The 144,179-nt window shown below is 35.3% G+C and overlaps 1 protein-coding gene across 8 annotated transcripts; it reads left to right on the top strand.

The window, feature by feature from the left end:
* Positions 1-41,390: 41,390 nt before the first annotated feature.
* On the top strand, positions 41,391-143,872 carry NFAT5 (nuclear factor of activated T cells 5). 8 transcript variants are annotated; one of them, XM_074314657.2, is made up of 16 exons: positions 41,393-41,944; positions 43,681-43,734; positions 85,297-85,422; positions 98,508-98,569; positions 99,020-99,578; positions 104,305-104,497; positions 106,445-106,635; positions 108,107-108,279; positions 114,970-115,104; positions 115,220-115,272; positions 121,356-121,488; positions 125,354-125,437; positions 131,227-131,375; positions 132,096-134,571; positions 135,226-135,469; positions 135,916-143,872. In XM_074314657.2, exons 5-15 carry the CDS (start codon positions 99,049-99,051, stop codon positions 135,459-135,461), a joined length of 4,353 nt encoding a protein of 1,450 aa, XP_074170758.2. In that variant the 5' UTR covers positions 41,393-41,944; positions 43,681-43,734; positions 85,297-85,422; positions 98,508-98,569; positions 99,020-99,048; the 3' UTR covers positions 135,462-135,469; positions 135,916-143,872. The 8 variants fall into 8 exon arrangements, with proteins under 8 accessions (XP_019612536.3, XP_019612542.3, XP_074170758.2 ...); XM_019756977.3 differs by lacking the exon at positions 98,508-98,569 and having other exon boundaries at positions 41,391-41,944; XM_019756983.3 differs by lacking the exons at positions 43,681-43,734; positions 98,508-98,569 and having other exon boundaries at positions 41,392-41,944.
* Positions 143,873-144,179: the final 307 nt, after the last annotated feature.

Here is a 144,179-nt window from a genome sequence, read left to right as displayed (position 1 = left end):
CTAACCGGCCACCCCCACCCCCAAGGCATTTGTGTCTTTTGTGTGTGTGCTTGGAGAAGACCTGGCTACATGGTGGAAAAGAACCGCTGGAATTCAAAGTGAAGAACAAAGGGACTGATTACTAAAATAATGGAAGAATGATTCCAATTTATCAAATGCTGTGTGATCAGAATCACGAATTGTAATCCTGACAAGATTGGACTTTGGGGAGGAAATTAATAATAGAACCTGGATTCCTAATTAAATCCTGGTGAGAATGTGCTGTTTCCACCCTGTAACAATGATAGTCAGCCATTGTCAAGAGCTGTCTTCCTCCTCTGCCCGCTGGAGCTGTAGCCCAGATGTGAAGCCCAGATTTTTTATCAACCCAGATCACTGATGATTTAGCCCAAACCATCTACTCTGAACTCGATGAAGTTACAAATTAGAAGTGGTCCCCACCTCCCATTTGGCATATGCATACCAATATGCTGGACTCCAAAAAGTTTTGTAATCATTGTTTTTTAAAATCAAAATGTGGCTCTCCTTATTCCTGTCTCCCTTTTCAAAAATTTCTTTAGAAATAATTCTTTATTTTTCAAAATTAGTTTTTATAATTTTAGAGATCAAGGATAATCAAGATGGCCTGTAATGATTTAGCATAAATAAAAGAGGGCGCAATTAAGGTTTTGTTTTTTTTATGACATGGTTTTTAAGGTAAATTGCAGTTCCATTTTACAGGTGAGGAAAGTGAGACCCAAGCACACTTAATGACTTGTTCAAATTGATATGGGTAGTACATATCACAACTGGGATTCTCAATCAAGAGTTCTCACTATTATTCTGTGTTGCCTGTGCGATGGGATTGAATGAAAGGGGTTAAATATATGAATGACACCAATGCTGACCATACTCTACCACAAAGTATCAGATCTGAGATTTAATTATTCCATCCAATTGAAGCCTTGACTATATAACAAATACATTAATGTGTGTTGTAACAAATGTAATAAAATATACTCAAACTGTTGTATTTCTTAGCCTCAGTTCTTAGTTTCTTATGTTCAGATGAAGAAATTTAGGATCATTTTAACTGATGAATTTTTACTCTGGGACCCAGAAGTCTGTTAGAATTTCCATTTGTAAAATTGCTAAAAGAACTGTGCCAAGAACTTACCCAAATCCCTCATTTGGCTGTTTATTAGTGTCATTAGTAAGCTTTTTTATTTCTTTATGCTTTGCCATTATCAGAGTATGCTGGGAGATGTCTTTTGGGGGGATGCGAATGTGGAAAGGGATTTGAAAGACTTTTTTTTACTGATGTTCAGAGCTGATACTAGGGTGAATAGAGCGCAAAATTTAAGGAAGTGCCAAAAACCATGGTAAACAAGATAAATGCCATTTTTGTGGAATATCTTTTTTAAAATCAAAATTAATGCAAAACCTCCAACGTTTTAAGTAAAGGCAGGACCCAGCACGTGATATAAGTCATGCAAGTGCAGAGTCAGATATAAATTTAGAGATTTTGTTATTACAGGGTTTTTTTTACATTAACAGTTTTCAGAAAAATATTACAGTAAAATATTATTTATCTTGATTGCTGAGTTTTGGGGCACCTCCTTAAATTTTGCAATTGAGATGAGTGCCTCTCTTGCCTCAACCTAGCCCTGCCCTGCAGATCGGCAGGAATATTTCCACGGAAAGCTAGAAGGAAGCTCCAATACCACCCACCAAGATATACCTGGCTCTGGTGAGCTGAGCAACACATGTGTCAGGATAGGTTTTCCGTGGTATTATTGATGGTGAGAGGAAGCTTCTCCTAACCTTCTCTGGTTTGATACCTTTACTTGACCATGGGGGCAGATCCAGCAGCCTCCGGCTGGTGAGGAACTTTCCCAAGTGGTGGAATTGAGTCATCTGACTCCACAGACCAGCAGGGGTGGGATCTTTCTGCAGCATCTAAGATACATTCCCCAGGTGAAAAATAAGACTTCTAAAAGTCTTGACGGAGGCCCCAAAGATGGAAAGTATGCATAAGAATACCTGTCGAATTGAATTAAACTTCTCTTTTGTGTAACTGGAATGTCCCCAAATGCTCCATGTTTCCAAAGTGACTTTTCCTCGAACATCTAATGAGAGGCTTGCTCGCATCAAACTTGGGATGCTTCTGAGGTGGGGGAAGATGGTTTGCATGTTTCTGTCCTCTTCTGCTCTCAGTTTCTGCTGCAGTGATTTCTGACTCTGCTGGCCCTCTTGCTGCTGCATCTGTGGTCGTCTCTCGGCAATGCTTTTTGCCCCGTGTAGACACTTCTCTCCCATGCTCCACAAGGCACCAGTAATAAGGCTTTTTGTGAAACAGACTTTTCCTGAAGGCTTATGGGAAATGGAAAAGGGGACTACAGCGTAGGAGGACAGGAAACAATTTAAAATTAAATAAAGACATTTTGGGATAAACAAAAGCTAAGAAAATTCATTGCCAGCAGATCTGCGCTACAAGAAATGCTGAAGGAAAGCTTTTCCGGGTAAAAGGAAATGATACCAGACAGAAAGTTGGATCTTCAGGAAGAATGAAGAGCACCAGAAATAAGTTTTCCTCTTTATTTCTTTACGATACTTATGAATGTTTAAAGCAGTTTTTCACACTGTATTGTGAGGTTTATAACTTATATAGATGTAAAACAGAACCATATTTTATATGAAGTGTAAATTCTAAATAGACGGTGAAATGTTAAGCATCTGTATTATAATCTCTACAGTGACCACTTTTTAAAAAATGCAAAGAAGTATAACAAGAAAGCTACTTTAGAAAGTAGATTTCTAAAAAAATATTTAATTAACCCAAAAGAAGGCAAGAGAGGAGGGACAGAAGAAAAACAAAATGGGGACATACAGAAAACAAACAGTAAAATGGTAGATCTACATCCAGCCATATTAATGATTATATTAAAAGTTAATAGTCTAACCAGAAATGTTTTTAATTTCTTGTGGGAAGTAGAAGAAATATGAGGTTAATTCTGCAAATCAAATGTCTATTGAATGAATATTTTCTCTGGTCACTTTATAAAAAAAACTTGTTAAGTGTCAGATTGGAAAATTATAATTCTGAGATTTGGGGGTTAATAAGGGATTTGTCTGCATTTATCCATTTATTTGTTTACTCAACAAGTATTTGTTAGACCCCTGTTATATATTATTTAATTTAGTTTATTTAATGAAAGTTAATTTAGTAATTTATGGATTAGGGATTAGCTGGTCTGCTCATGCTTTCATTCATCAACAAATTAATTTCATGAAAAAAGTTAATAGCCTAACACATTTTAATTAAAAGACAGAATTGTCATAATGGCTAAAATAGCATGACCTAACTATACTCAGTCTATAAGAGACAGACAAGAGAGATTGATGGGAAATGGAAGGGAAAAGATATATCATGCAAACAGTAAGCATAAGAAAGTTGAAATGGCTAAATTAACATCAAATGAAGTAGACTTCAAGATAGAGACTGTTATCTGAGATATAAAAAGGTAAATCTCATAATAATAAATATTACCAGAAAGGTATGATAATCATACATAACAGAGTTTCAATATACATGAAGGAAAAATTGACAGAATGGTAGAATTCAAGGAAGAAATACACAAATCCACTATTATGGTTGCACATTTAACATGCCTCTCTCGGCAATTATAAAGCAACTAGACAAAACATAAATAAATAAAGACAGAGAAGTTTTGAACAACAGTATTACCTACCTCCATCTAATTGATATTTACAGAACAGTGCACCCAACAGAATGCACATTATTTTCAATTTCAAGTAACCCTGATATATTCACCAAGGTAGCTCGTATGCTGAGCCATAAAATGATTCAATAAATTTAAAAGGGCTAAAATCATACAGAGAATGTTATCTGATCACAATGGAATGAAATTAGAAATCCGTAAGAATAACATGCAGAAAAATCCAAATACTTAGAAGTTAAGGAGCAGAGTTCTAAATGATAAAAGCCTAAGAAATCACAGAAAATATTAGGAAATATTTTGAACTGAATGATTATAAAAATAAAACATACTGAACATTGTGAGATGAAGCAAAGCAGTTCTTAGAATTCATTTAAAGCTTTCAAATCTAATATCAGGGGGAAAAAAGCCTAGGTTTCACTTTCAGAAGCTAGAAAAATAAAAGCAAAGTAAACCTAAAGGAAGAAAATAATAAAGAGGAAAGAAATTATAAAATAGAAAACAGATAAATAATAAATAAATTTAACAAAGCCAAAAAGTTGATTTCTTGAAAAGCTCAGCAAAAGTGATTAACCCCTAACTAGGCTGACCACCTTCCCCCTACAAAATAAAATAAGAGAGAAGACACATTACAAATATCAGGAAAAAAAGGAAGGGTTATCACTACAAATACTAAAGACATTGAAGGCTAATGAGAGAATGTCATAAATAACTTTATGCCGATAAATTAGACAAGTAGATGAAATGGACAAATTGCTTGAAAATTACATCTTACTCAAACTGAAACAAGATAAAATAGAAAATCTAAATGTCCCTTTAGCTAGCAAATAAATTCATTATCAAAACCTTTCTCCAAAGGAAACTCCAGCCCCAGATGGTTTACTGATGAATTCTATCAAATTTTTAAGAAAGAATATTACTAATGTTACAAAAACTCTTTCAGAAAATAAAGAAAGGAATGTTTTGCAATTTGTTTTGCGAGGCCAGTATAACCCTGATACCAAAGCTTGAAAAGACATTAGAAATGAAAGAAGAAAGAGAGCGGGAAAAGGGGGAGGAAAGAAGTTACAAGCCAATATATCCCTCATGAACATAAATGCAAAATCTATAACAAAATATTAGCAAGTAAAATCTGGCAATATATAAAAAGGATAATACAGCATAACCTGTGGGATTTACCTCAGGAATGCAAGGCTGGTCTAATATTTGAAAATCAATGTAATTCGCAGAAAAAAGGAGGAAAAAAACATTATCTCAAGTATTTTTTTAAAAATTGACAAAACTACAACATCTATTCATGACCAAAACTCTCAGCAAATTAGGAATAGAAAAGAATTTCCTCAATCTGAAAAAGGGTATCCATGAAAAATCTAGAGCTAAAATCACATGTAATGGTGAAAAATTGAATGTTTTCTCTCTAAAACTGGCAACAAGGCAAGTATGTCTACTCTTAGCTTTTATATTCAACATGATATTAGAGATCCTAGTTAGTACAGTAAGACAAGAAACATAAAAATTGGAAAGGAAGAAGTAAAACTTCTATTTGCAGATGACACGATTGTTTATATAGAAATACGGAGGAATCTACACGAGAACTAAAAATTGGAATCAGCAGCTTCAAAGACACAGGGTTATTATTTTAAAAGTTAAAAGTCAGCTGTATTTTTATATACTAGCAGCAAACAATTGGGAAATAAAATTTGAAAAACCAATTTCATTGACAATAGTATCAAAAGCATAAAATGCTTAGGAATAAGTTTAACAAAAGACAAGTCTTGTACATGGAAAACTGTAAGTCATTGCTGAGAGAAATTCAAGAAGACCTAATAAATGGAGAAATAGACACCATGTTATGGATTAGAAGACTCAATATTTTTAAGATGTCAATTCTACCCATATTGATATATAGATTCAACAAAATCTCCTTCACAGTGCTAGCAGACTTCTTTTTTAAAATGACAATCTGATTCTCAAAGTTATATGGAATATTCAAAGCAATCCTGGCAGAAAGGAGGAGAAAAAGAAGGAAGTTAAGACTCATACTTACCACCTGACTTCAAGAGTTACAATAAAGCTACCACAATCAAGACAGTGTGAATCTGTCTTAAGGAACAACCAATAGGTTAGTGGAAGAGAATAAAGAGTTCAGAAATGCACTTATATGGTCATTTAATTTTTTGACAAAGGTACCAAAGCAATCTAACAGGGAAAAGAAAGTCTTTTCAACAAATGGTCCTGGAACAATTGGATATCCCTATGGGGGAAAAAACCAAAAAGAACCTCAATCTTTATCTTATACTACATGCAAAATTAATTTGAGATGGATCATGGACCTAAATGTAGAAAACTAAACTATAAAGCTTCTGTAAGAAAACCTAGGAGAATATCTCCATGACGTGGTGACAAGCAAAGCTATTTTTTTTAGACATTTAAGAAAAGGAGAAGGCAGGCCTACTCCTGGGAGACATTATTTGTAAAGAAAGCATTTATCTGACAAAGTATTGGTATTTGGGACTTAGAAAGAACTCTGATAATTCAAGAGCAAAAAAGATAAACCAAAATAAAATGACAAAAATTTGAACAGACACTTCACAAAGGAAGATGGATGAATGGCCAATGAACACTTGATAACCTGCTCTGTATCATTAGTTATCAGAGACATGAAAATTAAAACCACAATGAGGTACCACTACATACCCACCAGAATAGCTTAAATTAAAAAGACTGACAATACCAGATATTAATATTGAACAATATTAACTCTCCTATCTCGGTGGGAGTGTAAAATCATACAACCACTTTGAAATCAAGGTCTGGCAGTTTCCTATGAAACTAATTATACCCCTAGACCCCAGCAATTTCAGTTTTAGGTATTGAACCAAGAGAAATGAAAGCATTATGTCCACAAAAAGACTAGTATGAAAATGGTAATAGCATTTTTCTTTATAAAGCTCCAAACTGGAAACATTCCAGATGTCAGTCAACATAAACAAATTGTGGTACATTCATTCAATGAAAAGAAACAAACTACTTATTCATGCAACACCATGAATGAATTTCAAAAACATGCTGAGTGAAAGAAACCTTAGACAAAAGAGTACATACTGTATGGTTGCATTTATATGAAGTTCTAAAGCAGGCAAAATTAATCTATGGTGAAAAAAAGTGAGAACGCAATGGTTGTGGGGGGCAATTGACTGGCAAGGGGTGCAAGGGAACTTTCCGAATGATAAAAAAGTTTTATATTTTGATAGGAATTTGGATTACACAGGTGTATGCATTTCTCAAACTCATTAAACAATACTATTTAATGCATGCATTTTACTTTGGGTAAATTTTCCTTCAAAGAATAATTCATGACTATATTAAACTTTTGTCAGTGATATTGAAATGTTTTGGGTGAAATGTACTTCTGTGTGCAACTTACTTTGAAAAGCACACAAAGAAGAAAAAAAATGGATTTATGGATGGGCAGGGGCATAGATAAATGATGAAGCAAATATAATGTTAATTTAGTATATAAGTGGTTCATACATAGGTGTGTCCTATACAGTTGGCCCGCTGTTTTTGTGGATTCAGCATCTGCAGATTCAACTAACCATGGATCAAATATATTTTTTTAAAAGTCACATTGCTGATGTGTACTATGTAGTTAGGCCCATGATGGTTGCATCTACTGAACATTTACAGACTTTTTTTCTTGTCCTTATTCCCTAAACAATGAAGTATAACTATTTAGATAGATTTATATTGTATTAGGTATGATAAGTAATCTAGACATGATTTAAAGTGTACAGGAGGAGGTATGTGGGTTATATGCAAATACTCTGTCGTTTTATATAAGGGATTTGAGTATCCAGGGATTTTGGTATCATGGAACCAATCCCCTGCAGATCCTGAGAGATGATTGTACAATTACTTCAATTTTCTATGTTTGAAAATTTTCGAAATAAACTGTTGGGGGTAAAAAAAAAAAGGAAACACTAGATATGTCCAAATATGTTTGTAGCAACATTATTTGTAATGGCTCCAAAATGGAAACAACTATGTCCATCAACCGTAGAAGGGATAAATCAGTTGCGTTATAATCATATAATGGAATAGTATGCAGTGATGAGAGTGAAAGATCTATGACTATATGGCTCTCACAAATCCAATGTTGAATGAAAGAAGTCAGATTCTAAAAGGCATGGCCCATTTATATAATGTGCAAAAACAGGCAAAACTAGTCTCTGCTGTTCAGAGTTAGGATAGTGATTGCCTGTGGGTGGAGTCATGATCGGAAGGGAACATGAGGGGGTCTCCTGGGGTGCTTGACTTGAGTGCTGGTTATATGGGTGTGTTCAATTTGTGAAAATCCATCCCGTTTCTGTGGTACACATATCTCCCTATATCTATTATTACTTCAGTTTTAAAAGCTCAAAAAAATTAATGTTAGACCTTACTGCTCTTAAAACAGGTTCCTCAGCCCAGCCCCACCCCTGGGAATTCTTTGCCAGCCATCTTTTTCCCATTTCTCTTCTCCCAGTTCCCAGGCTCTGACACGCCTGTCTCCCTTACCTGCCAGGGAAAAACTCAGTGCACAGGAATTTAGTTCTCGATTGCAACCATAGTCTAGGCTCCAAGATGGATCCAACTAGAAAAGGCTCCTTAATGACTTTACCTAAACCAAGGAGACATACAGCCTTAAGATAAATTCCTTTGCTTCTTGACAACAACAACAGTGGGCATTACTTAATAGCAAAATTGATCTTCCCTTTAGGTAGGTGTCTGCATCTTCCCTTTCCACTCCCCTCAGTTAAGCTCTTCCATCCTCTTCTCTTTAAAGTGGTGGCTGCAGCTTATTCCCTTCGCTAAATCTGGGAAGCAGTGACTTGCCTTAAGGATTGTTCTGGTGCTTCAGCTCATGTCCAAGACTCGCTTGACTGGTAAGTCAACCTCCAGACTTTAGTAAAGCTGGGGGTGAGGGTGGGGGTTGACAACCTGGGGAAAGAGAGAAGGGGCATGGTAGGGGAAGGGGAGTAGGGTACAGAAGAAGAATGTGGCACAATCTCTGCTCTTTCCAACCTTGCAATTGATTGAGAAGTCCAGACGAATACATATCAAATGAAACAAGAGAACTATTTAATTATTTCTTCTTTTTATCTGATGGGTCCATTTTCAGTCCTCTTGTTACTTGACCAGTCAGAAGCATTGGACACAGTTGATCTTTCCCTTTTTCTTGAAACTCTCTTCTGGGTTGCTTCTTACCTCCCTGTCTGTCCCTTCTTAGTCTTCTGCTGATTCCTCTTCATGTCTTTGACCTCTAAATGTTGACGTGTGCCAGGGCATGGTCCTTAGACCTTGCCTCTTTAGTTACTTTCACTTGCTGGATGATTTCACTCAATTCTGTGGCTTAAAAAATACCACGTACACCATAATGACTTCCATATTTGCATTTCCAGCCAGACCTTTCCCCTGAACTCCAGAACTGTTTCTTTAACTACCCACTCACCACGTTCTTTAACATGCATCTCAAATTTATCATCTCCAATACTGAGCTCCTGGTAACCCTCCTCCAAACCTTTTCCTCCTACAGTTACCTCAGTAAACGATAACTCCGTTCTTCTAGATGCTCGGGACAAAAACTTGGGTGTCATTCCTGACTCCTCTCTTTCTCTCACCTCCCACCTCCAATCTGTTGGGAAATCCTGTTGACTTAACTTCAAAATACACCCAGAATCTGACTGCTCTCAGTACCTTCATTCCTTCCATCCAAACCACCACCATTTCTCACTTTGAGTATCAGTAGCTTCTCAATCTTGTCCCGTCAGCCTTTTCTCAACACAACAGACATAGTGATACTATTAAAATGCAAATTTTCTTAAAACCCTCCAATGGCTTCCCATGTCACCAGAATGAATGCCACCATCCTTACAATGGCCTGCAAGGCCTCACACAGCCTGGCCTCCACCCCGTATCTGTCATAACCTCATTGCCAACTGCTCTTTTTATCCTACTCCTCCTTGCTCTCTTGAACACACCAGGCACCCTCCTGCCTCTGTGCCTTTGCACTTGCCCTTCCCTCTCTGTTTCAAATGTCTTTCCACCTACATGCCTCATGTCCATTAGATCTTAAGCCTGGTATCTCCATAAGGCCTTCCCTGGCCACCCTGCCTAAAATTGTACATGTTCTCACATATTCTCTGTCTCCTTTCTCTGCCTTATTTCTCTCTTTAGCACGTATTGCCATCTAATACACACATATTTTCATGTATTTATATTCTTTAGTATCTGTTTCCCTCCACTAGAATGTAAAGCCCATGAGGATAATGATTTTTATCTGTGTTGTTCACTGCTGAGTTTTCTAGAGCAGTGCCTGGCATATATAGGTGTTCAGTGTTTGTTGCATGAATGAATGATTCTTGCAAAATGGCCTGAGAGGTGCTAACAGATCAGAAGGAGTAAGTCAGTTAAGGGAAGGCAAGAGAGGCTGCAGATATCTGGGAGGAGATGGAATTTTCTACAATCATTGGAGAATGGGAAGTCCTTGGAAAGGTGAGAAGAAAGAGAACTATTAGCATAGTGAAGAAGAACATGGATTTTGAAGTCAGCTGGCTTGACATCCTGGTCCTAGCTTGGCCACTTATTACCTGTAGACAAGCCTCCTAACTTCTCTGGGCCTCAATTTTTATTTTCTCTATAGAAGAGAGAATAGTCATTATATCTACCTCATAGGGGTTTTGTTGTTCTTTTTAGGATCTAATGAAATACAGTGGTACCTCGGTTTTCAAACGTAATCCACGAGTTCTGAAATGTTCAAAAACAGCCGACAGCTAGGCCTCAGGATCTTGCACTCAGCGAAAGCCATGTGACATGTTTCACTTCTGAGTCGTGTTCGAAAAATGAAGCATTTACTTCCGGGTTTATGACATTCATAAACCAAAATGTGCGTCAATGGAGACGTTCGAAAACCGAGGTACCACTGTACAGGCATCCCTCAGTACCCAAAGGGGATTGGTTCCAGGAACCCCCTTGGATATCAAAGTTCCTGGATGCTCAATTCCCTTATATAAAATGGCATAGTATTTGCATGTAACCTGTGCACATCCTCCCGTATACTTTGTCGTCTCTAGATTACTTATAATGCCTAATACAATGTACGTGCTATGTAAATCGTTTTTATACTATATTGTTTAGGGAATAATGACAAGAAAATAATCTGTACATGTTCACCATTTTAGGCCAGACTGTATAGTACTCGTCAGCAACAACGTAACTTTTTATTGTTTTTTGGAATATTTTCGATCTGTGGTTGGTTAAATCCATGGAGGTGGAACTCGTGCAAATGGAGGGCTGACTAAACATATAAAGAAAGTTTTAGCAAGGGCGGGGTACTTACGAAGAATTTGCTCAAAAAGTGCTAGTTGTTGTTAGTGTGTAGACCTTTGGATACCTATGAGCTAAGACTTTGGGTCAGAGGTATTGTGAGCACATCAAACGGGGGCAAACTGATGGAGCAAGTTGGTCTTGAGCTTGACTCAAGACGAACAGCCCCTAATGGGTACAACAACTTCTCTCTGAGAACTATCAGTCCCTGGACTCAACCAGGGGTTCAACCTAATTCCTGTCCTGCATTACTTTACGATGGCCCTGCTGACAGACAAAAAGGGAATCAGAAATGGGCACAAATGTGGCGTGAGTCCTCTGCTGGGGACCAAGCAGCTCCCCGCCGCCTGTCGCTGATGCAATCAGAGCAGAGAGAAATGATTCACTTCGATCCTGCCATCAACCTCAAGATTTTGGCCAGGTGCAGGTTTTCGGGTTGGTTGGTGGATTATTTTTTCCCTTTCTGAGTTGAAAGAGTAACTTTGTGTTTCAAAAAGGCACTTTCTTTATGCAGGGCAATTCTGTGGTGAGGGCTTGCTGGACTCGGTTTGGGATGAACCACCTTTGCTTATGTCTGGGGAGAGAATGAAATCTGGTGCCCCTATGTTTTTCCCCTCCCACCCAGTAAGGAGTCAGAGCTGAAAGGTGTCTTTTAGAAGAGCTGGAGACAAGGGAGTTGACTCCTAGGTAAAAGGACGCCGTAGAGGAGGCTGCCAGAGAAGTGGCTTCTTGTTTGTTAGCATGGGTTTGTGGTGAGGAGGTCTGTGAAGTCCTCCCCCAGAGCACCCGGGACTAAACAGAACAAATAAAACCTCTATTTGTTCATCTCTACCCTGGATTTAGACGGTGCTTTATGGCCAGGGTTATTGGGATCAGCTGAAACCCAGGCTGATGTTTATTCCTGGGATTGCAAAGACAGACAAATACCTCTCTGTCCTCCCATTTTCCAGGCCAAGAGGGCAGGAGACACTTTCAATCAGGCAGGCAGGCAGGCAGTGAAGAATGATTTTTTAGGTGCCCACTGTGTCCCAATGCTGAGCCACATAAATATAAATAGAAAAAGTACAAAAACTCAGGTTCTAGCCCCCCAGGCACATAAAATCCAGGTAGCAGGAGGAAGGTTGGTGGGCAAAACAAATTCAAGAGAAACTGTTAACAGAGTGGTGTGAGGTCCTAAGAATTAATCCTACAAGAGGTTAGAGAGGAGAGAGATGAGTGAGGGTTGGGGGGTGCTCTTGGAGAAGGCTTCGTGCAGAAAGTCCCTAAGACAATAAGCAACATGCCAACAGAAAGCCTATCTGTTTTGTTCTCTCCTGTAGCCTGGCACTTAGCATAATGGCTGACACAGAGCGGGCATTCAGTAAATATTTGAGGAATGAACGAAGAAGGAGGGGGCTGACATTAGAAGGATAAATAGGTGAAGAAGAGGGAGGAGGGCATTCCAGCATGAGGAAAGGCCCAGGGAAATGAGTCGATGCCTTGGTGAGACTGGTTTAACCACAGTGAAGGGTGTGTAGTGAAGAGTAGTGGGAAATGAGGTTAGATATGGGGCCAGATGGGGAAAGGCTGGAAAGCCAGGCAGAGAAATTTAGAGGAGATGAATATTCCTTCATTCCTTCATCAGGCTTTTATTGAGTGTGGACCATGTGCTAGGCACAGGAGCAAGGGAAAGTGGTGGAGATATAAAAATGGATAAAAAGACCATCTGTTGGGGAGAGGCAGAATATGGGCCCCTTATTGTAGTAACTGTGATAATGATAGTATGGAGGAAATATTTTGATACTGTAGTCACAGTTTATTTGGTTGCAAGAAACAGGAGCCATGTCAAACTTGCTCAAATTAATTGAGAATCAGAAGTCGAACATGTCACATGGCTTTCGCTGAGTGCAAGCTCCTGAGGCCTAGCTGTCGGCTGTTTTTGAGAATCTATTGAAAGGTATGCCAGACAACCAAGGCTAGGGAGTGGAGTTCAGAAGAGACATGAGGAAGTTTGACCCGCAGCAGGTACATGGAGTGGATTCTCCTCTCATTCTCTTCCCAGCAGTGCCTGGTCTCTCATTTCTGCCCCTTTTTCTGTGCACACTCCACTCTCCTGCCTCTCTCACTAGGATTTTACTTGGTGCAAGCTTGACACCTTAACACCACAATCCCCTCCCTCTCTCTTGAGCTTTCGGGTCAGAACATCAAGGAAACAGATGCCGATTGGCTCAGCTCAGTCTATGAATGGCTGGCTAACCCGGGGTCAGGTGATCACTCAGAACAAATCCGCTGTGGTCAGGTGACAAATCACCTGATTAAAACGTGGCTGCTTAAGCCTACCAAGAAGTACAGACAAAGGACAATTCCAAGGAAGGGGTATGGACTGGGAGACATTAACAGACAGGCCTGATTCCTACAGGGTAACGATGCAGGGAACAAATCAATTCATCTGGTGGGGTGATGAAGGAAGAAGGCTAGTGCAAGGCTTTATTTGAAGGTCTGATTTAGCCCTAGGGGCAAAAAATGATATCCCAGCGGTGGATGAAAGCAGCATTTTGGAGCTATTAGACTGGCCCATAGGAGGAATTGGAAAAATTGAGAAACTGAAGGGACCCAGACTTTCAAGAAAGCTTTTGCCTAATCCAGAATGGAGCAGTTTTGAGAAAAAGGTAGCTCAATGTCCTTAGGGCAGAGTCTGCTTCGCATTCATTGCTGTAACCCTGGCTTCATAGTCGGGCTCAGAGTAAAATTCACTACATATTTGTTGAACTGAATTGAATTCCCCTAAAACCCAAACAACAAACATGTTGCTATTTGTATCCTGCCAAGGGCAGAGCCAAGACCGGGAGCACAAAAGAAAAAAGAAAAATCAAAATATGATTTTTCTGATTCCTGATGCAGGGCTCGGGTCACTGGATGCAGACTTGGTGAGAAACAAAAATGCAGCAGGAAAGTCTGGGCCAAGCTGCCTGGCGAGAGCTAGATGAACAGATAGCGCTGTGCCCAGTGGCTCAGCGGCAGATCAAAGGCAGCTTCCCCAGCACAGGCAGCAAGCATGGCAGGAATCTGGGGGACCTTTCACCCAGTCCTTCACCCATACTCACAAATGGAAAGCCACACCATTAGTGGTCACACCTTTGAACACTGCTAGCACACAGGCATTTGTGACAAATCTTTTATAGTCTAGTACAGTATTCCCCCCTTATCTGTAGGGGATATGTTCCAAGACCCCCAGTGGATGCCTGAAACCAAAGATTGTACCAAACCCTATATACATATTATACTATGATTTTTCCTACACATACATACACTTTATAGCTTCTCTTGGGCGTATCCGAGCTGCCAGCATCACTACTCTTGCGCTTTGGGGCCATTATTAAGTAAAAAAGGGTGACTTGAACACAAGCACTGTGATACCATGACAATCAATCTGATAACTGAGACAGCTCCTAACGGGTGGGTAGCATATACAGTGCAGAGACACTGGACAAAAGGATGATTCACATCCTGGGCCAAACAGAGCAGGACAGTGCAAGATTTCATCACTCTACTTTGAATAGCATGCAATTTAAAACTTATAAATTGTTTATTTCTGGAATTTTCCATTTAATATTTTAGGACCATGGTTGACCACAGGTAACTGAAACCGCAGAAGGCAAAAACCGTGGATAAGGGGGAGGGAGGACTTCTGTATATAGCCCTCTCCAGTTAGGCAGCTGTGATAGGATTTCTGGCCAGATCACCAGGGTTCATATCCCAGGACTACTACTTGGACGAGTTGCTTAACTATTTTGTGTCTCAGTTCTCTCATTTGTAAAACACGGATAATGAAATTCTCTTAGAGGGTCTATGAGAAGATTAAATGAGATAACATATGCAAAGTAATTAAAACAGTGCTTGGCACATAGTAAGCAATCATGATTACTATAATTGGTACCAAAAAACTAGACTGCAGAGAACTTCCCAACCTGGAGGGCCCTAGAGATCATTTAAACCCACAGAGAGCAACCTGTCGGTAGCTATGATTTGGACTTACCTAACACTCATCCCTTCTTTCTTCCGGGAACAGATCCCTGATTGGTCCAGAAACAGCCACAGAAACTAAGCCAGGCCAATCAGAATTCTTCCCTAGGATTATTCTAACTGGATCTCCCAACTGGTGGAAAAGACACTGCTACCACTACTCACCACCCATCCCTTTTTCCCCCTTTTGAGATTCAAATAGTAAAAATGGGAGCCTAGAGTTGCCTTTTCTCCTTTCCTCCTCCATATGCAGAAAGTGGCTTGAGAGAATGAAGCTAATTTGCAGAGAGAAGCTGGGCCAGAGTCCTAGCTGGGGCAGAGCCTCTAAATCCTGTTGATCCTAGATCCAGACTCCCTTCCTACAATTCAGCAGTTTGATTACAGAAGCCATTAAATCACACTCTCTCTCTTTCTCCCCACCCTCTCTCTCTTACTCTCTCATTCTCTCTTCCTTTTTAAACTGCTTTAGATTACATTTCTGTTACTTCCAACTGGAATTTGAGTTGAGGGTCAATTCAGGAGGAAAACATCTGAGTTTGCATTTTTACATTAGAAAATGGAATACTTTAAGTTTTATACAAAACAATGTAGATTCTTATAGCTTACATTATTCCGTTTTTTAATAAAGAGCACCAGAGAGAAATTTGATGGTGCTTTGTAGCCACTAAAATGTTCCTATCTTGGACTCCTTGAAAAGGAACAATTTAGGGAAACTTTTTAAAGTTTCATCTCTCAAAATTTTTAAGCTCTTCAGAGATTAGAGTAAATTTACACCAAGGGTTGCAAACTTCAATGTTACAGGGGCCAGGCAGATAATATCAATGAGTGAAGTGGACGGATGGGTGTCATACAAAAGGGAGTGATGGGGATTGTGGCAAACAGGTGAGTGCTTGGTCCATCTAAAAGAAGCTGCTACCCCCCAGCCCCAGCCAATTTTTTCCATGTGCAAATGTGGGCACAGAGTTCCCAGATCCTATAGTTTTTAAGAGGTTCTGGATATTTGGAATGTTTAATGTGAACTTCCAAATTTTGAACATTGGCTATGAGTTCGATTTTAAGAAATGGGTATGTATGTAGGGTGACCAACTGTCCCAATTTGCCTAGGACTAAGGGTTTCCTGGGATGTGGAACTTTCACTGCAAACCAAGACAAGTGGTCACCCTATGTGTAGGCCAAATGGAACTCATGTGAAACCTCTGGCTCACAAACATGGTCTCATTTTATCCCAAAACAATCCACTGAGATTAAGCAAAGTACATGCACGTATGTCCTCCCGATTCTCCTCCCTACAACCCAAGTAGGCACATGCCATTGTTACTTGCCCTTTACAGAGACTCACAAGCTCCTGCAATGAGTGTTAGACAGGGAATCTGTTTATTCCACAACCCAGTGGTTCCCTCAGCTCTCTGTGCTGCGGGCCTGGCCTTCTGTGATCAAAACGATTCAGGCCTCTCCCTGCTGTTTCTAACCACTTCTCCATGGCTGTAAAATCTCATCTCTCCTTGGAGAGGGCAGGGGCCTTTGGGCAGCCAGGAGATTAAGAGTTTTTCCCTTAACCCCTCTTCTTTAGGCTGAAAGAAAGGCTACATTTATAATTACATTCCATATAGTGAACTTGGACCTGGTCCACTTTTATGAATGTGGAAATTGAAAGCGCAGAGTGGGAAGGTGACTTTCTTGCAGCACATAGCATGTTGGTGGTAGAGGCTAACCTCCAAGTGTCTTGTTTGCTGTCTTGGTGCCTGTCTCAGCTCTGTTAGGAAAAAGGAAGGCAACCAGTATTTGCTGACTGCCTCCTAGGTGCCGGGTCCCAGGCTGGACACTCATACAATCCTCCTAATGCCCAACAAACTCCCGAGGGAAGGACTGGAGTCCTGGGCCCGTGCCCTTTCCAGGCCACCACCCTGCCAATCCAGGCGTGCCAGGAGGGCGTTTGAAATAGCCAGGTTGTCATTGCACAAAGGGAGGGGCACGCGGCTCAGAATAGAGTGAAATAATAAGGGTCACAAATAGCCTCCGTCTGCACAATGCTCATCAGGTGTCGGAGGCTCTGGGTGGGTTCCAGGGACAGACAGGTCCAGCCCCTCGTGAAATCGTTCTCTGATGAGATGATGCATGTTAAGTGAACTATAAACTTTTAAGAGCACATTCCATACCTGCTCATAAACATTAGGAATCATTCCCTTTGGGAAAGCTGGTATTCTCAAGGCAATAGAGCGTACTACCAGCCTAGAGAGGGCCCCACTAGGATTTCCTCTCAACCAGAAGTCTGAATTCTTGTAAGGGAGCCAAAATTAGAAAGAAAGCGAGGCTTATGTTTTATTAATACCTTTAGCCCTTCCACCTTACGTGTCTCTGGCCCATTTTAACAGAGCCATTTTAACATTCTCTCACACAGAAAGACAGAAATTATACCACAGTTACCAGAGTAGGGGTTTTGTTTTGTTTTGTTTTCTGTTAGATCTGAGTTCAAATCCCAGCTCTGCCACTTATCTGATGGGTGATGTGGGAGACAGGCTACTAAACCTCCCTGGCCCTCAGATTTCCCATCTGAGAACGAGACCAACAAGACCAGGGCACAACCTATTGTGAGGATTGAAAACAAGATGATACATACTCTTCATATGACCCAGCAACCCCACTGCTATATCGTCACCCAAGAGAAATGAAAATGCACATTCACACAAAAATCTGTACGTGAACGTTCACAGCAGTTCTAGTCCTAATTGCCCAAACTGCAAACAACCCAAAAGTCCTTCAACTATGAATGGATGAACAAACAGTGGTCCATCCATACAGTGGAATACGATTCACCAAGAACAAGGAATAAACTACTGATCCACACAACAAACACAATAATAGCAGGAATGCATCTCCAGGGCATTCTGCTAAGTGAAAGAAGGCAGACACAGAAAATTACATATTGCATGATTCCGTTTATGTGACATTCTGGAAAAGGTGAGACTACAAGGACAGAGAACATGTCAGTGGTTGCTAGGGGCTGAAGATGGGAGTGTAGATGGGATCGTTAGGGGCTAGTGGATGACAACAAAGGAGCATGAAAGAATTTGGGAGGGAGTGATAGAACTGTCCTGCATGCTGATTGTGGTAGTGGCTACACAACTGTATGCATTTGTCAAAACTTGCAGAACTGCCCAGTACAAAGGGTAAATTTTTCTGTATGTATGTAAGTTATGCCTCATTAAACTTGACTTTTAAAATGTGAAAACAAAGGGAAAGGGCCTTAGTGCCCTCAGGAAAACAATAGCTATAGACTCCTTTCACTGTGTGTTCTCTCGAGCATTTTTACTTTTCCAGAGAGCCTGCAACTTTTGTGAAAAAAGAAGGGTGGTAGTATGTGTATACGTGTGTTTGTATTTATTTGTATATATATAAAGAAACTGAAAATATACACAAGAAACTACTAACAGTAGTTACCATGACGATGGGCCAGCTGGGGGACCAGGTAGGAGAAAGATATGTCAATATAATGTGTGTGTCTGCGTGTAATACATTCACTTGGTTAAAATGATATAATGTATATAATTTTATATACATTTACATATAATGTATATAATTTTTGAATCATGTGCATGTATTACCAATAAAACATTAAAGTACAAATAAATTAAAAAGGTTTAAAAGAAAGGGAAATGTTTAATCCCTAGGCATGACTCTCCACTGGTGGAATCTGTGAGGGGGATGGCATATTCTATGGCAGCCATATCACATGAGCATCTGCTTACTTGGCCTTCGCCCCACCCATCCTGCTAATAGACTGAAGGCAAGACTCAGTTGGCTACTTGAGTCGGTCGGCTCCTGCTCTTAGGAGGGAGCAGAACTGAGAACACCCTCTTCTTCCCCAGATAGCTCTCCTGATGGCAGAAATTCCTGTTTATTTTTCACCCCACAATTAGAGTAGGGCTTCATCCCCAGATGCTCTCTGAAGGAGAATTATAGGCCTAACATCATACTTGGGTGTAAATGTCTGATATGGGGCTCTGAGACTTTTTTCCAGAGACTTCTTTCGGAAAAGGGCAAGCAGAACACCCATATATCAGGTGCCTGGGCCATTTCAGTCAGAGCACCTGAAATAGAGGACAGTGGAAAGACACACATTAATGACTTCTTGGTCTTCTTGAGGGGGTAGACTGAGGTGAGAGCCCTAGGAAAGAGAGTGATGGGGTCCTGCCATGTTCGTGAGTACAGTCTCTGGAGTCAGACCTGAATTTGAATCTCACCTCAGACTCTTCCTAGCTGTGAGCCTCTGACCATGTATTTAACCTCTGTGTGCCTCAGTTCCTCATTTTTGCAACAACCCCTGTGTCGAATGGGTAGCCATGAGGGGGAAAGGAGATCATGTGGTGACCACAGGCCGCTCCTCGAATGAGGCACCTTAGGTGCTCAGCAGCCAGGAGCGCTTCTCAGCCAGATCCGCCTGGGCTGCCTCAAGGCCGCACATGTAGCTGAGGGGGAAAGGGTGACAGACAGAGAGGAGCAGTGAGGTGGAACAATACCAAGAATGAAAGCAGGGCGTTGGGCTGACTCACTGGGTGACTCATTTCCTTGCCCAGGGACGTTCTGAGCATCCTCCGATCTGCTCTTCACACTCCTCACACCCTCTGTTCCCTTTCGGTGGAGAAGGCCCAAGGAAGATGTCCCGTCTCCATGGAGAGCAGGGAGCAGGATGTCAGACCTTCCCCTTCATCCCCAGGACCATAGGAAAGGTCAGCCAGCTACAAACTCATTACTCAGCCCACAAAGCAACAGTCCCCGTACCATGTAATCATTTTAAGAAAGAACAGTTTTTGCCCTGAAATACAGGAGATAATGCTAGACTCACTTTGCCCTTTTCCAGATTATCACAGGGATATCTGTACCCCACAGAACATTTGGAAAGCACAGAAAAATGTAAAGCAGGGCAAACAAATCACCCATATGCCTATCATTGAGATTCATTCATGGTGATGAGTTTGGTATTTTTCCGTTCTATTTTTTTTTTTCTGCATTTCTTCAGTATACGGCCAAGTTTATATTGTTTATATCAGCACTGTTCAAAAGAAATATGTGAACCCCAAATATGAGCCACATATGTAATTTTAAATGTTTTGGGAGCCTCATTAAAGAAAAATGAAAGCAAACAGGATAAAATTAATATTGTCATTTCATCATATAATCAATATGAAAGATGATTAATGAAACATTTTACATTCTTTTTAAGTCTTTGAATTTTTTTCTATGCTATATATAGCACATCTCAATTCGGATCAGCCACATGTCAAGTGCTCAGTAGCCACATGGGGTTAGTGGCTGCTGTACTGGGCAGCAAAGCTCTATATAATTTCTACCTTGCTTTAGTTTCTGCTGAAATTGCATCCTAAGTATTTCCACATTTCATAAAATACCTTTAAAAAAATAACTTTTAAGAATTTAAATAACATGCATTTACTAATTGCAAAGGTGATATGTCTGTTTCTGTTTTGATTTTGTTTTGTTTCTCCTCACTCAGAGATAATTTGTCTTAGCCATTTGATGTAATTACTTCTAGACTATCTTCTCGGCAGATATTCACATTGAACAGAAATTGGACACATACAATATGTTCTATTTAATAAGCACTCTTTTCACTTAATGATACATTGTGAACAAACAAACAACAATAATAATGACAATGTCACCTTTGAGCTTCTACAGAGAGCCAGGCACATTCAAACACCTGTTCTCACCTCAGCAGTGGTGGGGGTTGGGGGGACATTTCCATCCCCGTTTCTCAAAAGAGAAAACCGAGGCTCAGAAAAGTAAAGTGCTTTTCATTATTACAAAGTTGGGATTCAACCCAGCTCTTCTGATTTTATCTTCAGAGCCTTTCATTTTCACCATATGGTCTCCTTCTGGAAGGAGGCAGGCAGGGGATCTAAGATATGCCAAAGAAGCAATTTACAAATTAACTTTTGGAGTAGGATTTCAGTAAATTGGGGCTCTTTCTACCCACAGGTTTGCCCAATAACTTCCATAATCACCCAGGAAAATCTTTCCCCTGCACACACATGCCCCCGGGCTGCCATCTTCTTGTGGGACATCCCCGCCCTGCTCCCCCTCTTCCCCCGTTTTCTCCTTCACTTTAACTTCCAAGAAAGAATCCTGATAGTTTCCCTAAGTCAGAGTTTCTCAACCTCAGCACTATTGACATTTGGGCTACATAATTCTTTGTTTGGGGAGGGAGTGAAGGGCTGTTTTCTGCATTCTAGGTTGTTTAGCAGCATCCCTGACCTCTGCCCACTAGATGCCAGCAGCATTACCCCTGCCCCCAGTTGTGACAATCAAGTGTCTGCAGATATTGCCAAATGTCCCCTGGGGAATGTGTGGTGGTGGTGGTGGGGCTATCACCCCTGGTTTAGAATCACTGCTCTAAGTATTATCAGATGGAGGCTTCTTTCCTAAATCAGTCATTTGATGTGACCCAGAAACAAGGTAGGACAATTACTTCCTATACAGACTGCCATCCTCACAAAGATAGGAACCTTTACTCTCTACCAGTGAGTCTCCAGGATCTGCACCTAATAAGCACTCAATAAATGTGTGCACAATGGAGGATGCTGGTGATTTTGTTGTTGTTGTTGTTGTATCTTATATTTGGCTTTTCAAGACAAAGCTAAATGCACCCAATACGTTTCCCATGGGATAGTGCTCTTTACAGATCGTTTTCTTCTAGAGTCCTACACCTTTCCGATACTCATATTCAATCTGTTATTTTTCTATGCCAGAGAGAAGGATAGGCAGTCTTAACATTTACATCCCTGACTATCACATTACATTTGGATTGGGCACGTATGTCCTATGCTAGATTGACAAATATTTCTATGAGGCAAAGGAAAGATCATTTTTAACATTTGCATCATATGCCAAGTTTTGAGCATATGGTATTACTATATACCATAATCAACTGTTTTTCTAATGTGGGGAATTTAGGTTGTTTCCAATTTTTCTCATTTTATATAACACTGCAGTGAACATCTTTTTGCATATATCCCTCTTGGACACTTTAAAAAATAATAAATTGAAACCCCGTCTATGGAATCCAAAAGAACAAATCCCTTCCTGCTAAACGCATAGACCCCTTTGCTGAATTTTACACCTAGAAACTACTTCTCTGATTCAGAAAACAAATCTCCAACATTAATTGAACTAATAAAATTTCATTAAATTCAGCTCAAGTTAGCCTCCATCTTTGTGAATATAACTAGAGTAATGGCTTTGTAGACAAACTCGTTATCTCGTCACTCCAATGCTTTGAGTTTCAATTTCTTCATCCATTAAATGGGAGCAATAATAATAATACCAGCTTCAAAGAGTTTTTTTGTAGATTAAGTGAGATGCAAAGTTCTTGGCACCTATTAAAAACAATTAATAATTAAAGGTATATTAAAATGTTCATGGTAGAATCTAGGTGGTGAATATATCAGTGTCCCTATGAAATTCTTTCAACTTCTCTATGTATTTGAAAGTTTTCACAATAAAATGTTGAGAAAACTTCATAAATAAGTGTAATGTCAGTTGATGTCACAATAGAATGGGGCAAACCTTAGAAAAAGTCAGGTTCAAGGTAAACACATTATACCAGGCTTGAAATGTGGAATCTGTTTCTAAGCTGTCACATCAAATGTATTTAGATCTTCCTTTAGTGTAGAAAAGTGTGACCAGACTCATGTGAGTGCTGGAAAAGACTGTCGGTTTTTATGTTACCATCTGGTCTCTGAATATAAACCACCATGTAGAGATAGCAAATGTTGTAGAAGTGATTTTTTTTTTTTAAGCTTAGGAAAATAAAATATATATAGGTTGTTTGCAAAGTTACTTTGAAACATTTAGAAAAACGCCTGCTTTCAAGTCAATGTACCTAGGTTAGAATTCTTTCTCAGTTTCTTAGTATTTGTATGATATTTGGGCAGGTCACTTCTCCTCTTTGGGCCTCAGTTGCCTTGCCTGTAAAATGGGATTCATTGTAGTACAGCCCTCACAGAGATATGAGGATTAAGTGAGAGCACATAATGCTGGGCTTGGCACAGAGTGAAGGCTCTGTAGTTTTCGCCTTTCTAAGGGGTGACACTTACGGTTTGTTTTCCTAGTGAATTATTCAGAATGCCGCTCTGCTGATGTAACCAAAGGTGATTTTTCTGTTGGGAAGGTCACACAGGGCTCGGAATCCTGGACTGCCCACAGGCTAGTGTTAAAAAACTCAGCATATTGTTGTTCCGATTTCCTCCTATTCAGAGCCCCTGAACATGGTGACTGGCTTTATGATTCACTGAGATCCCTCCCAGAAATTTCACTTTGACCTTAAATGTGTGAAAATTCCATTCCTGGCAAGTGGAGCACATTGCTTTGGGAAAGAGAGCCGAACATGTTTTGTGTTTTGAATCCTCTGGTATTGGTTAACATCAGAGGATGCAAAATGTGTGCCCATCATCTGCAGAATACAGGCTTGCTATAACATATTATGAAATTCCACGCCCTCGTGTTTCCTGATATTTACGGAATACACCCCTCTTCCCATCCTTCACCACTGGCAACATGAAACACATCCAAAACCAGTCACTGTTTTCTACACCCGTCATGGCCATGGCCAGCATCAGTGTTCTCTTGGCATAGGAAAGAGGGAAAGAGGAAGGCTGGTGCTAGTCTGTATGGAGCCTTCGTGCCAAGTAAAAGAGCTCTGTCCTCTCGGCCCATGGAGCCCTTGCTGGAGTGCATGACTAGGGGAGCATAGAGTGGGTCCCCATTCACCCCCTGAGCTGAGCACCCTTGGGCAGGACACAGCCTCATAGACACCGGGAACAGCATGGAGTTTGGAGTTAGGTAGAGTCTGCATGGAGTACAGTTCTGGCCATTTACTTACTGACTGTGGCCCTGAGCCAGTTACTTAACCTCTCTCAGCCTCAGTTTCCTCATTTGATTGCCATGCCAATTTTATATGATTGTTTGAAGGGTTAACTAAGATAGAATATTTAAAACTGTATTTGTATGTTTGAATAAACATAAAAGGAAAATGCTTGGAAAGAGACACACTGAGCTAGCTGTTACAAGTTGTTAAAATTCTGGGACAGAATTACAATGCCCCATTTTTATTGTTGTTTCTTTAAACACTTCTGTTTTGTTTGAACTTGTTTTAATGCACCTTTATTACTTTTAAAAAAATAATATTATTTGGGAATTATTTAAGCTATACAGAAGACATGCAAAAATAGTACAGGGGTTCCTCATACTCCTTACCCACTTTCCCCTATTGTTAACATCTTATATAACCATGGAACATTTGTCAAAACTGAGAAACCAATATTGGTATATTACCACTATTAAACTCCAGACTTTATTTAGACGTCACTGGTTTTTCCACTAATGTCCTTTTTCTGTTCCAGGATCACACCTACATTGCCTTTATCTGTATCAATTTATATATATATATATATATATATAAATTCATATATATACACATACATATATATATATGTGTGTGTGTGTGACATATATGTCATATATAAATATACGTAAATATACCATATATACACATATTATATACATATAAATATACCATATATATATATATATATATATATATATATATATATATATATGGTATATTTGCATATATTCTTTTGTTGTTCCCAATCAGAGGGGAAAGAGGAGCTCTTAAGAATATTGAGAATGACTCTGCCATAAATAACTGTGCAACTTTGAGCCAGATGCTTCCCCTCTCTGGGCCTTAGTTTCCTCATCTATAAAATAAACGAGTAGGGCAAGAGATTGCTAAGCTCCCTCTCTCACAGTCCAGGACCACTGTTTTTCAGGGGGGAAAAAAATGAGGAAGTTAAAATGGGATACGAAGGCACTTTTAAAACACAATTCTCAAAATATTATAATAGATGCCTTAGCTCCAAGCAGTCCCATTTGGCCTAATTAAGGGATCTGATCACACTTCCAACTGGGGGCTCCGTATCCCATGGCTACTGGGGATGGACGTATTTGGTGATCTAACAGGTCTTTTCCATTTCTGCTAGGAATTTATTTTTGTTGTAAAGGCTTGAAGTGGAGCCTAGTGGAGTATCTGTCCAAATTCTTAGAGAAACGAGAAATGTAGTAAATCCTGATTGTCATTTTGCTTTATTATTTCTGACCCCCCCCCCCCCCCCGATCTCTGGAGAGGAGAACGGGACCTGTAAGTTGTTCTCCATTTTTTTACTAACTGGTTTAGTCTTAAATTGATGGCAGCCCGCCCAAGCTGTGCCAGTTGAATGAGCTTTAGATAGTTGGATCTGAAATGGATACAGCATCAAAACCCAGCCTACCTTATTTCTCTTAGAGAAACCTGATATCTCTGTCCTTTCACATCTGACTTCCCCAGACCATTGGCATGGACTTATTTATTCAGAACTGTGTCCATGGCAGGCAAATTCTTTCCATGTTTGGCTAAAAGGGCAGACAATATTGTCACATCCTCAGGGAAGCATTCCTCATCTATCCCTTTAAGATTAGGTCAGGCCCCTGGTAAATGCTTTTAAAGCATCCCACACGACCCCATCACAGCAGTCTGACACTTGTCATTGTTTAAATAATTTGTTATAATATGATTAATGTTTCTCTTTCCCTATATTTCTCAATGTGGGCCATTTTCTCCCCCAGGGGACATTTGGTAATGTCGGCAGACATTTTTGTTTGTCACGCTAGGGAGTGACATTTAGTGAATAGAGGTCAGGGCTGCTGCTAACCTTTAATCCTGCAGTCCGCAGGACAGTTCCCACCACAAAGAATCACCCATCAAAATGGCCATTATGTTGAAATTGAGATGCCCATCAACAGACAATTGGATAAAGAAATTGTGGTACATACATATATACAATGGAGTATTACTCTGCCATAAAAAAGAATGAAATCTTACCATTTGCAACAACATGGATGGACCTAGAGGGTATTATGCTCAGTGAAAGACAAATACCATCTGATTTCACTTATATGTGGAATCTAAAGAATAGAATAAACAAACAAACTAAACAGAAACAGACTCATACTCGTCGTTACAGAGAGCAAACTGATGGTTGTTGGATGGGAGGGGAGTTGAAGGGCTGGGTGAGAAAGGTGAAGGGATTAGGAAGAACAAATTGGTAATTACAAAATAGTCACGGGGATGTGAATACAGTATGAGGAATATAGCCAATAATATTGTAAAAACGATGTATAGTGTCAGACGGGTACTAGATTTCAGGGGATCGCTTCATAAATTATATAAATGCCTAACCACTATGCTGTATACCTGAAACTAATATAAAATAATACTGAAGGTCAACTATAATTTAAAAAATATATAGTCACAGGATGTAAAGTACAGCATCGGGAATATAGTCGATGGTCCTGTAATAGCGATGTTCGGTGTCCGAGGGGTAGTAGACTGGGTAGGTTACCACTTTGTGAGGGGTGTAAATGTCTAATCACTATGTGGTTTAACTAATATTTAAAAAAGAAGCTTTTATAACTAGAAAAACAAATGTCCATAATGTTGACAGAGAAACCCTGCTGTAGGTTGCAAGTCCTGCAAGGATAAGGACTTGGCTTTGCTCATCATGGACCCTACGCCTCACACAGAGTTTGCAACAGTCATTCGGTACATGCTGAAGACTGATCCTTGTCTAGTCTGTCCTCTGAGGCTGGGTTGGCATCCTACGGAACTTTGTTTCCCAATGGCAGAACCCAGGGCTTACCATGTAGTTAATAAATGATTGTGAGTGAGTGAATGAATGAATGAATGCATGCATCCTTTCGTCTATCCATCCATCCATGAATAACTCAAATGGGCCCTCATGCCAAGAATACTTCAGTAGTGGTTTTGTTTTTACTATGACCCAGCTATGTGGTCTTATGAATCTGGCATGTGTTTTTTAGAGCAGCATTGTCTGGTAGAATTTTCTGCAATTATGGAAATGTTTTGTCTATGCAGTCCAACACAGTAGCCACTAGCCATATTGGCTGCTAAACACTTGGAATGTGGCTAGTGCTATTTTACATAACTTAAATTTAAATAGCCACATGTGGCTAGTAGTTACCATAGTAGCACACTTCTAGATATTTTAGATGATTTTCATATTCGGTATCATATCACATATCATATATATTATACCCATGTAAAAATAGTATTGTTGTATAAGTTTTTATATAAATACATTTTTTACAAGTTCCTACAACTTGGCTCTTTGATTGTTTTTGACATCTATCCACTTAGATCTAGCTTATTAATGCTTCATGGCATGAATATTTTATGTTTTATTAGATGTTCTCCTTCCAATGGTTAGTTTTTCCCTTTCTCTGTCTCCCTCCTCTCTCCCCTCCCCCCCTTCCTTTCTTCCTTCTGTTACAAACAATGCTGCAATGAACATCTTAGAATGTCTCTGTAGGCTTCTCCTTGGTAGCTCTGAAAAGTTGAATTGCTGGGTCATAGCATATGCATAAGTTTAATTTCATTAGTTCTTGCCAAAATCATGCCCTAATTTTTTTTCACCTGGAAAATTAGAAGGATTTGGTAATTTCTAAGGTTTCTTCCTCCAGCTCTAAAATCCAATCATTCTGAGACAATAGAGGTGAGAGGCAGACTTAAAACTTTTGGCAGTGACCTAGTATATACTGTGCTCAGTCAGATGCAGCGGAAACAGATCATATCCAGGGTCATGTGTTCCCAGTTCCCTCTCTGGGTCCCTGGGAAAAGAAATCTCCATAAAACACCAGATCAAAATTTCTTTTAATCCTCTAAATAATGAAGCGGATAAAAGGTTCTGACAGTGGAAAACTCCAATTATTCAATTACATTAAAATAAATCTGTCACTAGACTTGGAAACTCAAGCTTTGCTTGCTCAGATAGCTACAAAAGTAAAAAGGTTTCCATGCTCCACACAATTATTCTAACTTCCCCCACGTGATTATGATTTAGAGTCATTTTACCCACTCACACCTGCTATTACCCAACTGTTAATATCAATGCAATGAATGACAAAACAGATTGTAAGAGGAACCCTAGCTAATACCAGTAAATATCTTATTTCTACTAATTTTGAATGTACCCACAATTCAGGATATCAGAATATGCACCCATTTAGGCAAATATATATTCTATTCCTTACAAATTAAAGCTATAATAGACTTTGACATCTTGTCCATGATTCATGATTCCAAATTCAAGAGAGACCTTTAACCCACTTATCTGAGTGGGGGAATATTGTTAGGACAATATGGGCTTCTCCATCACCTAGTTAGTTGCAGATGGATACTCGGTACTGGGGAGTATATTAATAAGAATATATATAAAAATGTTGATTCTGTACTGACATTAACTATCTCCAGATATTAGGATTAAATTTGCTAAAAACAAAGCTTTAGAACAAGACAAAACGATTCGGTGGTTTCCCTCCCATTATAGATTTGCTTATTACAAAAGCTTTGGAAATTATAGAAAAGCAGAAGGAAGAATAAAGGGATGATCACTATTACTATTTTGGTGTAGTTCCTTCCCGTTTTTTAAATAAATTCTTTTATATTTTGAGAAGTTTTAGAAATACAGGAAAGTACAAAGTATAACAACAACAAAAATCCCACACCCATATTCTCACCATTAACTCAGAAATAACCATTAACATTTTGTACTATTTGCTAACAAGCTTTGTTTTGTTTGTTTCTTTATTGAAAAAAACAAGATTATTGAAGATAAAGCTAAAAACTGATTTAACCACCATCTCCTATGATGAGATTGGAATTTTCCCAGTATGTATACGCATATATCCATATATATATACACACACAAATATGTATACACACATACATATACACATATTATATATATATATATATATACATGTTTTATGTAAAACAATATATATAAGTGGGTATTTAAAAATTTTATTCTTATTTTTTTTAATGTGTGGTGATGTATAGTGTTCTGATGTACTGATACTGATATTACACCACTGTTTTACATCTTAACATCCCTTTCAGGAATGAGAATTCTGAGCAGCATAGGAGAAAAAAAACACAGTTCCCTCATCTGTAAAATGGGAGCAGTAGTAGTACGTACCTCATAGTGTGGATGTGGTGATTAAAGGAGATTGGATAATAATATGACTATTGAGAACTCACTCTGTGCCTGACACATGCACTCCTTCCCATTTCCCTCCAGCACAGAGAGCTCTCTTTTGTGTTCCAATTCCAACTACTTCTTCTGTGACCTTGCGCCACATACCTGACCCCTTTGAGCCTCACTTTTCTCATATTTATAATGCAGACAATAATTATACATATCTCTAGGTTGTTTTGATAGCGACCTGAGATAATAAAGTGCCTTGCACGGGACCTGGAATTTTGTTAAGCACTAAGGAACTGACAGCTATTATTATTATAATTGTTGTTGTTGTTATTAATCTCCTTATCCTTCACACGTTCAACTTGAGCCTGCTTAATAGATCTTAATGGCTGAAAGTAAATCCTTGGAAAAAATGTTCTGTGGTCAAATGAGCGGGACACCCCATCTATTCTAGCCAGCCCTTGATTTACAATGCATAGTAAGGTATCAAAAGTACAGAAGTCCAAAGTAAAAAGAGTTTTAATCCAACATTTCCCAAACATATTTGACCAAAAAACCTTTTTGTTCCACTGACACCTATAAACATCCCAAAGAAGTGATGTCCTATGTGGAACACATTCGGGGCATTAGTTTAAGGTATGACTCCCTCAGATTACATAGATGCATGTGAATCGGGGGACTTCTGTGTCTTAATCTAAATAAGAAAGTTTAGCTGGAGACTCCAAAACGTCTGATATCGTAAGTTAGAATATGTGTTGACAACCATGTACTAATTCTCAGGTTCTCAGACAACTTAGAACATCTTACAGATTATTGTCCTATAACAAAGAGTTTTCTTTAATTATTTTAAAAGCAGGTGTCCATTCCTATGTTGGACAGAGCTTTGTGACCTTGGAGCAAATCTCTATAATATATAATAGGATAAGACCCTTCTTACCCAAGGCTTGGCTTTCATGTCTGAGGTCTTTCAAATGTCTTTGTGAGTTCTTCATGGCTGGAGACACCATAAACAAAGCCAAAGACAAGCCGTGGACAGGGAGAACATATTGGCCACTCATATAACCAACAATGGATTTGTATACAGAATATATTAAAGACCCAACAAAAAGACAAACAACTCAAATGAAAAATGGGCAAAGGAAACAAACAGAAGAGGAATTTAAATGGTCAATAAATATCTGAAAAGATGTTCAAACTTGCTAGTAATAGGAAAAGGCAAATTCAAACAATTAGATACATACATTTAATAAAAGTACAAAAGCAAGCATGGAATGAATGACACACTCCAACTTCAAAATAGTGATTACTATGAGGAGGGAGAAAGGAAAAAAGAATGGGGAATGGGCCTTCAGAGTTATACATAATGCTTTATTTCTTTCTAAAACAAAAATGAATAGATAAAGGGAAATGTTGACTCAAACCTGTGTGATGGGTGATGGATATATGGCTTCTATTTCCTATGTATTTGAAATATTTCCTATTTTAAAAATAGAATAAAAATACTTCACCTTGAGCTGATTTATATGAATATAAAACTTTGTAAGACATCACTTTATAAAAATATTTTCTTCAATTTCAAGTATTATGTTTACTTCATTTCTTTCATTTATTGGTTGTGCACTTTGATCACCAGACTTGTCTAGGATGATCTGTACATTGTACACCCCAGAGATATTGGTTGCTGTGGTTTAATTTTATCCTCTAAGGTCTATAGTCTAGACATTTAGGCTTTGCTTAATAGTTGTTGCCTTTTTCCTTTTTAAAAAAACTGGTCATAGATTTAGATGACCTTGATGACAATATCTAGATGTATCAATCAGGACTCAATAAAGTTGGAAGTGACAGAAAAATCATTTCAAACAGGCTTAAAATGGAATATTATTTGGCCAAATAACTGAAGAGCTCTGGGTTGCAGGGGAGCTGGTCAGGCTTCAGGTACCAATGGATCCAGGGTCTTAAATGATGACATCTATTCCCACTTTCTTGTTTTTCAGTATTACAAATGATGTTGCAATAAGCATATCATTGCATGCATATATATATATATATATATATATATATATATATATATATATATGAATAAAGGTTTCTCAAATCTAGAAGTGGATTTGCTAGGTCAAGAGTATTGATGTTTCTAACTTTACCAGATATTTCTAAATTTCTAGCCAAAGTGGTATTTTTGTTTTGTTTTGTCAATTTATACTTCCACCAGCACCAGCAGTACACGAAAAGTTCTCCTTTCCTTTCCTTTTGTGCTTATTACACTTAGAATTTTAAGACCATACATTTTTTTCTACTCTTCAGCCAGGTGATCAAGGTCAACGATGTTACCCCAATACATTTAATTAAAAAAGAAAAGAAAAAAGGAATAAACTACTGAACAACAACAAAAGTGCATAGAATAAAGGTCTCTTCCCACATGAGTCATAGAATTAAAGACTGTTTAGAATTGGAGGGAATTTTTATCCCACCTTTTGAAGGCTAATTTAAGTATTTGTTTCTATAAGATAATTATTGGATGATAGATTCGTTAGAAGTCTCTCAAATAATTAAATTTTTATATTTACGATTGCATTTATGCTGTCTGATCTTTGTGACAAATTCAGTTCTAATTCAAGTCTGCATTTTTCAACACTTCATCAATTACAGCAACCATTACTGGTAAGATTTGTGTTACAATATTATACTTTACAAAGTACTTTCTCACAATTTAGTTCATTTTCTCCCTATGATAACTCTGAATGACAAAGGTACTGTTATAAACCCATTTTGCAAAGACGGAGACTGAGGTTTCAGAGTGATTAGGAGATTTATGCACGTAGTAAGTGGCAGAATGGAGACTGAAAACGAAACAGTCTGTTTTTTCCAGCAGCACTAGTAGTTTTTGAGCTCCACCAAAGCAGATAATGCCAGCCCTTTTCCACTTAAGAGCAGAAAAATAATTAATGGGCCAAACGTCTCAGTTCTAAATTTTTCTGTGGTGTGTTTTTCTTACATCAATACCTCATGCTTGTCTGTATTAGATCCTGGAATAGGATAGTATCTGATGTAGCATGAAGCTATGTTTTCTGATTTTAAGTTTCCCTATCAGCATTTCTAGGGTGTTCTGCAGCGAGCTCAGAGTTCCAGGTGTTGTGCTATGGGAATATATTTTAAAATCATAGCATTATGTTATGCTGAGTAAGCCTTGGAACTGGCAAGCCAAACACATTTTAGGTCCCTAAATAAAGATGAAGAGCTACTATGGACTTACTTCACTCTCTCCCATTACAAACATTGTTTCTCCTTACTGCTCATCAAAGTAAAACTTATTGAGGGGTGTATCCAAAGGAAATCATTAAGAAAAGGCTATTAGCACAGATTAGCTGCGAGGATGTTCAGCTCAGTGGTATTTACAAAGGTTTTCATAAAAGGAAATAAACTAAATGCCAAAAGTAGGGGATTGGCTAATAAATTAAGATATATTCTATAACTGAATACTCCTCTGCCATCACACATTAAAAATATTTACTGATGTGTACTGATGTTCACAGTTATATCAAGAATGTAGGATAATAATATAGTATACATAGTGTAGCCAATTTTTGTATATGTAATGCAAATATACATAGAAAAATTCCAAAGATATATAATAAATGATCTTGTCTATGTGTTTTTGAATACTTCTTACTTATTAACTTATTTTCAGCTATTATTTTTAGTTTTTACAATGAACACTATTGCTTTTGCAATATAAAACCCCCATGAAAGTTATTTTTTATTTAAAAAAAAACACCCACTCAACTTTATAAAGCATTGGTAAACATGTTACCTGCTACAGTTCTTTCAACTTAGAGAGCAAAGGAAGAGGAAATGGCCTTTTACAGAATTTAATTTAGACATAGAAGAATTTCCTGAAGGTAAAACCTTTAATCTGTTAAAATGGGAAGGGGCTTAGGTGAAACAATTAGATGAAGGGAGGTGGTTGGGGTGCTGCCTCTTGAGGCTAAGCTGAATGTTCAATGGGGGAGAGGATTTAAAGGTAGAAAATAGAAGGCTTTCTAATGCTGGCTTCCTAGGATACAAATTGCCTTAGTAATGATTCTAAGATGTAGTCAGTTAACAAGTATGTACTGAGGACAGAGTTCTGAATAGAGAAAAGAAATAGAAATTCAGATTTCAATCATTCATTCATTCATTCATTGCTCAGCCATTATTGATTGCTTATTCCAAATCCAGTATTGTGCTAAGTGTTGGGCTCTGCTCTTTACAAGTTTACAATTTAGTTGGAGAGATAAAAAATGAAGATATGAGATCATTTGAGAGGGACTGGAAACTAGAAGGAAAAGCCAGGTAACTTAGTTCAAGTAAAAAGGGACCAGAATAGTTGCAATTAGTGAGAAGGGGCTTCCAGAAGATTGGAATTAAACAGTTTAAGGAAGTTTCAGGGGAGAGATAATAAATATGAGCTTTTTTTTTTTTCTTTCAAAGATTTCATTGGGGAAGGGGAACAGTGTGTACTTCCAGGACTTTTTTTTCCAAGTTAAATTGTTGTCCTTTCAATCTTAGTTGTGGAGGGTGCCATTCAGCTTCAAGTTGTTGTCCTTTCAGTCTTAGTTGTGGAGGGCGCAGCTCAGCTCCAGGTCCAGTTGCCGTTGCTAGTTGCAGGGGGCGCAGCCCACCATCTCTTGTCGGAGTCGAACCGGCAACCTTCGGAGTTAGGAGCATGGAGCGCTAACGGACTGAGACACTGGGTCGGCCCCATAAATATGAGCTTTTGACTAATAATCTGATATCTCACACGTACCAATTGTCATTTCATTTATGAGATGTATCTTGGCTTCCCAAAATTTGAGATTTTAAAAATGTGCTCCCTTTCCACAAAATATTTAGTTCTTTTCTATTAAGAAAGGATTAGGTAAAACAAGATAGAAACAAGATTAGAATTACAGAGCTTTAGAGGGGAAGGTTACCTTTGCTATTATGTAGTCTGTGGCAGATACTATAATTATCTACCCAACATCTGTTCTTCCCCTCTGTCTTGCCCACTGACCCCCAATTGTGTTCAGAGCATCAATTTACCTATTTAAAAACACCCACTTTTCCCAACCTTCCTTTCAGATGGGGTGACCATGTGAGAGAGTCCTGGCCAATGATGTTGGAAGCCCCAGGTGGATCTTTCAGGGATGAGAGTTGGCCCTTTGTCCCTTTAGCCTTCCTTCCTCCGTGAGCCTAGAATGCAGACACAATGCCTAGAGGTGACAGCCATCTTATAAGCATGAGAACAATGGCCACCTCGAAAGCTGGCAGGAGGGAAAGCCTGTCTGCCTGTTGGCATCATGGGACTGCAAGACTAGCCCTGGATTGCCTAATCTAGACGTTTTGCATGAGAAAAATAAAACCCCTATGCTACTGGTGTATGTTACTAGTAGCCCAACACAATGCCTGCCCGATAAATAATCTAACCCACTTATTTCACAGAGAGAAGAGAGGCCCAAGAACGTTCCATAAATCTGGGCAGATTGTATCAAACAAAGATGTCTTCATTTTGAAGTGACAGAAAATCCAATCTCAATCCTTTTAAGCAAAAAAAAAAAAAAAAAAAAAAAAGGGAATTTATCAATTCAGATCATTGAATCAGGCATAGCTTGCTCCACACACTCAAATGATTTTTTTTCAGGTTCTAGTTTTTCTCCCCATCTTTAGGCAATGCTTGCTCTGTTCCACTTCCACTTCAAACAGGCTCTTTCCTCTTTGTGGCAAGGTGGTGCCAGCTGCTCCAGCCTTACCTCACCCAGGATTAAGTCCAGAGGGAAAGCAGAAATCCCTCCCTGGAGGAAAGTCACACGGTTCAGGAGAAGTGTGACTGCCTGCTGGGCATTCCAAAAGTGGACATCCTTGAACTAGAACTTAGGACTCCTGGTTCTGAGTCAGTTCATGTTCTACCTCCTCAATTAGCCTCTGATAGACGTAACATAAATAAGTATATGCAAAAAAAAAAACAGTATATGCAACACCGATGAGAAATACATATGTACGGGATATTTCCTTGGATCATATGAATGAGTACATCCTCCTTTGGTAACTTTTGACCACTGAGATACGTGAATACAGTTGAGAAAATACCAAGTCTATCCAGAAGAAATTAGAACACATTGGGCGCCATATCTAAAGATAGCCCCCATACTGAAGACCAATGAGTCAGATTTGGGGCTGGAGGGTGACTTGCTCATGAGCAGTGATATGCATTACATCTTCCTCTTTCCTTCTGGAGGGAAACCTACTGGAGCAGCTCTCCATGGGCTTGCACCACAAAAAGTTATTTATTTAATAACTACAAAGAGCAGATGACCTACTTGGTCCTTATGACTCCAGTTCATGGTCAGGGCTGAGTTCAGAGTTCCCTCAGCCTGTCTGTACCTGGTTTTTAGATGCTTTGGTCCTTGATCCAGGCCTTAGAGAGGAAACCTCAGGTCCACTATTACCTAAGTCTTCCATGATGGAAGGTTCACAAATTGATCCTCTAAAGATATTATGGCTGCTTTTTCTACCAGCCCTTTTTCTTTTTGTGAAGAATTGTTGGCCTTTAGCATTCTTGAAATTCTTCCACATTCAGCTACTATGAAAGTGAACATTTAAAGTCTTAAATGTTAATGTTCATGTATTTTTGGAGTGAAAACTGGAAATGCATGCTCATTTAGGTTTGTTTCTTATCAATTTACTCTTTTACTAAGTTTCAGCAACTTATGTGTTCTTGGATTTCCTACTGGTAAAAAGTAAGTCTCGGCTAATTTCTAGTTAGAATTTTTGCTGTTCCAGGTAACAAAGTATAAAGTATAGTCTCTGGGGTAATTCATGTTTGGTGGTATTTGTTTCTCTGTTAGATTTTTTTTTTGGTAGGTTAAGCTATTGGTCTCCCATGATGAACTGGTTGATGGATGTTTCAATGCTCTATCCCACTGTCTCCTTTTCTTGATTGTCCTCATATTTTTCTCTCCCTTAATCTCAACATTTAAGTAGTTTCTGAGTTCTTTTGATGCTACTGCCACAATGTCCTACATATACAGCTCCTTATTTTAATTTTTTCCAAGTCTTCTACTCTTTAGGACCTCTTTCCAGGCTCTCAGCTGATTATTTACTCTCCACACTACTGCCTCTATTACTGTCTTAAAATACAGCTCTTACAATGACCTGAGAAGGTCATTTCCATCCTCAAAAACCTTCAACGGCTCCCCAGTGCCTATAGGATAAAGAACAAAATCTTTTGCAAAATCTTTCGCTTCTTCCCTTTTCTTCCCTTCCTTCATTCTATTAATCTCTGTACCTAATGTTGAATTCCTATTAAAATATCAACAAATGGCTTTAGAGAGTTTGCTTCATTCTGTCTAGATGCTAAAGTTATATGCTCAATTGTAAGTTATTTAAGGCAAGGATGTGTTTTTTATTTTGACCTTCTCAGGGATTGTACAACCAAGTGTTTACAATATATTAGAGACCATGAACTATAATTTGTTGTGATGGCTGCTCTACCAACAGTCTGGACAAAAGGCTATGGAAATTCAGAGGAGAGAACAATTAATATTGCTTGGAAAGGCTCAGGATGAATTCACAGATGAAGTAATATCTGAGCTGGACTTTGAAGGATAAGTAGGATTTTTGCAGGTCGAGAAGCTGAATGAATAAATAAGTGAATATTCTCTCTAAGCCTCATATTTTGTGATTTTGTAATTAAGAGTCCAACACCTATGGGCAGATCCCTTGCATGCCTCTTCTCTGTTTAGACCAGCCCACATTTCCTTATTCAGCTGAAACAAATGCTTCTCGGGCGGAATATGTTATTCCTAAAGTCAGTCTAGTTTATCCAATAACTTCAATTTAGCCTTTCAGTTCTGAGGCTTAGTTGTGGATGACCAATTCAACTATTTTATCACTGCATCCTTAACCTAAGTATTTAGCCATAATCCTCAGTGAAGCTAAAAAAAAAAAAAAGGACACTGTTTCTTTGACCATCCACTGACAAAGTCCAGTGAAGCTCAGGTATTTCTTGGGATATTTGTATCAACACATAATAGCTGTGATGCATCACAATGTAAACATTTGTATGTCAGGACTTTGCCCTGTAACTGTCGAGCCTCTTTTAACCACTAGGAAACGGATTGGAGTGAAGATACATCAGCTGTAGGGACAGTGGATGGAGAAGAAAGAGTGATGTGTGTTGAATAGCATTCCTTCTTCTTTCCCTCTATGAGCTCACTAAAAAAGCAAAAGGATAATTTACTTCTAGATACCTGTACAGAACTGTAGCATAGCATGTTACAACGCTTGTGTTTGCTTATAAACCATCTCCTCTGTCAGGCTGACAGTTGACTTCTTGTATTCATCTTTGTAATATCTTTGTATTTTCTGCACCTACCATAGTTCCTGGAGCCCATTTGTGAAAAGAGGGAAGAATGGATTTGTTTCATATAGAGAAATGGTTTTTCATCTTTTCTGGGTCATGTACCTTTTTTCCCCTCCAGAAATCTTAGGAAACTTAAAGACCTTCATTCTAAGGAAAAAGGTGCATGTAGGTGCAAGTTTGCAAAAATTTGTATACATGTTTACAGAGATCACAGATGCCTTGAAACAAATCTATGGACCCCAGGTTAAAATTCACTCGATTAAGACAGAGGATAGTAAGAAATTTCTCATTCATATTCTTGGTCAAACTAATAACACAGCTAAGGTGGGGCTACTAGACTCAATAAATATTATGATTAGATGTGGAAAGAGCATCTTACAAACCTAAGGTGGCAGTATCAAGGCCAGTATGAATAAGGACTTGCGTGCAGTTTGCATAAGTCTAACCTGCCTACTGTTGGGATGACCTAGAGACATCTTCCTTCCTTTCTTGGTTTAATGGGCTCAGGGGTTTCTGTTTTCCCATTAAAATTTCTCCTCTCTAATCCACCTTTGAGTTTCTTTGGTATTTACCTCCTTTTCACCACCCACTAAGTCCTCCATATTTGAGATGATTGCACCATATCTTAGGGCTTGCAATCATTCTAGATTTTGAGAGACTGAACTGGTCTCTAGAAGACTTCTTATGAAAGCTCTGACTCAGATCAAGTTATGTACAGAAGTACTTCATCATAGTGAATTGGGTGCCTGATTATCAGATTTAGGCACTTTGAAAGATACACGAAGTGAGAATGTTTTAAACCTAATGGCAAAACTATCAAAACTAATTTTGCCTTCAGAAATATTTGCTAGAACATGTCCTAAGGATGAAAATTACACATAATCAAATAAGACTTTGGTTATAATATTAGTACAAATTCGCTCACTATTTCCCACCACTGTCTACTCTCCATTATTATTGAGTGAGCCCAAGGTGGGGCAAAGATAATTTGCAGTCTTTTTTTGTTTTGTTTTTTTTTTGTCCATGACTTGAATTGCTCTGGAAATTTTCTTTTCAGATTTTGTGTTTGTTTAGCAGGTTCTTTACAATATACGTGTGACTAAAATTATTTTCACAACCTCAATTGTATTATAATGACAAAGATTCTGTAGATCTTGTGACAACACATTCCTCTGTTCTGTAAGGGTTTAATTCCTTTTCAGTGGTTGATATTTGAACCTCTTTCATTTGGAGTAGATCCAGTAACACAATTCACTAAATGCCTAAACAGGTCCAGGAGGGGTTAAAGAACACATCACTAATATAAAACCTGCCACTCTATTGTGTAATCTACATAAGCTTATAGTTGAATCTGGGTTCTTGTGAAATTTTAATCGAGTAACTTGGGAATGTGATATGATTGGGAAGTAACATAAAGAAATTCTACAAACTACTTACTCTGCTTTGTTTTGTTTCATAATCCTACTGTAATTTCCAATGAGAGGAAATTTTATGGCTTAAAGTATTACTTTTTATTGTGCACAGAGAAAGTTTTATGAAAGTATATGTTTGAGTGATGGGGTGGTTTTTAAGATATAACATGAGACTTTCAAATATCAAGTAAAAGTGGAAGCAACTGAGAGACATTAATGACCACAGAGGGAAATATCATTGGAACTAGGGGTAGCATGTAATTTACTAAAGACACGGTGATCAGATAGTTATTTTTGGTAACCCTGAATATCATGCAGGTTATACTGTATTTTTATCAGAGCTGAGCAAACACTGTTTACTAATTAGTGATTTTAGTCGCTGAAATGTTAAGAAAAAAATGAAATTCTACGTCTCTACGTCATTGCTGCAAAACATGGCATTTAAGTTTTTCTAAAATGTGTCTCTGTAAAAGGACATGACGGGGGGAACCACTGAATTTTCAAATATCCATTAAGATATAATCACTGTTTGTTGCAAGGCCTGATGGGGTGGGGCCTGAGTCCAAAGAATCCCAGTTTAGGAGAATTCAGTCTAGGTCAAGTCACACTTTGGGGGACCCATTTTCACTTTTCTGTTATCTAATCATGGGAAATCTGATTGACATATACAATGAAGCACTTGTACTTGGGGGGAAAAAAAGAGGAAGAGGACTGGTCCGTTCTTGACTTCTTAATTAGGGTCAGAACAGTAACTGGGGATTTCCTATACTCTAAGTTTGTTGAATGATTACATAGGTCTGGGGAAAAGGGATATGCTCAGAGTGATTCACCCAACTTTTTTTAGTATTGGGGTTCTGCCTGGCACATTGCAGTTTCCTCTTCTGGCATTATGTGTTGACTAATGGAGGGGGTAAGTCTCCAACAGGTGTTTACTCCTACTTGGATTCAAAAGCCTTGGCTTAGGCCTTGAGCTGTTGGGCAATGTGGGGTTTGAGTCTTCCGCTCTCAAATGAGTGGGGCTCTGACCAGTTATGAAGGGTCTTCCCTCGGCACTTGTTACAACAGCATACAGTGGTGATGGATATTTGAAGGTAGCTTTGTGTTCTGCTTTGCCATCTTGGGGTGGCTCTAAAAAGTTTTCTGACTTCTGACAGGAAGAAAATGTTGACAGGGTTAATTACTACACAGAATGCAGTGAAGATGGTTGAGCAACCTGAATTACATGTTCAAATAGAAAGATAGGTAAACTTGACACAAGTTTAAATTCTAAGTCTGCAGGTAAAGCTTTACAAAGAGCCTCAGCCCCAGAGACACCTGCACTGGGGCCTCTTTTGTTGAGAATTTATTTCTATTCCCAGCACTCCAAGTCCAGGTGATATGCCCGAATTCCTGGGGAAAAAGGTTTATAAGTTGTGTGTGTGTGTGTGTGTGTGTGTGTGTGTGTGTGTGTGTGTGTAATACAACAGACTATTTTTTATGATTTGTAACTATCTTTGTAGATAAAGTAACAAAAAACGAAACCAACTTAAACAGCTTAAAAACGTTGCCCAGGTGGCTGCTGGCATCAATATTCTACATGAGATTAAAATTATTTCCAACGTGCACACCCTGCACTCCAATTGATATTTTAATAACTTGATTAAAAATTTCTCAGAAGTCTATTAGAGTCAGGAAACGGTCTGCGGTGTAGGTGAGGATTTTCAGTTTTTGCAACGGAAACTTTTGGCCCCATGAACAGAATAGCAGAAACGCAATTAAATGTGTTCTTCCTCCATCCTTCCCTATTCCAAAGGTGAAAAATGAAGAACTGCTTGGAAGAGTTGTGTTTATGTTTTGTTTTTTTTCTTTTTTTCCTCTAGAACAGCCAGGTGGATGCATATGATCCAATTTTTAAAACTGTCTTCTATCTCCCACTCCGAATAAACCGGGACACCGGAGCACAATCAGGATTTTTTTTTTTTTTTAATTTTCAGCCTAAAGGACGTTTTGTGGAGAGGGGGCAAGGGCAAGGCAGATTAGGTACTTGAAACAACCAATAACTCGAGGTTTTTAGAATATGGTCTGCCATTTCCTAATTAAGATATGAGTTTGACAGCCCTTTGGCCAACTCAATTTAGAGATTGGGCTGGTGGCTGTCCAAGAGACGAAACTCCATTCTATTGCGAGACCCCAGGCCACCCGCCCCGGCCACGCCCGGCTCTGGGGTCCTTTCCCTCTTCGCTCAGGCACCTCGGCTCCCCGGGTCTGTCTCCTGCGCTCAGCTCGGCGCTGCGCCGGCCGCCTCAGTCTCGTCGCCACTAGGTCGGTGCAAATACCTTTTCCTTCCCCGGGCCCCAGGCGCAGACACCACCCAGCCTCCCTCCCTCCCAGCCGGCGGGGCCCTTGCCGGCTGGGGGAACAGCAACCCCAGCTGTGGCGGCAGGAAGCGAAGCCCTTGTTGATGCTGTTCCACCGCGCGCCTCCCCGCCCTCCGGCGGCCGCCCCCGCTCTTCCCCGCTTTGGGGCGCCCCTCCGCGCCTGCGCATTGCCTCGCGGGGGGCGGGGCTCAGATTTCTGTCAGCGGCGGCGGCGGTGGCGGCGACAGTCAGTTTTCGCTGAGGAGAAGCACGAAACGGTTGGCTCTCCCCACTCCCTTTCCCCGCCCTGAACCCCCCTCCTGGCTCTCCGGGATTTAGTCCCTGTGGAGTTTCCCCTCCATCCCGCGGCCGTTTCCTCGGTCCTCGGACGGGTGGAAGTCACTGCCCTCGAGGAGGCAGCGGCAGCCGCCCTCGCCTCGCCGCCCCCGGTTCGGTGCCCGCGGTCCCGGAGAGGAGGTGCCGCCGCCACCGCCGCTCCCCCCCACCCGCTGCCCTCGGGCCGGGCTGGGTCGAGCTGCGATGCCCTCGGACTTCATCTCATTGCTCAGCGCGGACCTAGACCTGGAATCGCCCAAGTCCCTGTACTCGCGAGGTGAGTCAGGCTGGGGGCTGGGGCGTGGGGGCGGGGAGGCAGGGCCCCGGGCGAGTCAGAGGGGTCCCAGTCGTGGGGGACTGCCGAGCCGGGCCGGGATGGCGTGTCCTGGGGGGTGGGGAGAGGCCGATGGGGAAAGGCCGATGGGGTTGGGTGATGGTGGAAGGGGCCGGGGAGGAGTGGCGGCCCCTCCCCCGCGGAGCCGCGGGCCGCACGGGGCCCAAATGCCGTCGGCCTCCGGGTCTCTGCGGCACCAGTCGCTCTGAGCGTGCCTCGGCCGGCCTGGCCCCGCCACACTTCTCGAGCGGCCGACCCCGGCCTCCCCCCGCTCGGGGATCACCCGGGAGTGGGCCGCGCGCTGGGGCCGCCGCGATGCGTGGGGCTTCGGCTCCTCTTACCAGGACCATCCTCCCCAGCAAAGTTGCCCCCAAACGGGCGGCGTGGCCTGGAGCCGGTTCTGGGCGCAGGGTCACCATTTTTCTCCCCCTCCGGGTTGTTTGTGCGTCGTCGTTCTACCCCCCTCTCCCTCCGGCCTAGTCCACTCCCTCCCCTTGTTGGGACGGCCCCCCTCGACCAGGCGTTCTGCCTTTCCTCGTCATCTTATTGCTGGGAAGGGCCCGAATTTTCTATCTTTTCTCTTTACACCTCCGTGGCATTCTAATTACTTACTTCTCTCTCTCTTTTACTAAGATATGGGGTGCTCTCTGTTAGTTTTATTCCTCGCCTGTCCCAGGGGTGCCAGCTCAGGCACAGACGCTGTCCTTTGAGAATTTTATTTCGTTGCGGTTCTAGGGTTCGTTGCAGGGAGGGGAGCAATGGACAGAGATTCCCATTTTTAAAACTCTTGGCTCAAGCCTGAAGGGGATTCCCTGGATCTAAAATATTAACACTTGAGCTGATCTCTACTGGGGTTAAATTCCTATACTGGACACCACAAGAATGTGTTAGAACAGGTTCCCTGTGCAAGGGGCATCAAACCAAAATGCTCCCACTGCACTCTTCAACACTTTTTAAACCGCTGGGAGGGGGCAAAAGACATAACTGGGTTATTAGTTATTCATTTCACCATGTTAAAAAAAAAAACAGTGCCATTATGGACCTCCTCCCTAGAAATCTGCGTTTTTTCAGTTTTTGGTTTGATGTATGCATCCGCTCATTTCACCCGCTCCAAAAAGGGGGACTTAGCTTCACATTCGTGTATTCAAATTGTTTATGTGAATTGGAGATGGATTGCTTTGGAAGGTACTGGACTTTATAGGCTGACGATTGAGTTTGTACACAGAGTCCTACTTAGTAACTGTAGCCATTGTCTATTGCTGTGATGACTTTAGTTGGCAGTCACCACCATCCTGTAAGATGTTTTTCGGGCAATGTTACCTAAAGTAGTTTGGTAATAATGTAGTTTTGAGTGTCAGAAGGCGATAACAAGAGATGATTCTTAGAGGAGGGCAAATGTGGTACAGTTGGGTGCTAAAAATAGTCAAGACATTAACACCATTTATGTAGCAATCATCAGATAATTTTCCATGAAACAAATGCTTTATGAAAATCTAACTTTAGCATAGAGACCACTGTAGAGGCAATTCAGCCTTTCCTAGAGAATATATTCACAAATATGGGCTTTAGCGCTTAAAAATACATGACAGTTATATAAGAGATTTATGCTATCCTTGGCTTTTTAAAAAAAAAAAAATCATTCAGCATAAAAAGTACTTAATGCTTTTTGTGTTTTTCAGATTCTCTGAAGTTACACCCATCACAGAATTTTCATAGAGCTGGACTATTGGAAGGTCAGCAGAGTGCCATTTTAAAGCATATTGTGTGAGTATGCAAAGGCTTTCTCTGAAATGGAGTTTAAATGAGAAAGTGTGAAACTTTGCAAACTCACACAATGTAGTTTTCTCCTAAAGAGACTGATCCTTCTTTTAGAGCAGCTGAATGTTTTTCGATGGATTTTGTTGCTGTGTTTGATGTGCTTGTTAGCTATTGTATCTGCTTTGAGAAACCTTGGAAAAACCCCCACAAAATCATTAAAAATTATGTGTTGGGTGTTCTACCTTAGAATTCCAGGTTTTTACAAACAAACTGAATATGAAAAAGCTCAAACAAGATTATGAATATAACTGAAAGAGTGACATCAAACACATACTTAGTTTGAAAATTCAGAACTTATATGCTGAGTATTTCAAAATGATATATTAATTATTTATTACAAAAGCATTGATGCCATTACTATTGCATTGTTTTTAAGGATGAGTAAAGCGAAGTAATAGAGATGATGATTGAACTATGCCTAGAAAAAAGAATTTTAGAAAGTTCTAGAAATGTTAATAGAATGTGTAGAATAATTTAAACAACTGAGTTATTTCAGAACACTCTATTTTGTGCTTTTAGCATTTAAAGATAAAAAAGTTTATATTTGTGTTGTTCTAGTCTTTGAAGTGATATTACATATATTATCTTTGAATCTTATAATCCTGGAATTGGACAGCAAGGATATTAATTTCCCCATTATAGAGATGAGTAACCTGAGGCTGAAATTAAGAGATGTGGGGGAAAAAAGGTCACACAGTAGCAGAAAGAATGCTTTTTGTGTTTTAGTTGGAGTTCTTTACCCAAAGCCAAGCTGCCACTGTAAAACATATATGTAACCGGTAACTTAAACATTTTGTGCACCACTTGAAAAAGGCCCTATATTTAAGTTTGAGTTGAGTATAGGTGTTGCTTCCTATGTAGTGGTCTGGTATAGTGGAGGAACAAGTGGGTTTTGTAATTAATTGAGCTTTAATTTGCATACTTATTTAGCTACTTATTAGCTCTATGACCTTGGGCAAGTGATTTTACCTTTCTCTAGACTTGAATGTTCTTTCTATGAAAATGTATATGACTTCTTAAATTTAGTGAGCGAACGTGTATCAAAATATGTAGTATATATAGTGTCTGGCTTAATAAATGTGTGTTTTTTTCCCCCTTTAGTATCAGCTAAGTTGTTTTAACTAATTTAGAACATATAAAAGGTTCTCAAACTATTGATTATATTTACACCTATAAGAAGCCCATAGATATGTATTAGTATGAAAATCAACTAATAACCACAATTTTAGATGAGGAATTATTAGAAGTGTTTCTTAGTGAAGCAGATTTCTGGTTTTTATTCATATTGTTCAATTTGTGACCATATTGTGGAATCATATTTATCTGTACAAACCCATCTATTTTCTGGGCAACAAACCAGAGAGTGTCATAATCAAAGAGATTATTAGGCAGGAAAAAGATACAAAAAAAAATGAGTGTTAATTATTTAAGCAAATATTTTTAACAAGTTGGTGGCAATGTAGACAGTCATTTAGTATGTATGTTTACATGTTTGTGCCTAAATACATGCATAAATTTTTCATTTTGGTTGAGAGGATGCTTAAATATTTGAAGTAAGACCACCTGTTTACAGAAAGTATATAAATACCAAGTATGCCATGTCCTTTTATATCTTTGATACGAGGTGTCATGAAAAAATTGTTTGCTTGTGTAATGAAAGTATTTCATCTATGCACCTTATTTCTGTTTTTAACCTTTTATTATGGATATTTTAAAGAATATACAAAAGTAGAGATAATAACGAACCCCCATACACCCATCACCAAGCTTTAACAATTATTAATGGATGTCTAATCTTTCCTGTTATCTTCTCCCCTTCCCCAACTGTATTATTTTAAAACAAATATCAGACATATCATTTCATACATAAAAAGTTCTGTATTATAATGACATATCATATTAATTTTTAAAATACTCTATTTCATTCCAGGAAATATATATTCTAGTTTATTTCAGCAGTCTCTCATGTCTCCCCCATCCCTTTTCAAGCTACAATGTAGCAGGAGGCTACTGTTTCTAGTGAATAGTATAGTTTGTAATTTTTGTTGAAATTGTAGGCCATGCAGTCAGATTTGGGTTCAAATCCTTGTTCTGACGTTTGTGTGTGACCTCGGCTTAGTCATTTAATCTTTTTATGCTTCAATTTTCTCATCTTTAAATGGGGACAATAGTAGTATCTTCATCATGGTTGTTGTGAGGCAAATTTTTGAAAAGCATTTTACCTAGCGCATAGTAAGTGCTCAATAAATGTTAGCTAAATTACGTTTTTTTAAACACCAGCAATCTATGTAGTGCTTACTATGTGCCAGGAACATTACCAATATGAACTCACTGAATCTCATATCAACTATTTGAGATGGTTATTATTATCCCATTTTACAGATGAGGATGCAAGGCATAGGGGAGGTTCAGTAACTTACCAGAGTCAACAGAATCTTACCATAGCTGGGAAGATTCCAACTCAAGTAGTCTCACTTTAGAGTCTGCTCTTAACTAGTACTATGTTGTACTGACATATGTTATATAATAATATGAAGTATTGTCTAGTAATAATGTACGTATGTATGCTTTATATCAGTAGTCTAGATTCCATCTGATAATTAAAAACTCAGCCCAGAGTGAGGGGAATTTAATTATTATAAAATTTGTTAAATTTTTTATATAGCGTAACGTTTTACAAATTTAAGTTCTTTCTTTAGGCAAATAAGGTTGGAAAACCTGCAATTGGGTGATACTAAACTTTAAAAATATATTCAAAATCTCTTAATACTTAATTAACTTTTCATTTATCCTACATAGCAATGCTGATCCTTCCTGCTGTTACTATTTTTTTTTTAAGATAGGAAACTAGTTTCTTTTATTGAGGTATAGTTGACACATACAACATTATATTAGTATCGGGTGTACAATGTAATGATTCAGTATTTGTATATGTTGGGAAATTATCACCACAATAAGTCTATTTAACTAGGTCACCGTACATAGTTCTGCTACTGCTTTTTAAATTTAATGTGGTGATTGCCTGACAATGGGAAAAAGGGTCTTAGCTATTTAATACAATAGTACATAGCCATTAAAATAATGATTCTGATAAACCCATAATTACATGTGAAATGTTTAATAAAATAAGTAAATAAAAGACCTGTTGTGGCAATTATTTTTAAAATAACTTGCAAATGAATCCTGGAAAAAAATATATACTCAAGTTTTTACTTTTTTGATTCTATTTTTGCATTTTCCCTACCTTCTTTAAAGAAATCAGTTTGTATATATTTTTAAAGATGAGACGGTTTGCAGTTAGGGTTTTCAGATTTGAAGGCGAGGCTTCTTTGCAGTGCCTAGAGAAAAAGGTCTACTACAGAGAAAAAGATAACATTTCTTACACTTTCTGTAATGAAAAATATTAACTATGGCCTATATTGTTTGCCATATAAAAAAACTGAGGTAAAAAGTTAAACTAAATGAAAGTATACAAATAAGATGAAGAGGTCATTCTAGAAATATAGAGCTGTAAGATAAGATAGTAGAAAATCATAAAACAGGAAAAATAAATTGGAAAAATAGAGTAATAAAAAGAATTGATTAAAAATTTTAAGTCCTTTTAAAAGCATGAGTTAAGAGATTATATGATGGATCCAATTGAAGAGCTGGTTAAATAAGAACTAAACACCAATATGATGCATTCCTGGTGTGAATTAAATATTTAAGACTGAAAGATTTTAAAAAGAAAATACGAAATATTACAGTAAGTTAGAGGAAAATAAACTTTTTTTTACTAGTGCCAATCTATTTTATATGGTATCACACATAATAATACTTTATAGTTCATAAATGAAAATCCTAAAAAATAATAGCAGTGTCTTTTTTATAAATTTCAGATGTACAAAACAAATAGTTAGACATTTACACCCCTCACAAAGTGATAACCCCCTTTCCCAATCTACTACCCCTCTAACATGTATATAGCTGTTAAAATGCCATTGACTCTATTCTCTATGCTGTACTCCACATCCTGTGACTATATATATATATAAAATTATAGTTGCATTCAGTATTATTCAGCTTCAGCTTCAGGTATATACTGCAGTGGTCAGGCATCTACACCGTCCATGAAGTGGTCTCCCTAATAAGACAAGTGCCCATCTGACACCTACAAAATCAGTAGTGTGTTAACTGACTTTACAGAATATTTCTGAATTGCCATTAGTCCTGATTTGTTTCTCTTCCTCGGGTCTGGATTAGTAAGGTAGTTAGGCCATTGACTCTTACATGATGAAATATATGACGATATCTTATTGGAAAGGATTTGTTGAAAATATTTAACATTAAAACAATCTGTTGGATTCCTTTTTTGTTTAGTATCTGTTAATCTCTTATTGATTCCTACCTAGTAAATGAAAAATATCATTATGGAAATGAAATTCAAACATATGACAAAAATCATACCTAATTTATCCCGACTTCTTGCTTCTAGGATCTGTCTCTCTGATTTCCTACCATTTGTTTTTGTGTCTCTTCTTAAACTCTGCTTTTGTTATTTTTCATCAATACCAGAACTATTGTTTATCAGAAGTAAGAGGATAGAAATTCATATTTAATCAGATGCTTCTTAGCCTGCTCTTAATTGACTCTTGACTATAAGTATTCCAGGAGTCTCCTAAAACTTGCAAGTGGTAGTACAGAAAAATATTTCTTATTGTAGTCAATGCATAAAAAAGCCACTGACTTTGTGCTATATGAGATTTTTCAGTTATTATTTATTTATAATAACTATTGAAAAATAGATTTTTTTCCTCTTGCTTTTATTTTTAATATAGTAGTCCCCTCTTATCCACGGTTTAGCTTTCTGTGTTTTCAGTTATCTGTAGTCAACCATGGTGTGAAAATATTAAATGGAAAATTCCCAAAATAAACAATTCAAAAGATATTTTGAGAGAGAAAGACCAAATTCACATTACCACAGCTTTTATTACAATATATTGTTGTAATTGTTCTATTTTATTTTTAGTTGTTAGTCTCTTCTGTGCCTAATTTATAAATTAAACTTTATCATAGGAATGACTGTATAGGAAAACACTTAGTATGTTTGGTACTATCTGAGGTGTCAGGCATTCATTGGGGGTCTTGGAATGTATCCACCGTGGATAAGGGGGGAATACTGTCTTTACTTGTAGGTGACGATTATTAACAACTGGCCAGCCGTGAATGTTTATCACGTTTTTCCCATTCAGAAATGCTTTGATTAGTCCTTTAGTAAGTTTTGTACTTGGTTTTGAAGGTGAGAAAAGTTTCTAACAGTGAGCTAAGTTGTTGATTATTCTTACCTTTATAACTTTAGCTTTAGTTTTAAAAAAATCTACTTAAAGCAATCTTTGTTAAAGGACATATTAAAAGAAACAGTGTTGGTAGTTAAAGAGAAGAAAGAATATTAATTTCAGTGTTAGTATAATTGAAAACCTTTTTTTTTGAGCAATTTATGTGTATCAGCATATTATACCTATTTTTTACATTTAATCCCCAGAAAAATCCTGTGTGATAGTATCAATATCCTTACTTCATAAATGAACAAACAGAGGTACACAGAGATTCACTAATTTTCCCAAAGATGCATAGCTAGTGGAGGAGGCTGGAATTTGAAACCTGACAATTTTACCTCAGAATTTTGAGCTTATCATGACTTTCTTACAGGACAAACATTTGATAATTGGCATTTACATTTTGGGCCCTAATAAGATTTCATCACTGTTCAGATGGTGTAAAAAGAGTACTTTGTGTAGAATTCTTTAGCTAAACAGCTTCCTTAAAGTAATGAGAGAAATTCTATAAGCCACACATAAAAATCAATAAAGAATATGATGATGGGCAGCCGGTTAGCTCGGTTGGTTAGAGCGTGGTGCTCTTAACACTAAGGTCCCGATTCGATCTCCACATGGGTCACTGTGAACTGTGCCCTCCACAGCTACATTGAAACAGACTTGGAGCTGATGGGTCCTGGAAAAACACACTTAAATAAAAAAAATAAACAATAAATAAAAAAGTTGAAAAAAGTATTAAAAAAAAGACTATGATGGTAACTGTTTTGGGGAATATTTTAACACTCAAAATTAGCAAATTATTGCCTGGCTTTGGTGGGTGTCTTAAGAGTTAAGTGAAGCACATCGCTGGTTGAACCACCTCTGTCTTGACTGATGATGGTGCTCAAAAGTGAAAAGTAGGGGAGAGTAAGCAAGCCACCACCTAAGGAGAATTGCGTTAGAAATGGAGGATGCCGTGAGGTTCTTGATTTCTTTGGCAGTAGTTTCATGGAAGCATAAAAATTATTTTACCCTATTTCTGCTGGTATATTTTTCTGAGCCTAATGAAGTTTGAGAAGAGATGAGAAACAGAAAAAACAGTACTAATAGAGCCTCAAGAGTTGGTACTGTTTCTTGATATGGTTGGTCTTTGCTTCTAAACTTCCTGAAAATTCTGTTAGGCATTAAAAAATTTGAATTTTAATTCTAGTTTGACCTTGAGACTTTGTGGAAAATCGTGTAAGCATTTCTTTTCTTCAGCGGAGACATTATTAGCCTTGCTTACTTAAGAGTTTTAAAGAACAACAGCTGAAATGTTAGAGGACTTTGAAAACTATGAAATGCTCTATGAATATTGATATTTTGCATAGGGCCTTATTAATTTGCTTTGGTTCTTTAACCCCTACACACACACCCGTTTTTAATCTTCCCCTTCTACCCATATCTCCATTTTCTCATGGTACTCTCAACATTTTGCTTGTTGGTTCTGCTGTTACTTCTTGTATCTTTTTCCCTTCTTTCTCTTAAAACAAACCATCTTTATAGAGATGCAGATAGAGACCATTTTAAATGATCCATGAGTTTTTAATAAGTAGACGTTTGTGTAATCACCACAGACAAGATATAGAACATTTTAGTCACCCCATAAAGCTATTTCTTGCTTTTTTTTGTAGTCAATTCTCCCCACTCCAGCCCCTCAGGCAACTACTGATCTGTTTTTCCTTACCATAGATTAGTTTTGCCTTTTAAAGAATTTCATATAAATGGATTTATACAGTGTAAATTCTCTTTAACTTCCATTGTTCAAGTTCCATAACCTTCTAAAAGGGAAAGCTTTTTTTTAAGGGACATAAAGTAATAAGATGTCTTAATTCTCATATATTCCTATATTTGTAGTGTAGCCAAATGTCTATTTAAGGCTTTTGCCCATTTTTAAGTTGAATTATTTGTCTTTTTATTGTTGAGTTGTACGATTTCTTTTTATATTCTGTATACGAGTCCCTTATCAAATACATTATTTGCAGACGTTTTCTCCAATTCTGTGGATTGTCTTTTTACTTTCTTAGTAGTATTTTTTTGATGCACAAATGTTTTTAATTTTGTTAAAAAGTCCACTTTACCTATTTTTGTTGTTGCTCATACTTTGTGTCATATTTAAGAAACCATTGCCTAATCCACGATCATGAAGATTTACATGTACATTTTCTTCTAAGAGTTTTATAGTCTTGGCTCTTAACATTTGATCCATTTTGAATTAATTTTTGTATATGGTGTGAGATAGGGGTCCAACTTCATTCTTTTGCATGTGGGTATCCAGTTGCCCTAACACTATTTATTGAAAAGACTATTGTTTCTCATTGAATAGTCTTTGCACCATCTTTGAAAATCAGTTGGCCAGAGATGTATGGGTTCATTTCTGGATTCTGAATTCTTTTCCATTCATCTATATGTCCCTCCTTATGGCAGTACTATGCTCTCTTGATTATTGGAGCTTTGAAATAAGTTTTGAGATTGGGAAAGATGAATCTTCCAACTTTTTCTTCTTTTACATGATTGTTTTAGCTATTCAGGGTCCCTTGAATTTCCGTTTGAATTTAGGATCAGCTTCTTAATCTGCAAAATGAGTTGTGATTTTAATAGGGATTGCACTGAATCAGTATGTGAAAGTGTTAATAAAATTACGGAAATAATTGAGGAAAGGGCTCTCAAAACTTAGGAGAGCTTTAATATTGAAGTCCGAGATGATGCATGTGTTCAGGAAAAGAAACACAAACCATGATAATCAGAATATCAGAAAAAGCCACTGAAATAAAGCTAGAGTAAACCATAAAAAACATTTAGTGAAGTCCAGTTTTGTTTAAAAAGTTATACTAGATGGTAATTTTCTTAAGGGCAGCAACTGTACCTTGCATTCTCATAGCATCTGGCACAAGTGCTTTGTATCTGAAAGGTGCTTGATGTTTATTGAACAAATGAATACGTGAATGACTACTACAACCAGAGAAGACATGGTGTTGGAGATCCGAGAGGATTGTGCTCTAGTTATATACAACCCTGTAGAAAGCTTCAGTTTAAATAATAATTGCTGCAGGTAGAAACCTAAGCCTTTAAAGAACCGTAGCTATTTAAAGACAAAGATTTTCATAATTAAGATGAAAATGGAGTTGGATTTGCTCACTAATATTCGAATAAGAAAGTTCTCTTGAAGCTTGAAGAGGACAGCTTAGGGCAAAATGCATGGCTATGTAATATAGTGAGCAGAAGCTTTCTTAAGGAAACTTTTACATTTGATAGACTGGGGGGAAAAGAATCTACAATGGTTAGTTAAATTTGGAGATAATAGGAACACCACGGATAATTGAGAAAGCTGGAGGTATGACCTTAGTTTTATGGCATAGAAGATGTCTGGTGCCTTTATCAGAAAATATAATACTATTTCCTAACAGGACTTTCTTTTCCCCCTCTATGTTTGGGAGGATTATTTTTGGGGAGGTGGGTCTTAATAAAAACGTTTTCAAAAATCTCTGCCCCACAGAACAGAATAACTAGTTAATATGAGGTGATTGTGGAACTGGAAATAGACCTTTTTGCTCAACATCGTAGCATCATCTCTACGTAACTAGGTTTCTCACCTCTTACGTGGCATACTTTCTCTGGGACTTCAGTGGGGTATGTGTGTGGGTACATGTGAGGATCACTCCTGTTAAACCCCATCCCCCTAACAACAACTAAATTAATCTTGTAATTTTTAGCTGTCATATTCCATGAACTTCACTTTAAAAACATAAGTCAACGGGGAATCAGACTTAGCAATATTATTTATAGGTAGATTTTAAATTTTTTATTTCATGTGCAGAAACACTGAATAGGAATTTTTTAGCTTTTAATTTCTGCAGGGTTCTACAAGCAGTGTAGCATCTAAAACAGTAATTTGGCACTACCATACTTGTAATATTGATTTCATTGGTATAATACTACAACTTTTGGAATAATTGTGTTAAGAGTTAAGAATACTTTTTGAACTTTTTTCTGCTAGGAATTAGGCTTTGAATTATGAGATTTTTAAGTCCAGAAGAGTTGTGTGTTTTTTTGTTTGGGGTTTTTTGGTCATTTTATTCCTATGATTGACATTTTTTAAATTAAAACATTTTTTGAGATATAGTTGACATATGACATTATATTAGTTTTAGATATATCACATAATGATTTGATAAATGTATATATTGAGCATGATTACCACAATAACTTTAGTTAACATCCATTACTGCACATAATTACAATATTTTCTTGTGATGAGAACTTTTTAACATTTACTCTCCTAGCATTTTTCAAATATACAATATGATACTGATAATTATAGTCACCATGCTGTACGTTAGAGCCCCAGAATTTATTTATATTATAACTGGAAGTTTGTACCCTTGTCTACCTTCACCCATTTTTTTCTACTCCACGTGTCCTGTCCCCCACCTTCTGGCTTCTGGCAACCACCAATCTGTTCTCTGTGAGTTCAGTTTTCTGGTTTTTTAGATTACACACGTAAGTGAGATCATACAGTATTTGTCTTTCTCTGTCTGACTTATTTCATTATATGATATGTCCATTTAATTGAATAATATTCAGCCATAAAAAGGAATGAATTACTGATACACACTACATGGATGAACCTTGAAAACATGCTAAGTGAAGGAAGCCAATCACTGGAGACCATATTGTGTGATTCCACTTACATGAAATGTACAGAATAGGCAAATCTATAGAGGCAGAAAGTAGATTAGTGGTTCCTAGGGGTGGGGTGGGGGTTGAGGGGTTAGAGGGATGATAGTTAAAGAGTTTGGGATTTTTGTAGGGACGTGTTAAAAATGTTCTAAAATTTATTATTGTGATGGTTGCACAACTCGGTGCAACCGAGCCAAGTGTCCATCAACAGATAAATATATAAATACAATGTGGTGTATACTTATAATGGAATATTATTCACCCTTAAAAAGGAATGAAATTCTGAAACATCTTACAACATGGATGAACCTTCAAAACACCTGCTAAGTGAAATAAGCCAGACACAAAGGGACACATATTGAATGATTCTGTGATTCCATGAGATATCTAGAATAGAGACAGAAAGTAGAATAGTGGTCACCAGGGAGTATGAGGAGAGGACAGTGGGGATTTATTATTTAATGGGTGCAGAGTTTACATTTGAGATAATGAAGTTCTGGAAATGGATGGTGGTAATGGTTGTACAACATTATGAATGAATTCGGTGCCATTGACTTGTATACTTTGAAAAATGGATACAGTGGTTAAGTTGTATGTTAGGGATATTTTACCACAAAAATATGTGTTAAAAGACAAAAGAAAGTAACTTTAAGAGTCTGAGTGTTTTTGTAAAGTTAATGAGACAAGTAATTGGGGGTGGCACCTGGAAAGTAGAATATTTCATTTTCCCATTTAATAAAGTATATTTTAGTTGTGTAAATCATGGTTTTATTCCATTTTTATAAAGTGTGAATTTCTCTTGCTTTCTACATGGGACCCCAAATCTTTAGCTTTAAATGTAGATGGGAGATTGAGTGTGCTACATCAAAAACAAAATTTCGATGTGCCAGACTAGAGTACAGGTGACTGTGAAAAATTCATGAAGTAGACACATTAACCTCATTTAGATTGGGAAATTTTTTGACTATTAATATGCATGGTTGACTCATTTTGTTGATTTCTGGAAAGCAAATGTTTATAGTATTTAGTAGTAGCAAGAGGATTGCAGTTTTCTGATAAATGTCACAGAATTGTGGCAGTGAGCCAGGAAGAAGAAAAGCTGCATTAGTGAAGGGAGACAAACTTCTGTAGCTATGGAAACTATAAACCCTACTAAGTCTCAAAAAGGTATTCTCTTTGTATTTGTATTATTAATTAGACATTAGTAGAGGTTAATGAGGACCCTGGATAACTGCTTAGACTAAATATAGGTATAATTGTATTCATCAGCGGGCCTGGGTAAGAGGCGTCAAAGGGCCCGGGTGTTTGTTTTGTGTGAACATTAAAGTACTTAATTTATTTTTCTTTAATTTGATTTATTACTAACTAACATACTTTGTATTTAAAGGGTGTTTTCTTAGATTATTGCCACAGCTCAAGTTTTAAGTTTGAGAATAAATGAGAGAATATGAACATATTCAATTTAGTAAAGTTAAATTAATCTTGACCAGTACTTGTATGTTTACTGGTAAGTGCACATTAATCTTTGCACAAGTAGATTTTATGAATAAATAATGTTTTGTGTGTAAATTGGCACTTTGGTAATTTACAGTAATTTTTGTAAAACGACTAGTGCTTTTACCAAGTAGTAATTTTCTGATGAATAGTCTGACTGGCCTGGAAGCTTTTAATATTTCCCCTAATTATAGAAACCGACTTACTCCTAAGAATACTTAGGACTAGTTCTGTAGTCAGGGTTGCCTATACTCACTCGTTTGGTGGAATTAGAATGGACTGCTTGAGATGGCAAGCTTCAGAAGGGGGGAGGTAGGTGGGGCCTAGTTCTAAAAATAGAAAGGTAACCTAGAGCTGAAAGATAGCTATTGAGTAATTGTGTTCTCACCATACTTGTTTTCTTATTTGTGTAAATCCAAAAATGCATTTACCCTTAAATTTAGATGTGTTTGGTTCTCTTATATATCTATACCAGGAAGTATTCTTAACTCGCTAGGCCTTTTCAGAAACAACACTGTCAACCAGCATAGAAGCAAATTATATTTTGGAATCTCCCAAATCAAATAGATTTAGGAGTGAAATTTAGCACTCCTTTATTGTATGAGGAAAATGAAACAGAAAAAGTGAACTGAGAAGTAAGCTCTTTTAGAAAAATCATTTTAGGTCAGACCCTATAATATAGTCCAGAAGAGAGAACCCTGTCCATTTGGAAATGCTATGGTATACAACAAAGTGGTTTCCTAATCGTTGTGGTTTCCTAATCATTTTAGTTTTGAGCATTTATTTAAAAAACTAGTCAGAGTTAAGGATTTTTCAGGGAGAATTGTTTCACAATACAGAACAGTACTATTTCTTCTTTATATTGTTAAAGTAAAACTCAGTTGAATTTCAATTTGTAAATATTAGAAAATTGTCATTCACAGTTACTTTGTTTCAGGTTAGAAGATTCTAAAAGGAGAAAATAAATTCTAAAGTGGTTTATTTTAAGTTTAACATTCGATAAATTTCAAGTTGTATTCTACTGTGTTTCCCCAAAAATAAGACCTAGCCAGACAAGCTCTAATGAGTCTTTTGGAGCAAAAAATTAATATAAGACCTGGTATTATATTATATTATATTATATTATATTATATTATATTATATTATATTACATTATACTATACTACACTACACTACACTACACTACACTACACTATATTATATTATAAAGACCCGTCTTACAAGGAAATAAGACCAGGTCTTATATTAATTTTTGCTCCAAAAGACGCATTAGAGCTGCTTGTCTGGCTAGGTCTTATTTTCGGGGAAACACGGTATAGTTTTTTCTGGCTTTCCCCATCCCTTAGCCTGACAAAAATAAGGTTTGTCCCTCATAACTGTTTTTCAGTTTTGCTAAACATAATTTTTTAATGGCTAACTTGGGGCCAACGGCAAGAAGACATAGAGTCTCTAATTGCCTCAAAGGTGAGTTGTTTTCTAACAGCCCACAGGTAATTGCTCTCTATTGCCTCACACAATTTCTCTATTGAAATAGGGTCACTAAGAAGTTATGTTGTTGGACCCTATTCTCTGTTTTACAGTAGATCCAATTCCAAGGTCTAATGCCCAACTACCGTATTTCCCCGAAAATAAGACCTAACCAGAAAATAAGCCCTAGCATGATTTCTCAGGATGCTTGTAATATAAGCCCTACCCCCAAAATAAGCCCCAATTAAGATTGTCAGGCAGATGGACACATTTAGTATGTTTGTTGCAACACATGATGGACGTATTGAATTATAATAATATTTATATATAATTAAATATAAATAAATAATATTATTGACATTAATACTTTAAATGATAATATAAATTATAATTATGTATTTGTAAATACCCAAGCAGGCCCTTTTGGATGAGAGGTAAAAGCCTATGTAAACTGATGAACTTGAGACTTATTGCCGAATGACCAATCAGAGTACAGACACAACGCACAAATAACATGTGCGCTTGGTAGCAAATGCACATGGTTATGTCTTAATATGAATCTTCATAATTCAATACGTCGTGTGTCATAACGGACGTACTTAATGCACTCATGTGAAATAAATAAACGTTTTCTGAATTTTGGTGCCTGCAATTTTTCATCGCATTTGTGTGGACCATCATTCTTAACTGGCATCATTTTTGTTGCCACTCCTATCTCATAAGTCTTCAGTTAACACTTGATTTAATGGTAGATTTAAAGGGAATAGTATTTTGACCCCCAGACAAGATGAGTACGAAAGAAAGAGCTATTCTGTCGAGTGCAAGAAAGAACTCGTGGAGGACTCCCGGGGCAAGACTCTACGGCTTTCTGCAAAGAGAAGAAATTGAATCTCCAAATGGTCTAAAATGGCAAACAGAGTACGATAACCTCAGTCAACAGGCGGATGAGGGAAATGCTAAGAAGTGCAAGTGTGGATCAGGTCAGCAACCATTATTTCCTGAGCTGGAAGACATCATGTGTGAACAGATTGCTGACAGGAGAGCAAAGGCTTTGGTTGTGCGCAGTGCTGATATTCAAGCATTTGCCCTTGCAATGGCACCACAGTTAGAAATATCCCCAGAAGAATTCAAAGCATCACAACAGTAGCTGGATGGCTTCCTTCAGCGACATGAACTATCTCTAAGATCGACAACTCGGTTCAAGCTGGAAGATACTGAAGTTATTAAACGTGCACTTGCATTCAAGTCCTTTGTTGATGGCATCGTCTTTTCTAAATACCAACTCTCCAACATGATTGCTATGGATGAAATTGCAGTGTTTATGGGCCAAGGATCTCAAATGACAATTGATCAGAGGGGTGCCTCGTCAATCTACATCCCCTCCACTGGTTACGCAAGTGCACGTGTTACCTGTATTTTGGCAATTCATCTGGATGGAAAGAAAGCCCCACCTCTAATCATCACTAAGGGCAAGAAAGATGAGATTGAATGTGTTTCAGGCATTTATGTTCTTGAAACCGAAAAAGCCTGGTGCACACAAGCAGTTATAAGGAGGTGGGTCGATTTAATGCTACCACTTGTTTTGCAAGGTGGCTAAAGAGGTCTGCTAGTCTGGGATTCAGCCAGCACTCACCGCGCTAAAGACACGAAGCACTTCCTTGCAGAGAGAAGAACAGATCAAATAATGATTCCCGCAGGAATGACTGCCTATCTCCAGACTCTTGATATTGCAACAAACAAGCCATTCAAGGACCATTTGTGCATGGAAATCAATGACTACATTGAAAATAGAATGGAGAGAAATCAGCGTGGAAACTGTGAAGCCTAGCCTGCAAGAGGTCGTGACTTGGGTGAAGAATTCATGGGATAAAATCACTGACCGCTATGTTGCCAATGCACTACGAGCAGGCTATATGGACAAGAAGTGCTCATTTAAGGAGAGCTCTGTTGCTGGACATGAGCGATCGGGGCCAATGGTTCTCCAGGAAATGGAGTCGCAAGAAATTCAAGCTGGAATTCGGGGTTTGGAGAGTTATGATGATGTTCCAGAAGATGACATGACTGCATTTGAATAAATGTAGATTTTTGTACATGAATAAATGAATAAATGTAGGTTGTTGTACATGAAAAAATAAGACATCCCCTGAAAATAAGCCCTAATGTGTCTTTTGGAGCAAAAATTAATATAAGACCCGGTCTTACTTTCAGGGAAATATGATATAGGGGAACATTTAATATCCCACTTCATGGGGGCTTGGAGCAAGACTGCCTGAGTTCATGTTCTGGTTATATTGTTCACTACCTGTGTGGCAGCATGGAGAAGTTAATTGACCTCTTTGTACCTCAGATTCCTCATTTGTAAAATGCTGTTGATAATAGAGCTTATTACATCATAGGGTTGTGAGAATTAAATGAGTTAACATAAGCAAAGTGCTTAGAATGGTGTCTAGCATAAGCTACATAAGTTGCTATTATTATAATATAGTTTCTCAATTGTTTTTGCAAAGTTTGAAAAACTTTTATTCTAAGATTATTAATGCCAAAGAAAAAATGGAAAACACCACGTTTTAAATCAGAATAAACATCAGTATTAGTTTTTTTGGCATTCTGTGTTTGTGGCCGTTTTCCTTTGGGTGGTATCTTGATTTATCTTATTGTAGGAATAATAACAGTACCAAGGTTTCTTTGGGTGTAAAAACAAGAATTTGTGCTAGTGCAAGAACAACTAATGCTGCCAGCCATCTCTTCTTTACTAATGATCGTACTATGCAGGATGTTTGGTTTTTGAGGCTCAGTTTTCTTATTCTGGGTGGATAAGATGAAGGGGAAAACTTTAGATAGTTGAGTCTAGGCTGGCCACCATGGAAAAATTACTTCCTATTGTATCTTATTAGTAATTCAGTTAATCAAGAGGGACATGTGTGGTGGGAAAAACTGACAGAATTTGTAGTCGAGAAACATATTTAAATACTGGTTTTATGTTTTGGGAATCGTATTTCTTTTTATCCTTCTATCTTCCTTTCCTCTTTAGCAAGGTTATTATGAAGTTGACATGAAATAATCCTTTTTATTATGCTAGTGCTTTATTGGAATGTGAATTTCCAATTTGCTCTGGATATTTTGAGAATAAATTGAATATATATTTTAAGGAAAGAAAGTTAATTTTCCAGGACAAGTCATTCTTTTTGGGTGTTTAAGATATTTTTAATACAACATTTTCAAATATTGAAAGCTTACTTTTTTCAGATTATAATAAAATTGTATTTTTGTGTGCTTATTACAAAAAGTTGGGCCATTGTGAAAAGTATAAAACACATAAAGTAGAAAAGGAAAATAATATGTAATCCTATCACACAGAGATAGCCTCTCTTCTCATTTTGACTTACAGTAAGTATGTCATTCTGTACTTTCTTTTCTGTGTGTATATGGACATTTCATATTTATTTATTTTTTCCAAAATAGGATCATATTGTGAATTTTGTAAACTGCTTTTTCTCTTAGCATATTTTGAGCACACTATAGGTTAATAAAATGGGCATAACTTAGCTTTATTTTTTATTATAAAAATTTCAAATAATATAAAAAATATAAAGACTAAAGTGAAAATCACAAAAAAGCCCATCTCATAGATAACCATTATAATTTCTATGCATATACATTTTACATAAATGGGATTATTTTTACATGATTTTATACTGTTTATAACCTGCTTCCTTCATCCAACAATATACTATATTTTCTATGGTCCAAATAGATCTATGTCTATGTTTTTAATGGCTGCATTGTATTTCATGATGTGGATGTACAATCATTGCCATTATATATTTAATCACCCTCCTGATAATGACATTTAGGATGTTTCTAGTTTTGCTTTTATAAACAGTGCTGTAGAGAGCATTCTCATATATGTATATCTTTGCATACTTAACTGTTTTTATCCTTAATTTAAATTTATAGAAGTATAATTACTGGGAAAAAGCATGTACACATTTTAAAGGATTTTGATACCTGTTGCCTCCAAAAATTTTTTACCAATTTATATCCATTAGCGATACCAATTCCCTGAAGTTTTGCCAGCACCAAGTATTATCTTTAAAAAATTATTACAGTTTTATATGCTATGCTATTTTATTCTTTTAATTAGCCATTATTATTGGATATATTTCATGTATATATTGGCCATTTTTATGTCTTTTTGAATTGTCTATTCTTATCCTTTGCTAAGCTTTATGTTGGAATATTCGTTTTCCTCCTAATTGATTTAAAAGTTCCCTAAAGAGGGAAATGATGATTATTTTCTTATGGATTATATGTAGTACTTAGTTGTCACTGATGTTCTTCTATCAAAAATTATAGTACCTATACGCTTATAATCATTTTAAACTCCAAAGAACCACAGATCTTGAGTAGTTTCCATGTGCTTTGTAGGATTAAGATTAAATTGTAATTCTTTTGGTTCCTCATAATGTTAATAGCTTAAAGCTTTAAAGGGTGTTAATACTTATGAAACTGACAAGTTTTATCATCTTTTAATCACTCTCTTCAATTCATCCTTTTTAAAAATGCATTGTAGTTAAAAAGGTAACAAAATGCTTATTAATAATTACAATATATTGATACTTTGTTCAGTGTATAAGGGCTGTAGATATTACATCCTTTAAAGCAAATAATATATTTGATACATTATAAAATCTGAAATTCTTTAGCTGTTGAGATATTACTAAAGTTTAATTACTTGGAATTCTTGAAATTAAATGCTTCTATCTTTTTAAAGATATATATCATTGATAGAAGTGAATTTTCTTTTAGTTGTCAATAATTTCATAATTGTGATAGATTACCTCTGTGTCGGTCTCAGTGTTAGGTATTTGCTCTTTCAGAGATAGACTGAGGTTACTCGTGGTAAAATATTAATTATCTCCTCAACAGTACTGTGTGTCATAATTTCAGTGTGGTATGTGATGAATTAGTGTAAACCCTAAAGCTGAAGTAACTGTACTGATCTGAGTGTTCAAATGTTGATTTCTTTCTAACATTCATTTAGGTTAGTCTCTGAAATTTTAAAGTGGAGTAATTTACTTTTGGAATAGTAGTGTTTATACTTGGGAGTTGGAAACTGGGTAGAGAGCCATGGATATAAGAATGAATTCACATCCATTTTCTGCCTGGGTAATTTAGGAATGTAATCCTTTTTAAAATTCAAAATTAATGGCAATTTTATTTTTTTTGAAGAATCATGAAAATGCCAAGTTTAACTACATATTTTTTTTAGTGCCAGAAATGAATAAACTAGTTTTAGGTTTCCATCGTGCTTTGAATAGTATAGATATGTACATATTCTTACTAAATATGAATAAATGAATTAAACAACAAAATCTTAGAATTTTATTTTAACTGGTCAAGTTAAAAAGTGATTTTACTAAGTTCCTGTATCTCCTTCTCTTTCTAGAAGATGTTATAGTGAAATATCTAAGAAGGAAAGTGGAATGGCATTTGCCATTAGAGCAACTTTAATTTACCTCTAGTAATTTTGAGAATACAGGTAAAAAGGGTGCAATTCTAAAACTTGTGGGTGTATAGAATAGGGTGAGGAAAAGAGAGCAAATTAAAGTAGGAAAATGGTAAGTTGAATTTTTGAGTTTATTATTACAAGAAACTATGCCAATTTTTTGGTACACTATAAGAATATAAGCTTTCAGGATTTTTTAAACGTAAAAACTTGTATTTTAGCCTGTTTTCATAAAAGGTGACATTCCAACTCAGTCCTGAAATCATAAAAGTTAGGTAAAGGTGAAGGGGCTGTGTTAAAGGAAGAATGTTTGAGGCAGAGGGGAGAATATTATGCTGGAAGATTTGGACATGAGCAAGAGCTTAGGATGTGGGAGAATTGAAAGGAATTCAGTATGGGCTGGATCATAGAGCGAGAGATTGGGGAAGGTGAGGGTAAGTAAGGAAGGTAAAAGGTATAGCTGTGAATGATGTGGTAAACCAAGGCTGGATATGAGAAGAGCCTGAATTCATAACAGTAGGGATGGAGAGAAGAGGACGTCAAGTATCACAAAAAGCAAAATAAATGTGATAGAGAGAGAGATATTATCTGCAGTCAACAAATGATATTTTATACAGCTATTACATGTCTTATGTTTTCTTTGTGCAGTAAAGCGTACATAATCCTAATAGTTGAAAACAGATCACTGCACTTTTCACCACAGTGAACCCTGGTGATCAGCTTTGACTATCAGATTCTTTTGGTACTATTTCTAGCCTGTGGGGGAACTACTCTGATATGTCTAGGTGAATCTTCCTCCAAGGTATTCTAAAGTAGGTCTTGGACCTAAAGTTAATAAAGGATCTATAAGTGTGGCTTACCCTTGCTAGATCTTAACATCTGTTGTCTAGAGACGGTGTTAGGAAAAAGCCAGGAAGAAAGTAAGGATGGAAGGGTGAATAATGGTATTTAGTTAACTTAATTTTTAAGCACAAATTTAAGTCATTAATACATAGAATATTAAGATATTTGGGAAGGTGGCAATTTGTTCAATATATTTTGTGTCTAAAGTTTAAAGAGGCTCACCATTGTTAATAGAGCAGACAGACATACAATTTTAACATAGTTTGGAAAGTGCTACTTTAAAATAGTTGTTTCATGCTAAAAATAAGGCAGCAGAAGACAATGAGTTCAGTTTTAGATATGTTGAAATGAAGATGCTTGTGGGGTAGTGAGCATTTACTATGCACCAAGCAGTAGTCTAGATGCTGGCGATACAGAAGGAAGGAAAACCAAGTCCCTGCCCTTACCTGTTCATATTCTGGTGGTTGGAAACAGACAGTAAACAAATAATTACCAAATGTCAGAGGGTATGAATAGCTAATCTACAGAGACCGAAAGTAAATTAGTGGTTGCTTAACATTAACAGTCATTCCCCACTCCCTCATACCCTGGATTATCATTTCCTTTGTCTATATTCTAAATAGAAGAACTTCTTAAGATTTGAACAAATAATTTGTCAGTGCAATCATATACAAGTAGCTTTTGAGGATGGAGAGACCTACCACTTAAAAATTTCCAATAGCATTAATATTAATAATATTAGTTATATTATATTACTGATACTTATATAATTAATATTAGCTAAAATTTGTTTAATTCTTTCTAAAAGCCTGGGTCATTGGATTCTTGGATTATCACAGTTAATTCTCAGAACAACCCTATGAAATGTAGATGACATCATAACTCCTATTTCACACAGGAAAACAGACTCAAATAGTACTCAATTTGATACCAGAACCACCTCCCATTTCTCGCCATGATAAATTTATCTCTCCTGATTGTTGTGTGATATTTGCTGAGATAATTTATATATAAAATACCTTGCACTGCATTTGGTACCTAGTAAGTAGTTAAATTCAAAGGTGGCGTATTCCACCTGTTGATCAAATAAGGAATTGTTCTTAAATTTTTCTTTATTGAGGTGAAATTCATATAAATTAACCATTTTAAAATGAACAATTCACAGTATTATGTGCAACTACTACCTCTATCCATCTAGTTCGAAAACATTTTCATCACTCCAAAAGGAAACCCTGTGCCCTTTAAACAATTGGTCCCCATCTCTCTCTCTCCCAAGCCCCTGGAAACCACCAATCTGTCTCTACTCTGGATATTTCATATAAAAGGGAATCTGACTTTTTGTGTCTGGCATCTTTTACTTAGCATAATGTTTTCCAAATTTATCCACCTGTAGCATCTGTTAGTACTTCATAAAGAGTGAATATTGTTCCATTGCATGGATACCACAATTGCTTATCCATTCATTTTCTGATGGACATTTGGGTTTCCATCTTTTGACTATTGTGAATAGTGCTGCTAGTTGCTATGAACATGCATGTACATGTATTTGAGTACCAGCTTTCAATTTTAGTCTTTAAGCTCTTACAAAGTTTCTTCAGGAAAGACTCATCTTTTGATTTCCCCTCCTCCCACTTCATTAAAGGACCTCAATGTTGCAATCTCTAGTGTAGAGATTGAACACTCAGATGCCTACAGGTCTCAGTGTAATGTAAATCGGTGAAATTGGCTGAATGGGACTTGCAGTAACTGGAAAGAACACTGAAAGAGGTAGCTCCGGTTCTCCTTATGAGAATGTATACTTAATGTTGGCAGAGCTTGTGATTCTTCAAAAGGAGCCAGATAATCTGGATTTTAATATAAAATCCCATTATTAAATGTTGATTACTAATTCAAAATGTAACACTACAGGCAAGACAACACTTTCACACTCCAGATGTGTACTTAGAAAGTGCCAAGACCTGCAGAAAGAAAAACTGTGTATTTGGAAGTGAAATTAGAGGCATCTTGAAATGGGACTGAGGTATTCACCTGATTGCGTTTGGAATAAAAGAAATAATGCTAAGGGAATACCTCAATAACACCTCCTCACTGTATGACCTTTTGAGGGCAGGAATTATGACTTTTATTTATGTTAGTAGCTCCAAAAAATGTATCCAAAAGATAGTGGTTCCTGGTAACCCCTCATGTATATAATTTAAACAAATTGGCTCCATCCCAAACAGAGTTTATAGGTTTATGGTAGAGACTATCGCAGATTATAACCAGTTTACATGTAAACCTTTGGCACATTTTAGGTTGGGGGACTAGCTCTAGTACTGTTGTTAATGTGTGTTTAGCTCTTGTTTACCCTTATATCTATAGTTTAGCCTTCCTAGGACAATAGTAATTATTCCTGTATTTTTCACTTTGTTCACGTCCCTAAAAAGTGAACTAATTTGAATAAATAGAACTTAATTGTTTTTGTTTTTTAAAGGTGCTGGCCACATCATTAGATATTCTCTTCTGAGTCCTGTTTTATGAACTATTTCATGCATCCATTCATCTATCCATCCATTCAATAAACATTATCTTTTTTCAATTACAGTTGACATTCAGTATTATTTTATATTAGTTTCAGGTGTACAGCATAGTGGTTAGACATTTATATAACTTAAAAAGTGATCCCCCGATTAGTGTAGTACCCACCTGGCACTATACATAGTTATAACAATATTGTTAACTGTGTTCCCTGTGCTGTACTTTACATCTCCATGACTATTTTATACAATTTGTACTTCTTAATCCCTTTACCTTTTTCACCCAGTCCCCCAAGCCCCCTCACATCTGGCAAACATCAGTTTGTGCTCTGTTATCTATGAGTCTGTTTTGTTTATTTTGTTCTTTAGATTCCACATATAAGTGAGATCATCTGGCATTTGTCTTTCTATGTCTGACTTATTTCACTTAGCATAATATCCTCTAGGTCTATCCATGTTGTCTCAAATGGTTAAGATTTCATTCTTTTTTTATGGCTGAGTAATATTTCGTTGTATATACGAGGTATATACCACATTTTCTTTATTCAGTCATCTATTGATGGGCACTTACATTGCTTGCGTATCTTGGCTATTGTAAATAATGCTGCAGTGAATATAGGGATGTATGTATCTTTTCGAATTAGTGTTTTAGATTTCTTTGGATAAATACCCAGAAATGGAATTGCTGGGTTAAAAGGTAGTTCTATTTTTAATTTTTTGAGGAACCTCCATACTGATTTCCATAGTGGCTACACCAATTTACAATCCCACCAACAATGCACGAGGATTCCCTTTTCTCTACATCTTCACCAACACTTATTGTTTGATGATTTATTGATGATACCCATTCTGACAGGTGAGAGGTGATATATTGTTGTGGTTTTAATTTGCGTTTCTCTGATGATTAGTTATGTTGAACATCTTCACATGTGTCAATTGGCCATCTGTATGTCCTCTTTGGAGAAATGTCTATTCAGGTCCTCTGCACGTTTATTAATTGGATTGTTTTTTGGTGGTGTGTGAGTTTTTTATAAATTTTGGATATTAACCCCTTATCAGATGTATCATTGGCAAGAATCTTCTCCCATTCAGTAGGATGTCTTTTCAATTTGTTGATTGTTTAATTTGCTGTGCAAAATTTGTTTAGTTTGATGTGGTCCCATTTGTTTATTTTTTCTTTTGGTTCCCTTGCCTGAGGAGATATATCAGTAAAAATATTACTAAGGGTAATGTCTGAGTTTACTATGTTTTTTTCCTAGTTTTATGGTTTTGGGTCTTTGGGTTTTGGGTCTCTTGTCCATTTTGAGTTTATTCTTGTATATGGAGTAGGAAGGTGGTCCAGTTTCATTTTTTTGCGTGTATCTGTCCAGTTTTCTAAGCACCCTTTATTGAATAGACTCTTTACCCCGATGTATATTCTTGCTTCCTTTATCATAGATTAAATGACTATATACCACGTTTCCCTGAAAATAGGACCTAACTGGAAATTAAGCCCTAATGCGTCTTTTGGAGCAAAAATTAATATAAGACCCGGTCTTATTTTGGGGGACATATGGTAGCTGGGCCCTCCAGGAGGAACCGTATTTCCCCGAAAATAAGACTGGGTCTTATATTAATTTTTGCTCCAAAAGATGTATTAGGGCTTATTTTCTGGTTAGGCCTTATTTTCAGGGATACACAGTAGGCCTGGGTTTATTTCTGTTCTCTGCCCATTTTTTTAATTGGATTGTTTAGGGATTTTTTTGGTATTAAGTTATGTGAGTTCTTAGTAAGTTTTTGAATATTAACCCCTCATCAGATGTATCATTCGGGAATATCTTCTCCCAATCAGTAGGTTGTCTTTTTGTTTTGTTCATGGTTTCCTTTGCTATGCAAAAACTTTTTAGTTTGATGTGGTCCCATTTGTTTATTTTTTCTTTTGTTTCCCTTGCCCAAGGAGAAATATCAGTAAAAATCTTACTAAAGGTAATGTCTGAGTTTACTATGTTTTTTTCTAGGAGTCTTATGGTTTTGGATCTTACAGTTAAGTCTTTGTCCATTTTGAGTTTATTCTTGTCTATGGTGTAAGAAAGTGGTCTAGTTTCATTTTCTTTCATGTATCTGTCCAGTATTCCCAACACAATTTATTGAATAGACTGTCTTTACCTCATTGTATATTCTTGCCTCCTTTGTTATAGAGTAATTGACCATATAGGCTTAGTTTTATTTCTGGGCTCTATTCTGTTTCATTGATCTATGAGTCTGTTCTTATGCCAGTACCATGCCATTTTGATTGCTATAGCCTTGTAGTATAGTTTAATATCAGCATGATACCTCCAACTTTGTTCTAGTAAACATTATCTTGACCTTAACAAAGATGCCAAGGCCCTGCACAGTCTGCTCTGCTCTCTACCATCCCCACTAACCTTGTCTTATACTAGCAAGGGGAATCCTTTGATTACTATGTTAGCTACCCTGTGCTAAATTACTGAAACATACAATGACTTTCAATGCCTAAGGAGTTTTGCATATGTTATTTCCTCAGATTATCTTGCTTCTCTTTCTGTTCTTTGAATTGCTGATTCTTTCTCATCCTTAGTAGCATCTCAGAGAGGCCTTCCCTGAGTATCTTAAAGTGTTTCCCACATTATTCTTTATTACAAATTCCTGTTCGTTTTTTTCTCATAGCATTTATCCTACTTTGAATTTTTAAAAATTATTTGGTTTTTAAAAATTGATTTTTTTAAAATTACAGTTGACATTCAATATTATTTTATATTAGTTTCAGGTATACATCATGGTGGTTAGACATTTATATAATTTACGAAGTTATCCCCCGATTAGCCTAGTACCCACCTGGCACTATACATAGTTATAATAATATTATTGACTGTATTCCCTATGCTGTACTTTACATCCCCTATTTTGTAACTGCCAATTTGTACTTCTTAATCCCTTCACCATTTTCAGCCAGCCTCCCAACCCCCTCCCATCTGGCAACCATCAGTTTGTGTTCTATATCTTTGAGTCTGTTTCTGTTTTGTTTTGTTCTTTAGATTCCACCTATAAGTGAGATCATATGGCATTTGTCTTTCTCTCTGACTTAATTCACTTAGCATAATATCCTCTAGGTCCATCCATGTTGTTGCAAAAAATTATTTTTTTGTTTTTCTGTTTCTCATTACAGAGGAACTCCTTAAGGACAGGGGTGATTTTTGTCTTATTCAATTTTGTACCCTTGGCTCACAGCAAATTACTTTTGAATGAATTAATTAATCATCAGCATAATAATCATATTATATGCCTACACTATGCTGGACAGTGAGTTCTAGGCGTGTTGTATATATTCTTGATAGCATTCACAACTCTACAAGGTAGATAGATATTATTATTACCATATTATAAATGAGACAACCAAGGCTTAGTGTGGTTTGTAACTTGCCCAAAGTCACACAGAAAGTAAGTGATAGAACTACAGTGAAAGCCCAGTTGTCACTCAGTACCTTTGTGCCTTTATTATGACATGCTGCTTACCTCTTATTTATTGTAAACAGTATTGGTATTTTGACACAAGGATCATATTGTTTGTGTGGTGGTTGTAGACATTTCTAAGGAATTTTTAGACATTTCTCAGAACAGCCTCTAAGGTGGCTTTCTCCTTCTTTCCTTATTCCCCTTCATGCAAAAAAGATTACAGTAATATTTGAAATGTCTATGAATCATCTGCTATATATAGTGTCTCATTATTTTGACTTCCTGATCAAGCTAAATGAGAATTCATGTGCTTTTGTTTAATAATAATATTGACATCCTCTAATAGAACTTTTGTCCTGAATCTTAATTCCTTAATTCTTCTGTATGATATAATTGGCCCTTTAAACATTAATAGGTATAGAAGAGTTTCTTACATGCCTCCTAAGTGTCAGCTTCTAGAGCACAGTCACAGGCAAATAGAAATAATTCAATTTTCTTCTAGAGCACTTTGAACAACCATCCCACTGAAGTACCTCAATTTTTTACCTCTTCATCTCAAAACTTTGTGTCTTCTCATTTTCTGTTTTCTTTTTCTTTCACGTCAGTGGAAGAAATGCCCAGTCTTTTCCTAAAGGCACCCTGAACGACCTGGACTTGATTCCATGACGTACTGTACCTCGCCTAAATATTTTCTAACTTTCCTTTTTTTATTTTCTTTCATGTTTTTGTTTCCTCATGGCAGTAGTTGTCAAATTGTGTTTAGCTACAATTTCTGTGGAGATACCTTTGCATGTAATATCATTTCAAAAGAAATTCTACTTAAAAAGAAAGTTAGAAAATGAATTCCTATAGTAGTACAATCCTGTAACAATGCCCTAGAAAATTATTTTATTATATTCATTGCTATACTAATTTCAACCTTTTCACCATCCATTTCTCACTTAAGCCTTTATTAGCATGTAAGCATTTTCTAGGAAATTCAATAGTTGTGATTTCACAATTGTCAAATCTGATGGTGCTCTTAATTCAATTTATTCTGTGTATCCTCTCTTGGATCTTCAAGCTTTTCTTCCTGATTGGATATTTTCCTTATTCTGTCAAGCATACACAATTTCTTCTTCCACACAATAAAATAAACCCTTTATTTGGCCGTCTGCTTAAGTATCCTTTTCCTTCTCTTTGGAAGGACTTTGTGAAATAGTAGCCTGTATTTCTGCTTACACTGCATTTGCTTCCTCACTTCTATTTGGTCTTCAGCTCTGCATTCTAGCTTCTGTCTCCAGCACTCCCTTGATACTTCTAGGGCAAAGGTATCAAGAAGTACCTTTTGCCACATCAAATAAATGCATTCTTTCAAGTGTTTTCTTAATTTGAACTAAATGAGGCATTTTCATTTTTGGCAGTCCACTCCCAGATACTTCTTTTTTTGACACTGTACTCACCAGACTCTCCTCTGACTCTTCTTCTTCTCTAGCTTCTTTCCTGGCTTCTTTTTTCATTCTGACTCTTCTGCCTCTTCATTCTTTATATGTTTTGTCAGCAATCTCATGTATTCCCACAACTTCTGTTTTCTTGCTCATTCATCAAATGAAGGCCTGTTTGTGCTGGGCACTGTGCTATTTCTGAGGAGACGGTGAATGAGACTGACACAGCCACTGACTTCATGATCTGTGTAGCCTAAGAGTCAATACAGTTAGACAAGCTGGCCATTGTGGAACAGTGTGTGATAGAGGAAATACATAGGAGGATACCTAAGACTGGAGTGGTCAGGAAATGATTCTTGGAAAGAAATAGTAATTGAAGGGGTCTATGGGAAGGTCAGTGTTTCAGGCAGAAACCATAACATTTGCAAAGAAATAAAGGTAAGGGAGGGAGTACATGACTGAAGAATTAAAAATCTTGAGAGTGGAGGGAAAGAGGAAAATGGAGAGGGATAAGGCTGCAGGATCACAAAGTATGTACTCATTTAAATATTCATTCAACAGATATTTAATTAGTGCTCTGTTGTATTATTTTATAGCTGTGCTGCCACATAATTATACATTTTAATAGCCTAGTTAGCACTCTTGCTGCAATGAACAGTCAAAATTTGGTTTTGTAAGATACCTGAGTCTATGATAATTGCTTATTGCTACAGACTGGTGTTATGATAGGTTTGTACTGGTTATACTACTAGATCTGACTCAGAAGATTCAAAGACTCTTTCATTGACTATTCAAGACCTTGGTCTCCTGACTCTGGTCTTTAATTATAATCATTGTCAACAATGTATTACCTATTCTTATTCTCCAAATGTTTAATATATATTGCCTTATTCCAACTAGATTTTCAGTTCTTTGAGGGCATAGACTATTTTGTCTTTAATTTCGAGTATAAAGGTTACACTTATATGTGTCTTTGTGTACAGAGTAACTTTGTACTTTTACAAGATTAAGACTTGCATTTTTTAAACCTCAAAAGATTTAACCCAGTGTCTTTTACATAGGACATTTACACTATTTATTGAACATTTAATTAAGTAACCTGAAAAATCTTCAAATCTATTGAAGGTTGTGAAGTAGAACACAGTGATATTAGTTCTTCATCCTCTCTGAGCAAAGAACGTATTGATACGGGTTAAAATTACAATATTGTAATTTCTGCTTTTAGAATAGAGTAACATTACCCTCCTGCCTAAAAACTAAAAAGCCAGATAAAATATATGAAACAATGATTCTCTTTACATTTAACAGCAGGCAATGAAGGACAAAGATCCCTGGGGGGAAAGAAGCCAAATGAGATGAGCCCTACAAGGGTCCTATCTTCCTGGAGAATGTTTCCAGACTGTGGTGCAGAAAAGGGGAGTCCAGGTAGCACCCAGTGGTCTCCCTGAGTTGTGAAAATAGAGCTAGGAGTCTGGGGAAGCCAAGTTAGCTACACTTCTCAGGGAAGAGTAGTGGAAAGGAGGGAAATTCATACAGAGAGAACTCTGGAGATCTGCAGAGGGTCTCTTTTCAGTATTCAGTTGAATGGTGATCATTACATGCATGCCGGGAAACTACCCAAGAGAAAACAACTACCTGAAAAGATTAGAGAGAACAGTACTTGGACCTCACAGAGGCCTGGGTATGATGCCTGTTTGTACCAGCCAGAGTAGAAAACCTCGTAATTCAGGGGACATTGCGTAGTATTAAGAAGGGTCTTGCCTCAGTAGTAAGGAAAAATTAACCTCGGACTAAATGTGCTCTGGGTCATGCCTAACAAAGCTTTAAAAAGCGAGAACCAAAAGGATCAAACTACTTCCAAGTAACTTAAGCATATCCCAAAACAAGGAATATTTATAGGAATGTACAGCACCCAACAAGGTAAAATTCTCAGTGTCTGGCATCCAATAAAAAATCACTAGTCATGGGAAGAGGCAGAAAATTACAACGCATAATGAGAAAAATCAATAGATCAAAACTAATCCAAAAATGACTTAGGGTTTTTTTGTGTTTTTTTTTGGTCTGTTCCTATTGGCATTTCTAGGTTATTGACCTCTCTGATACCCAATCTGGGATATGTGAGAGGAAAAGAAAACCTAGGGAACTTATTGCTGTATTGTTCCTGGGTCCCACCACCTTTAGCTGGTCTAGCTTCTCTTCTCCACTTTTCAGTCTGTGTGTGTGTGTGTGTGTGTGTGTGTGTGTGTGTGTGTGTGTATGTGTGTGTGTGTAACTTTTATTTTAAGTGTGTTTTTCCAGGACCCATCAGCTCCAAGTCAAGTAGTTGTGGAGGGCGCAGCTCATAGTGGTCCATATGGGGATCTAACTGGCAACCTTGTTAAGAGCACCGCGCTCTAACCAGCTGAGCTAACCGGTTGCCCGTGTGTGAGTGAGAGAGAGAGAGAGAGAGTTTTAAAATGTATATAATGTCCAGGGTTTTTAGCTGAACTTAGTGGGAGGAATAGTGAAGAGTGCGCCTACTCCATCTTTCCAAAATTGCATGTCTCTGAGATTTATGTTTTTGGAGTGAAAACAAACATTCCTTGCTAGGTCAATTGATCATCCATATGAAAAGCGATGAAATTTGACTTCAACCTCATACTACAATCAAACCAATCCTAGATGGATCATAGATATAAATATTAAAGGTAAAGCAAAAAGACTTCTAGAAAGAAAACAGTAGCATGTCGCTATGTTCGTGCAATATGCAAAGATTTCTTAAACAAACACAAAAATCATGATAGATTAAACTTCATTAAAATTAAGAATTCCTGTTAATTACAGATACCATTAAGGGGGTGGAAAGACAAGCCATATATGGAAGAACACATTTATAACATGTATGTTTGACATAGGGTTATATCTAGATTATATAATGAACTCCTATAAGTAATTTTTAAAAAAAAAAAAAGGACAACCTGGGGCCGGCCCGGTGGCTCAGGCGGTTAGAGCTCCATGCTCCTAACTCCGAAGGCTGCCGGTTTGATTCCCACATGGGCCAGTGGGCTCTCAACCACAAGGTTGCCGGTTTGACTCCCACAAGGGATGGTGGGCTGTGCCCCCTGCAACTAGCAACGGCAACTGGACCTGGAGCTGAGCTGCGCCCTCCACAACTAAGATTGAAAGGACAACAACTTGACTTGGAAAAAAGTCCTGGAAGTACACACTGTTCCCCAATAAAGTCCTGTTCCCCTTCCCCAATAAAATCTTTTAAAAAAAGGACACCCCAATTAAAAAATCGAGTAAAAGACTTGAACAGTCACTTCAGGGAAGTAGATAAGCACATGGCCAATCAGCATATGCCACTTCACCACCTCCACCAGATGGCTTATAAAAAATTATTAAAACATTTATGATTGAACTTGTGGAGTAGCCAGAACTTTTATACACTGATGGTAAGAGTGTATGTGTACATTGGTACAACCACTTGGGAAGACTGTTTAGCAGTATATATTAAAGTTGAGTATACATATACCTTATGCCCCAGCAGTTTCACCTCTGGGGAAGTACATATGTGCATAAAGAAGAATGTTCATAACAGTATTTTTATAATAGGTAAAAACTGTAAATAACTCAATCCTTTAACAAGAATGGATTAAGCGTAGAATATTCATACGACACAATAATATGCAACAGTGCAACAGAATGAACTGTAAACAACAGCATTGATACACTGAACAGACAATGCTGCTAAGTGCTGCTAAGAGTGAAAGCTGCTGAGCACAAGAGAGTATATCCTGTAGGATTCCTTTATATAAACTTCAAAAACAGGTAAAACTACAATCTGTGGTGATAGAAGTTAAAGATTGGTTGCTTCTATATTTAGAAGCATGAAAGATGCTTAATCAGCTGGGTAGTGGTTATGGGTGTGTGCACTTATTTAAATTTGTCAAACTCAAGACTTAAGATATGTATACTTTATTATATATACTGGGGGTGCCAAAAAAAATGTATATACATGACTTGTATTCACCTTTTGTTATCAGTATGTATTGAGTATTACAATTTTAATACAGTTTTTTCCTTTCTTAAAATGTGTATACGTTTTTTTGGTACTCTCTGTATATGTTATGTTTTAATAAAAAATCAAAACACTATAAAAAAAAATCTGTTCTGAAATTATGACCTGTAAGATTAGTAATAATTACCCATTTTCATGTATATATACTTCATAGCCAAAGCACTTTTCACATGTATCATTCTTAGGATTATAATTATAATAGCACTTTGTAAACTCTAAATTGTAAAATTATCAGATATAATTTGTTTTTAGGACAATTTTCAATTTTCTTGAGTTGTTTCTGTTTCTGGACCACATTGTGGCACAAAGAATTGCGTAAGCTTACCTTTCATTTGCTGTTGTCAAATGACAACTGAAAATCATTATCAGCATTAATAAAAAGAGTGGCTTTGTTGATCAGTAAAGTGACATCTACTTAATATATCACAATCAAGCTATTCCTTTTTTGCAAGAAGCAAAGTTTCATATAAACTTTCATATAATAAATATTATTTGTATTAGAGAATAGCCAGGAGATGATCTGGAGGGGGTACCATGTGCCAGCAGTGGGGGAATTTTACCCACTGACAGTCATAGGGTTTCCCCCGTAAAAGATCATTCTAGATAATTTCTCTCAGGCTCAAAATAATAATAATTGTGCTGATTTGTTTACTTATTTAAGGTATTATTCAAGTCTATATGTATCAAATCTAAGTGTCAAATAACCAAAATTATCTACTGCCATATAAAATAGCCATTACCATTTTAGTTGGGAGACATAAACAACATTCATTTCTTCTTCTTTTTGATATGTGAATATAATTGGGTTGAAGTTTTGAAAATTTAGATAATCTGCAGAGGATGGTTCAGCTCTTTGTTGTGTTTTTTGTTTTGTTTTGTTTTCCAACTGTTCAGAGAAAAAAATTAGCAATACTTACAGAGGTAATAAACTCAGGCTAGTACATTTGAGGCTGAATTTCATGCTTTAAAGTAATGGCTGTTAGCCAGAATCAACTACAGAGCTTTACAAAAACATACATTCTGTGATGCTATTTACTGTAAACCCTTATTCATTAGGTCTGTTATGGAATCCCAGGCATCTTTATTCTGATAATCCTTATTAATTACCACTGTCTTATAATTAAGGAGCAGAGGTAATGAACTTGGTCATTTGTTTATTGTTACTCATGGTAGACAAATATTTTTTATCTCCGTAAACAATCAGCTTATGTCTAAAAGTATGGGTTTGCATATTTCTTCTGTTTATTGTTGATAATCCTAGTGTAGAGTAGAAAAGACAAAGTGAGCCTTGTTGATTCCTTCAGTATTGAAGGAGGAAAAAAATCCATGTTAACATGAATAGAAAAAAAGAAATATGACAGGAAGTAATTTTAAAAATGAATGAAAATGAAGACCCTAAAGCATGAAATGTAATTTTGTTTGTTTGTTATGAAAATGGTGGTTTAGGTGACAATAAGGTAGCAGTGGAAGATGAGATATGGGAGAATAGGGCATCTGGGGTAGAAAATAATGTAGAATAATACTTTTAATTGAGATGGTAGGACATTTTGGTAATAATGAAAACAAGATGGATTTTTGTTTGTTTTGTTTTCCCTCACTAAGATTATGGGTATAAAAATAAGAATTAATGTTTTAGAATTGTTTGGGTAGAATCAATCAAGGTAGGTGATTTGCTCATTCATTCATATATTTATTCATTAAGCACATTATCAAAGTGCCCATTATGTGCCAGGCACAATAATAATATAGTAGGTAAAACAAAGGGAGTTCCTAACTTCCGTGTTCTTTCTAATTTCATAGACAGGAATGCTGGGGAAAGAATTTATCTTGCAGTCAGCTATTCTCCTGCTCAGGACCCAGCTTTAACCAGTCTTGGCTATGCTAAGCAAGTCATAACCTAATTGGAACATAATTTCTTCTGTGTAGAAACTGAGGTTATGCTTAATACTTTTACCACTTCTCTAAAATTCTGTGCTTTTTATACGAATTTTAGGTTAATCTCATAAAACTGTATTCATTCCATTCATAACATTCTTGCCTTGATCTTTTTATATTTATTCTCTCCTTTTTTTCCGCATATGAAATCTATATCTTGGTATTATTTCCATTGGTGATTTATGTACTTGCAGTCTACACTGGACTGTATGCTGTTTGAAAACAGACGCAAGTTACTTTCGTGTCTGCACCTATGCACACAAAGTAGATTAGTGGTGACAGAGTTAGGTTTTTCTTCTTTTAGAAAATAAACTCCTTAGCTACCTTGAAGTTAGGAAATCAATCTATTTTATTTATTATATTGTGCCTGGCACATAATGGACTCTTCAGTAATGTGCTTAATGAATGAATGAGCAAATCATCATTTAGTAACTGTCCTTTCAAGATCAAAAATAAAATAATATGCATAAAATAATATTCTGCTTATTTTCAATGATAGAGTATTACATACATTTATAGGTACATGGTTATTTTAGTTTAAAAAGGAATAACTATTAAGTGTTAAGCAATGGAACAGAGCTTTATTGGTTTTGTAAACATTCAGCTAAATTATAAGTGTGTATTCATTATATTAAGCGTGTACTATAAATGTTTAAAATAAATGTATGTTGAGAATTTTCTACTTTTTATGTTCCAGAAATGAACTTATTTTAGTGGTACTACAATTAGATGTAAGTTTAATAAGGGTAGAAGAACTGTAGGGCTCTGGAGCCTCCTCCTCTCTTCAGCAAGCAAGCAATCAGTCACCACAGCTTAAGCCCATTAAATGGAAGCCCATTAAATCCATGATGCAGATTTTTGTCTGTTTTGTTTCTGATATATCCCCAGGACAGTGCTTTACGTATATCAGGCAGTCAGTATATATTTGTTGAATGAATGAATACATGAATAAATGACTGAGGATATTTACTGAACTGGGATTTGTTCTGTAGCAAGTACAATGTTGTCAGCTTACCACTGATAATGTTATTGATTACTTCTTTTATTTATTAAAAGTGTTTCTAAAATAATATGAAAATTAGACATTTTCCTAAAGTTTAATTCACAACTTAGAATTATTACCCAGTAGCTTTCCTTAGTATTTGATAACCTTATCAATAAACATTGAATACCTGTTGTAAGTAGATACTGCTAAACTCCTTAAAAGAAGACATGCCTTAGTTTCTGCCCTTGAAGAGTTTTCAGCTGATTGGAGAGATAGACAATAGACATAAAGATGACGCATAGCAATATGAAGGTGTCAAAGATAACAGTACATGTGAGAAATTAATGTTCAGTGAAAAGTTTGATATTAAGTTTATATGCATTATTCAACTTTTAAAAATATGCATAGAAAAATATGGAAAGGAAACGTAAATGTATTAGTGTTTTAATAGTTATCTTTGGATGGTGAGTTCATGAAGAAATTTCATTTTTATCATATATCTGTGTTTTGTAAAACAATACTTTAAATAAATGAATAATTTTCTGTTCTGGTTCTAGGACACAGTTTTGTGTACAAAAGTAAAGCCGTCTGTGTGCCCAGCATCATCCATTGCTAGGCTTCTCTCCATCTGTTTCCTAAACATCTGTAAATTCATATCCTGTTTGCCATTCTCATGGCACTACCAGTGTTTGGTTTTGTTTGTATGATTTTAGACAGAAATGGTAGCAGACGTGAGAGGGAGGACAATGTAGATTATTTCTGATGGCCAGATATCCGAATATGAAGACATGAAATAAGCTTGTTTCCCTTGATATATTCATTTCTTTGGAAATTGCGATTTAAAAAAGTAAAACTACTAGTTACAGAGCTGAATTTTGGACTGTGTAGTAATTATTAAATTTTTAGTGAAACTTGCACATGTGCATCTGTGTACTTTTGGAATGATCTTAAACTTATAAAACAGTTGTGAGTACAAAAAGAACTTTTTTATTTTTTCCTGAATTATTTTAGAGGAAGTTGCTGACATGAGTTGCTGACATGATGCTCCATTGCCTCTAAATACTTTAGTAGGTATTTCTAACAAACAAGGATATTCTCCAACATAATCACAATATAACCACCAAAATTAAAAAAAAAAAATCAATACATTTTTTTCCCATCTAATCTTTAGACCCCTTTCAGGTTTGTCCAGTTGTTCCAGTGATATCCTGTAGCATAAGGATCCAGTTTAGAATTACTTGCCCATTTAGTTGTCATGTTTTGTTAGTTTCCTTCAATCTGAAATAGTTCCTTGGTCTTTCCTGGACTTTCCTGATTGTGATACTTTTGAAGATTAGAAGTCAGTTATTTTGTGGAACGTTTCTTAATTTGAGATTTCAATCTTCCTCATGATTGCATTCCAGTTGTGCATCACAGAATAATGATCTATTCTTATTTCATCCTCTCAGTGGCATACAATTTTGATTTGTGTCATTACTGATGATACTCACTTTGATCACTTGATTAAGGTGGTCTGTCAAACGTCTTCACTTTAAAGTTACCCTATCTCTCCTTTGTAATTAATAGGTATTTGTGGAATTGTACTTTGAAACACCTCATAAATATATAAATACCTCATTCCACACTCCATACGCCACTAGGCTTCTCCTCATCCCTCTTGGACCCATACCCCTGGGTCCTCCTCATCTTTCTTGGACTCTGTCTGTGCGCTACAGTTCTCAAAGCTCTATTGTAAACGTACTTTTGTAAGAGCTTTGAAAATTATGTTACAGATTTTTTTTACTCAACAGTTTGTTGTAGATATGACTTTGAAAGTTGGTTTTTCTGGGACAGACAAGTAATTTCTTCAGAAAATAATAAAAATAAATTAAGAATGTAGATAATTAGAATGGTTAGTTTGATATTATATTCCATTCTGTATTTTATAAGTGTTGTTATTTAGAAAATAATCATGAAGTTTTTAAGTGAAAAGTAATACCTACTAGAAAAAATATGTAATGTGTTACATTAAAGTGATTGTGAACCTCATTTTTCTTATTCCCCAAATTGATATAATTTATGCTCTGTATAATATTTAAAATTACCTTAGAACACTAGATGGTGTTCTACAATAAAATACGATCAGGAAGAAGTGATATGATAAAGTTTGTTACAGCAAACTACTAAATTGATTTGAACTTAAAACATTTTATTAAAACAGCATCACCTACCAGTTATTCTTGGACTTAATAATCTTTTAGAAACCAAATATCCAGTAGACCTGCAGCCAGTACATTTTTCCAGTGGAGATGCCAAGTATGATGACTGAGGCTGAAGTGTTTTTAACAGAGTGAATGCTGTCTCTTTTCAATGCAGAACTCTGTTGGCACTGTGGAGGTGCTAGACATTTTGTTTTAGAATGTCTGATGTGAAACCATAGCATTGGGATTCACCAGCTTACTGAGATAGTTAATAGAGAGATGCAAGAGAAAGGCAATTAGTTCCCAAACCATTTGCAAGGACTTTTTGAAAGTTTTTAGACTCTTTGTGTGCTACAGCGGTTTTGTATTTAAAGTTAAAAAAAAAAAAAAAAAAAGTAATCTTATTTTTAAAACAAGATACAAACATTTTTAAATGGACTTTTCAGTATTATAGTATCTGCATCTGATGTGAGGGAGCATTCATTATTTGAATAACAAATATCCATACTGAGCATTGGTTCACTTTCTGTTACATTTTTTAAGTATTCCCAACACAAAGTGTCATCCTTTTACCACAGATATTTCCATTTAGCTGCTTGCTTGACAATTGAACAGAAAAGTCTTATTTACAGAGCTCCCCCCACCTTTTTTTATTGTTCATTTCTACATGGACTTAAGTCTGTAGTATTGTGTACAACTTTTATTTATTTTTGTTACCTGAAAGTAAGTGAGATAGTCTTCCGAGAAGTCATAAAGTACGTGGGCTGTCTGACAATTTTGGTCTTTACTTTCTGACTCTAAACCAGTTGAATGTTGAGTACTAGCTACCAGGTCATCAGTGGTGAGGTGGGGATAAAAATTCCAAAAAGGAAAAATAATTTACAGAGTTCTTTTTAGCAGATTGTTTTATTTAAGCCTTATAGTTACTCTGTGAGGATATGCACTATCCATGTATAACTTTAATTTTTATTCTATTTATTTGATGTATTTGATTTTGTTTTATTTTTATTGATTTGATTATATATTTTAGTGAAAAGAACATCCGTGAACCCATTGTTCAGTCTAATGTATTTCTGTTCCTTCTCTGTCCTATCTCTGTCTCCCCATCAAAGGAAAACAGTATCCTAAACCTTATATTTATCACTCCCTTCTTTTGTTTTATCACGTTTTTCATTTTTTACTATTACACAAGCCTCAAATTCTTTATTGGTAAAACCTACCTCACAGGATTGTTGTGAAATTATGTCAGAATATGCATATAAAGAGCTTCCCCTGACAAATGCTCAATGAATGGTAGCTGTAATTGTATTACTAATGTTGTTATTTTGCTGAGCGAGAACAAGAAAATCATGCTTTTCATAGCTGTTTTCTTTGTTTTATCTCCCAGGGTTCTTCTGGGGGAGAGGGAGGAAATCTGGGGGTTTCAAGTCTTTTTATTTTTCCCCGGAACTGAGCAACATGCAAAGGGTAGTAGTAGAGAATGGGATTTGGGCTCAGTTAGGAAACACAATTCCCAAATGAAAAGGGGATAAAAAGCTACACTATTAAGTTACCAATTTTTCTTTTCTCTTTCACTGCCTTGTGCCCTCAGGGTAGAATTTCTGTCTACTTTGAGTTTGATGCAGTGTAGTGAGACTCTCACCCCTTCGTAGTCAGTGTTGAAGAATAAAGAACCAAATTGACCCAGAAATAATCAGTGATATAAATGGATCAGTTAGAGTTTACTGATCACCAAGCAAACAAGCCAGTCAGCCCATTTTACACTGTTCATCTTCCCACCAAGCATTAGTTTGCTTTCAATATCTGAAAATGATTTCATTCTTCCATTTCTTCCTTTCCCCTAGTTTTCCTAGGCTTTGCTCTGCACTATTGCACCAAGATTAGACAAATTCTTGCTCTTCTGAGCTTGTTCCCCTTTTTGCCTGATTTCTTTTTTCATACACTTATGTTCATAATGTATGTTAACAGAGTTATTTATTGCAGCCCACCTGCCCTAATTCCACTACATGAATACTTAAGCCGGTATATTGGATTTTGGTCAGCTAAAATTCATAATGAACCATTAAGTGAGTTTATTAACCATTACTATTGCATAAATTATTTGCAACATTAATAGAAAAGGTATAATAGTCACCCAATCCTGGTAGACCAATGACAGAATTCCTTGCCAAACAAAAGTAAAATCATCACTAAATTTAAAAAAGAGAGTAAGGGCTTTTAAGTACATTGCACAAGAGCAGTTTTTACCAGCTGTTACATTAATCCTTATTAAATTTCACTTTGCTCATTTGGACAAATATTCTAGCCTTTCATGATCTGTGATGAGTATGACATACAGTCTGTCCCTGTTTAAGCCTGTGTCATTCACAAATTCAGTATCTTTGTTCACGTTGATTATTAACCACCTCCCTCCATGTTGAACCCATACATTTTGGGTGCAGTCGTTCAGAGTTATCTATTTTATTAAGTCTGTATTTCTTCTTATTTATAAGAACTTTGGATGATTTCCATCAGACATTTTATTAAATTTAGAATAACTGCTGGTAGCATTTTCCTGATCCTCTAGAAGAAGAGCCTTAAAAAGCAAATTAGATTAGTTGGCAGCTTGGCCTTCTTCATAATTTCACTTTTCAGAAATAGCAGTTACATGAAGAGAGAGTTTTTTCCATGAAGTGTATTAGGAACGTTGAAAGACCTAGCTTGCTCTTGTGCATTGCTCACTTGTACTTGTTTTATTTCTCTCTCTCTCTTTTAAAAACAGCTTTACTGATATGTAATTTACGTGTCATAAAATTTACCCATTTAAAGTGTACATACTCAGTGGTTGTTAGTATATTTAGAGTTGTGTAACCATAATCTAATTTTAGAACATTTTTACCACCCCAAAAAGAAACTTTGCAACCATTCTCCTTTAAAAATAAATTCTAGAAGTGATTTTACTTTTGTTTTCTAAGAAGTCTCTCCTCAGGAAATCCATTACGGATTTTCCATTCTCTTTCTTCATATTCTGTGTTTATACACCTAGAATTTCATTCCTCCCTTATCTGTCTAACTGATTGAACAGATAACAAGAAAAATAGATATAGCAGCTTAACATGCAGTAGCTACCACTTAATTTAGGACTCTGTCGTTTTCATGGATTTAAAGTACTTTTGTTCTTGTTCAGGAGTTTTTCACTAATGGAGACTGTGAAAGTGTTTAATTTGGACTAAATTTAATACTAAATGACAATAGTATTAACAGCATAATACATATTCCTTTAATCTTTTTATGTCTTACGAGAAGTAGACAAGAGTAACGCTAGAATATAATACATGTGGTTGAGTTATGCAGTTACAGTTTAGAGGGAATATCTTTGCGATAATGGGGTTAAAGAGTTTAAATGAGAGTTTAAAGTCTTGGAGAGGTTATTGAAGTAGCAGAGCCAACCCAGTTCTGTCTGAAATCAGAGCCTGTGATGGTAATGACTGTATTAACTGCTGCTTCCTTTGGATATGTTAAAACTTCTGACTTCTTTAGTTTCCAAACACTTGAGTCAGTTAAACAGAAAATACTTTTGATGAAGAAATGAATCCATGCTTTTTAAACCTTCCACTTGACCTTTCATGTTATTTCACTTGTTTTAAGGGGCAGGCTATAGGGATGGCTGAGATATAATACGTTCTGTGTTTAGTTACTTTCCCATGTATTTTTTTCTTCCCAATGTATTTTTATTAACAATGCTTTTGTACATATAATGTAGATTCAACTCTATACCCTTCTTAGGGAAATGTAGAGTGTTTCAATCCACAAGGGTTTGTTTTGATTTGATTTATTAATTTTAATAATTAGAGAAGTAGAGAAATAGTCCCAACCAATGAAACACTGTTAGTAATGGGGCAGGATATATTAGTAGCATAAGTGTTTTTCCCTTGACATAAATGTATTTTGGTAGATCCTTTCTCTTTTCATCTAAGCTAATTTTTATTTTCAAATTTCCTTTTTATTTGGACAAAAACAAGGACCCAACTATGTTCCTCTTTTACATGTAAGAATTCTTGTTTTCAGCATGGTTTGAGAATGATAACTGTATTAAAATCAGTATTTGATGCCATGGCATTTCTGTTTTAATTAGGTTCTCTCTATCTTCCCCCCGTATTGTTGGAAAGATGGAGGTCATTTCTTAAGGCTTTTAGTAATATTTTTTTTTTTAAGGAGGGTGCAGCTCATAGGAGCTCATGCGGGGATCAAACCGGCAACCTTGGTGCTACCAGCACTACGCTCTAACCAACTAAGCCAATCCACCACCGCTGCAACATTTTAACAGGCTGAAAACTTTCAGTCCAGGCTTACTATATAGTGAGACAGATGTCCAATTTGCCAAATGCTTTGAAGATGAAAATTTCAAGTGTTAGTGTTTTTCAAAAGAAACTTTTAAGTTGATTCTTTACTGGCAATGAAGATCACTTAATAATACAACTTCTAATTTTAGCCTTCCTTTCACAACATTCTTCCTTATCCCTATCCACATCAAAGTTAGGATATGTGCTTTAATGATTAACTGGGAGGATCAAAGTATTTATGAATTCAGTAATCAACAGTTAACTAAAAGTATTGTTTGTTACCAAGGATAAAATATCGCATATGGCTGGTTACCTACGGTTTTTTTAATCACTCATGCAAATAATTAATAATCTTCTTTAATTGTTGGAATGTTGTGTTTCTTGCAATATGAGGCAAGTCCCTTAAACTCTGTGCCTTGGTTCTTTTGAAAATGAGCATATGAGTCTAACTGGTCTTTTGAAGTTTCTTCCAATGTTGATTTTACTACCTTTAGAGGATATGTTGAGAATTATTTCTGTCCAAAGACCATATAATAATAACATAATTTTTTAAACAGTAGATAGATACTTAATTTTATGGACAGTATTATGAAATACATTAAAAAGATATATAGTATTCTTCAATCTGGGAAACAGAAGTAATCAGAATCTAAGATAGGCAATAGTGCTTTCTGATTTAAAAGTATCCCTTTCTAGAGTTAGAGATTTCTCAGAGTAAGAAGTATTTCCTTGAGGCATGACATTTTTTTTTTTTTAGCTTCTTTAGGAGAGAAAAATGCATTATGAGAACAAATTAAAATATTTACTAAAAGGTGCTATATATATCAGAGCAGGACTAGACTGGTGGTCTAATTAGAGAAGGCAGTTTAAAGCTAATATATACTAGTATATGCTATCTCAATATGTGAAAGATGGTAAGTTATAATCACTATTACAAAGGGAGATATTGGAACATCTTGGGTTATTTGACATTCTTCTATCTAGTTTTATCCAATTTTAAAATTTAGTAACCTTTTCTGGAGACCATCTTAAGCATAAGGGATAAATAAAGCCAAGAAGAAAACATGGGGCAGAACTAATAGAAAATGTATTCTTCTGTTCAATAATATTGTATGATAAAATTTTCTAGTAATTTTTTACATTAATTACATGGAGTATTTGTGTGTGTGTTTGTGTGTGTAATATAGTTCTTGTGAGTGAAAAGACGTATTCATGCTCATATATTAGGTTATTGACTTACGATCTTTTCAAAATTTTTTCTCCTTTCCCTCCATAGAATCTGTCTATGATCTTCTCCCAAAGGAGTTACAGTTACCTCCATCTAGAGAAACATCTGTAGCATCAATGAGTCAGACAAGTGGTGGTGAGGCAGGCTCGCCTCCTCCAGCTGTAGTTGCTGCTGGTATGCATATCATTTTACTTTATTTTAAAGATAACTAGAGTTATTATCTGGCCAACATGAACAGTGCTGGCAAAGTCCATATCAAAAAGAGTGTGATTTGAGGCTTTGTTTTAAGAGGTTTTAAAATATATACTTTTAAAATTAAAAAATTTCAATGTAATTTTGTTGATATAATTATTATTTATTAAAATTTCACTTTGGCACTTCTATTACTGCCATCTCCTAGAATGGACCTTGTCTTCAATTATGAGAGTGAATTTAAAGCTCTTTTGTTGACTGCACATAGGAAGGTTAAATACCAAGCTATGGATAGAAAATTATATCTATTAAATTTAACAATTATTTTTTTAATTTGCTTTAAAAAAAGGAAAAAAAATATTTTCTTTGTATACTCTGAAAAAAGACTCAAGCACTCAAGTCTCTTTTCTGTTTGTAGCATGTTACTATAACTTTTTCCCTACATTGAAAAACATGTGACTATACTTATTTTACATTCAGTTGAAAATAATGAAAGATTTGAATGTGATATTTATATAGACATTTTTATATCAGTGAAACAGTATGGAAACTAATGTTTGAAATTTGTCGTTTATTTTTACTCAGCTCTCAAATCATGCACTTTATAAATATATAATTATAATTATATAAAACTGGTTCAAATATTGATTTAATTAGAATAAAAGATTGACAGAAAAGCTAACAGGAAAAAGTCTTGATTAGTGATAAATTAATAAGAATGCTTTCAAAAATATTAGATTGCCCAACTGTGTTCTTCTTTTAGTTGGGTTTATAGACTGCGATGTGTATTTGGTTTCAAAAAAGGAAAAAAAAACATATATATATGTACATATATATATTCTACAGTTTTACCTGTCCAACTAATTAGAGGTTTCTTGTCTAATACAATGCCTCTTTTCAAATGGTACTTGAAGTCCATCCAAGCACAGATTTCAGTAAATTCTTTTCATTTCATAAAAAACAATGAGGCAGAAAGTTGTTATTTAAATGAGGATATTGGTACTATGTTAGAACTTGGGATATTTTTCTTGTATGTGTTAACCTATGTACCATTAACCTTGTGTACCAATCTTTCCCCTGAGCTGTATATATAGCAGTGTTTGCTGCCTTCCTCGTTGGCGGCAGGAAAACAAAACATGGCAAAGAAACTTACCAGCCCTGCTCACTGTTCATGTGTTGCCAGACATTTTCTAACAGATTCTGTGGATTTAATTGTGAACTTTTTAGTAATAAAATTGGTAAGATGACCTGGTTTCACTTTAGATCCACTGGGTTCTAAAATGTCCCTGAATAGTTTTCCTGGAATTTAAATTTTTAATCTAGTTTAAAATTTGTATCAGACAACAAAATATGGAAAAAAAAAGATTTTCTAATGAAATGTTTCACTTTAAATCCACAGGTAGAAATTGACTAACTGATTTCTTTTGTATCTTTTGAGATTGTTTTTTAAAGACATGTTGAATCTGTATAGAACTAAAAGTCTGTTTCTTCTGTGCTTTTTAAAATCTGTTGACAGTAGATCCAGTTCCTTTTAAAAGCTGAAAAAGTCTTAGCTAGGTTTGGGAAAAGAACAAAACTTCCTTTTAAATAACACCTAATTGAATTTCAGAAGTTTTTATATATAAATATTGAAAAGTTCTTCGATTTGGGTCACTCATGGAATGTTGATCTTCTCTCCCTCCCTCTCTTCCTCCCTTCATATATTTGAGAAATTCCTCTCCAGATAAGTTAGATTGAAAGCTGTTAGTTGAAAAATCATGAAAATAAGATAATTAACCCAGGAAATATTCTAAAGTTATAAATTCCTATTAGATTGAGAAGTTACTGACTTTGTAATGATGGTGAAGAGAGCAAGGAGGTAACCTTGACAGTTTTCTTATATTCACACACAGAAAATTTCTGTGATCTCAAACCAAATCATCTGTAATTTTTTTAAACATAAATTTACATTTAGTAACCAACATAATCTTATTCTGGGATTCTAATGTCTCATTGGTAGAATAGAGTCTTTGTCATATAATATTATAGGTAAGAGTTTAAATTACATCATAATTATTGTAGAGAGATCAATTAGTATATATCATTAGAGTTGCTTTTTATTTGACACATTAATATCCTTCATCCTTCATAACTGTCAGAGAGAGAAATTTAAAGTAAATTACCAGTTATTCAATGTTTCCCAGAAAAAAGACTAGATGTCTAAGGAAAGGAACATTAATTTAGACTTCTGTGAATATTTTTTTTCATCTGTAGCATTTGCTGTTTAAGTATGAAATGCATAAAAATGATGACTCTTAATGTAGTTAATTCTTCAGAGTTTTGAAGGAGCCGGATTGGCTGCTATCAGGTATGAGGGCCTGGTGGGAACAGACTTCTAGTTCTGCCATAAAGGTTTGTGTTTCACAAGTTCTAAATCAATTTAAGTTTTAAAATTTAGAGGCTGGGCATGTAGGTATTCATGTACATTTTTTATTATTTAATTATTAAAAATGTGTTTCTCAGATTCACCAACCTAGATATTTTCCCTTACAAATTACCGGGAGAATGAATAAACGTGATGCTGCTAATCCACAATCCAGAATATTGGGTAAAAGAGTGTCTCTCAAATCTTTTTCTGCCTCTACACTATTTACACTTTTACATACTCCCATCAGTAACATCTTTTTATCCGGTAAGTCCCAGGTTGAGAGTTGAGGAAAGAGGACTTCTACATACCTCCTCCCCTCTCCATGGGGTCAAGTGTCAAAACCTGGGAAGTATAGTTGAGAATTACCACTCTGAAATTTGTACTCCTCCCCCATTTTTTAAAGACCTCTGTTTTTGTCCCACTGGAAAGGTAATTAAGAGTTTGAAGTTCAATGTGTGAGTGAAGAAAAGTTTTAGGAATACAGACTTTCTGAACAGTACTATTGTAGGTTCTCAGTCGTTAACATGTTGCATATGGCGGGGTTTAAATCCCTCGTGAAGATTCTCGTGATCCATATGCAACGTGTTAAGACAGAAGCCGTTTTCTTAGTGCAAAAAAGTTATCCAAATGAACTCATGGTATTTTTTGGCAAAATAAGGAGTTGATCAAGAAGAAATGCAAATTGTGAAAGAATTCTTTTTTGTGTGTGTGATTCCTATAGTATAGGTAATAAAGAACTAAAATGTAAGTAGTTAGGAGAAATAAAAGTTACATTAGAATTTGGGGTTTCTGAAAAGAGAATGGCAGGTGTTTTCTTTAAATAACAGCTTTATTGCAATACAGTTTACCTACCAATTAAATACATTTTCAAATCTACTTATATGTTTATACTTTTTATCCTTAGATTTACTTAATTTATTAAAAATAGGAAGTCTTTGACAAAAGTGGACAATAAGCTTTTAATCATTTTAAGAAATCAAATTATTTTCTTGTTCTATTCTAGACTCTATTTCTTTGTCTTCATTTTGATATATGACATTATGTTTATTAGTTTATATCAAAATATGATTTTGCTAGGGTGACTATTTCAAGTTTCTTTAAAGTTTTTATTTCAATTTTTTTGAGTAAACAGTGAATTAATCAAACCATACATTTTGTAATTCAGTGAGAGTATCTTAAGAATAACTAGGTAGTAATTCTTTTGTTTTCATAAAATTGTTATTTTGCTTTCAGTAATTACATATTAGTGCTCTTTTTAGAAGTAATATATTCTCAGTACACTAATACTTTACAGCAGTTTTTAACATAGGTATATACACTCATTCAGCATGTACATTAGAAATCTCTGTTGAATATCTCCACTAGTTTGATGACTGGAGGTTTTTAAGGCTATAATTTAAATTAACAGCTCTTCATGAAGTGATCCATATAATAAACATTTCTGTTAGAAGAGGCTTAATAAACAGTACTTTGAATTCTATGCCATGACAACTAATAAATCTCAAATACCAAAAGGTATTTTCTATACTGAATGAACTTAATTGGTGCTATTTATACAATAGGAGAACACACTAAAGAACTAAATTAATGTTCTATAATCAAAGAACAGCTATGCTTTCATTTATTATGTTTAATCACCTAAATTAAAATTTCAGGAATTTCTAAACCATCCATCACAACAAAAATTGAGTTGAAGAAAATATAATTTGTCATTTTTGAGTTCCTTCTGTGTGATAGGAATTGTGCTAGGCAATTTGCATATCATCATATCTCAGTCCTTCCAAGCACAGCATACTACCTCTCTTCTTTCCTACTGGGGTCTAAGTTCTTTTCTCCTTGCCCTTGTTCTTTAGAGAATTTCGTTAGCATTGTGTGCTATCACTTCAATTAGGGAAACAATATCCTGGAAGGCAGTCATAGGATATTGAACTGAAAAAGCCATACTCCTCCTCTGCAAGTTTCAGGATCTGCAAAATGGGAATATAATTTCTAGAAGAATATTTTCAATAGAACTGATTCACAGCAACAGAATTACATAGTGCATTGAATTTATTATAACTTAAATTTACTAGTGTCAGAAAGTATTTACAGTTGTGTAATTTGGATTTTCTTGAGTTGACTAAATTTGGGAGTAAATTTGCCTTTGATTCCTCTCCTGGGTTACTAGATTAACATATTTCAGAATTTTGGCCATTTATGTGTTTAGTATACTGTCCCTAAGATTACAGTAAACCCAAAGCCCATTCACAGGAAACATAATTCACCTGTGTAACCTATGCATTGATGTTGTGAGCTAAAATATGAGTTGATCTTGGTTATTCCATATGGCCATACCTACTTTTCGTAGAAAACTCGACCACTTTCAGAAGGAAGTCAGATCTTAGTTACAAACATGTTGCAAGTAGGTTTAAAAACTCTACTCATTCTGTCTTTTTACTGATACTACATAGTAAACCTAAATACATTCACTGTACGTATAGATATGTATGTATGTATAGATTTATGCTAACGTCTGTATTTTTTTAATGAAAAGCATAAGCAAACTTGGGCCATAACAGTTAATTTAGAAACAACTACCAATTCAGGAGACTATCCATATTATGAATTATCATTGACAGTTAATTTAGAAACAACTACCAATTCAGGAGACTATCCATATTATAAATTATCATTGACAAAAAGTACACATGGCCTATTATTGATTTATTCCTTATGTTTCCCTTTTTATTGTTCTCAATAATTTTTAGCAATAACTTTTGTAAAGATTGTGATTTATTCAGTTTCTGATAGAATAAGCATATTTTTATATTACCTGAATCTAGAATAGCATTTTAAAACTGTTAACAGATTCTCAACCATTCATAAGCCAAATACATATGGAAAATTGAGGCAATTTCTGTTTTTATGTGTTTTGTACAATTTTGCATTACTAATTTCATGGAAGTGGACTTTTTGTATCACCGATAAGACTGATAATATTATAAGCAAATGTAATGCCATAACTGATTGCTTTATTACAGTTAGTTGTATAAATAACATTAATAAAGTTCTATAAATAGCACTCCAGTAGAGGCAAGAATGCGGGGGAATGGATTAGGGAAGGATACAACAAAACACTTCACTTGTTTTTGTGACATTTTTTTCTCTTAGAAATGAAATCATGCATAGTAGAATGTTAGCATTTGCTAAATACAAGCAGAGGGTACATTGGTGTTTAGCTTTTATTTCATAATTTAAAAAACACCAGGTGGCAGTTGATTAAAATAAGTCAAAATGCCTAATGAGCTATGCTCTTAAAAAGTAACAAAAATGTTGCATATATTAGGTACTTGATGAATTATTTTTGGCATAAGTAAGGGTACATTAACTTTTCATCCATAAATATAAGTATGTATTTATTGGCAGTATTTATTTAGCCCACTGAGGTAAAATTCATTCTTCCCATGTCACTCCTTCACAAGGTATTACTGTCAATTAAACTAAATCAGAAAATGAATGAGAAAACACCTCAACATGCCAGGCCCATACAGTCACACTCTAGATCAAACACACACACAGACACACACAGATACATACATATTATGGGTTTATTTCTATTTATTTTTCCCACATATGAAATATAACAAAATAAGCATGGGCTTTAGATCATAAAGACCTAATTTGTATCTGATTGTTATATCATTCCTATCAGGTAGATGGAGTCTTGTGGAAGTTAAATAAATTTCTAATATCACCTCTGTAACTAGGCAATAATACCAACTTTATCTTAAAGTTACTATGAAGGTAAATATGTAAAATACTTAACATTACCTGACAATTAGTGATCATTCAATAAACATTGATCTTCCTCCCACATGTGTTTCTCCTTTCTTTGTTGGTAAGATTTTAAAAAATAGATCTTATTTTTATACAAGTAAATTTTTGTAAACCTTGTTTTGCTTATCTCTTTCAATTCACACCCAGTTTATTTTTTACTTTATTTTGAAGTTTTGCATATCAGTCAAGATACAGCCCCACACATGAGCCATGTGATTTACTTTCTGACTTAATTCTTTAGAGTTGACACTCTCTCAGTAGGAACCCATGCATAAATAGGAACTTTGCCAGAGGATGATGAGCCGTAGAAAAGATAGTTCCTAAAGGGATGATTTTGTCAAGTTGACTGCTTAAGAGTTCTTCCTAGAATTCTCTTCCCACTTTTCTTTTTACTGAAATAATAAAGTTGCATGATGAGTTATCAAAACGTCTGTTTTTTGAGAAATGTATGACTTGTCTTCTGTTTTTTGCCTAGACAATTTATATTGTCTACAGTTGAATCTAATCCAGATCCAGGTGCAAAACCTGATTAAATTAGAAAATTTTAATAATAAATGATAAATGTCTAACTATTACATTGTTTTGTGCACCTGAAACTAAAAAAATAAAGTAAAATAAATATTAAATGATTGAAAAAAGATATCGATACTGTTTTCGTTTTTTGGTTACCTGTATAAAAATAAGAAATGTGAAGACGTTGGATTAGAGTTGGTAGGAATACCTTTATTACTTAATATAAACGATTTTTTAAATGGATTATATGATAAAGCATTGACCTGACCTTCAAATAGTATCCCTCAGAACTTTTCCTCTCCCGTTCTTATTTAAGCTAATATAGTGATAATCTCTGTTTTGTTTTAAAGTAATATTACCTTTCAAGTAGTATAAAAATTGTCCCCTTTTTTTTAACCTGTACTTCCTGCGATCTTTGACAGTGTAATAAATGCAGTTATCAGCTAGTGTAATTATTTTCTTTTGTGTTTAAATAATTTAAGATAGAGGATTTTTTCTGGGCTTTAGTCTTTTTCACCCAGTGTTGTCCATTGGTGCTAAATCACTAGATAATAGAAAGTATCTTTCTCTTCCAGTAGGAAAGGATTTAAAAACCAAGTTATATAATGTGTGCCTTGTACACATTTTACATCATGCTTAGATACTTTGAGTTAAATAGGACAAAAGACATTTAAAACATTGCTCTAAGTGTCAGGACTCTTAAAAACTTTGTAAGCATTTTTCAGGAAACATTCTTTAATAAATATTAGAACCCTGACTGGCAGTTTGATAGACTGGAAAGAAAAAGATGGTCTCCAATAATTCAGTAACAAACTTTTCAGCTTCAGCTATAGTGCTAATTATTTTTTAAAATAGAGCCTCTAAGTTCACACATTTTATTCACAGTAGCATATCTAATTTAAAAGTGTAAATTGGTAACTTCTTTGGGGGGGGGATGAGGAAGTATATAGAAGTTGGCCTGAGAAATAAAAAGATTCTTTTGCTGCTAAATATAAATATTTCTTACTGCTTGAGTGTATTGGTCAGAAGACATCTTTCTCCACTCTTAAAGAGAATTTGGGGAAGGGTCCTGCCTGAAAACACCTGTTCTGGCTTCTGGATTAGATTGCATGGGTAAACAGGAGAAGAGTTTGGTGAATATGAGTTAACCAAAATTTTGGATAAGACATTTCCCCACTTGCATTTATTTGGATGTTAATAATTTAGTTTTTTAAAGTTTGTTTTAAAACATTGTTTATTGTAGCATGTAAACTTAAGTTGGGTGGGAAAAGTACAAATGGGAAATTGAAACTGTTTTAAACATATAAATTTAATGATTGACCCTTCAATTTTTGTTTTTTGTTTTTGGGTTTTTTGTTTTTTGTTTTCTTTTTTTGGTAAAGTAATCTGGATTGCTTATTTTATATGCTGGGATGCTAGTTGTTTTTTCTATTAATACACTTAACTTGCATTCTAGCTTCGCCACTCAGAGACAGGCATCGTGTGGTGGGTTGTGTGACAGTGTCTGTCAATAGTGAAGACAAATAGTGCCAGAGACACTTAACCCATCCAATCTCACCCAGGGTATAGGTCGGTTTTCAGACTTCTTCATAAGTCTTTTTCTTTCTTTCTTTCTTCCTTCCTTCCTTTCTTTTTTTTGTTTCTAAATAGTGGATTGATACTGATTGAAATTAAAACTTTTTGTAAAGTTTTAAACTTTACATTAATACTATAAGAAGAAAAAGAAAAGTAGAAAACGAAGGTTGGCATGTAAGGTGTTGACAAAGCAGGTTTGCAGCCACTTTGTGTGTTCCAGATTTTTCAATCCCTTGGCAACATGAATGTTGGCCTTGTAATTTTTTTCTCTCAATATCTTTCTTCTTTGATCTGAAAATATATCCTTGTATCTGGTGACTTTTATCAGACAAGATGTTTAGATCTGAAGTCGTTACCAGTAAGAAAAAATGAAATAACTTAAAAAGAATAACTAACGTTAAACAGTGTTTTAGACTGGAAAATTGTTTCCAAACATCCTGTGTTGTTTTTATGATTATTTTCTGAGCAGTCAATAGTTTACTCCTTCTCCGTTCCACTATTGGTTCACTTAGCACACTTGCAAAATTTTATGGCTTTTGTTTTAATGGCTTTCTTAGGAAACTCAACTGATTTTACACTGATATTGAAAAGTTATAAATATATGTGCTTATTTAAATGCTAGGGGACACATTTTTACCTTGGAAGCTTAATTAAATGTAATTTCTGTCATACATTTTAAATCAGTGAAAGATACTTGTTTCTTCTGAGAACTTGAAAGAATGTTTCTAATGTCAAAGCTTTCTAAAAAAAAGTTTAGTTAGTTCCATATAAAGTATCATCTCCTTTTTATGGTATTTTAAGTACTAAAATGATATGGTAATTAAAATAATTTCTAGTTCACAAATCTAGAACTAATAGTTCTTAATTTTAAAATATAGTTTAAGCAAGGAGTATATAAAATCTATGGGTTTCTATATGTGGTACCATTTAAAAATCCATTTTCATCTTTTTAATCAAGTTAATAGTGGGTTATTACAAATTCTGGGTTATCCATGTAGATATCTGCTACTCTTTTTATCCTGACTACTTTGAATATTCATAGTAAACCTTAGTGATTTCATTAATTCTTAAAAAAAGAAGGCATATATCCAATTTAAGTTCACTATGATTACTGGCATTTGGTCTAGTAATTGACTACTGCTAATAATAGAATTATTAGAACACTCTAGATGTAATGCTTCCCTTTACTTATAAATTTTAGAAGTAATCTATTCTTTTGAGATTATGAATTTACATTAGTAAATTGTAAAGATTGTCTGTTTTCCCTTTGGTTTGCTGTGTTCTCTGTGGTCACAGAAAATACTGTGGAAAAATAAAATTCTTCTAGATTTAAAGATAAGTTTTTCATAAAAGGAAAAACTCAATAAAAATTTATTCACATGTTATTTAGGTGAGAGAATAAGTTTAAGAAAAAATTAAAGACAAACGTCTTTATGAGGTATTAGTAAGGGATTTAAAGAAGAAATAAGATTAAAAAGTTATAATATAGAAACACATAATGACTGTTCTGATCAGTGAGAAAGTAGAAAGTTACTAAAACATTTTTATGTTGGAGTTTTTGTAATTTTAAAATCCAGCAATTAAACATAATCTCTACATTCCTAATAGATAAAAATGGAGACTCAAAACAAAAAAAAGTAGGGAGAGTTAGATAGCATATTTTCTTCGTAAGAACTTATAAATAAAAAAGAATGTATAGATGAGGCAGGACTGCATTAGTATTTTAGTTCTATAGAATGTCAATTAAGTTCTTTTGTGATATTTAATGATACAGTGACGGAAAGGTCTTTGTAGATATTTTAAGCACATTTACAATATTTCCAGGATTGTTCTTTAGTGCTTTCTGGGAATGCTTAGAAATGAAAAATTAGTGTTTAGAAATCTAAAATGTATTTCATATTATTTTTGTGAATTTATTTTTTAGTAGATAATATTAAGGAGTTTTTATTCTTGTAAATTTATGGGTTAATATACAATAGGTCATTTAGCTTATATATAGTTTCAAGAAAGAAAGTTATTAGCACGCTCTGTAGAAACAGCATGTAATTACCTCTAAACTCTTCAGCTTCTTCTGAACCTTTCTCTATTATCAAGTGGTACTATTAGAGTATCATATAGTCTAAGTACTTTGAGTAGTAAATCCTTTTTTAAAAAACCTGATGTGTCGTGTCCATTATGAACACATTGGTACATTTATTGGCCAATTTAACTTTAATATAACTCAGCACACATATCAAATACAGCTTCCCATAAGTGAATTTAATAACAAATAGCACACAAGGCACTATGTTAGGTGTTCGGGTAGTCTAAGATGCGAAAGATATTGTCCATGCTCTCAAAGGGCTCCTAGTTCTTATCCTCCACTTCACCACCTCACCATTATTAATACACTTAGGTGATGTCTTGCTAACCAGAATGTAACATCTTTATGTGAAAGATTTTATAATATTACATATTATCATCATCAGAGCAACAATGATACTATGGTAAGAGTTTTATAGTTTAAAAAAATTGTCTCATTTGTTACAGTCTTAAAATGAGTACAGTCTGCAATTTAGGATCTAACTAAGGTAGGCTTTAAAAAGTAAAACTGGTTTTTAACTAAAGGATGCTTACTGCTGTCTTCTGACAGAATTTATGTTTTCAGTTTTATATTTTTTTACTAATGAACTTTTTTATTTAATAACTATATCCAGGAAACTGCAGGTAAAATATAAAAATTGTGTGTTAGGTGTCCAAGGAAAATGTATAGAATATTTTAATTTATGTAGGGTATGAGATCACAGTTTGGCATACCTGTCCCAGAACAGACATTTATATATGATTTTATCAATTGGGTTTTATAACCATGATTGTTTTGATAATATTTGCAAGATAAATTTATATATATATATATATATATCAAAGAGCAATGCTAGGTTATAGCTTGCATATTAAATTGACAAACACCACATAACTTGCTTTTGGGTTCCTAATTGCTTTCCACCTATGTTTTCCATCTGTCAAGGACAGGGATCCCTGAGATGTTCATATTCTGCATTCTCATGTGCATGGTATTTAGATTCAAAAACGGTGGGTGGGGGAAAGGTGTTTATAGAAATACAAGTTCACAGCATTCATGCTGCATGCTTTGTGTGTTCCACTGCAAAGATTGCATGCTGCATACTTGTATTTCTTTGAAAATGAAGAATATAGGCTCATACACACATAAAAATTGGGTTTCATTTTTGCCAATAGTTGGAACAGATGGAGGAATATTAGACATAACACCTTTTCTATTTTTCTAAAATGAATTCTATTGTATTTTTCATAAAACAAGGAAAAAACTTATTTAAACCCAAAGTGGCTACAAATCAGCTCCTAAACTGTCACTGACATTAGCATCTAGATTTTGTAGTTTTTACAAATCTTTTAAAATATTTATTTACTAAGAAGACATTGCATTAATGCATGATACAAAATTGATAAATTTTTCTTTAAATTGGAATGCAGTTTAAAGTGACTGAATTTTCCAATTTCAGCTACTGAATTTGACAAGGATACAAACTGGAAAATGGAACTGGTATCATCTAATTGCTCTAGGTTCTTTGACTTATGGTAGTTGGGGAAAATCTTTCCATGTGGCATTATGTAGATCACATTATTGATGCTAATATTAATTAATATGCTCTTTAGCCTTGAAAGGAATGAAAAATTATGAGTGAATTTAGTTCTTTCAACTGATTTAAGTGTTTTGGTACGTGTTTTCACTTTAAAAATAGATCTTTGGCACTTGGCTTTTGATTATCTAAACATTGGCATTCCTGCATTTCAGTCTTTATATTATAATTGATATGAATGTTACAATTCCAATAACTGCACGTCACAGTTTTAAGTTTCATTATACCACTTTAAAACAGTGGCACTCTTGGCTATAGAGAAAAATTAATTTTAGATTTAAACATTATCTTAGTTGTCTGTCATGTTACCTAGTTTTATTTTTTGTGTGTATGATTATAAACCTTTCCATATCCTATACAAGATAAAATGGTATTTGTAAAATTTTAGGACTGACAACTTCCAGCCTTAACATTATTAGTGTGCCTCTGAGGTTATGCTGTTAAGGATTTAAAGTAGTAGTATTTTTCAATGAGCTGTTCTGCCAGTTGCCACACATTTTGAAAAGATCTATTTAAATCGTTTTTTGCTAAGCATAATAGATAAATGGTTTTATAAAATACCTTTTTATAGTAACTAATTCTGGTGCTCTCCAGAGATACTTCCTGCTGAATTTTTGTTGTTAGATTCCAGACAATAAAATACACTGCTACTTCATATAAGGAAATTCCTTTAATAGTTTAAAATCAAGCAGGTCCTTTAAAGAGAGGAAATGGACAGTGGTAACCAATTGATAAGTGTGTAATCAAGTCTTTTATAAGAGATATCCATCCAATAATCAGTCCTTACTCTGCTTTTCATTCTGCCATTTAGGATGGATTTGTTTATTTTAGAGATCATGGTTTTGAACTGCCACTTCCAACTTCTGGAAACCCTCAATGATTAACTTGCTTGTCTTCTGCAGCCCAGCATGTTCCAAATCAAACCTTTTTCACTTTTATTCTTCTAGATTTTACAACAATCATAGTGACGGTACCAGTTCCATTTTGCCTCCAATTCAGTTGATTATATATTTTTCTATTTATTTCTCATTTTATAATTGATATCTGGAATAATCAGCAGCTCTTTTCTCATTTATTTTCTCATATTTTTATTCCAGGATTTGCCTCTGAAGCAGGGAGTGTCTGCATTAAAAATGACCTGTAGTTCTCTGCTTCATAGGTTAGAAACTTATTTTAATATTTTGTGGCTAAGCACAGTCCCACTTTTCAAATTCTATAATGAATTATTTAATTGGCATTGAATGTGGACCACAAGCATATATTTTATATTGGGGTTTTCTTTATTATTTTAAATGATTAAAATTCAGCAGAACATCCAGCTGAGGCAATAAAAGCTTTATTCTTGCTTTACAGCTTAAAACATTAAATTAGATTTTTAAAAATCTATCGATTATAATACAAGTAAAATAATGCTATTTGGGCATTTTAAAAAAATGCATTTCTTAGGCCTTGTATTGCTTGAAGCATTTATATTCTAAAACTTAACCAAATTCCAACTATTCATTTTGGGGAAAAACAATCAGTTCACAAATCACATTTTCAATGGGACTGCTAGCCAGCGTAGGTGAAAACATGTATAGTGTATTTACTCTTAAATTGTACACTGCAGATGCTTCTTCAGCTCCCTCCTCTTCCTCCATGGGCGGTGCTTGCAGCTCCTTTACCACCTCTTCCAGCCCTACCATTTATTCTACCTCAGTCACCGACAGCAAGGCTATGCAAGTGGAGAGCTGCTCCTCAGCCTTGGGGGTAAGTAACAGAGGGGTAAGTGAAAAGCAGTTAACCAGTAACACAGTTCAGCAGCATCCATCAACACCGAAGAGGCACACAGTCTTGTACATCTCACCACCACCTGAGGACTTGCTGGATAACAGTCGGATGTCCTGCCAGGATGAGGGGTGTGGATTGGAATCTGAGCAGAGCTGCAGTATGTGGATGGAGGATTCCCCCTCCAACTTCAGTAACATGAGCACCAGTTCCTACAATGATAACACTGAGGTACCTCGTAAATCACGAAAACGAAATCCAAAGCAGAGGCCGGGGGTCAAACGACGAGATTGTGAAGAATCTAATATGGATATATTTGATGCCGACAGTGCCAAAGCACCTCACTATGTGCTTTCTCAGCTTACCACGGACAACAAAGGCAACTCAAAAGCAGGAAATGGGTTGGTATTCACATTTTTTTAAGTTCTATCACCATTATGCAAAACAAACCAAAAAAAATAAAATCATTCCCCACTGTTCAGCTCAAGTTTGCATATAACCCAAAGATACTAATTTTATCATTGAAATACATGAGAATTTTAATTTAAAATTACCAAGTTTCATTAGAGAAAAAATAAAATATCAATAGATTTTTAGCAAAGGTATCTTATTAGGGGTATGATTAAGTAGTAGAAAATGAAAATAATCTGTTTTGAAATAACTTTTAAATTTCAAATGGATTTATATTTTAAAAGGATTTTTAAGAATATTTTTGCTCATAGAAATATAAATAGCATGTAATGTAACTCAAAACATTCGCAAAGGGCTAGTTTGTGTTCTCTTTCACATTATCTCCCTATATGGTCCAATTCTTTCCATTTTTGTGAGGATTTTATACTTTATTTTTCTTTTATTTGATAAAAATAAGAAAAAAAACAAATTGATGGTTTGTTTCTCATCATTTACATTCATGTTACGCTTTTTCTTTGATACGTTGTGCTGATTTGGGATTTAAAAAAAAACTATCACTAATTTTTTTTTCTGTGATTCTGGGTATGTATTTGAAGGGTGATAGAAAGGATCATGGTACATGTTTGAGTTTTTATTCATTTGTGCCAGTTCACAGCACTCACTAAATATGTTTCTATGGCTATATAATACAATATTCACTGCTATACTATGACTTATTTTTAATTTTTTAATTCCTTAATATTTAATTGCTAGACTTTTGAATTGGTTTTCCTAGAGTATATTCAACACAGTTTGATAAAATTTTTAACTCACTGGATTTTGAGGGATTACTTTTTTTGGGAAACAGGGTATGGTCCTTTAGTTGACCCTTTAGTTTTACAATTAGGTTGTGAAAAAGGTGATAGAGAAGCTTTTAGTTGGTTTACTACTTGATGACGTCATTGATATCTTTTAAATTAAAAATCTAATTGAGTAGTATAGAGAATATTTTTAATGTATATTAAACTTGTCCTTAAATATTCTCGCTACGTTTTAAAAGTAATATCTACCACTTAATAATTATTCTATACTACTTGCTTCTCTACTCTTATTTAAAACTCCTTTGGGGTGATGCAGTTAAATGAAAATGCACATTTAAATATTTTTTATTTTCAGAAAGTCCAAATTAGGAAATTAAAAGAAAACAAGGTATATACCCTTTCCTAAAATGTTGCTATTAGCAGAGTCAAGAACATATTTGTAGAACTATTACCTATAGAATAATGATCTGAAACACAGTAGCACAGATCCAAAAGGCTTAGGTATACCTATCATTAAATACAGGTATGTGGGCTTCAATGGATAAAGATTTTTTTAAGTTCCAGAAGAGAGATTTTTATTTTTATACTGAAATAAATGTTAAAGTTTCAAATGAAGAATAAATAAAATTTTGACTTGGAATTAGTCAACGCACATGATTTGCAGTTGCTGTTAAAGAGATATCTTGACCTACATCTTTTCTGCTTCTGCTTTTGTATGATAGATATATCTTAGAAATGATTTGAGGTTATCCAGGGAAAGTATAATAACATTTGTCAAGACAAAATCTCTCATGAAATAATTCATGGAACAGAAACTCATCAAGCAGCAGAAGAAATGTCCAGCTTCTTAGGTAATGGAAAAATATTTGACTCTAGCATATGGAAATGATGGAAGAAGTTTAAATTTTGAATTATTAAGAACTATGTCAAGGGAAGGATAAAACCATATGTAAATATATAGAAAAATAGGCCTTTGAAGAGAATTATTAAGAGGATCTCAAGCTAATGTCCTAGATTATTCAACAAGAAAGATGTTAAAAATATGAAAGATATTTAGAAAAGTTTTAAGAGATAAGGTATAAAGCCTTAGATCTACTGTGCCATAAACGTACAATTTATATAATGCTAAATTATTAAGAAATTATGTGTACAGCAGTTTATTGATCTTCAAGATGGAAATAGCATTTTTGTATAATTAAAATATAAAAGAGTTTATTAAGAAAAACAAGCCATTAAAAACAAACTACTCAGTATTTAAACATTCCTAGCCATATCATTCTTAAATTCATCAACTAAATGTTGAGAATCAGTAGCCCTATGTCTCTTCTAGATAGTCCTAGAAATTAAGACATGATGTCATCTGGATATGAAACCGATTTTAGGCATTTTGTAGTACAAATTATTTTTGTGACATAGACAACAGGATATGCAGCACAAAGGAATTACAGTGTCATTTCATGATCTGAATAGAATATGTCAAGACAGTGGATTTTCTTTTTAGACGTCATTTAGAAGTAAAATGCCATACAATTAAACCTGCTGCTTTCTTGTTTTTTCTTAAGCCATCATGCCTTCGAAATTAATAATTTGAAAGACTACTTTTCTAAGAATTAGTTGAGGTTTTCAATTGTTTTACATGTCTAGAGATCTACATGTGTATGTATTCTTTTTTTACATTTAAACCTAGAGAATAAAGATAGTTTTAAGGGCTTTTTAAAGTATCATTTCAGAAATTGTTTAATTACATGTGCTATTCTTTTTTAAGCCATAACATGTATACTTTGTCAACTCACTCAACAGTGTTCACCCAAATGAAGTATTTTGTTTTACTGAAATAGTAAAACTCATTGTCAACTATTTATTCTCATAAATATTAGCTTGGCTATCATAAGTGAATATAAAAGCCATATCTTGCCAAATTAATTGATATGCTAAATTTTCCTTATATGTCAAACTAACGTGTTCCCCTTTCTATTATAAAATTAGTAGATATTAATTACAAACATTTGAAAAATGTAGAAAAATAGAAGAAAATAAGTAACCCATAATCTAGTTACTTAGTACAACTGCTATTAGCATTTTGCTGTATTTTCTTTTAGTCCCTTTCGATGCACATTTGGGAGATGTTTTTACATAGTTTCAGTAAGTGAATATTTTTGCTTTGATTTTAAAATGAGTAAACAATATCATTATAGAATTTCATGTATAAGGGACTGCACATTGCAAATGTTTGAATTTCTACCCAGAATGATGAAAGAAAAAAAAAGGATTTATTGCCCATTGTTTCAGCTTCAACTAGATACTTTTTCATAGAATTTATTCATCCAGGGCCTTTTAAATGACTTACACAGGTAATCTTTGGCTTAATTATGTCAGACATGAATGGCATTTCTTGGCCAATTAGGATCCAGTCTTTCTCATTTTACTATTATAGAAGCTCTTTTTTCACTCTTTCTTTCTTTTTTTTTTTGGCCTTTTTTTCTCCCTATTTGCCTTCATCAACAAATATTTTTCTCAGGACCTGATATTTCAGGAATTGTTCAAGGTTCAGGGAATTATGAAGATAATTGAGCACTGTACTTGCCCTCAGAACTCTCCTTCTTATCCAGTCAATCTTACTCCATTTCGTTTTCTTTTTTTTTTTAAATTAAAGTGTATAGGGGTGACAATTGTTAGTAAAGTTACATAGATTTCAGTTGTACAATTACACAGTCTTACTCCATTTCTTTGCATCCTTTCTTTCCTCCATTCTCCCTTTCTTAGCCATGGATTTCACTCCAGTACCTGGTTCCATTGAGAGTACAACCTTTTCTCTCTTTGTTATTGATAATTGAGGCAACAGTTTGGTTAGAGCTGGAGGGATAAACATTCGAGCCAGTTTTAAGGCTGCTAGCCCTCATTGCTCCTCTGTTTGAAGTCATAATATTTCTCCTTCGAACTGTTTGCTTTTAGAGGAGATTTTATCCACAGTCATCTCTTGGCTTCTGTACCTTCAATGTGAGTGTAAACTTAGGACTGGGACAGTCACACAGAAAGCATTTTAGGTTCTGACTCTATTATAAAATGTACATGGATAATTTCAATCTATTTTAACAATATTGTTTTCTATTTATTTTCAGCGCATATTTGTGGTGCTTCAGGTTACATGTGTTGACCTGAAGTCCTAACTACCATTTGAAATATTTTTCTTTGACTGTATAGTCCATATAGAAAATGAATGATAAACAAAATTAACATTAGAAACAAAATAAAAAAAAATAAGTTAGGTTGCCTATCTGTAAAGCCCAGATTTTAAAATTTTTGTATGTTACGGGCTTTAATTATTTAACTAATCACATATAAAAATGCTCTGAAAAGTTAAACTTCTGGGAAAGATTGTTTAGAGTAAAGCTAATTAATTCCCAATAAAACTTGAATCACTGATTTTTTTATTATAATGTTCTCAGTTTGGTATCCTGAGAAAGATATACAAAAGAATATTCTACGTGTACCTGCGGTTGTTTTTTTAAGGCCTTTTGCTTTTTTTGTTTCTTCTTGCTACTCCCACTTTTCTTTTGCTTTGCAAGTCTGATTTGGAAATAATGATAGTTAATCATGTAGCTTCATATAACACTCTTACACACACATACACATATATGTATGTAATTTTAAAATTTTGTTTTGACTGAAGTACAAGATGAAAGGTTATAGTGACATTAGCTGTATTCTTTCCTATTATTCCTGGTTTATTCAATCTTCCTTCCTCCTTCCACACATATGCATTCTATATATCTTAACTTAGGTTGTATTTTATTTTGTCAGAAAGATAATCAGTTGTTTTTAATGTTATTGCTATTCTGTTTCTTCCTTTATCTTAGATGACTTTTGTAGAAAACACTTTTTGATGCTTTTTCCATGTTGTGCTTTGACTTCTCAGAACATTGGAAAACCAAAAAGGATCTGGAATAAAGAAAAGCCCTATGTTGTGTGGACAGTATCCTGTTAAAAGTGAGGGAAAGGAGCTGAAGATAGTTGTACAACCTGAGACCCAACATCGAGCTCGGTACCTCACTGAGGGTAGCCGTGGCTCAGTAAAGGATAGAACACAGCAAGGCTTTCCTACAGTAAAGGTACTTATTTTATTTAGCAATTATGAAGATTTTTTCCAGTTTTACTTACTAGTTATTTTTTTTTTTAACCAGCAAAAGCTGCCTAAAATAGAAGGATAGAATTGCTAGGTATGTATAATAGAAATTAAAGTAAAAGTTTGAGCCATAAGCCAAATATTTTTACTTTGATACCATTTGAATTTTATTTTAAATGAAAGGAGAGATGAAAATGCGATCTAATAACAGAAGTATCTGGAAGTCATGAATTATCTTCCCCTTTTATGTGACATCGGTAGCAGCCATATTAGATTCTTACCAAGCTTTCTCTTTAAGGAGAAATTTTAAAGTGAATTCAAAGAAATATTGTAGAAATTATTATGGACTTAGAAAATAAGGTTTTTGAGATGGCCATTGTAATCAGAACTATTCAACTCAGAAAATAATTGGCTGATAGGTAAGTTAAGTCTTTAAGAAATAGGGTATCAACTGAGTCTTCATCTTTTCAGAATTTAGAAAAGAAAAAAATGGGCTTAAATTTCAGCACCTGGGATACCTTATTACAAAGAATATTTCTCTTTGAAGACAAACCAAAAAGTTAGTTGGGGATGTTTAACAAGTGTTCCAACACCTTACAAAATACCAAACGGGGAAGAATTTTGGCTAGTCACACGGTAGATTCTTGTTAAATACAGTTTGTATAAATGTGTTAGTTGAACAATATTTAGTTGGACTGACTTTCATTTTATACCTGAATGAAATGATGGTAGAAATTTGGGATTAGGAAACTTACTCATGACCATTTATAAGGTTGGATAATAGTCACATGTACAGTATCATTTGTACCCCTCTACTACTCACCATACCAACCTACCCTCAGTCCCTGACACTAAAAACAAGTAACAGGCAAGTTAAGAATTTAAGTTACGCTTTTTTTTAAAAATTAACCTAATTGTTCTGGCTTTAAGTTTTGCTTTAAGTATGTATCTGGTCAAAAGTATTGTTAGATAATGGCCTGTGATAGGGAGTGAATTGACTGACCTTAAAAGTTCATTCATTCATTCAGCAAATATTGCACTCCTCTATATGCCAGACACTATTCGAGGTACTGCTGACTAACAGTTTGAGTAGATTGCTTCTTTGCCTCCTTGTGATATAATTTCACAGAAATACAGACATACTGAGATAGAAAAGATGTATGAATTTTTTAAAGCATTTTGCTATACATTGTACAAGTTACTTTATGATTTTATGCATTCTGTATTAGCAGCTTCAATGTTTAACTATAAATCTTATCAAGAAGCAACGTTGGAAACATTGGTTCCCAAATGCTATTTTAAATATTTATTTATTCTTTAGCATACAAATTATAATTTAATTTATAAAGGCTTGCTAGAGACCTGTAATGACCCAAATAGACCCTGGTTCCATCTAGCAATTTTTGAGACCATGTTTTGACCCAGGGTTTCATTATGTTGTATGTATGTATCTAGCTTATGAAAATGAGCTCCATTTACCTACTCATATAGCTTTAAAAGAGTAAAAATTTAGTATATGTGCTCTCATTTAATGAAGATGATGATGCCACTAACACAGTTTTGTGTATTTTCCATTAGTAGTGGTACTAATCCTGAGTATTATGCATGCTTTTTTGGCAGTCCATAGATTTATAAATATCGAAAGTACTGTGTATTCATTTTCATGTGTTTGTGCAAATTAATTATGAATGATAATTTATCATTGAACATCTAAACTTGTAAGTAAAATTGTTGCAGAATTTAAACTTAACAGTTTTTTGCAGAAACTTAGCCAGCTCTCCTTTATGAAAATACTTTATCTGTTTTTCTTGAGGATTTAAATTATTTATTGTAATCCAGTTATGAATATAAGACTTGATATTAAATGTTTGATTTTACATTAGATTATTTGAAAGGCTAATTAGTGTTTGTGCTCCATGTTATCTCACTCCAGCTGGAAGGCCATAATGAGCCAGTAGTGTTGCAAGTGTTTGTGGGTAATGACTCTGGTCGAGTGAAACCACATGGATTTTATCAGGCCTGCAGGGTAACTGGGCGAAATACAACTCCCTGCAAAGAAGTGGACATTGAAGGCACTACTGTTATAGAAGTTGGCCTTGATCCAAGCAACAACATGACACTAGCGTAAGTACTTAGTAAAAATTTTTTCATTATGTATTACAGTTTTTTGTATACAGGAAAAAAATTTTAGTTTCTTATGTCTAAAAGAAGATGTTGAGTATTTTATTAAAAATTTTAAACATTACAAATAAAAAATAGCTTACTACAGAATGGTAATGGGTTAAAATTAACTCTGCCATTTGCTAGAGAATTCCTATGGTGAAAGGCAGGGAAATAAAAGCCTGGTGGAATGCTGGCTTTTCAGAAAATAATGTAGACTTATTTGTTGGGATTAATAAAATTAATATTTAAAAATAAAAATTACAGTTAATTTGATTTGCTCTCCTGAAATCTGTTTTCTTAGTGTGTGTATTAAAAACTGTTTAACACAGACATTCATGATGCCTTGACCCATCTTGATGTGAAAAAGCATATTGCTAGTCTAAATTCACCTGCTGTTTTTATTTTCCTATAATACAAAAAATTATATCTTGGGACTGTGTATTTTTCATCTTTTACATTTTCATTGCCTGAAAAATATAAGAAGTATTAACGATTTAAATTGGAAAATTTTTGTCCTTAACCCTTTTGTTAAGGACCTTTCATCCTAAAGTTGAACCATCACAACAGCAAATATATTGATATGGAGTAGACCTATTGTAATTATTTGTATTATATAGCTAAAGACCTTTCTCTGTGTGGTTTTCAGTTTCCTTTTGAAAGTCATTTTGACTGGCTTAGTAAGAGGTTAATTGGAAAAGAAAATTTTGAAAAATACTCAGTAAAGATTTATTTTTTAATTTTTGAAAATTATTTAAAAAATGTATATAGTAGAAGAAAAGGGAATAATTGATTATAAAAATAGTACTTATTCATTGTAAGTTGAAAATGTAGAATATTAACAAGTAATAAGTAAAAATAATAAAAAGCTAAAACATACCTCCAAAAGCCAACTTCCCAGAAGTAACCACGATTTTGATATTTATCTTTCCATCTTTTTTTCTGATAAAATTGAGATAATACTGTACCCACTGTTTCATAACCTGCTTTTCACTTATCATGAGCATTTTCACATAACATTAAATATTATTTTATAGCATACGTTTTAATGGCTACAATATTCCATTCTTTTACGGATGGTTACTAACACTTCTAAAAGTAAAACCCATTTCCTCTATTTTTATATCTGAATTAACTGCCAAAAGAAAGAGGTTAAATTTATTTATTTTCAAAAACACTTGTTTAGATGTTGGAATAATGTTCACTTGTTTTACTGTTGTTTTCCATTATAAATGAACAGTTGACAAGATTAGGAATTATGAAGTTTCAGAATTTACCCTTGTATATCTTTTGAATTTGAAACCTTATGATTATGTTACATATTCAAAAATTAATAAGCAAAATTTTTTTAAAAGGAACTTGGTTAAGAATTTTGTGTAAAGAGAAAATTCTGTGTAAACAGAAAATATCAGTTTATGTATTTTTTCTGTTTTAGGGTGGACTGCGTAGGAATATTGAAATTGAGGAATGCTGATGTTGAAGCCAGAATAGGAATTGCTGGTTCCAAGAAAAAAAGCACTCGTGCCAGATTGGTTTTTCGAGTTAACATCACAAGGAAAGATGGCTCCACTTTGACACTGCAAACACCCTCTTCTCCAATTTTATGTAGTAAGTAAGAATATATGGAGATATTAAATATATGAAGTTTTTTTCATTTTGTAATAGTCTTTCAGACATCTTTAAATTTCAGATGTTTCACATTTTGCTTGTGATCATGCAAAATGTGAAACATTTAAAAGCTATAGTCAGATTTTCTAGGCTAAACTAAAGGTGGGTAATTTTGAATAAAATTCAAAAGATGTGTAGCATTTTGTAGTTTTCTGTTATCCTATATTGATTTAAAAAGTTTACCAGAAGTAAATTGCAAAGCCAAAGGATTTTCCCAACATCCTCATTGTGTAATTGCTGTGATCCTAACTCTGTTTTGTGTTGTGAGAATAAGAAACAGTAAGGTAAAAGATACATGCATCACTATGTTCATTGCAGCATTATTTACAAAAGCCAAGACATGGAAGCAACCTGGGTTTCTATCAACAGATGAATAGATAAAGAAAATGTATGTATGTACAATGGAATATTACTCAGCAATAAAAAGCAATGAAATGTTGCCTTTTACGACAACATGGCTAGACCTAGAGGGTATTATGCTGTAAGTCACAGAGAGAAAAACAAAATACTATTGATTGTACTTATATGAGGAATCTAAAACAAACAAACAAAAAAACAGAAACAGATTCATAGATACAGAGAACAAACTGATGGTTGCCAGAGGGGAGGGAAGTGGGGAAATGAGTGAAAAAGTGAAGATATAAGTTACAAATTTCCAGTTATAAAAGGAGTAAGTCACGGGGATATAATGTACAGTACAGCATAGGGAATGTAGCCAATAATACCATAATAACTTTGTATGGTAATAGATGGTTACTACTTATTGTGGTGACCATATTGTAAAGTATATAAATGTCAAATCACTATGTTGTACACATAAAACTAATATAATATTTTATGTCAACTATACTTTAAAAAAAGAAACTGAGGTAAGCAGACCTTTGTAAATATACAGCAGTTGGATTTCTGATCACAAATTATATAGTATAGTATAGGGAAATGGGAAATGGAATTGTGTTTTTTTTATAACCTTGGCATAGAAAGTAAATGATGTGTGTGTTTAAATTCAACCATGTTGGTGGATGTACCTTACCATATATTCTGGTTTCCCTTGAGTGAGTATTATTACAAATGACACAGGAAAATTTTACCTTTATATATCACTTAAGATTTTCATCAAGTGTAATTTTCTTCAACATTGCTTACTTGTAATTTATAACTGAATTAAAAAGAGCAGAATAGACCCGTTCCATTCCGCCGAATTTCCTGTTGGGTTGTTATGGGTATTATGACCTTGCTATCCCTAGGACAGTTACAGAGCCTTGTTATTTAATTGTACCTCGGTTTTGTCAAATTATTTTTCCGTTATAAATCTTATTTTTCCCTTTTAATTAATCTCAGAAATTATTATAGACATAATTTAGCTTAGCCAACACCCTAATTTAAAAAAGAAGGTACTAAAATATCTTTCTGATCTCGAGAGCTCAAGTGGATTTCTTTATTTTTCATTATTATGAAAAATTTGTTTTGATACTAGTATTTCCTTGGGCTATTTCTGGATAATGTTCAATTATAAATAGGCTGCTTTTAAAGATCGTAGGTTTCATGTTCATTCTATCATATTCAGATAGGGACAGAATAAATAATCTATAGATAATTTGTTGCGTTCTAAAGCTTTTCTAATTGGCGTGCTCCAATTTGAATTTACTATAATTTATAGTATGTCACAACTTGAATATTATTAGGATGGCGTTCCGATTTGAGCAGGGCATATGCAGTTTTTCTTTTACATGATCTAATACTTTGCGCACGACCATGGCTACACTCTGAAGGCCAGAGCTAGGAGATGCTAGATAACTCAGATCATACTGCTTTAGCAGGGACTGGGAAATAGTTGCCAACTTTGTTCGCTCCTGCTTTCATTAGTTTGTTCATTTATTTCTTCATTTCTTATTTCATTAAAGTATTGTTAAAGTTTAAATATATCTGGCTAAAAGTGGTAGACAATATGAAAGAGATAGAAAACATGATTTTCTGAAGTTTTTCATCTGTAATTATTACTACTGTTTGTTAATTTATCACCATTATTGATAATATATGTCCACATTGCAAAAAAGTTTCTCTCTTTGGGAGGCTGTGTCTGGGGTAGATATGATAGCCCTAAGAAGCAGCAGCATTCAATAGATGACGTATATAGCTAATAAAGTTACCATGTTTTGAACTCTGTCTATGTGCCCAGGATTTTGTTAACTACTTTATAAGCATTATATCACCTAACCCCATTATATCACTTAACATGACATTATATCACATAAATGGATTTCATTCTACAGTTGATGGAACTGAAACTTAGGTTAAACAACCTCTTCAAGGTCATATAGCTAGGAAATAGTAAGACCAAAATTCAAAGCCTCTGCTTTTAGCCACTGTGCTGTATTGCCACCACAATCACTTAAATCACAGTGCTGAAAAACCAAGTTTGAACAGTTCATTTCTTTGTAGCCATAGCCTCTGAATGGTTCGGACTATCATTACGGTATGAAGTTATGTTAGAGAACTGTTTCCTCTACCTAGGAGATTTATGTTGTGTATTTCAATTTTTTTATGAATTTAGAAAGTATATCTAATTTATATTAGGGGATTTTACTTAAATACCTATATTACCCCTTCTGTTTCCTCTTGTAGATGTCATTTATTATGGAGGTGTAGGATTGTATTTTTATTCCTTTAGTTGACTATTTGGCACTTACCTTGCCATCTGCTTAGAGAAACTGGATTTGGTAAACATGGGCAATACTTTCTTTAAAAGAAAGGGGTACTTTTACAGTATGCTTCCCAATCCTCTTTTAAGAAGAGAAAGTGCTAGAATAATAATTAATTTGCAATAAGTTTATATGATAAAGAGCTTTCATATTTCTTATTAATGTTGCTATTTCCATAGAATTTCATGCAAACTAATTTTTCTCTCAAAACATAGTATAAACAGCTTAAAATATATCTAATAGTAATTTCTATGAATATCAATTAGATCTCATCATTTAGGCAAGAGTCTAAGCCTCTTGATCTGCACACTCTTCCTACTGGGTTAATGCTTCGATTTTTAAAAAATCTGTCATCCTCGGGGCTGGCCCGGTGGCTCAGGTGGTTAGAGATCCATGCTCCTAACTCTGAAGGCTGCCGGTTCGATTCCCACATGGGCCAGTGAGTTCTCAACCACAAGGTTGCCATTTTAATTCCCCGAGTCCCGCAAGGGATGGTGGGCTGCGCCCCCTGCAACTAGCAACGGCAACTGGACCTGGAGCTGAGCTGCACCCTCCACAACTAAGACTAAAAGGACAACAACTTGAAGCTGAACGGCACCCTCCACAACTAAGATTGAAAGGACAACAACTTGACTTGGAAAAAAAAAAAAAGTCCTGGAAGTACACACTGTTCCCCAATAAAGTCCTGTTCCCCTTCCCCAATAAAATCTTTAAAAAAAAAAAATTAAAAATAAGAATGTTCCATTATAGGTTTCTGATTTGTATTTATGCCCATAAATAAAATAAAAAGAATTTATGGCAGATTTGAACAGTTGGAGTAGAATGAGAGGTGAAATGGAAATAGGTTAGTAAGAAGGGTTAAAATTGGAATGGTAGGCAAAAGGAAACAGGAAGATGAGAGTGAGGTAGAAAAGGAAGAGGGGCCAAAAGGTGATAGAGGTGGAAGGGAGGAGAGGAAACAGATACTTGATATTCCATCTAGAGACACTCAATGGAAAGAAGGCCTAATGCCAGAATTCATGTTGTGCCTTGTGACCTTGAAAAAAGTCCTGCTTCTTGGTTTAACAATGGCCACTGGATCCATTGTCTGTCTTTTTGTTGTTTGTTTTTAAGGGGTTGAAAGAATCATCCTCTTTTACATCCTTGACATCTTTAGATTTCACCAGACAATAAAGATATATGTTTTCTGTTTTGATATATTGTTTATATTATTTAGTTATATCAAATTAAGAATATCAATTTTCAGACTTTTTAAATATTCACTTTCCTGTAATTTTTCTTAATGCAGCAAATCATAGCTTTTTTCAATAATATATGTTAGATTTTATCTTATAATGTTTATTGTATTAAATCTGACTGAATTTAGTAAGTTTCTACTTCCCTTATTTCTGTCTATCCCACAACTTTAGGACAAAAATAACATTGTGTAAACTTTCCTTCTCTTCACAGACATTATTAAAAAGCTTTACTAATTCTTTTAACAGATTGAAATGGTTGTTTTACTGTTTTGCAGCATTCAGACATTCATTAATTTTTTTCAGCTTTGTTTTTGAGACCACGATTTGCAAGCATCTAAAAAGCGCATTGTTTTTATAATACCAGAAAGGTGGCTTTTTTTGTTACAGTTTTTAAGCAGTGTGATCACTTTCAAGAGTCAGTTTACTGATTACTTAAAGATAAACATTTAATGCATAAATAATCCTGATTTTAGTTCTCTTTAGTATGAAGTCTGTCCTGTTAGGTAACCATTAAACTTTTTTAAAAGAAAAAACCTTTTAAAGTCAACAGTTTAAGGTTAAATTATATTGAACAGTAACAGACAAGTTCTTTGTGTAATGTACATACAAATATATAGAAGATAAATGCACATGGTACCTTTAAAGAGGCCTTATTTGGCCATCTTATGCCTTTAATACATAAAAGGAAAAAATGAGATGGGAAAAAAAGTTTTGATAATCATCAGTGAAGTGGAATTTCCACATAGTACTTGAAAATGGGGGGAAAGGTTATAGACTTTCCATTTTTGTTAATACAATATATTCATATAATTTTGTACCTCACTGTTTTCTAATAAAAATATTTACCATATTTTTAATATCCTTCAAAAAAGCAAATATTTAGTTCCAAAGTTACTCCAAAAAATTATAAATTAGTTGTTAATTTTTCCATGTAAAAAGGGTATATAATTGCCATTGTATGACCATTAACTATTTCCATTCTGTTCATACATTAACCCTGTGGGTTCTAGATGGTGTATATATATTCACAATTTTTTAAAATTTTCAGACATTGCTGAAAATATTTGCCATTTAAATATTTAAGAAGAATAGAATACTTACGTATTTGTATCAATAAGTGAGAATAAATGATGAAGTTGTAACAAACAGCAACAACAAAAAAATTTCATTGGCTTAAAATGACTGTTTTGCTTCTCCCTCACGGTTTGGAAGTAGGTGTATTCTCTTCACTCTGGGATCCAGGCTAAAGAAGCTGTCCTTATCTGAGATATTACCATTTTTGTAGTGGAGGAAAAAGGAGAAGATGGGACCATGTGAGGCTCTTAAAACTTTTACTAGGAACTGGCACATTACTGTAGTTCACACTTATCATCTGGACAAGTCACATGGGCTAATCTTGATGCAATTGACCGAGAATTACAGCTTTTTGCCAAGGAAGGGCCTAGGGAAAGAGGGTCAGTGAATATTTGTACAAAAGCAGTGTCCCTCATTACTTTCTTGTAAAGATAAAATTAACTATTAAATATTTAAGTATCTAAAGAGAAAAAAGTTAACCTTTTCCTAAAGTTTAGTAGAATATCTCATTAATTTAGAAGTTGATGGGTTATATAAGCCATATTTAAGTTTACCTTTGCAGTGTATATTTTATATTTATTGTTTGTTAGAATAATAGTGTAATCTGTGTCAAAGTACTTAACCTTGAAGGGAATAGGTTTTTTGAGTATTTTAAAATGTATTAATAGTTATTTGCATAAACTAATATCCTAGAAAGTATTCTTGTGGGAAACTGGTCATTAGGTATCGATAAGAAAGAATGTTTCTGGAGTCAAATATTGCGGAAACTATACTATACACCCATTTCTTGGATGTTTAATATACATCAAAATATAAAATGCCTAGAGAAATCTTTTTGTTCACTTAACTTTGTTTAACCAGTATTTCCCTAATTTACTTTGACTAGGAACCTGTTTTGCTAAGCAATACCTATTACATTATCTTAAGGAAATCCTAGCATGAAGTTGGTAGGGTGATTACAGCTTATTCATTAGATCTGGCTCTTTGGTACTTGTCAACCTCTTAATTTTAGTGGTGGTTAGTCTTTGTAGTTGAAAATCAAGTGCATTTTATTTTTTAACCTCAGGGTATTCCACTTCAGGGAGATCCCCTGGTAGGAAGAATTAGTTTGAATTGGATTCAGTCTGTGTTCGGGTGTTCTTTTGGTGTGGGTCCTGTGTGTGAGTCCTTGGTCTGCATTCTTAAGCCCCAGTACCACCAGAGGCCTTCATGGCCTAAGAAGTCTTGTAATGGCATAACTTAACTGATATTTTTAAGCTTAGGATTGTGGGACAAGCATGTTTTTCAATTGAAGTTTTGAAAAGTATTATTAAGGCAAAAACATGATCAAGTTCATATTTTAAAACTTGTTAAATTTATGTAATGAGAAAGCAAAGCTGACACATAATAAAACCTTGTTTTAGACATTAATCCATTCCTATAAAATCTTACAAGAGTTATTAAAAATTAATATGGACTTTTCTGGGGTGTTTTTTTTCTGTTCTCTGATAGGGTAAAAGTTAAGTTGTAGAATAAAGGAAATCAAACTCAGAGACAACTTATAGAACTGGATAATTGATTTTATCTAAAATAAGTGTTGGACATTCTTTTTATGGAATGCTTATGTATACCCACAGCTCAACCAGCAGGAGTGCCAGAAATCTTAAAGAAAAGCTTGCATAGCTGCTCAGTGAAAGGAGAGGAAGAAGTATTTTTAATTGGCAAGAACTTTCTGAAAGGAACTAAAGTGATTTTCCAAGAAAATGTTTCTGGTAAGTAGGCATAATACTGGTAAAGAGATTGTTGCATGTTTCACTTTGTTATAAAGATATAGTTACAGCTACAAAGTGAAAAAATTTAGTAAATCACTGTTTTTATTTCAATCAGATGAAAACTCTTGGAAATCAGAAGCTGAAATCGACATGGAATTATTTCATCAGGTATAATTTAAGCCTTTTTATAGTTTGATTGTTTACTCTCTGAGTAATTCAATTTTATTCTGAAATTTTCCTGAGTCAGCTGGTTAAATTTCTTCTTTATATGGGATTGATGTAAACAATTTAAAGTTTCTTTCTTGAGTTTCTTTAACTGAAATAGAATTATTCCACTGGTACTAAAAGTTACAATTTTCTTTTAAAAAGTTTAGGAGCAGTGGCAAATTATCATTGTTAATAAATGAAGCATTTCTTTCCTAATATTTATTTGCTCTGGGGATTTGAATTATCTTAACCTACTATTTAGTTAAAGGGAAACCTATTGAGTACCTGCTATGTGCCAGTGTTTTGTTTGTTAGTTACCTCTTTGTATTCAGAAGCACAAGTTACCCTCATATTAATGAGTGTGTATTTGTAGGACCTCACCATATGTTGTTTTTCATATAACAAGTAAAAAGCTTGGAAACAAGAATAAATAATTGACTTAAGAATTAATGTGTAGAACAAATAGGACCAAACTCATAGATGTTGAAACTAGCAGAAGAGAAGTACCTGTACAAACTTATGGGCAAATCAGATAGAAGACATGCACAAGAGTGGTATGTATAAGTGTAGATAACATATAGAGAACAGAGAAGCAGGAACAAACTAATGTGTAAAATACTCAAAGCCTAAAATTTAGCATAAAATGCTGGTAGGAATAGAAAAGGGATCATGAAAGCAAGCAGAGAGATAGAAAAGTCAAAAATTAGAGAATCGATAGCCAATTTATCAAAAAAGTTCATAATTCCTTTGTGGTTTATTTATTTATTTTTTATTCCTTTGTGTTTTTAGAAAAGCCTAATAAAATTTTAAAACATATGTATCCAATATATTATATCAATATATTGCTGAACTCAAAGCTAAGGGCACAGTGCTTCCTAAGACAGCCCTCACTTCAAACACCAGGCACAAGTTCAGGGACCTCCTGGCCACTCTCACTTTTGAACAGTTGGCTTCAAATTCAAAGGATCCCACTCCCCCCTCATATTTGCTAGAACAATTTACAGAATTCAGGAAAGTCCTACATTTAACTATTTTAGTTTTCTTACAGCAAAAGGATACAAGTCAGAACCAACCGAAGGGAGAGATGCTTAAAGTCTCTCTGGAAGGGTCCTGATGGTGAAATTGTCATCCTCAGGGATGCCTTTCCCTCTTAGCACTTCTCTATTTGACAATATGCAGAATATTTCCAATCAGAAGCTCTCCTGAGCCATTGGTGTCCAGAGTTTTTATTCAGGTTTGATCACATACTGCCTATGCAGCTAACCTTTAGTCTGTAGTTCCACCAGAGGTCAGATGACATGTTCCAAAGCCCCCTTCATAAATCTCATTGTTAGACTGCCAGTGGCCAAAGCTATCAAACAGATAAAGATACTCCTGTCAGATAGGGCATTCCATGGGACCTAGAGATCTACTAGGGACCTCCTAGTAGCCAAGGGCAACGGCTAGACCTTACTTTGGATGAAATTAATTCTTCACTACATAGTATTATATAAAGTGGAGCTTCCTATATACTAGACACATGCTATGTAGAAAGTTTTCCTCTGGTCTTATTCTCCTACATGAAGTCCAAAAGCAATAGTGGGACCTCAACAGTCATTCCTTTGTCACATATACCATTGGCCACTCTGCTAGACTGGTCTTAACTGAGTTCTAGTACCTACTTTGTCACTAATAATCTGTTACCTCTAAATAAGACAAGTCACTTTTGTGCCTTAGTTTTCTAATCTGTAAAATAAGCTCTTTGGCTAGATTGTTTGAGGTTCCTTCTAACTCTGACATTTTATAATTATATAACTTGTTGATCAAACCATTTCCACTCCCCATGAACCAACAGTGGCTTCCTCTGGAGGACTTCTAGACGTTAGTGGCAATTTATTGTGACTCTTTTGTGTTCCTCATAATATTAAATACTTAATAGATACTCATGAAAAACTTTGTTAGTTCATTTTATTCATGTTGAAGAAAAAGAGGACTCTGGGATCTGAGGTCCCTTGTTCTTCCTTTTGAGGACATTTCAAACCCTAATTTCAACTAGGTTCTAGGACATTTCAAACCCTAATTTCAACTAGGACTATAGTTCTGGGCCTGACTGAAGCTTAATTCATCCATTTAATACTTTTGTATAGTCTATGGCCATACCACCCTGAACGCGCCTGATCTCACCTGTAATATTTTTGTGTGTCATGAACATGTTGGGTTTCTTTCTTCTTTTTTTTGATGAGTGGGATAGATTGATGTAAACTCCTTTGCTAGTAATATTCTATTACAATTGGTATTCCTTACTTTATCCTATGATGCAGTTTTATAGGTAAGAAAACTAGTTCTAGAGACTGAGAGACTCGCCTTATAAATAATACAAAATAATAATAAAATAGCCCCAACAAATAATCTTGCTGTTTCATAAGAACTTAATATTAAGAAATCTTTATTGTTTCCTCCTCCTCCTTCCTTCCCCTTCCTTATCCTTTTTTTCCCTTTCCTTCGAGCCTCTCTCCCTGCCTTCCTTCCTTCCTTAGAAGAATTATCATAAAAATAAGACATGGTGGAATGGAAAGGAATTATGTCCTTATTTGGTAGCTATATCTAGAGGTCCTGGGGTTTTGCAAGCAAGTAGTAAACAAACTAAATTATAGTCTGATCTTTCATTAATTCTGTGCTTCTGTTTGTTTTAAATTTTATCTTTTTCAGAGAGAATTTACTGGGTTTTTTCTCTTAAGGGGCTTTCTGGGAAATATTTTAGAGTGGAATCAGACCTGAGATACAAATAATTGACCATAGAGATTATATTAAAGAAAGAAAGAAAAAAAAAACCAAAATTAAACATTTAGAGGGAAGGGTGATCAGAAAATCTATTAAAAGAAATGAAATTTGGAGTGTCGTCAATAAAGAAATATCAGGCCTATGCAGAAAAATTGAAAGGGCCTCTACAATCTTAAAAAATGCCCAAAGATGGTATAGTAGAAAAAACCATTTAAAGATAACTTTGCAAATTGAAATTATTAATAATTGTGATAGCTATTCATTTGCAAGCCCAAAATCAAATCATTAGGTATTAAACTTTTTCTATTATATAAAAATTGAGATTAATGAAATCTAGGAAAACACTTCTTTGTTTAATATTTGCCTCTTCTAGTCAAGGCCATAATATGTTTCATTTTCATGTATACCAGATGTGATAAGCACATGGACATTATATCTACTCCCATTTTACAACCATAGATAAAGTTCTATAAGACCTTAATTGCCTATTAAATATATATTTTGAGATATCTATATGTAAGTATATATTTACTATATATATAAAATACGTTAGTTTTGAAAGAGTTTAGCAGTTTGAAATGTGGAGGTGATATCAAAATGTATCTAGAAGCTGAAAACATTAGAAACTAGGAAGAGGAATACAATTTGATTTAAGAATAACTTGTTTTGCAAAACGTGAAACAGGCATTGGTGTATCAAAAATAGAAAATTGTATAGATTATTGTTTCTCAACCTTTAGTATTCTGGGTTTTTTTCTATTGCATTTTTTAAAGTATAAAAATATAGAGAGAAGTTTTTAAGAAGATGGAATTTCTGTATAAATATGGAAAGAAAGTCTTGAAAGAAATGCCATCAAGATCCACAGGATTTGTGTGAACAACTAGACTAAACAAAGACTTAAGAGTTTAGAAGTTATGTGTTCTAAAATTGGTGTTCTTTAGGAATGATAAATTATCTCTTAGAGTGAAAAATATCTAGCACCATTGCTTATAAGTTCTGAAAAGGAGTATCTCCTGGGACAAAGAAAATCGTTATTTTTGAATCCAAAACGATTTTTCTAAGAATTTAAAATTCAAATTTTCTTCTCTTTTTACCCCAGAGAACAATGTACTGCTCCAAAGGCCTCCCAACCCTTTGCATGTTTTGTCTGTATTGTATTCCTAGCTCAGTGGTAGTTAACTGCTCTTAATTTGTGAGAGTAGTATTTAAAAACAACTTTCTATCACTATGCACAATTTACTTAGTTTTTAATTCAAAGCACTTATAGAATTTCTAGATTCAGACTGAGGAAGTATAAAGAGTTCATATCAAAATAGTATCGTTTGTGCCTGATCACTGCACTGTACACCTGAAGCTGAACAATAATCAGTGTCAACTACAATTTTATATATATTTACAAAAAGCAGAGTACAGCATTAGGAATAGAGATAGTGAAAATGTAATGGCTGTGTGCGATGTCAGAGGGGTAGTGGATGGGGGGACGGAGGTTGTCACTGTGTGAGGGATACAAATGATAAATGTCTAACTATTACATTGTTTTGTGCACCTGAAACTAATAAAAAAAAAGTATCATTTGGCTTTTAAACGATTTTAAATTAGATTTGCTTAAATATGAGTGTGACTTTTAGATACTAATTCTGTCATTAATTATCAGAAACAAATTTTTATTGAAAAGAATCATTTCAATTATAAGTTTGCCAAATTATTATAAGACTAGGAGGATACTTCACATGTCCATCCATTCAACCATCTTTTTTAACTATAGGTAGGACTGCTTTGTTTAAACAAAAGAGTGAAAATGAGGGTAGACAAGTTTTTAAAACTCTGTTTCTTAGAAGTTGGATTAGTCCAGGTACATTTTTTGATGCCTTCATGTGCAATTGAGTATGTGCTCTCAGATTTTTACCCCCCGTGGATATACACATATGTATATGTGTTTTTCCACCTAACTTAAAAGTGTGATTTCTTTTTTGAGATGGCTAACATTCTGCTAATGTCATAAATCAGAAGCTATTTTTTATTTATAATGTGACTGTTTCAGAGAGTGTTTTAAGATGGCTTAGAAATGAATTAAGTGTTCAGAAATTGAAACCTTGACCTCGGCCTTATTTGTCACATGTTCTGTTCAACTGAAGCAACCAACTATAGTCTAACTAAATAAAAAATGTCATCAGACTCACTTCTCCCTCAGCGGTCAGCATTGGCCTCCTGCATATCAGCCTCAGTACAGAAGTGTAATCACCATCCTTTGATGTTCCTTCCCATTACTGTTATGTCCTAGGGAAGAACAGAATGAGTCTAATGTGGTTCACAGTATCTTCCAAGATGTAGTATCTTTGAATAAGTGCCGGGGAAGCATTTATGAATGTTTCCATTTTTTTAATAGTGGCTTCTGCCACTATTCTGACAGAAAATAACTGACTGACTTAGGGTTTCGGTAAACTGAACCTTATTGGCCTAAATGAGAATCAAAGTGATTAGGAAGCAGTGAACTGCGTTGTCAAGTACATCTCAATGAAGGTTGTACAAAACATATGGTAACTGATATTGTGCATGGTGGGCATATTTTTTTTCTCAAAATTTATTCTTTTATTCAACAAATATATTTGTCTGTATTTTGTGTAAGGTGCTTGACAGTGGAGATAGAATGAAGAACAAAACATTCTAGTTCTCGTGGAACTTAAATTCTTGAGGTTGGAGAGAGACAAAACACAAGCAAATAATCACAGTAATTTCAGGTGGTGATAATTGCCATTTTATAAATAAACAAAATCACGTGATCAGGTCAGGGAGGGGTGCTACTTTAAATAGGATGGTCAGAGAAAGCTTCTCTGAGGAGGTGATATTTGAATAAGATCTGAAGATGGGTAAGGAACTAGCCCTTTGAAGAGGTGCAGGAAGAATATTCCAGTGAGAGAACAGTAAGTTGTAAAGGCTCTGAGGTAAAAATGAGTTTTGTGTGTTAAAAGAATGGACTGAGAAGGTCAGTTTGGCTAGAGTATAATAAGTTGGAGAGAATGGGAATGAAATAAAGTTGACAGGGCCGGAGCATTGCAAGCCATTGTAAAACATTTGGATTTTACCTTAAAAGCAGTTTTAAGATTAATGTCCTGTGAACATGAACTTTAAAATGCCTGTGAACCTGAACTTTAAAATACATTTATTTTTCTAGTCAGACTTTTAAAATGATAGCTAACATCAAATGTACTTAATTATAATTTTTATTTCAAAATTTCATTTAAATATTGCTTCTTTTGTGACTCTTGTAATTTTCTTCATATTAGAATCATCTTATTGTGAAGGTTCCCCCATATCATGACCAACATATAACTTTGCCAGTATCAGTGGGAATATATGTAGTGACCAATGCTGGAAGATCTCATGATGTTCAGCCATTCACCTACACTCCAGACCCAGGTATGTCAAAATTAAAAATTCTGAATTAAAATGCATAATTAATTTATAGGACTTTGGAAGGGTATGAAGATGAACCAACCAAAATAAAAAGTTGTATACTAAGATGAATTGATACTAGTATTTTTTGGAGATGGAATTATTTCCTAAGATGGACACCAAATGCTGCTTTTACTCTTTTAAGTTTAAGGGAATCATTTCTGCCTTATGCTCTAATAATAAAAGAAAAGCTAGGAATGCTCTGAAGTCAGACTTTCCAGGGTTATCATACAGGTTACTCTTTAATAAGAATTACCATTCATTGAGTACCTCTTACGTCACTACCCCTTAGTGAAAGTGACAACTTTGGGAAACTTCTAATAGTTTAATCTGGCTGGTTTACAGGATACATTTTAGGAGAGACGAGAGATAAGCTCGGAGTGATAAGTGATAAAATCACAGAGTTATAGGCCTGTAACATTTTCTAATTTCTGTGGTCAAATATATCAAAGACTGCTGGTGGATAAATATTTTAAATGTAATTTTAAGCATTTAGGTTACATAGGTGCTTTAGAAACCAGAGCAGTAAGAGCAACTGAAATATTACAAGTTTAAATCTCTGGGTAAAAAGTATATTATGAGTTGTTTGCCTGCATTCATTTAGCTGCCTGAAGAAGAGAAGCTTTTTCCTGGCAGAAGTTGGGAGAACATTTTGGAAATGGAAACTTCATATGTTCCATTGACCTAGGCTTGGTTTCTGCTGTGCTTAGCATTGGTTCAGTTCATTCTAGTGTCAGGTATACTTCAGAATTAACAGCTCTTCCATATCTGTAAGTTTATTGATTCTGTGTCTATAAGTTATTCCCAAATAGTTCAGGATTCAGTGAAGTACAAAGTGAAAAAAGTGATGGAAACAATAGCTATGACAATTATAACTGGTATTGATAAATTACTTTCTATCACTTAATGTATGTTTCGTTTTTTAAAAAATCGTGTCTGAATTTCACAACATTGGTTATTTTCTACCAGCTTGCTACAGTATAGCACTAATTAAATTCTCTTAGTATTTGTTTCAGAATAGAAGATCACAAGTAGAAATTTCAGACAGAAAAAGGCCAAGTTTAGAAATAATACACTGGCTTCAATAAAAATAGGAAAGAGAAAATTAGATTATACTCAAAGACCAAATATTTTGTTTTCTTTCTAGGAAGGCCTCAAAAAGCCAAAAAAGTTTGATTTAAAACTAGTGGTAGTTAAAGCATTTTAGTAACTGTTGGTTACTAAATAATTGACGTTTAATATTTTGCATGAGGAAGGATTTTGCTTGTATGGGAAAATTGTGAGAAAGATGGTGTAATTAACACAAAAGAACTTATTTTCTAATGAGCTTCTGTATCATTTGTGTGGGAAGGGAAGAGGGAAGTGTATGTGTATGTCAGGGAATAGCCTTAAACTTTTTGCTATCCTGAAAACACTGAGGATTTGTTGTTACTTGTTTTTATTGATTAGTTATAAAGAACTTCAGGACTTTAAAAGCGCTTAGCTTCAGCATTAAGAATCCTCATTTCTTAAAAAGAAAAAAAAAAGAATCCTCATTTCTTAGTAATAAGTGCTGATTATTAGAAGTTTCCCTTTGATAGATTGCCAAATAAAACAGATTTTAAGTCTTCTACTTTAAAGCCTATACTAATTAAGTAGGTTTGGCCACATTTAGGGAATTATTAACATGTTTATTCTTTCAAGTTTCCCCCCTCATATTTTGTATAACACAGATACCATAGCAATCGCTCTCAGAAACTCTTAATTGAATAAATACATTGCATGCAAACTTTGTAATAAGATCTAATGTTCAGCTTTTGCCTTTATGATACAACTATAAAGAATTTATCATAATTTTCACTTTTTTGTATTTTATAAAATGTGATCATCTTTTCAGGTGTATATGAGAAAGAATATGGTTTCAGGAAACCTTGGTTATAGAAAATTTGCACTATCCCATTACGATAAACTAATTGCTATTGTGATTCATCTGGGGACTGTGGTTAAACATTTAAATATTCAATAAGGTACAATTGTAACAGCTAAAACTAGGCCCACCCTAATATTTGTAAGTCAGAGTAGAAATGGCAACTGTTATACCATTTATCTAAATACTTAAAATTTATATATGAAACAAACAAATCACTAAAAATATATCCTATCCTCCCAACTTGACCGAGATACCTTCATAACTACCTGGAAGACCAGACTTGAATTTAGGATTTTCAGACTGCTTAGAGTTTCAAGCTGGAATATGGCAACATGAGGAAAGATGATCCCCATCCAGCCACCCCTTCTCTTTCTTTCCTCCTGGTTCCTTTCAACACCTGAGGGCCTTGATGCCCCAGTCAGTGCTTCCAAGTTCTGTCTACCCTATAAGCCTAAGACTGCACACATAATCTAGAATAGTTGTGCAGACAATTTTGGGATCTTGGGTACTTGGTACATGGTCTAAAAGTAGAATCGGGGCAGGGCTCATGTGAACATAAACTGGGTCTGCAAACTCTGCAAGTCATAAGCCCTTTTAAAGCCCTCTGGGTCTATACTGCCAAAAATACATTGTGTGTGCGCTGTCCTGCACTTAGATACTTTGCAAAGTCATAAAACCTTTGTTTCATTGCCACTTAGTCACTGAAGCTTTGCTTAACCATTAAAGCACCTTTGATTTTTTTTTTCACGTTGATCTATTAACACTCAAATCACATTAGGTATTTTTTGCGGTGACTCTGCAGTGGTGAGACTTATTAAGAAATGAGGGATATAATACTCATATTTTTTGTTGCTCTAAAATAAAATGACTAAAACTTGATTTAAAATTAGAAATTAAATTTTTTTTAAGATTAGTTTCTATTTTTAAATCTGTAATTGTTAGAATTAATGTTATGCTTAAAAATTGCCTGTGGATTCCTTTTCTGTTCAATTGCCTGTATATCATTTGTTGGACCTCCTGTGCAGCATGCTAAGATAAATTATTTAACTTCATTCTTAGGAGATGTATATATTTTATCTCTTTATTCACAATTAACTATCGCTGTAGTCTTATAACTATTCTTTTTACTTTGTCATGTCAAGAATAAGGAATTGACAATAGGCTGACTCACTTCCCATTTTGAATAAGTTAAGGAATATAAAATAAATACATTGACAAATAGAAATGTATTTAAATAAAATTATTATATAGTCATTTTAAGCAAGAACCTATTATTTGAAATTTATTTAACTTTTATCATTCAGAACTGATCTCTGTTCTTAGGACCATTAAATTTAAAGTGGTCATAGTAGATGTAGTTGATAATGACTAGATATAATGGCCCAGCAATTTTCCATTAATGATAACAAAGTCTTTCTCCCAACATTTTACAAAAAGAATAGCCATAATGCTATAGATTCTGTATGTTTATCAGTTTTTTAAAATTTAGCTACATTAATAATTAATGTTTCTGAATTTGTATTTTTGAATAAATCATTTATGTAAGTGCATGGTGAATTTTTTCATGGTAGTATTACACAGTATATTGATAAGTTTAAAAAGTCTCATCACTCTTCTATATCACTCATCAGATATCAATGTGTGTACTGTTACAAGAAGGATTTTTTTAAAGTTGCTGTTGTTTTTTCTGTTGTTCCTTTGTTTTGATAAGTGAGCATATGCTTCAGCCCTGTTGGAGATTGGTGAATTTTAGAGCATAGACTAGTGATTATAAAAACTCATTTCAACCTAGAATTTCTGCTAAACAAATAATTTAATGGTACCTTGTGAGAAAATAGTCCAATTAATGAATTTTAAAATACACATCTGTTAAGATGAATAAGTTTAAATAAATACATTAATCTTTTCTTTTTTTAATAGCAATAGCTGGTGCTTTGAATGTAAATGTAAAGAAGGAAATATCTAGTCCAGCAAGACCTTGCTCTTTTGAAGAGGCCATGAAAGGTACCAAATTGATTCTTCTCAAAAATTGTAAATAAGTGATCCTGTGTATTTTCTCTAGCAAACCTTACTATTTTGTTTTCTCTTATGTGCTTGAAACACTTAATGAGGTATCTTCTCTATTGTAAAGTAAATCTTTGTTTAACTCTACTGAGTGCAAAGACTTGTTTCCCAACTTGGTATTTCCCTTCATTCACCATATAAACAACTTTTTAAAAACATATATTAGAATGGAGGAGTTTTTTGTTTTGTTTTTCGTTCCCCAATATTACACATCTCAAAAGTATATATAAAGTACAATAATGTATGTTAAAAATAGAGTCCGTAAATCTCTTTGCTACCAATAAGATTGATTGCTACTTGACATTGAGACTGAAGAGACCAGAATATGAACTATAGGCATTTGAAAATGTTGCTTTAGTTTCTTTTGTTACTGTTCTTTCTTCTGATATCTTTTTTTTTTTTATCTTCTGATATCTTTATTTACTCCCCTGCTGATCCCAAGAGATAATGAAGATATCTTCAGGATGTTATAATGTGGTAGAGTAGATTCTTTTCTTAGCAGATTTCTAATACAATTATGATACTCAATGATGCTTTTGTGCCATTATATATGAAAGTGTCATTACCTAATGGCCATTGAATTATTCCTATAATTCTAGGTTTTACTTATATTTTTCTGCCATGAAATTCATGTGAGTTAAATCAAGTTAAATTTAAAAATTAAAAATACTTATCTTTTTAAAGAGCATAATATGCTTAATACATTTTATCAAATACAGTGATTTTTTTTTCTATTGTCAGTAGTAAAATTTAGCATTCACATATATAATGTGTTCAGTATTACTTGCCATCATCATTTCTGACCACAACATTTACCAGAGTAGATTAGTGAGAAATCATGCACTGGTAAGTAAACTGCCAGGATTATCTGATTCAACTACAGGAAACTTTACAAATCTGTGCTATGGATAACCATAGCTAAAGTACATTGATAATATATTCAGTGCTAGTCAATATGCCACACTGTTTACTGGCATTCTCTCATTTAATCTTCCAAACTCTATGAGGTAGATAACTTATTTCATAGATGAGGAAACCAAGGTTCTAAAGGGGCTAAATAATTTGCCTAAGGTCAATTAGCTAGGATTTTTAAAAGGATAGGTTAAGCTTCAGTGTATAAAGTAACACATCTAAGCAAAAATAATTCAAACCATATTTACTACATAAATAATGTTATAATTAACCATTAAAGAAACTCATGAACATTTGTGGTGTGTTCTTTGCCAACTTTGAAGTATCAGTGCTTTTCTACAGAAATTCCTGATGTTTCTTTCATAGAGTATGAAGCTAGTGGAACACCAATCCAATGTGAAAATTTTCATACAAGATTATGAATTGAAGGTTGAAAGGTTTTAAATACTATGTTTAATTTTTAATAAAAAAAAAATTTAGTCATTTGACCAAAATCTTACAAGGCTAAACAATGGATAAGAAACAAACACATACTATTTTTTCAAAATTCAGACCTCCTTATTTTGACAATTTTATCAACTTAAATCATGATAAAAATAATTTTAGGAAGCTATTAAATTGAATACTCAACTATCTTATTTAAAATTTTAATTTGTTTTTATAAACACAGTATCATGAATTGGAGATTTCTGATCAATTTAAAAAAACAGCTTTCAGAGTCAGGGATTTTCCTTGACAAATGGCTTATTTTTATGATTCCTTGAAGTCAGAGCTTTAGTGTAATGCCAAGGTACCATCTGGGAGATTTAATTAGGTATACTTTAATGATGAAGATAGCAACATAAATGACTTTCAAATTTGTGTTATAGCAATAATTCTCCAAATAACATTCTTATAAATAGCCATCAAGTATTAGGTTGGTGCAAAAGTAATTGAGATTTTTGCAATAATTTTTAACCGCAATTACTTTTGCACCAACCTAATACAATAATACTTAGAACTTGATACCCAAATATGATATTGTCAGATATTGAAAGCTTTCTCTCTGAAGTAAGTTTCTAATTCCTCAAATAGGGTTTTGGGGATGGGGAGTAAGGAGGGTAGCTGCACAACTACTCAGTGAGATATTAAGTCTAGTGCCAAAGCATCATGATTCATTTTCAATTTTACCCAAGGGGTGTGTGTGTGTGTGTGTGTGTGTGTGTGTGTGTGTGTGTGGTAGTGGTGGTGGTGTATCCTTAATGCAAAAGTAATACAAATTAACTGAAAGATAAAGTATTGTTTTAAGATTTTCTTGGGAATATTCCCAGAAAGTTTTCTAGGTAGATGTGAGTGTAAACACCAGATAGATCGTTCAGACTGTGACACAGGTTTAGGACTCAGGGATAAAATATTGATGTGCATTCTCTCAGTTTCACCTTTTTAAGGAGTAGTTAATTGGATGAGTGTGAAAAATAATTGAGAGCGTATACTTTTCTCTAACTGGTTGCAACTATGGAAATGTTTAGGAGCTTAGAGGAACCATAGAGATAATCTAGTTCAATCTCATTTTACAGGTGAATAAACCGAAGCTTAGAGAAGTTAAATGATTTGCTCAGGGTCACACAGCTAGTAGTAACTGACAGAGGTTGCAACTTACATTTCCTTTAAAACCTTGTATTTTGTAACTATTATCTCCTTCCTTGTAAATCTTAATTCATATGTTAACCGTACTTATTTGTACCTGACTTAAATGCTGCTTGCTGACAACAGACTTTTACTAAAGATTGTCCTAAATTTCAAAAGTTGTTATTTGACATGGATGGAAGAGAATACTGTTTAAAAGTTGTTTGGCATAAAGTATCAATACCACTATTCTTCACAATTCAAAGTGATATTGGGATAGTTAAATGTGTCTGTCTTATTTATAGTCTGGATTTTCTGAATTGGCTTAAAAGTTCTCCCCCAACACCTAGGTTGTTGGTATTTTACTTGTTTGTATATTTTTTCTCCACTAAAATGAGAACATTTCCAGGTAGTAGGGCTTTCTTATTTATCGTTGAATCCTTAGAACATAGAATAGTACCTGGAACTTTGTAGGGCTCAATAAATACCTAGTGAAAACGTAGGAAGAAAAGATAGGGTGACATCTCTCAAGCCATTTATTATTGTTTACAGGTCCATTAAGATACAGTTGTGGGTTCAGGGACAAGGTAGTGTAGACTCGCTTTTCCTTGTTCTTCCCTTCTAAATCTACTTTGGAAATCATTCAACAATCATAAAAGAACTTTGAAGTATATAGAGAAGAAAGTGGACTGGCTAGGGAATGGCACGAAGTGAGTTTCTTGGGTTTTCTTTTTATCTCCCATTTAGCTGATTTGGGCACCAGAGAGGTCTGCAACTCAGAACTGGCAACAGGCATAGGCAAAAAAATCAATCAATAAATAAATATGAAAAGCCTGCTCTCTTTGTCAAGAAAGCCAGGAAAGGGAACGCCCTGCAGAGACTAAGTGGGATGATTCATATGTAGTGACAGCAGTTGACTTGCTAGCAGATTTTGGGGTGCAACCCATCCCCCACCCACACCTGCCAAGTAGCAGTGGGCCCGATCTGCCAACAGTGGAACTCAGGAGGGCCTCACATATGCCAGCAGCAGCAGGTCAGTCTGTCTGCAAGAATGGCAACAGTAGAAACCAGGGGACCAACCCATCCTTCTCCAGCCCAGACCAGGCAGCAGCACACATGCCCCTCCAGCTGCCCATTAGTACCAGGAGACCAGAGAACATACCAGGAGACATGCTTTCCCTCCTGCAGGTCCAGCATCCCTCACTCCACCTAATAACACCAGGCAGCCCAGGGAAGCACCTTATACTCCTATAGGCAGCACCAGCAGGATCCCGCTGGGCTTCATGCAGGTCTAGGATAGCAAGCAAACCAGAATAGGGCTCAGAAAACTAAATTGTCAACGGCCATAGAGAGACTTGTATCTTTGTGTGGGCATTAGACAACGTGTCCTTTTCTTGTTTATCTGTACCAGTAGACATACCTATTTGTCAGTGGTCTCCTTAGGAGGAATAAAAGACTCTTGCTCAACTTATTCTATCCTCATTTTTCAGAAGGGGAAAAATTTTTCTCTAAATAAATTTTGGGGAAAATTATATATAGATCTACTAAGCAGTAACTATAGGTGATGTATTACTTTGTCAGTGAATATTTATATGCAGTTTCTAATTGAACTGTAATATAAACCTGTCTTTAGATATTGAAAATTTTTTGACCAGAAATACTATTAATGAAAATATGCGATACTGCACTGTAAGATTAACCACTCCACAGCAAACTAAATTGAGTATGATAAAGGTAAAGGAAGAGTCATTCATTCAATAAAAATTCACTGATGACCTACTGTGCATCAGGCAACAACAAAATCTGCCTTCATGGAGCTTGCATTCTAATAGAACTCAAAAGCAAGACTAGCAATTGAACTTACAGGATCAACATAAGACAACACTAATGGTCTTTCAAATTGTCCTGTGATATGGGCCTCAAATATTTTTAAATGCTTTCCCTGTGCATGATCTGGTTTTCTCTCAGTAAAAATTATATTGTGAGTTGAATTATATTGGTGGTAGAATCTAGGTGAAAGTAGGTCCAGAGAACTCATGAATAAATGATCCATTTCTCAAGAGGATTAAAGCATAGAATATTCAAAGTTAAATGAGCACTTTCCACTCCCTCAATATAATCAATTTCCACCAGAAATGTTTCTGTCAATTGGTTGTGAGACAAGTTGAAATTAGACTAGAAAGTTTCAAATATTTTTAAATCAAAATATTTACAAAGGTAGCTGTTATCTCATATATCACATACCATTTAAAATTCCTCTTGGTAGCCATGATTTCTTCTCAATATCAAATTAAGAAATTTAACAGCTGTGCCTTCTGGAGGATCTGGAGGAAACTTTCAGATCAGAATTTGGGTATGTGTTCAATTCAGTAGACTGTCATCAGTGATATCAACAGATGCCACCAAGTGCCAGTGGCAGACTCACATACATAAGAAAGAAGAAAGCAAAAGAATCAAGGGGGGAAAATAGATATAATGACATTATCTGCTATATATTGCTTCTCCTTGGTGTAAATCTCTAACCACTGAAAATAGGAGTAGAAGGAAGTGAAAAACACATGCTGGTTTTGATTTGGAAATTTAATTTAAACTAAATTTGTCCTTAAAGTTTTGTTTTGAAAAGAAAACAAATTTTAAGTCCTGTCTAGAAGAGAAATGTGTTCATGTGTCAGTTGGGCAAATTCTCAGTTTTCTAAGACATTAATTTAGGAAAGTAAAATTTATTTGGTTACTTGTGGCATTTTCTAATGAGAAGCTTGAGTTTGTTTGAGAGAAGTGTTCAGATAATCCTATGGCCTTTAAAAAGTTTTGACTTTATACTGCCAGGCATCCATATGCTAAAAGGAGAGTTTAACAGTTGTAACTGAGTAGCTTTAACCTGGAGCTTTCTAAGTTGTATCCTATAATGCATCCTGTTTGTGTTGAGAAGTGTAATTCAAAGCACCTGAGAAGGGTCCTGGAGGGTATAGCTTGATAATAGAACTGCTTAAGCTTATTGATATTTAATCCATGGTCTCAGGGTCATACCAGGAGTCCTCAAGCCAATGCTACTTCAAAAAAGGGAGGGCATATTTTGTTACACCAGTTTTGTATCTCAGGCTACCATAGCATCGAAAAACAGACATTTAAATCATGACGTATAGTCAACACACTATAGAATGAAATAGTTGATGATTTTAAACTTTTCTTTCTGTTTTTTTGTGTGTATACAGCAATGAAAACTACTGGATGTAACTTAGATAAGGTAAATATTCTTCCTAATGCTCTGATCACTCCACTCATATCAAGCAGTATGATAAAGAGTGAAGATGTTACTCCAATGGAAGTAACAGCAGAAAAAAGATCTTCCCCTATTTTTAAGGTAAGCTACATTGACTAGTGCCCCACATCTTAACCTAAATATAAAAATTGCTGTATTTTGAGTGGTTTGATTTCTTCACCTCATGTTCATGCTTTTTACTTTCCCTATTTCACATTTGTTTCTCTTTGGAAGCATTAACAAATTGTGCTTTTCATAGTAAATGCTTTTATACTCCAATATAATAGCCTGCAAAGTGACTTTCAATGTATGTTTTTGACAAGGGAAGAATTCATGTTAGCTAGACCCTGTGGGATGTATGGTATTAACGAAAGTGTCGGTTTGGCATTTTCAAAATTAGAGGCATTTTTATTTCTTTTTTTTGCCCCACTCTTGTCCTGTAACTGCCCAACCTTTTTCACTTGTTTTCCCCTTATAGTGTTACCCACAAAATGTAATCCACAAAATGGAAAATTTTTTTTTAACTTGCTATTAATTCTTTAACCACAGAATTAATGTGTTTTTATTGTCCTAAGCATATCAATAGATGATTATTCTTTCACTTCTTTGTTTGACTATCTTCGCTTATATTTTTAAAATACCCTGTTGACAATCAGGCATACTATCGCTGAGTCACAATAATCTTATACCTATTTTCCAGATAATAATAAAGAGTGGGGAATTGGTCCTGCACATGCATATGTTTTTAGAATAATAATTTTTGAAGTATGTGAGCTCATAATGTTTGTATGTGCATATTATTTGGGAATTTTTATTTTTTAGACTGCAAAGACAGTTGGATCAACTCAACAAACGTTAGAAAACATCTCTAACATAGCAGGAAATGGGTCTTTTTCGTCGTCATCATCTTCCCACTTACCTTCTGAAAATGAAAAGCAGCAGCAGATTCAGCCCAAAGCATACAACCCAGAGAGCCTGACAACCATCCAGACACAGGACATTTCACAGCCTGGCACCTTTCCAGCAGTTTCTGCTTCTAGCCAGCTGTCCAACAGTGATGCACTACTGCAGCAGGCCACACAGTTTCAGACAAGAGACACTCCATCTAGAGAGGTGTTACAGTCAGATGGGACAGTGGTTAATTTGTCACACCTGACTGAGGCGTCACAGCAGCAGCAGCAGCAGTCGCCACTGCAAGAACAAGCACAGACTTTACAGCAGCAGATTTCATCAAATATTTTCCCGTCACCAAATAGTGTGAGTCAGCTACAGAATACCATTCAGCAGCTGCAAGCAGGAAGTTTTACGGGCAGTTCTGCTAGTGGCAGCAGTGGGAATGTTGACTTGGTCCAACAAGTTTTAGAGGCACAGCAACAGTTATCTTCAGTTTTATTTTCTACTCCAGATGGTAATGAGAATGTTCAAGAACAGCTTAGTGCAGACATTTTCCAACAAGTCAGTCAAATTCAAAATAGTGTAAACCCTGGAATGTTTTCCTCAACAGAGCCAGCAGTCCATACCAGACCAGATAATTTAATAGCTGGAAGAGCTGAAAGTGTTCACCCGCAGACTGAAAATACATTGTCTAATCAACAGCAGCAGCAGCAGCAGCAGCAAGTGATGGAATCATCTGCTGCAATGGTGATGGAGATGCAGCAGAGTATGTGCCAGGCAGCTGCCCAGATTCAGTCCGAGTTATTTCCTTCCTCTGCTTCAGCAAATGGAAACCTGCAGCAGTCTCCGGTTTACCAGCAGACCCCTCATATGATGAGTGCGTTATCTACCAGTGAGGACATGCAAATGCAGTGTGAATTGTTTTCTTCTCCTCCTGCAGTTTCTGGGAATGAAACGACTACAACCACCACACAGCAGGTTGCAACCCCTGGCACTCCCATGTTTCAGACATCGAGTTCAGGAGATGGAGAAGAAACCGGAGCACAAACAAAACAGATTCAGAACAGTGTCTTTCAGACCATGGTCCAAATGCAACATAGTGGAGACAGTCAACCTCAAGTTAACCTTTTTTCATCAACAAAAAGTATGATGAGTGTTCAAAGTAGTGGCAGCCAGCAACAAGGTAATGGTTTATTCCAGCAAGGTAATGAGATGATGTCACTCCAATCTGGGAATTTCTTGCAGCAGTCTTCTCATTCACAGGCTCAACTTTTTCATCCTCAAAATCCTATTGCTGATGCTCAGAACCTTTCCCAGGAAACTCAAGGTTCTATTTTTCATAGTCCAAGTCCTATTGTCCACAGCCAGACTTCTACAACCTCCACGGAACAAATGCAGGCTCCAATGTTTCACTCTCAAAGTACCATGGCTGTGCTACAGGGCTCTTCTGTTCCTCAAGACCAGCAGTCAGCCAACATATTTCTTTCCCAGAGTCCAATGAATAATCTTCAAACTAACACAGTGGCCCAAGAAGAACAGATGTCATTTTTTGCAGCTCAGAACTCAATTTCTCCACTTCAGTCAACATCAAACACTGAGCAGCAAGCTGCTTTCCAGCAGCAGCCTCCAATATCACACATCCAGACCCCTATGCTTTCCCAAGAACAGGCACAACCCTCCCAGCAAGGTCTATTTCAGCCTCAGGTGTCCCTGGGCTCCCTTCCTCCTAATCCAATGCCTCAGAACCAGCAAGGAGCAATCTTCCAGTCACAGCACTCAATAGTTGCCATCCAGAGTAGCTCTCCGTCCCAGGAGCAGCAGCAGCAGCAGCAGCAGCAGCAGCAACAGCAACAGCAGCAGCAGAGCATTTTATTCAGCAATCAGAACACCATGGCTACAATGGCGTCTCAGAAGCAACCACCACCAAACATGATGTTCAACCCAAGTCAGAATCCGATGGCTAATCAGGAGCAACAGAACCAGTCAATCTTTCACCAACAAAACAACATGGCCCCCATGAATCAAGAGCAGCAGGCCATGCAATTTCAGAACCAGCCCACAGGTCCTACGCAGTCCGAATCACCACAGACCTCCTTGTTCCATAGCTCTCCTCAGATCCAGCTGGTCCAAGGGTCACCCAGTTCTCAAGAGCAGCAAGTAACTCTCTTCCTCTCTCCAGCATCCATGTCTGCATTGCAGACCAGTATAAACCAACAAGACATGCAGCAGTCTCCTCTTTACTCTCCTCAGAACAACATTCCTGGAATCCAAGGAGCCACATCTTCACCTCAGTCACAGGCCACTTTATTTCACAACACTACAGGAGGCACCATGAGCCAACTGCAGAATTCTCCTGGCTCATCGCAGCAGACTTCAGGAATGTTCTTATTTGGCATTCAGAATAGTAAGAAACTCTTTCTGATTTCTCATTTCTTCAGTGTTACTGGTTGAAATGGTCAGATTATTATTATTATTAGAAGGAAACAAAACACTGTGGTTTTAAGAACACAGATTATAATTAGAACTGAGTTTAAGTCCCAATTAGACAACGTGTAGCCTGAGAGATCTTAGACGTGTTATCTGACCATCATGAGCCTCAGTCGCCACATCTGAAATGGTGGTAATACTACAGACTTGATAAGGATATTGGGAGGATTAAATGTGGTAGTGTATATAAATGTATGCGTTTGCCACTTAGAGCTCTATAAACTTAAAAGGAAAATGAAGAATGACAGAAAATATGTTAGCCAGTTAAGTAGTTTCCAAGGAGGTAGAAACTCATCTTTAATGTTTTGTATACCAAGGAAATTATATAGGACTTATAATGATAACTAGGCAAAGTTGTATTTTTATACAGAAAACCAAAGATAAATATCAGTATTGTTTGGTGAAAACTTTTTGGTTGGGGGAGTGGGGAGGGGTGCTGTCAGGTGCCTCACTTTTAGTTCTTTACCGAATGAACACAGTAATGACTTTCTCCCAGCAACTAATAAATATCTTCAAATCTTAACAGAAAGTAACTAATCAGGTAGCTTCTCTATTTTAAATGTCTCTGCAGACTGTAATCAGCTTTTAACCTCTGGACCAGCTGCATTACCAGATCAGTTGATGGCCATAAGTCAGCAAGGCCAACCACAAAATGAGGGCCAGTCACCTGTGACAACACTTCTTTCTCAGCAAATGCCAGAGAATTCTCCACTGGCATCATCTATAAATACCAACCAGAACATTGAAAAGATTGATTTGCTTGTTTCATTGCAAAACCAAGGGAACAACTTGACTGGCTCCTTTTAACTGGATATGTAAGTATTGCATTTTGGCTTCTTTCTTATTGAAAAGCATCAATAAATTTTGATATTCTTAGTAGATTTAGGTTAAGTAATCATACGTTTAGACTCTAATTTTTTAAAATGTGGCTTTCTCACAAGGTGGTATTTTTTTAATCTGAATAAATTAATGAGTGATAGCTTATGGTCGTATTGTTAACACTGGGCATTCCTTCTGGCTCTAAATTTCTTTGCGTTGGAATGACAGAAAATCTGATGTATGTATTGTATATTGGATATAATTGTTTCATTTCGCCCTTATTCAGGAAATAAATATTGAGTCACAAAACTCTGTGGAAGTATAAATATGATAAAGGATCATTTATAGTACTAAAATATATTTTGGGATCATTCAGGGTAACAGGAGCTTTGTAAGTGCTTTCCCTCCCTAGTGAGTTATATTAAATGTTTTCTTTTTTTAGAAATTCCATGAAGACAATCCTGATTCCAAGGTATCCTGAGATCTTGTGATTCCATGAGGATTATTGAACTGTTACTTTAAAAACAAAACAAACTGAAAAACTGTGATTGAGTAAATAGGTAGATTTTACTCTGACTGCAAAAGAGCACACCTGTGCTGCCTGTTGCAGTCATTAGCCACCATTGTTACCATCTTCATCGTTTATATTCCTAATAACAGTGATGACTGAGACTCGATTTGCGTTTCCAGCTGACAGAATTAATTCGCTAATTTCCTAGGCTCCATTTCTTTAAAAGTACAATTAAATTTAAAAGCTGGACTGCTCAGTTATTATTGCTATTAGAAAATAATTCATACTGTTATGTTTACTTTTGTTCATTATTTTCTTTTCTGCATTGTTTTTCGTCAAGTAACAGCTTTTGAAAAAGGAAAATAATAACTTAGGCTGTGATTTGTTTCAACATAAAAGCACAGCTACTGGCCAAAGCGAAGGAATCTTTTTTGTTTTTATGGAAAACCTGAAAGGGTTGCATTCTGGCAAGTAAACTGTATTAAGAGCTCTACACAGATAAGAGGCTTCTTTATTTATCTCAAAGGCAGACAACACACAAACTGGGAACAGCTGGAATGCTATTGATTTTATTTTTCAGAGAATTGTTAATTCTCTTTTTTCTGTTAAGGGGTTTAGCCATAATTGTGCATAGAAAAAGAATTATCTTGCTTTATAAAAAATGAAGGGGATAATATATGGTAAATTATGCTCTGATATCCTCCTATAGTAGTTTAAACTGACAGTAATTTGAGTCTGTTTTCTTCTTAACCCAGTCTTGGGTCAGTGTTCCCTTTTTATATTCACCTACATTTTTCTCCCCTCTTTTCTCACTTTATTTTAGACAATTGATAATATACTCCTAGCTTTGTGACCCTGTAGCAACTTAAAGGAAAAGGCCACTTTGATCTGGGCTAACCCAGCAACTCCTGCAGCACAGGTTGGGGGTGTACCCTTTCGGGAACGAGGGAGCTGATTCCTGAGAAACAAGAAACAATGCATTCCCCCCACCCCCCCATGAACGGTGCTGTTCTGAAGTCTTCAAAATTTTCCCTCCAATAGGAAACTGTATATTTTAATTTTTAAAAAAAGGCAAAGTAAAATTTCTTGAAACATCACTTCTCCCTGAGCTGCAGTGATTGTAATTCACTTGTCACCTCAGTGCTTTACAGTTTGAAGTGGTCACTTATCTGATGGTTCCCACAAGCCTTAGGCTTTACAGGGTCATGTCATTGACTTAAAATGAAGAATTAACTTGTGTTACATCGATAGAGAGCAAAATACCACACTCCAGAACTTGCAGTTGTAGCATTAGTTATACAGTTTTGGGTGTTCTCACCACCCATGGGATGCCTGCTTCTCACTACAACCTGTTGTCTGGACACATGCTTATGTCTTATTTTCCTTTTGGCATGTAGAAAGCTGTTAATACAGTTTAAAGCCAAATTATGTGTGGCTTCTATATGTAGATAAGATGTTTTGGTATTCTTGTCCGTTTCATTTATTTTTTAAATGTACAAAAAATAGCCTGTTAATTGTTTGTTAAAGGCTACTTTTCTGTTTGTTTTTTATTTTTATTCTTTCTATCCTATACATTTAGTTGAACTTAGTGGAATTGTGGTGTTGATTTTGTTTATACAGCCAGATTTCCCCCCCTTTTTGTGATGATATTCCTTGATTCTTTGACTGTCCTCTTCTTCTAACTTGTTTGTTCTCATATATTCTTCCCTCCACCCACAACCTTTCTTTCTTTCTCTCTCTGATTGAGAGGCATTGAATTACGTTTTCAGTAGTACAGGCTTCTTGCCGATATGAAGGGAACTTTTCAGAAAGAGACCTACTATGGGTCATTTAATTTTGAATACAGTTTTCAATCGTTCAAGTTTTGGATGGTTTATATCTAATGTGTGTTTCATTTTTTTGGAAAGCTATATTTTGTATTTAGGAAATGGTATACTATTTTGCTATTTGTACTGAGTGAGTACATTGGCATAAATATAGAAATTTATATATATACATATATATAAACTATTCTTTTTTTGCCACACATTTTTGTGGTAAATTTGTGAGTTTGTCTGATGTTCTACCACAACGTGGCGTCTGATAACAGTGAGGGGGGGGTTTGTTATGTCTTTATTGAGTATTTAAGTATCTTTTGAAACAAATGACCTGTTCATCTGTGGCCATTCCATCAGGCAGTTCCTTGATGTTATTAGTGGGCTAAAGGCAGCTTACTGTGTGTTTGCTGGATCTTTCACTCAGCAAAATGTTAGAGCAAGGAAACCCATCTAGGCAGTTGTGTCAAATGGTGTTTCACAAGAATGAGCCATTCAGTCTTTGCTCACTATGTATTTAATATTTTATTATTGTTGTTATTGTTATTATTAATTGGCTTTCTGTATTCTATGCCTTTTATTTATAAAGACACTAAAAAAAACCATGTTTGTAATTTTAATAACATTTTCCCCATCTTGTAATACCCAGAGCTACTTTATAAATTCTCTGAACTGAAAGCATTTTCTTCAATATATCTCTTCTCTCCCCACCCCATTGGGAAAAATTACCCAGTATAGTTCAGGTTGTGAGAAAGACCAGCCACACAATCCAGTGCTTCAGTTTAAAGTGCAAAATTCAGAGTGTTGACAAATGTCAGAAAGCTTACCCAGCAAGCCTAAAAATAAGTAGACATAAAATATTGTAAGTTTATTTCTGAGTTTTCTGAATTTTTTCTTAAGAGATTATACGGAAGACTCGGGCAATCTTATTCACTGAGTTCTAATTAGAATGTTAACACTGCTCTATGGATGAAGTGGTCGCAAGAAGACTGGCTGTGTGCTGACTTCTGTTGTTTAGCAAGAGGTTTATCACTGTAAAATGCTGATTGCCAATGCCAAGTCACCAGGGACCAATTTTCTGTTTTATAATATCTAAGTTTAGAACAGAACATACACCTGAACTGTAATGGTTTGATTGGATGGAGGCAGAAAACTTAATTTTTATTTTCATAAATTTTGTGGTTATTTACCCAAGGGCTGTGCTATGCTACCATATTCTTACTCAGTAATGATGTTTTGGTTTTCTTTTTAACATTGTTAAATGTTTCTTACCCCTAAAGGTCAATGTTAAGTACAGCATTCTGAATATACAATTTGGTTACAAAAAGTATTTGTCTTCTTATTGAAGAGTTAGCTCAGTGATCAGTGGTTGATACTTGTGCTAACAATGCAGTTTCCAGATTACTGTTACAAGTTAATAGCTACATATAGGAGAGACTCCTTGAACCAGCAAAGGCATCGGAAACACAATTTATTGAATTTATTTATGGCAGAAGGACCTAAATAAATTATGAACCACACATTTTATTCCTTTATATTGTTACATTCAATTGTTCTTACTTTTAGCAACATACAATGCTTGGAGCTTATCTCTGTGTCTGTGTGATTGTGTGTATGTGTTTTATTCTTTATTGTCATTCCATTATATATCCACACCAACATGAGAAAAGATACTTAGGAGTTATATTTTGCTTCTGAGCTTTGTCTTGTTACCTTTGTAATTAGAATATCATGTTGTTATTTAGCCAGTGCAAATCCGTTTTCACCTGTCTCCATAGAATAGCTTTGTAAAGGGCTTTGCTATTGAAGCAGAGGTAATGAGGGACCTTCCTTCTTTCTTTCCTCCTTTCCTTTTGTGTTTTTGTAATATTGTATATGCTATAGCTGGAAATTTCATTATAGTGCATTTCTTGCCTATCAGAAACTCAGTTAATCTGCCTAGGAAAAACAGTGTCCAAGGAAATGAGAAAGAAGTTATATCTGTGTCCCTCTAGAACTAAGGTAATAATTCCTTTTGATTAAGCCATTATAGACACTTGTTTTGGAAAAGTGAAATCTGTTTAGATGCATCAGTAATTAAAGAACAGAATTAAATGCTTTAATAATCAAAGTCTCAAATTCAGCATGGTTTATAAATATTCACTAGGAGTAATTTGAGAATTTTTCATCTTTGTGGTGAACATTTCTCTTCTAATATCTGTTTCCTAATTTATTTTTTCAATGAATTGAAACTTGCATGAGACCTGTTGGCTTTACTCAGCTTCCTGACTGCAGGCTTCATCTCTAACCAAGGCATCCGTGTTGCATCTGCGTACCTTTGGTTATATGGAAGGGACTTCATGAAAGAGAGATGCTATAGTTCAGCAGCTTTATTAGAAAAATAACTCAGAGCATATGCCCTAGGAGGTGGTTTAGTAGAATCTCATAACATATTAAAAGAGGTTTGTTCTCTGCTTATTTGTGTCACTAGAGCTGAATTGTGGTGATAATGTTTATAGTGTAGTAAATATCAAAGTAATACCAATAGTATCATTTGTGAATTGTCCCAGGGCTCTTAATTACTGCTTTAACCCCCATTTATTTTCATGCCGTTCTAGCTTCATTTATTAATAAAATTCTATTTTTTACTCTACTTTCAGGAAAAATTTTAAATTAATGTTTTATACCTAGATTAAATGTTTTATAGAAAAGTGCCTTTTTACCATGATAGTGCCCCCTTTTTTGTAATTTCATTTTTCACTATTGTCAGAAACACATAAACAAATGATTTTACTAGGTCTCAACTTTCACCTTGGTCATTTAGTCGTTCTTTTCTCCATCTTTTCTTTTCTGATCTAATTGGCTTTATTAAGTGATTCAGGAGTCAGGCAGCATCCTATCTAACAACTAGAAGGGCATTCTGAGGGGTTGTACAAAATGAAAGGTTTGTATAGCTCCATTTTTTGATCACCATAGGAAACAACTTCGTAAGTTTCCAACTCCCTTTGGCATAAGACTAACAAAAGATACATTACTAGAATTGTCCTTTGAAAGAGGGTAAGTAAAAGATTATAGAATTATACTGTTTAGCCTCTGTATAAATTAACAAAATTTGCCTTCATCTCAGCCAACTAATGATAGGTCTTACTTGAATGCTAATGAAAATGTTAGTGTGAGACTCCATGCACACAAATGTGTGTAGTTAAATTTCAGGAAGGAAGTGTTTAAAGCATCTTTTATGACCTTAATTAGATGAATGAAAATAAATCAGAAACACATAGTTTAAGTAAAGGCTGGTAATGTCAAATTTTCAAATGTCAAACTAGACAGGGCCAAGTGATTAATTACAGTCAACTTCTTACCCATCAGAACCTCAGTAATATATCTATGGCAAATAGTGTTAAAAGAAATGAAGACGTTACAGCTGAGTCCCTTCGGAAGTAAGATAATTCCTTTCAAGCAAATACAGTTGAATTGCGTGTCCATCTGGTTTTTGCTAATTTTGCCCATGTTCCAGCCTCTTAACACAGTGGTGGTGGTGCCTGAAGAAAGGGCCAGCGGCTCAGGATAGTAGTGTTGGGATAGAGCTGCTTTCCCACATGTGAGGATTTCCGTGGCTGTCAGTTGATAGTATGCACTTGAATCATTCCAAAGAAGTCAAGAATGCTGTACAGTGGTGATTCCTTCTTAATGAATGCATTTAACTATTTAGAATATTTATGCCCCTTATTTTGATTGCAACTCAGTATAAGTATTACGTGACTGTTGTCTAAAATGACTGTATAGTAGGACTTAAGACTTTGAAATGTAACTGACTATAAAGGGAAATGATTACACTTCAGAAAATCATTTTAGAAACATTAAAATATTCAGCTTCCTATTCTATGTTTGACAGTTAAAACCAGCCCTCTTCCTGTATATTTTGTGTCATATACATAGGAACATTAGAGTAAACAGCCTTCAACATATATACCGTGTTTCCCCCAAAATAAGGCCTGGCCGGACAATCAGCTCTAATGCGCCTTTTGGAGCAAAACTTAATATAAGACCCGGTCTTATTTTACTATAATGTAAGACCGGGTCTTACATCAATTTTTGCTCCAAAAGATGCATTAGAGCTGATTGTCCGGCTAGGTCGTATTTTCGGGGAAACACAGTAGTATGTATAAACCAGTGGTTTCAAAATATGGTCATCAGCCCACCAGCCAACATCAGTATCATCTGGGAACTAGTTAGAAATGCAGAATCTTGGACCCTCTCCCAGACTTACCGAATCAGAAACCAGAGTGGGGACCAACATTCTGTGTCATGACAAGCCCCCCCGGTGATTCTGCTGATCGCTTAATGTTTGAGAACCACTGGTTTAGTAAACTATTTACAGTAAGATCTAGAAAGGTGTGTTTCCCCCCCTCATACAGATAGTTTATACATTGTTCTTCATATTAATTCAGCCTAACCTGATTATCCATAATCCTTTATTGGCAATGATAATTTATTCTCAGTACTACTTATGGAAATATAGTATATTTTATGTACATATACAGTTAGTCTAGTTATTAATAATTCAGTTCACTTAGTTTGGCATTTTCCTTCCACTTACTAAGAAGTTTACATTAAGAGACTGATTTAAAGATATAGCGGTGCAATGTTCTATATTTCTTTTAATTGTTATGACATTTAAGTAGCTAATGTAATTGACAGGTGCTAAATTCTCCTGTTTGTTTATAAAATGGGTACATTGTGGGCAGTGATAATAAAAACTTTTTTGTTTCATTGCCTCTTGACCAGCAGACCACAATTTTGGTCTGGCTAGACCAACAATAAGAACAAAATTGTCATTCCTGTATTTATATTTGTATCTGAGATAATTAAAACGGCTGGCTATGTCAACAAAGCACCTTATTTAATTTTTTAGTAGATAAAACTTCTTTAAAAGTAGATTTCTTTGTATGAGATCTGATTCACTAGAGAGACATGTATTATATAATTTGTGCATTTCTCCCTTGTCAATGTATGCATCGTGGTAAATATAAACTAACCACAAGCCAAGTACATGTATTCGTTTTAATCTCCCTGTGTAATTCAGTACCTCCATAATTGTTCTAATCTTCCTCCCACTGTTTACAAATCACCGATTAATTAACTCATGAAAAAAATTAACATTTCAAAATAAAAATAATTGTATACGCTATAAAAATCACCACTGCTTAATACTAGCAGTGGAAATGTAAGTGGCTTACTCTGCAAACTTTGGTGCTGGCAAATATATAGGCAAACTGTTGGGAGATGCTCTAGCTACATTCCTCCTTTCTTGTTCCCTTTCCTTTCTTCCTTATTTGATTGCTTATTATATTCCTGTACCCAAAGCATCCTACCGTGATTCTATTCAAATTCTATTGTAATATCTCTTTTAAAAGCTCCATGTTTAAGCCGCATATCACCCCTACTTACATTTTAGCTGATGAACCTCAGGACAACACACACACACACACACCCATCTCAGATGTTTGAGGGTGGGTTTGGAGTCAGACTTGTGTCCAATAAAGAGCTGTCCTGCCCTGAAGTGTTTATGACTTAAGGGCTGTGAATTGATTCCAGTGACACTGAGCTCATTTCTTTTCATCTATGGAATGTATCTGCTTGCCCTGTTCCCTTATTTGTAACTGATAAGCTCCAAGTATTTGCTACTTTTTTGGACAACTTTTACTTAGTGTTTTTAATAAATATATTACAAATATTTCATTAACCTGTCCTCACGTGGTTTAGCTACCATTCTGCCATTTAAGTTTTTTAAATTGTATTTTATTTGTTTGAGCACACTGATCAACCACTGAACTGCCTTCTTCCATTGTCCTGCAGTGACATAAGGTTACATTTTTGTGTGTATGGCTTTCATAGTTGGGGTTGCAAAGCACTGACACCAGATACTTTCAGTTTGTTCTCCGGGGGAATTTCATTTGCGTCTATGTTTTTAGCTATCTGTGATAACTTGTTAAATATTAAAAAGATATTTTGCTTCTATTGGAACATTTGTATACTCGCAACTATATTTCTGTAAACAGCTGCAGTCAAAAATAAAACATTGAAAGTTTTCATTTTGCGGTGGGTAACTGTCTTTTTTCTCTCTCACTCTGTGGCTGAATTCGTATCCATGAATGTCAGTTTTGAGTCTGTGGCCAAAATTATAAAATCATTAGGAAAAGATGTGAAATACAGAAATATCTTCGAGTAGTTTGTGCCTGCTATTTTGCCAGGTGGTGTACAAAGTGACTTAGTGTGACAGAATTTTTGTTTGCTTTACTTAAAGTGTTTCGTGCTTAGTAAAACAGTAAGACACATGGTAGCAGATCATGTAGTACAGAGGTACTTTTGATGAAAACCAGGTTTCCCCAGCCCTCAGTC

The sequence above is a fragment of the Rhinolophus sinicus genome, chromosome 8, assembly GCF_057876585.1.
Source record: "Rhinolophus sinicus isolate RSI-liver-muscle chromosome 8, RSI-T2T, whole genome shotgun sequence".
In the NCBI taxonomy this organism is placed as follows: domain Eukaryota; kingdom Metazoa; phylum Chordata; class Mammalia; order Chiroptera; family Rhinolophidae; genus Rhinolophus; species Rhinolophus sinicus.
Note: the sequence above shows the minus strand (reverse complement) of the source record. Positions and strands in the feature narration are given on the sequence as shown.

What these genes read in the sequence shown, in the direction of transcription:
- NFAT5 (XM_019756977.3), top strand. Translation starts at nt 41,872, where the DNA reads ATGCCCTCGGACTTCATCTCATTGCTCAGCGCGGACCTAGACCTGGAA. An exon ending in TAGAGCTGGACTATTGGAAG is followed by an intron (nt 43,735 to 85,296) that starts GTCAGCAGAGTG and finishes TTCCCTCCATAG; the next exon opens with AATCTGTCTATGATCTTCTC. An exon ending in CACCTACACTCCAGACCCAG is followed by an intron (nt 121,489 to 125,353) that starts GTATGTCAAAAT and finishes TTTTTTTAATAG; the next exon opens with CAATAGCTGGTGCTTTGAAT.